Source organism: Rana temporaria, chromosome 5 (assembly GCF_905171775.1).
Source record: "Rana temporaria chromosome 5, aRanTem1.1, whole genome shotgun sequence".
NCBI classification, from domain to species: Eukaryota; Metazoa; Chordata; class Amphibia; order Anura; family Ranidae; genus Rana; species Rana temporaria.
The window spans coordinates 354567522-354711700 of NC_053493.1; the positions used below are offsets into that span (position 1 = coordinate 354567522).

Below are 144179 nucleotides of genomic sequence, written 5' to 3' on the forward strand. Positions count from 1 at the left end.
AACTCCATGTGTTCTGTGAACAGTGATCTATTTCTTCTGCCTGCAAAAACTGAGACATAGAAAAGTAAAAGCAGCACATATTTCACAAATTTCACATTGTTAGGCACACGGTTAACAATTTGATTGCCCCTAGATGTTAACTCCTTCTCCACCGGTGTCATTAGTACAGTGGCAGTGTACATTACTAGGACTGATCACTGTACTGTATTAGTGTCACTATTAATGTCAGTGTCAGTCAGTTAGTGTACCTCCCAGACAGCGTTTGCCTGCCACACTGTCACAGTTCCTCTATAAGTCGCTGATCACGGTCATTAACAGTATAGTGTCATAGCTGCGTAAATTTCAGTATATATACCATAATTTAGAAGTGCTATAACTTTTACACAAACCAAATAATATACACTTATTGGGTTTGTTCCCTTCCCTCTTCATTCCAAGCATCCCTATTGGTTTTCCAACATGATGGATAACCAAAATGACCAATTGAGAGGCTTAAGAACTAGGTGGGAGCATAGCCAACTTTGCAGGAAAAATTGAGATTTGAATATAGCCTCTGCTGCCTATGGCTATATAGCTATTGATTGTTGTGACATGCAGTTTTCAGTTAAAGTAGAACTCTGTTCAGCGCTGTCAGTTTTGTTCTGGGCTGATAGATGTCCAATGTTGCTAAGCTCACTTCCTGTTAGCCCAGGGGGTCATGGACAGACCCCCTGAGAGTGCATCATCATGCTGGCCTGGTTCACTAGAGAAAACTGCAGAGAATGGCATCATGTTAGTACATGAGTGCTGTTCTCTGCATAACTCAGGCTTGTCCACTGTTGGAGAAGAACAGAAGAGGATCCTACAAATCACAGGACCAGCCAGAAGACAGCTTGTAGTCTAAAGCCTTGCACATACGATCAGATTTTCCACAGACAATTCGGACTTCTGTCCGAAGGGCGTTGGCCAAAAACTTGTCTGGCATAGAAACGGCACACAATTGTCGGCCAACAAACACGAACCTATGTGTTTTTTCAGCTCTTTAGCACCACTATTTGGGAACCTTCTGCTAATGTTGTGTTTGGTGAGCATTGCTTCCGAGCATGCGTGTTTGTACTATGGACTTTTGTCTGATCATGTACACACGATTGGAAAATCTGACAACAGACCGTTGTTCGCGGAAAATTTGAAATCCAACATCCAACACTTGTCCACGGAAAATCCGACAACAATTGTCTGATGGAGCATACAAACGGTCTGATTTTCCAACAACAGCCTGTCATCACACAATTCCCATCGGAAAATCCGATCGTGTGTACGAGGCTTTAGTTTAGACTTAAACTAAACAGCTAATCATTTCCACACTGCATGCAGTTGCAGGCAGGGCCGGATTCCAGACAAGGCCAACAAGGCCAGGCCTCGGGGCGGCAGTGGGTGCAGGTGCGGCACTGCGGCTGAGAGGAGAGGACACTTTCACTTTCATTTCCGGAGTTCCCCCCTGTCATGTCACGGACGGTGAGAGGAGAGAAAAAAGAGGGAAGAGGAGGTGAGATGGCTCTCAATGTAATTTTCGGCAGCAGCCACCCCCACCCCCCTGGTTCTCAATGTCATTTTGTCAGACCCCCCCAATGCTCAATGTCACCCCCCCCCCCCGCTTCTCAATGCAATTTTCGGTAGCAGCAGCACCCCCCACCTCTCAATGTCATGTTATGTTCAACAGCAAACCCCCCCTCTTTCTTCGTGTGTTGCCAAAAAAGTCCCCTGGCGGATAATGTCCCTCCTGTACTGCGCAGGCGGGGGGCGGCATTGAAGAACCCGTCCTTGGGGCGGCAAAGGGAGTAAATCCGGGCCTGGTTGCAGGTTGTATGTGGCATGTCCCCATTCACTTGAATTGGTTACATTTGGTTATGGTATTACCTGCCAAATGTGATAGGGGCAATCATTTTTGTTGCAAGCACAAAGCAAAGCACAGCAGAATGTAAACACCTATACTCGCTGCCTTTGCATTTTTATGTATTTGGTATTTTTTTTATGTATTAACAATATATAAGTGCTGTAGGTAAAAAGTATAATGTGGGCCAAGAATTCGAGGAAAAAGCAACACTGCTAGGGAAACCTTTTTCATCTTTTTTCTTGTAACACCTGTTCTTTTCTTTCAATTGACTATTCACCATATATGGAAATATAGACGTTGTAAAGCAAATTTGTCAGTACTGTAATTTTTTTTCCTGGAAACATTTGCTATTACTAAAACTACAATAAAAATATCAAAAGAAACAGAAGCAGCCACACAGTCTGGGTTTTGTGCACTGAATTTTATTTAGAGAATACAGAGAACATGGTGGAAAATATTGTTTCATTCGAGTATTTGTCAGGATCTGCAAATCAGTGCAAATCACATTTACAAAGCATCTTTATCAAAGGGGTTGTGCATTCTACATGACCAACTATTCAGAATTCTGCAGACCATTCCATGTATGTAGCCGGTAACGTCATACTCGTTATAACATCAGCTCGGTTGGCACATACACTTTATGATAGAATACATCTGTTTATACAAGTGTGTGAATTCTTTTTTACTGATCTAACATAGAGGCAAGTAGCAATGTGCAAATAGTAATAGTCTATATCAACCAAAGATAATCTTTAATTACTCTTTAGATAAATTACATATTGTGGTTGCTATGTGTTTCTGCACAGCATTTGCTTTTATGTATCTTGTTTCAAAATGGTGATATTACCATTAAAACTTCAGAATAGTTTAACATGCAGATGTTAACCTAACTGATGCCAACTGAAGGTACAAAGGTTGCTGCAAGCAATATAGAAACAGCTGTAAAATAAATTCTCTGGCTCTATAGCAAAATAAATCCATCGTGTGCGCACAGTATTGCTGTGTGTATTTGATGCATGTAGTTTAAGGTCCTAGTGCTGAAAATGTACCTTTTGGGATATAATTATGGGAGATGCTACTGGTGACTTATTTTTTGGAGATCTATGTGCCAGGCTTGTCTCTTTCATCACTGAGTGACTGACTTGGCATGTATATCGGGCATTGGGCTATACTTGTTTGCTTGATTCACTTAGTAATTAAAATGATTTTGCACAGAGCAACCCTGATGATCCTTTTCTCAGGTCCCCCCCTTTGTCGCTAATGGTTAAACCCCCTCCCCATCCACAAGTGCCCCTATATTAAGTCTCTTCCTATGCAGGGGCAGACATGTGGGTTCGCTCCCAAGCCATGCTTTGTGTGTCAATTGACACACACAGTGCGACTCAGCCCCGCCCCCGGTTCCTTCCTCAAAGGCTGGTTTGACAGCAGTAGGAGCCAATTGCGATGTTGCTGGATTGACATCGGGCATAAGGGAGGAACAGCTGAACATGGAAGGTTTTATACCTTAATGCAGTGGTCATCAACCTTGTCCTGCAGGGCCCACTAACAGGCCAGGTTTTATGTATTACCTTGGAGAGATGCAGTCTAGAATACTGTAATCACTGAGGATCAAATGATATCAGCTGTGATGTATTTCAGTTATCTTGCAAACCTGGCCTATTAGTGGGCCCTGCAGGACAAGGTTGATGACCACTGCCTTAATCCATAGAATGCATTAAGGAAAAAAAAAGATTGCCTTTGAAACCACTTGAAGAATAAATAAGCATGCAGACCCAGAGCCTTCACTTCCAAAAACAATTCAGCCATACTTGTCCATATTTGAATCATGGCATGATCTGTTTAAAGTGTACATTCATTCAAAACCTGTTGTTTTGGATAGAGTAAGAAATGGTTAGAAACCCTATGATTTTCTTTTTCTTGCTGTATGTGTCACATTTGGGCAGGTGTCCCTTCACCTTTTGCTCTTCAGGCACAACAGACAGAAACGGAGAGAGAATAACTCCAAAGAAAAGGGATGAAGTTCTCTTAGCTGTCACCAGAACAGGTAAACTCATTGGAAAATTTTCACGCAACTCCTGTTTTGACGAGAATTGAAAAATGTGGGATTTTCCTATGACGTTGACAATTGTCATCACCAGGACATGCTTAGGATTAACATAGGTCTATACTCAGACAAAAAAAAGTTAAAGAACAAAAGCAATAAAGATAGACCCTTTGGACCACTGGATCTTTACTGTCATCACTCTTCTATGCTTCTATAGTAAATCGAGAAATGAATCTCTCAATCTGAACTACATCTAGCATGTAGATCATGAGTTCTAACTTCCAGATCAGTGACTGAGTGCACCGAAGAACCAGGGAACTAGCTTTTACAGAAGGCAGTAAGCAAAGATAGGCTATGTATTTCTCTCAGTATGTTTCATTTTAGTTTCCCATAAGCTATGTGTCATAGTGTCCCCCAGGCACTGTCTATGGCCATAGGACTTTAAAGTTCATTTTCAGCCAAGGAAGCTGCCATCTTTGCCTTTGTTTATTCTACAACTGCCATGATGCTGCACATGTGATCAGTTATGACACCAGCCATTGGATGGTTTGACCGTTTGGTTGAGAGCACAGCCAATGGGAGTGTTACATATTCGGCACATGCCTGAAATGAAACTGCTTTATGGATAGGTTTACTTCCGCTTTAAGGCAACACAGCTCCATATATTGTGGACAGATCTGTGTATTATTCTCCAGGGTTATAATGTTCGTGATCTATGTTTTTTAAACACCATAAAGATTTATATCATTGTCTTTCATCTTGAACCTATATACAAAGACGTCAAGGCAGCTTGCTGCTTACCACTGGTCCTGTGGGCTGGATGTGGCAGAGCACCAACCATATTTTTTCTGCCTTGGAGAGGCACTGGAAAAGGAAAATTACAGTAGCCATTATAGTTTTCTATGCTCCCCCCCCCCCCCACTCCTCTCCTTCTAATGAATTTCTTTCCTCCTCCCTAGTTTTGCCTTTCCATGGTAATGATACGGTATAAGTGCACATGTAGAATGAAAAATGAAATTCTGCAACCCACCAGCCTCAGCATTAATAAAGAGCTAATAAGCTTGCATCACAGCCATTGATACATTCTGCTGTTCACAGTACAGCTTGTCCAGGGCCAGGATAATGTTTGTGGACTTCAGTGCTTCTTCCTGTAATTTTTTAAATATGGGATCCACACTGAGCAAAGAATGCAAGGGAATAAAGGCAATTGCTGTGACTACTTTGGCACAGGTGCCAATCATGCTGCCAATGTTTTTTTATGGCCTGTCAGTCACACATCATCTAAACTGTAAGCACCCTATACAAATGGGAGGTAGAAGAGACTGTTATAAACACTGTGCTGGCTACATGGGAGCATTTAGCAGCATTTCTTGACAGCTGCAGTAGTGTCCGATTAATTTTAATGTGGAGGCCAACAGTGGGAAAATTTATTTTTTTCAAGTGCATTTATCCTTTAATAAATAGACTGATAGACCAAGACTCATCACCTAACCTTAAGGCAAAGGACCATTCTTTTTTACATTCATGAATTTGTGCACGGCACTAGATAGGTTTAAAAAAAATAAATAGAAAAACCGAGGCCATGGCCATAAATAAGTTCCTTATCAGTGTATATTTGCACAAGCAGACGTAAATTGTGCATCTTTAAACAAAGGTAGACAGGCTTCAGCTGCCACCCACACACTCTCATCCCTTCAGCATGCAGTATTTTGTAACAGGATTAGCAGCTTAGAAATAAAGAGGTCCTGGCATAGTTTCACGTGGATTTTCAGAAATTAGTGCTTTAGGTAGTCCCTATGTCATGGCAGACACGTGCCAATGAAAAAAAAAAAAACAATTATGATGCCTAAATAGATAAAGTTTTAAAAAGGTCCATATTTCGGACCAGTAGCGTTTTTGCAAAGCACATTTACTGCTGTTATGAGGGCCAAAGGTAGGGAAGAGGGTGCTAAACAGGTCTCTTTATACCCCAAAAGCCTTCAAAGTTTTCTCCATCAAGTTCCAAGATGGCCACCCTTATGCCCCTATATAAGTCTCCTTTTCATGTTTTCCCCTAACTTCCACAGGATTTATATATTTTTCTAGCAGCAGAGTAGAAATGCAGACATGTACAAATGAAAATTTCAGCCAAAAATCTTTGTAGTGCAGTTAAAGCTCAGTGAATGTGCCACAAACACAGACTTGGAAGTATCGAGCACAGTGGGTCTCTATAGGAAATCATTAGGAAAAGCAGTAACTGGCCTGTGGAGAGTGGAAAAGACAGTAATTGTGGATGGCCAATACATCATCATCTGAGCTATAAATATGTGACATTTTTGCTAGATTTCCTATTGAAAAATTTGAAAATCCAGACGGTGACCAATGATTGCGAATATTGTTCGTTTGGGAAAATGTGTGGGAGGATCTCAATGACAAATGTGATTTTAAAAAGGTGACAAATCACAACAAAACTCAGTAAATTGATCTGTACCATTGTATAAATATGTCTGAAGTGTTTAAACTGGACATTTATTCCAACTTAAAGTGCTCGTTAACCCACTTATATAATTTTATATAAGTGTCCTAATAACAAGTGCTCCTGTCTGTGTGTTTTATTTTTTTTAAAATGCCTCCTTTACCGGATTTCACAGCGGTTCCTTGCAATCACATCACTGGCTGACTTTCTCCTCTGCCCGTCTGACAGATGCAGTGGGTGGGGCCAAGATTCCCACGCTGACCCAGGATGTGAGCAGAGGAGAGCGAGAGCTGGCTGGTCACCTGATTGCTGGGAACCACTGTGAAGTCCGGTAATGGAGGCCTTATTCTTAATAAAGCACACAGACAGGAGCACTTGTTATTAGGACGCAGAGTGGCTTATATAAAGTTTCAACAGTTATGAGAGCCGCAGGAGTGGAGGGGGTGGGCTCTGACACAGGGGCAGGGAGGCAGGGAGGGGAGGGGAGGAGGACAGAGGAGCACATAGGAGGACAGGAGAGCTGCTGATGATGGAGGCACGTAAACTGACTACGGTGTCAGGGCTCAGCAGCTATGATACACTGTGGTCAGTATACAGAGGGGATGGCAGAAACTGGCAGGATCATCCAGGTATTCCAGGTGTTACAGGGGGGCAAATGACGCGGCACAAGTACTGTGTTGTATGAAATGCTTTAAAGGCACAGGATCCATTTTTTTGGGGGGTTACAAACGCTTTAATGACCTTAGTGACTTCAACATTGATTTTATATGTTCATTTACATATAAGAGATATCATCTACATGGCACGTGTGTGCTTTTCCTGTGTTGGCATGGGTTCCATTTCTGTGAATCATGCCATTTTGATAATCATTGCTACTCCACAGAAGAACCTTCATTTGGCTGGTAGACATTTTGATTTTTGTTTATATTTTCTAATGAATTCAATACACTTTTCCTCTCCTTTTATTTATTTTTAGTATAAGTGGATTTTCTATTTTTTTTTTTTTTTAAAGAGAACCAGTCTTATGAAATTATCTGAATATTGAGTCCTAAACTATTATAATTGCTAAGCTTACTTAGAAAGTCGTTTTATTTGATTCCTTATTTAGCTTAACTTACTCTGATCATTCTAGGCCCCAGTAGTTAGAGGTCACATTACAGGGCAATGTGAAATCAGGAATATAGGCAACTACAGGACTCTGTGTATAATACTGTTGAGGTCACTATAGAAGCTGGAAGACAGCATTTGTTATCTCTATAGTTCAGACAGTTGATGGGACAGTAAGTGTCAGATTTCAGGTGGTTTCTCCTCTTTGACTCTTAATCAACCTCAAACTTGATAAAGTAAAAACGGGGGTAATTGATGAGGTCCTTCCCCTTACACCCCAGCTTCTGCTTCTAAGCTCCCCCTTTTCTCCTCTATTTCTTGGTTTTATCGGGAGCCTGGTCCACATCACTTGCAAATAGAAAGAACAGGGTACACACCAATGACATACTCAAACTCCAGTATAGTTTATTGAGTAGGCTAAGATGACATCCAACACACATTGCACTGCACGCCTCCCACCTCAAGCCACATTCCAACATGTTTCACAGACAGCAGGGCTTAGCCAAAGCTGAGGCCCCATGATCAAGGCTGGTTGTGGGTGAAACACCTTGGAATGTGGCTTGAGGTGGGAAATGTGCAGTGTGTATTGGATATCATCTTAGCCTGCTTAATAAACTGAACTAGAGTTCCAGGATGTTATCAGTGTGCATCCTATTATTTCTATTTATATAAGGGGGTACATTTCAAATTTGTCATAGAATGCAGAAGTATCATAATTTAAGACTAAATTATTCAGATTCTTGCAGTCAAATCATGACTAGTTCTCTTAAAAATGGCTGTCAGGACATGCAAGGACTTGTATTGCCGCAAAAGCCAGGGTTTCATATACAATGTTCCACCCAAACTAAAAATTGTATGTCCAAGCATATCACAACCCTTACCAATGTACAGATATACATTCTATCTCTGACAAAGACATTCTCTTATTTTTTCTACCTTATAGTTACAAAAACTGTACATTACAAACAGTATAGAAACAAACCAAATTAAAAAGAAAATAAAAGAATAATTTGCAGCACATTCTGGCTAATTTTCTCTATGTGATTTAGATTTACAGATAAAAAATAGCAAAGTTTAAGACTTCTAGTGCCTATCCGGTACAGTTATTGGAAGATCCAGGAGAGTTGCTAGTTTTCATCAGCACAGAGGACTAGAGCCAGCTCCGTTCTGTACAGCTTTCCACCATCTGACAAAGCCATGATATTCTTCTTGTATGTCGGGATGCTGTTAACGTCTAGGTCCTATTTAAAGAATGGACAATGCTTTATAATCCAGTTTAGTTCATCAAGTAATCATTCTATTTTGCATGCAGGCCAATGTTTGTGACGTTTTCTTAAAGTGAACTATTGCTTTTCCCATGTAGGGCAAAGCAAAGGGTTAACTTTATTGCCAGACTTCACAACAGTTTATATTTACCTTTCCTGACCCCTGACATTTCCCTGGCTGTCCAGGGCACACCCTACTCACCCCGTGTGGAACCTATTCCCCCTGCTGATATTTCACCAAAGCCCCCCAATGGGGCATCTCCAAAAATTGGAAAAAAATTATAAAAAAAAAGAATAAAAAAAAAGACTGACATTGTCCACTGCTCTACTGACACCAACCCCTGCCCTACTGACAAGTCCATTGCTCTACTGACACCATCTGTTTCCCTACTAACACTGTCCATGTTTTAATACTATATTTATCTTTTAATACTTTAATATACTGTATTTGGTGTGCACAACCTAATGCAATAGGATGCGCTCACCTATGAAAGGGTTACTTTAAGCTTTTCCCTGTACAATCTCCCACAGGCTCAACATATAATATAGAGAAATAGTGAATCAAGATGTAGCCTTATAACTAGGAAACTGTAGATCTGTGCAGTGTAGTTGGGTGTAATTTGCACACTACACAAGTCCAACAGTTGCAATTTCTGGAGCTCACTGCTAACCCCTTTTTTTGCATCTACAGTATATGTTGGTGGCAAGCTTCTCCTTTACATCTCGATCATTAGGTTGTCAGTTGGTAACCCTGATCACAGGGAAGCATGCATCAATTTCTGGGAATGACCTACTGCGTTAATTTAAAAAGGACTGGATAATTTTCTTGCAACTAAAGTAAGTCAGTCTAGAAACACTTGGCCTACAGTGAATGATCAAATGCAAGAAATGCAAAGATGAAGATCTACTGTACAAACGTATCAAAGTTAAACAGCCCCATTCTTAGTAGTATTGATCTGGGTACAGCACCACAGGTGTTTCATCCACATGTGTTTAGAAGACCTATCCAGCATCCCCCGTAGCTCCGAACCTCTATGACATGCAAATTTCAACAGTTTCTAGTATTATCAAAAGCCACACAGTCCTATTAGGTAATAAGGTCACCCTTTATAGTGAGGAGCCACATAGAATATGCAAGAGTGTGCAGGTAAATTTGTGACTGTAATATGAAATATTGAATTTTCCTTGTTATAGTACAGCTCAGTGGTATTCAAGGCACTAAGGACACAAATACAGGCATAACTAGATATGGTACAGACAGGTTTACTTTATTAAATATAAAAATAAGAAAAACAGGAAAAAACAATAAGGAACTTAAGGTAATATTCTGACCCAATGAACTGGTTTGGCTGCATTTGAGGACCAAAAAAACTTGCCAAACCTGGGGAGGTTTTCTTCTGCACCAAACCTGCCAGAATCGGTGGCAGTCTTTTCAGCCTTGTAAGTTATATGCAGTATGTAAGTGCAAAGTGCGGTAATCTACAGTATATTAAACAATCAAACCAAAAAAGCCACATTGTTTTGTGGCAAAATTTTAAATATTCCGAAGGGAATCTATATAATAGTGGTCCTCAGCAGGAGGCCCTATACAGAGAAAACATTTACAGTACAGACCAAAAGTTTGGACACACCTTCTCATTCAAAGAGTTTTCTTTATTTTCATGACTATGAAAATTGTAGATTCACACTGAAGGCATCAAAAATATGAATTAACACATGTGGAATTATACATAACAAAAAAGTGTGAAACAACTGAAAACATATTTCATATTCTAGGTTCTTCAAAGCAGCCACCTTTTGCAGCAGACACATCTCTAGAACTGTTAAGAGGAGACTGTGTGAATCAGGCCTTCATGGTAGAATATCTGCTAGGAAACCACTGATAAAGAAAGGCAACAAGCAGAAGAGACTTGTTTGGGATAAAGAACACAAGGAATGGACATTAGACCAGTGGAAATCTGTGCTTTGGTCTGATGAGTCCAAACTTGAGATCTTTGGTTCCAACCCCGTGTCTTTGTGCGACGCAAAAAAGGTGAACGGATGGACCTACATGCCTGGTTCCCACCGTGAAGCATGGAGGAGGAGGTGTGATGGTGTGGGGGTGCTTTGCTGGTGACACTGTTGGGGATTTAATCAAAATTGAAGGCATACTGAACCAGCATGGCTACCACAGCATCTTGCAGCGGCATGCTATTCCATCCGGTTTGCGTTTAGTTGGACCATCATTTATTTTTCAACAGGGCAATGACCCCAAACACACCTCCAGGCTGTGTAAGGGCTATTTGACCAAGAAGGAGAGTGATGGGGTGCTGTGCCAGGTGACTACCTCTTGAAGCTCATCAAGAGAATGCCAAGAGTGTGCAAAGCAGTAATCAAAGCAAAAGGTGGCTACTTTGAAGAACCTAGAATATGAAATATATTTTTAGTTGTTTCACACTTTTTTGTTATGTATAATTCCACATGTGTTAATTCATAGTTTTGATGCCTTCAGTGTGAATCTACAATTTTCATAGTCATGAAAATAAAGAAAACTCTTTGAATGAGAAGGTGTGTCCAAACTTTTGGTCTGTACTGTATATAAGTTTAATTGTAGCACTAGGAGTGTGCACATGTGCACTGTCACAGATAGTCGCTGGTGCCACATAGCCTTTAAAGAAAGCAGTCATAGGCACCTTTATCTCCCATTGTACATGCACACCACTTGGACTATTCATTCATGTGGCTGCTCCATTCTCATGGTGGGCCTAGGGAAAATAACGAATGGGCCAGGTAGTGTGAATGTGCAGTAAGAGCTGGACATGGGCAGGAATTCTTCAGTGTTATGTCCAAACAACTAGGAAGTTAGACCTAAGGTAAATATTTTGGTAGGTGGCTGGGGAAGAAGGTGGGGAGAAAATTTAAGGACAACTTTACCAAAAGTGAAGCTGTCCTTTAAGGTTGGGATATAAGAATGACACACTAATGTTACACTTGTTTTTAACATCATCAGCCTCACAATGGAAATTACAGTTGCTAAAAACTAACTACATTGTTTAGGGTTACTGTACCTTGCACATCATCATTGCTCTTTGCACTGCCCTATTCAAAAAGCCCATCCATTTGTCTTCATATCAGTTTTAAGCAGCACCTGTATCTGCATTACAATGGCTCAAGGGACTTAATGTGTCTCTACCAATTACAGGTTTCTCTTTATCCCTCTTCATAAATTAGTCAGGTTTTTAAAACTTAATTTCAAACCAAATTATAATTTCCAAAAATAAAAGTCAGAGCTTTACCTTTTTATTCTTTTCACAGAGATCTTTCAGCAAGGCGTCCAATTCATTATCATCTATATAGCCACTGCCGTCCTGCAAGATAAATGGAAAGCCGTCAAGTGAAAGACGTGCATTTAATGTGCTGCGCTGCTGCCTTCCAGTCTGAGCTTCATGCAAATGAGCTCAGCGAAGAATTTTTACTTTAAATTTAATGGACTCTAAAGTTTAATGAAGTCCCTTGTTTTATGAAGTCAGAGAGTCAAAGCTGGGAAACGGCATGCTCCACACAGCAATGGACAAAGGTGGACTCCTGGGATAGAGAAATGAAATGCTCAATTTGATGTCTGTTCACCTAGAGGATATCATTCCAATTTTTTTATTTAAAGAGAAGATCCACCCAAAAGTGGAACTTCCACTTATCTGAATCCTCCCTCCTCTGGTGCCACACTTGGCACCTTTCGGGGGCAGAGCGGATACCTGTTTTTTGCAGGTACCCTGTCCCCACTTCTGGGAGACTGGGCCGTGGCGAATTACGTCAGCAGCTCGGTCCCCCTTCTCCTTCCTTCTCCCTCCCCTTCACCCGGGCCAGTGAGAGAGAGCACATCACGCAGTAGGGACCTGGTCATTGAGCCAAATTTGTGGAACACTTTTTTATAATCTTTATTTTTCTTTCTTAAATATATAAGCAACATGAAGAAAAAAAACAACCACAAAAAAAAAAGAAAAAAAACCCTCTCTTGAACTTATGCTTACTTCACAATGGCTAAATATTCGTAGTTAGCACACCTGTACAGGTGCCTGCACGTATGGTCACATTCCTTGAAGTACTCCTTTGGGAGCCTCTAAACTAGGGATCTTTAATATGCAAATAGGGATGTCAGTGCCTAAAGCTACGCTCTGCCCTTCTTATGCTTGCAAGACTAAACACAAGCTAAGTAATCATAAACTTTAAATATTTAAAAAATCGATGCGATTTTTTTTGTACATCACAACACTTTGCTAGGAGCCAGTAGAGGATGCTGTGTAGGTTTAAATGTTGAGCCTGATGCCATCTTAGGGAAACTGTTCTACTGTAAGTTGGAGGATGTGGGTTTGTGAACAGTTCATTAATAAGCTAAAAATATGAAAATCCATCTTGAATCAATTGTACTCACAAAGTGTTAGCAAACAGCAAAGACATTATTTAATCCACTTGGAATTAAATACCATATATTCTATAACATGTATTTATTTAAAGGCGGTTTCATATTTTCTATAGAATTAGTTCAGAATATAACTTTTTGAGTAAATAACAAAAGTATTTGATGCTAAAACCTTTCAAATGTAAAGCACAGCAAGCTCTCAAGGCATAGAGACCCTTCATCAGCTGGACGAAGAAGCCCTTTGAAAGATTGCTATGATTTCTGGCAGTTATCTATTAAAGGTATTACCCTCAACTAGTTATTTAGGCAAAAATTACTATTCTGAAGTTATTTCACAGCTCCCAACTGCATCTCTATTTTAAGGAAAGTCCCTCTTCTGGAGCCAAGTCCCTCTGTCCCTTATTACATGTCTCTTGATCCTTTTGGGTACATATAAGGTGTTATAATGGACTAAACGCTTCAACTTCTAAAGGCCTGTTACAAATATGAATTTTTGTAATGCATGGTAACATGTGTGCATTACTTCAGTACCTGTGTTGTTGCTCTGCCATGCACCACAAGGCACCTCCAGTACCAACATGGGCAGCAATGTACCACTGGAAAATGGAGCTTGCACTATGTTTTCCATCTAATGAGTGCAATACAGCCCAGCCTAACACAACGTGCCTCAATGCAAGCAAACAGGCCCTAAACTATCTAATTATTTTTTTTGTAAATGATAATATAAAGTAAAGAAAAATGTGTGAGTAAAAATTAATTTGCAATTTTGAAATAAAATGTACTTGCATATGAATTCTTTATGGTGCACATAACTAGACTGTGAGAATCTGCATAAACAACACTGCAATAAAAAATACAGAATTATCTTATCATACCTTATCATATAATTCAAAAGCCCTATTGAACTCTTTGTTACACATCTTGACTTCCTAAAAATGAGAGGATAAAAGGAATACATTTAGAATAAACTGCTGCTTTAACATCATACTGCTGTGTGGGCATAAAATGTGATTCATACCTGGAATTTAAGAAGGAAATTTTCATGTACAGGTAGTAACCTATGAGAATAATGCAACAAATTACCAAGACTGCAGCTTAAATTTATAAATGTTTAGTAAATATTTCACACAATTAACACTTTCAAAAAGGCCGTCACAAGGGACAGAGTCTCATAGTGCCATCACTGAATAGCCACGCCCCATGGCTATATAAGAACCGACAGAGAACGAAGGTGGCAGACGGGAGCCAGCGTCGGAGGAGGTTCGGGTCGGTGGCAGAGAAGACAGCAGCGGTGGGAGAAACCCTGAGGAAGTACACATCACTGGAGGAACGGTGCATGCTCGGATAAGGGTCTGGTATGGAAATGGCATGGGGTTCCCTTTCAAGATTCATACTCAAAGGGCCTGGTATGGATCTGGGGGGGGGGGGGGGACACCATGACGTTTTTTTCCCCTTCAAGATCTTCAGAGCACAGGTCGCCTGATGATCCGACTTGGATGCGACTTCCATTTAAATCAATGGTCTGAAAGTCAGATCAGTTAAGACGGCTCTCATTGGGAACCATCGATTTTTACATGTCAAAAAATAAATAAAATGCTTGATGCAGGTTAACGCTGGATCCAAAATTGCGAGACAGACAAGCTAAGCGAAGGGAAAGGTTTCTGTAAAGGGCTGGCCCTGTAACACCTGGGAACTACCTATTTGGGTAGTGAGGGACCCTTTAATCAGCCTGCATCCCTATGCTGCCAGCAGAGCACCCTATCCAGAAGGCCCATTGAAAGCATAGGGTCCCAGTTTAAAGGAACAATCCTCAAGCAAATTATGCATGCCATTTCTGTATATTAAATTGTGCAACTGCAAAAGTGCAATACTGTTCTTGATTTGCAATGCTGATAGACTTCTATCCCAAAGGCTGAATGCTGTCATAACAAAGTATTAGTTCAAGGGTGTGCAACCACATTATTGTAAGGGTTCCCCCCTATAAAGATTTCAGTTTATTTTTAATTGAATTGCACAGAGTATAGGTCACATTAAAGGTGGAAAAATGCAGAATTGATTTATCTTGATCTTATTTTTTCACATCTTAAAAACCTGGTATTTTTACGGGGGTATGTAGACTTTTTCTTACCACTGTATATCCTCCACTGTCTACATAGCACTCATACATACTACCTTCCTGATGTACTGCACTGTTCTTGTTGAGTGCCAATCACAGCACACATCAAGGTTACCAGGGTATTCATAAAAGCGCCATCTAATGTTTACTGCTGCACTCTAGGGTGCAATGTTCATGGCTGTGAATGGCTTAATGGACATTCAGACAGACCTATAACCTTTAATTTCTTGTCTTACCGTGCCATTTCTGTAAGTCCTAGTTTTCCATCATTATTTGAATCAAACATCCTCAGCTGGAAATGAAAAAAGAAAATGAGACTGTAAATCTTCTACACAGCACATACAATACTCTGATAACCAGCATTTTCCCTTTTCACAGGTGTGTTCTACTTTTATTTTATATAGACATCAAATGGGCATGTATATTATCAACAAAACTTGTTGTAGGAGGAAATCCATTAAAGCACAGGTGTCAAACACAAGGCCCACGGGCCGAATCTGGCCCTCCAGGCCATTTCATGTGGCCCTCGCACCCAGGGCCGTTTGAAGGAATTTGGGGGCCCCAAGCAAAACTAATTTTACACTAATTTTTTTTCCTATTCTTACCTCCCATTCTTCCCTGTTGGTTGCCGCTGTAGCGTGGCCAAGCTCCTCTTCTCCCTGCCTCTTCCCCAGTCCCCTATGAGATAGTGCCGGGTACCGCGCGTGGTACAGGAGATTCAGTTTCCTGTCTTCCCGGCCGGACTGAAAGGAAGTGAGCACTCAGTGTGCACTTCCTGTCAGTCTGGCCGGGAACAGGAAACTGAATCTCCTGTACCACGCGCGGTACCCGGTCAGACTGACAGGACTCCAGGTGGAAGGAAGAGGAGCTCGGCCACGCTACAGCCTGGGAAGGGGAAGTTGGGGGCCCCAGACCAGCTCGGGGCCCCAAGCAATTGTTTGTTTTGCCTGTCCTGTAGCGACGGGCCTGCTCGCACCTCAGCTACAGGAAAGCTCCAGCCCTCCTCTGGTCCTCTTCCAGACCCTTAATTTCTGCTTTCAAGCAATGCATCCAACGTCTTCCTAGCATAAGTATAAGGAAAGGGGAGTGCACTGTGATGTAAGGGAGAGTGGGGGACTCAACTTCTGATGATGGGGTGGCTCTTGACATCCAATGTAAGGGGAGGGAATGCGCTGGACATCTAATCTTACAGATACAACTGGACCTTTTGAGGGCAATAAATGCTGATGCGACCCATGATAAAATTGAGTTTGACACCCTTGCATTAAAGCATTTGAGACACTTTTCTGGAGGTACTGGCCCTTTAAAACAAATTGGGTCAAATTCATAAAAGCTTTGTAATAGTTTCAGTAACAGTTCTGACAAGTATGGCAGATTCATGGAATTCTTAATTGTCGTTGTCACTGCAACAAATTCAAAAGAACTACCTTTGGTTTCGTAGATAATGAAACTGGGGGTCATTAAGGCCATCTCGAAGTTGGTGTACAGAGACAGGAATAGTTTTCAGCCAAGGGGGCAGGGTTGTGTTTTGTATGTTCAACTTTATTATTGTGTTTTGTATTTACTTCATTGGTTGCTAGGTCGCCGTCATCCTAACAACCAGTGATGCAGGAAACACTGACTGTGGGTGAAGGCTGATGGGGAACTCCTTTGAAACTAGCTCTCCATTTGGTCTGCCTGCCCTGTGATTGACAGCAGACAGCAGCGGATTCAGATTCCATGGCCGCTATTCGGTCCAATAGTAGCTTTGTAATCCACCCAATGCTGTCAATCTTGTGCCTGCCTTGTGGCAGGTGCGCCCGATGAAGAACTAGGTTCAGGGTCCCCCGTCAGGCTCCGCCCACAGAGCAACTTAATTCCATTGCAGTTGCTCCTTTTGGGTGGGCGGAGCCTGATGGGGAATTCTAAGAGACCAGTTCAGGTTCAAAGTACCTGTGACTGACACCAGACAGGAGCGGGAGAATTCCATAACCTTTATAGAGCACATGTAAACTCAATAACTAAAATATTGTAATAAGCCTTTAACTTTTAGTGTTATTTCAAAATAAGTTCTAGATTTTAGAGCTACAGCTTTCAATAAAACAGAACTCCAACCAGAAATTAGTATAGAAAAATGAATAGCTCAAAAGATAAAAATAAGAAAACCAACTTTTTCCAACCAATAAACTTCCAGGTTTTATTGTCAAAGCTTAACTGCTTGCCGACCAGCCGCGGTTATACAGTGGCAGGTTGGCTCGGCTGCGCGAAATCTCGTAACTATACGTCATCTGGTTCCGACGCAAGTGCCCGGCGTGCGCGATCACCGCCGGGCACCCGCGATCGCTCGTTACAGAGCGAGAACCGGGAGCTGTGTTCCCCTGTCAGGGGGTGAAATGCCTGAACAATGTATGAACAGCGATCAGTCATTTCCCCTAGTCAGTCCCACCCCCCCTTCAGTTAAAACACACACAGGGAACATAATTAACCCCTTCCTCGCCCCCTAATGTTAACCGAAGAAGGAAAATCACCGCTCAAGGTGGGTCTGCTATAGGGTCATACACAGGTGTAGGATTCCAAGGGTGCTGGTAGTGCACTAGGCAAGCATTGGCGTAAAATGAAGGATGGATGGCCGCACTCCAAACCAAACAGGTTGTCTTTATTTAAACGAACAGCAAAAACATACCGGATCACAGCAACAGAAACAGGAGGATAACCAACGTTTCGCCCTGACTTAGTGCTTATTCATGGCTGATGAATAAGCACCATAATGTTAACCCCTTCCCTGCCAGTGGCATTTTTATAGTAATCAATGCATTTTTATAGCGCTGATCGCTATAAAAATGCCAATAGTACCAAAAATGTGTCAAAAGTGTCCGCCATAAGGTCGCAGTAGCGAAAAAAATCGCTGATCGCCGCCATTACTAGTAAAAAAAAAAATATTAATAAAAATGCCATAAAACTATCCCCTATTTTGTAGATGCTATAACTTTGCGCAAACCAATCAATAAATGCTTATTGCAATTTTTTTTTTTACGAAAAATATGTAGAAGAATACGTACCGGCCTAAACTGAGGAAAAAAAACATTTTTTTATATATTTTTGGGGATATTTATTACAGAAAAAAGTAAAAAACGTTATTTTTTTTTTAAAAAATGTCGCTCTATTTTTGTTTATAGCGCAAAAAATAAAAACTGCAGAGGTGATCAGATACCACCAAAAGAAAGCTCTATTTGTGGGTAAAAAAGAACGCCAATTTTGCTTGCGAGCCACGTCGCACAACCGCGCAATTGTCAGTTAAAGAGACACTGCCGAATCGCAAAAAGTGGCACACTCATTGACCAGAAATATGGTCCGGGGCTGAAGTGGTTAATTGAACAAGCTGAAGTTAGAAGCTGATTGGCTACCATGCACAGCTGTGCCAGTTTTAGTAAATCAGCCCCTCTGTCTCTGAAACCTTGTGGGAAGCTATACAGAGGTGGAAAGAATAAATGGAAAGGAGTCGCTGCTCAGATGCCTTTCATTGTGTGCGCGTGTTTGCATGTATCTGGAAGACATGAGCTAAAAACCTTCACCTCCTGGCTATATAGGAAAAACACAAAATATGAAATAGACTTTTATGTATTTTTACTGCTATTCCTGATGAATAAAGAAAATGTGTACAAAACAGCTATACATTCCCTTTAAAGTCACTGTAAATAAAAAAAAGGGTATTGCATATATTCCTTGCCTTTGTCTCCAAACATTCTAAACAAAGGGGCAGTTTACTATCCTTCAGACTTCAGGCGGGGCCGGACTGTGGCCAGTGGGAGTAGATAACACTTCCGGCTTGGTGGTCAATGGGAGCAACAACCCTGTGGTTAGGAGGAGGAAAAGTGTCCCATCATTGGTATTAGTGGGAGGAATAGTGTCCCATCATTGGTATTAGTGGGAGGAATAGTGTCCCATCATTGGTATTAGTGGGAGGAATAGTGTCCCATCATTGGTATTAGTAAGAGGAATAGTGTCCCATCATTGGTATTAGTAAGAGGAATAGTGTCCCATCATTGGTATTAGTGGAAGGAATAGTGCCCCATCATTGGTAGTAGTGGGAAGAATAGTGTCCCATCATTGGTATTAGTGGGAGGAATAGTGTCCCATCATTGGTATTAGTGCAAGGAATAGTGTCCCATCATTGGTGGTATTAGTTGGAGGAAAAGTGCCCCACCTTTGGTAGTAGTGGAAGGAATAGTGCCCTATCATTGGTATTAGTTGGAGGAATAGTGCCCCTCCTTTGGTATTAGTTGGAGGAATAGTGCACCATCATTAGTATTAGTGGGAGGAATAGTGTCCCATCATTGGTATTAGTGGGAGGAATAGTGGCCCATTATTGGCATTAGTGCGAGTAATAGTGTTCCATCATTGGTATTAGTGGAAGGAATAGTGCACCATCATTAGTATTAGTGGGAGGAATAGTGCCCCATTATTGGTATTAGTGGGAGGGATAGTGCTCCATCATTGGTATTAGTTGGAAGAATCGTGCCCCATCATTGGTATTAGTGGGAGGAATAGTGCCCCATCATTGGTAATAGTGGGAGGAATGGTGCCCTACTGTTGGTGTCAGTGGGGATAATAGTGTCCCATTGTTGGTGTCAGTGGGGAGAATAGTGCCCCATTGTTGGTGTCAGTGGGGAGAATACTGCCCCATTGTTGGTGTCAGTGGGGAGAATACTGCCCCATTGTTGGTGTCAGTGGGGAGAATAGTGGCCCCTTGTTAGTGTCAGTGAAAGGAACAGTGCCCCAACATTGGTGTCAGTGAAAGGAACAGTGCCCCGTTGCCGGTGTTAGTGAGAGGAATAGTGCTCCATTGTTGATGTCAGTGGCAGGAATAGTGCCCTGTTATTCGTGTCAGTGGAAGAATTGATGTCATTGTTGGTGTTAGTGGGAGGAATAATACCCCATTGTTGGTGTCAGAGGGTGGAATAGTAGCTTGTATCAGTGGAAGGAATAGTGTCCCAAGAGCTGGATAAAAGCAAGTAAAGACCCACAGACCACCGTTTGGAGACTATTGCTCTATGGCATATAATTGTCCCCAAAACTTTGGGTGCTCTTTTTAAATGTATGTAAAGCCAAGAACAATAATGTAATATTTTGTAGCTTGCAGTCCTTAAATGTGGTGGCTGCATTTCTTTTAATTTTTTTAGGCTTTTTTTCCTTTCATTTCATCTAGAGTAAACACATTTCCTGTCCTAGGGTGGCAATACTCACACACTGTACTGTATCTATGGAAGAGCCGTGTTGTCACCCAACTACAGAAGACTACAGAACACTTCCCCCTCTTCTCACCTCCACAACATATGGGAGAGGTTTTTTTAATAGACTCCCTGATAATCTTGTTGTGATTATAGTGCAGAATGCACATGAATACGGGACAGCACTGGATTTCCTACATGATCAGCAGGTATTTTTTTTACCTATTGAACATGTATAACATATTTTATATTTAATAGATGAGGGAGCAAATAGGAGAAGTCCATTGTTTATATACACTTTAATCATTCTTCCATATTACTTTTATTTACTAAAAAATTTTTCCTTAATGCATTTTTAGCCATGTTTTTTTAGAAGCATCCAGTCTTAAATATTTTCTGGAAATACTTGTATGTGATTGCAGTCCCCAGAAGCTGTCATCTGCGCACATTTCACACATCATTAGGGTACCATTTCAATGTGAATAGAGAAGCATTGTTGGGAAAGCGGTGGCACACTCGGCTACATTCTGACACACAGTATCTTTGAACGATGGAGCCTTTGAACGCACATCACCACCACAGGAGAGGAAGAATCGCATCTGAATGGCACTTAAAATAAGAACTTCAGACTATCAATAAACGAGGGAGATGGGAGCCACCTTGGTGGAATGGCCCATTGTGTTCGGCATCCACAAGCTGCTCATGTTTATTCAAGGAGCGTGTCTGGCTGCTAAGTAGCAGATAACATACCTCATTAATACAACAGCTGGAATGGGAGTCAGCACATTACACAACAGAACATCACAGATCATCACTACAATGCACCTTTTATGTTGGAGAAACAGCCTCCCTCCTGAAGGGTGCATGGGCCAGATTCACAAAAGAGATACGACGGCGTATCTCCTGATACGCCGTCGTATCTCTGTTTCTATCTATGCGACTGATTCATAGAATCAGTTACGCATAGATATCCCTAAGATCCGACAGGTGTAATTGTTTTACACTGTCGGATCTTAGGATGCAGTACCGCGGCCGCCGCTGGGGGGAGTTTGCGTCGTAAACCAGCGTTGGGTATGCAAATTAGGAGTTACGGCGATCCACGACGGATTTTCGCGTTCGCTACGTCGCCGCTAGTCTAGTTTCCCGTCGCAAAGTTAGTCGTCGTTTTTGGTGCCTTAACTTTACACACCAATCGTATTGCTGTATAAAGTATGGCCGTCGTTCCCGCGTTGAAATTTAAAAATGAGCGTCGTTTGCGTAAGCCGTCCGGGAATACGGAATTACGTTACGCGCGTCGCCGTTCGAAAAAATTACGTCACTGCGCGCAAAGCACGACGGGAATTGCGAAACGGAGCATGCGCAGTAGGTCCGGCACGGGAGCGTGCCTAATTTAAATGGCACACGCCCATTTGAATTGGCCCGCCTTGCGCCAGACGTCTTTACGATACACCGCCGCAAGTTTCCAGGTAAGTGCTTTGTGGATCGGGCACTAAAACTGAAGACTTGCGGCGGTGTAACGTAAACGGCTTACGTTACAACGGCGCTATTGTACGTGAATCTAGCCCCATGTTCCTAGTAGAAGAGACTTACATAAATGCTCAGAAGGAAGACCTAATGGGGTTGATTTACTAAATGCAATTAGACAGTTGCAGTTGCTCCAGAGCAGGGGCGGACTGACAACTCATGGGGCCCCCGGGCAATAGAAGATTATGGGGCCCCCGGGCTTACAGATGGCCACCAAGCCAGGAGGCAGTACAGAGGCGGGGCAGCTAAAATCTTGGGATTTTCACATCAAATGCATGTCGGTTTTGGACATATCAGGGAAACACAGATTTTGACATACTATCCCTGGTTTTACTGAGCCTGGCAACCCTGGTGGGGCCCCCTAGTGGCATGGGGCCCTCGGGCAGTGCCCGAGTGCCTCAATGGTCAGTCCGTCCCTGCTCCAGAGTTTAGTGAATGAGCAGAAGCTCTGCTGACTTCCATCATCCAATCATGTGCAATGCTGTTTTTTTTTTTTTCTTGCATGTGATTGGGTTTTCTTTCCAAAATGAAGATTTACCCCTTTTACTAAGCTCTGGAGGAACTGCACTTGAAGAGAGCAAATGCACTTTGCAAAGTGCACAGTCTATTTGCCTTTAGTAAATCAACCCCAAAGTGTTAAGTTTTGTCTATGGGTAATTTTATTCCCCCTTTGCCTCTCTTTATGTAAAGGGATTTTTTTTTTTTCAATGGTTGTTATTGAAAGTTGCAAAACATTTTGGCATAAACTGTTTGCAATAACTCAGTATAGGTATACAACGTGATCTTTAGACCCCTTTCACACTGAGGAGTTTTTCAGGCTTTTAGCGCTAAAAATAGCACCTAACTACCGCCTGAAAAACTTCTGCCCTGCAGTCTCAGTGTGAAAGCCCGAGTGCTTTCACACTGAGGTGATGCGCTGGGGGGCCCGCTCCAAAAGTCCTGCTAGCAGCATCTTTGGAGCAGTGAGAGGAGTGGTGTGTTTACCGCTCTTCCACCGCTCCTTGCCATTGAAAACAATGGGACACTGCGGCTATACCGCCGGCAATGCGCCTCTGCAAAGGATGGACTGGCCATTGGGACTACAGGGAGTTTCCCGGTGGGCCGATGGCTCAGTGGGCCGGCCTCAGTGACAGCGGACTGCCGCCCCCTTCGCCCCTCTGTCTCTCCCTCCCCGCATCGCTCACCTGGGGGGAACAAAGAAGCAGGGGGAGGACCAGAGGAGCAGGGGGGACGACAGGGGAGCATGGGGGGAGGGGACAGACAGCTGACTCAACAGCTATGGCCTGGGAGTTTCTCACTTCGGCCTGATCTTGTCCCATAAGGGGGGCACCGAACTGATTCTTTGCCCTGGGTGAAATAATGTCTAGCTTCCCCACTGGTACTGCTAAAAGAGTGCCAGTACCAGCCGTTCTACTCTAATAAAGTAGAACGGCTAGTGGCTAGTGAAGAGGGAGAGGGGGCTTGGGTGGCCGGGGCGAGGGGGGGGGGGTGCGGGAGTTGTCAGGCCGCCATCATGGGAGAGACCTGTCAAAATGGGCCAGTCTGGATGAAGTCCAGGGCCAAATTTCTGTCCCAGTCCAGCCCTGCCGCTAGCGGCCGAATACCGTCGCAATTCCCCCGATATAGCGCCACTAAAAATAGTGGCGCTTTACCGCCACCACACCTCCTGCCCCAGTGTGAAAGGGGCCTTACAGAAAAGCAAGTTATTTACTTCCTGCCAGCACATCTGTTATTGTATTATTGCAATTCCAGAAAGAACAAAACGCTAACACAACCAGTTAACATTTCTGTGGTCTAGAAGGCAATTATGGATATCGCCTGGTCCCCCCATCCAGGGAGGGGGGAATGGGAAAGACTAAGACCCCAGAAGAAGAAAAAAGGAAAGAATAGAAGTAAGAAAAAGGGAATTTCAGAGAGGGAAGTGCACTTCCTAAGATTGGTTTGGTGAATCCCTGATATCTCACAGGGGGTCAGACAAGTATTTTATCCAGGGTTGCCATACCTTGTCGAATTGGGCATGTTTGTCCTGTAGGATCGCCGAGAGGTGTTTATCTACCATGATCCATGTCAACTTATTTCTAACCAGATCGAAAGGGATCATGGGTGTCTTCCATGATCTGGCAATTGCAATTCTGGCTGCTGTAAAAATGAAGGCTACAAGTCTCCCTGCTTGTTTCGGTGTGCCTTCTACTGGGCGGTAAACTGATTTTTTTGCTATTTACCTTTTAACCTCAAGCTCCAAAATCAATTATTTAGACCCTATAATGACATCACCCTATGATGACATAAAGGTATTTTAGCAGAAACGGACAAGGTAGGAGAGGTCTAAATAATATTTTTTTCCCAAAAACTGTGCATGTAGGCTCACTCCAAAAGTAATTTGGACAGCACTGTGTTGTTGAATAAAATGGCGGTTGTAGAGCTGGGCTCCTTCTCAGTAGAGCAAAAGTAGACTGTGTGCATGATTTAGTAATGGGAGTGTTTTCTAAAAATGTGTTTCTGAGAAGGTCAGTTGTTTTCCATTTCTGCTATATTATCTGTAGATTTGGGGATACATGTAGGCAGGTACGATCTATTTTCTCCACTGTAGGTAGTGCTCGATGACAGCGACATTCCAGTTGGAGAGAAAATGAAGAGGAATATGGTTCCTCTATGGTTCCTCTATGGTTTCCTGGGGAAGATATTCGATTGGATGCTGCCATCCCATATGACTTTAGCAGCCACCTTGGGTCAGGCAGTGGCTATTTAGGGCCCTGGCTCCCAGGCTTGACGTGTATTTCGCATATAGGCAATTTAGGGACAGGTCATCCATCTGACAAGGGGCAATGATGAGCAACAGGGAGAGGTTTCAGATGAGATGGGGAAGGATAGGGACACGCCATCCTTCCTGGAGACCATTTGGGTACAGACCAGCCAACCCGCATTCTGTCCCTCAAGACAGACTATTTTGGCACATACGAGATCTGCTCTCCAACACTTCGCTGTTGCATTATTTTCTTTGACGGGTGCCTTCCCGCTAAGCTTGTTGTAAATTGCCAAACTTTAACTGTATTACAAGTTCTGCAAGAAATACCCGAAGAGCAGAACAATTTTTTTAAGGTGCAAAAAATAATTGTTCAACATCAGATTATCGAAAAGATAGAAAGGATTTTTATTACATAGATAGTATGAAATTACTAAAACAAATTGGGCAAATACAGCCCTGTGGTCACAATACAAAATAATGGTTGCCTCTACATGTTTCACCACAAATGTGGTTTCTTCTGGATCATGTGTAGGACCTTTTTTTTTAAATACAATATCACCTTTAATAATGATTATGGTTCCAAATAATCCCTAAACCCCTCCAAAGGGTCCAATGGGAGATGTCTGTGCCAAAAGCAGGAGGGAAAAGCAAACACCCTCCAGTTGAGCCTGTTATCTCAGAAAAGAGTGCTTGACAAATTTAATCAGCCAGTATCGTTATCCTTTTTCCTTGTGGCGCTAAAGAGCAGAAAAACCATGTTGTTTTGTGTATGTTGGCTGAAAAAGCTCTGCCGTCTGTATGCAGAACAAGTTCGTGGCCAACGCCCTTCGCACAAAATTCCACGCATTTGTCCAATGGAAATCCGATTGTGTGTACGAGGCTTTACACCTACAAACAAATCTATACCACCAAAGACATAGAAGGTCATTGGCACACAGCTCCTCGATGTCATGCACTTATGTATAACAAAGCCATTGACTTTGATTTCCAGGAAATACTGTATCTCTTATGTTGTTCCTGGAAATGAACCTATTTATACACTAATCTAAATGTTCTCAGTTATTTACTGCCCAACAACACAAAACAAACATTTTCACGATTCATTCAATCAGAGGCGTAACTAGAAACTTCAGGGCCCCAATGCAAGAAATCATGAAGGGCAGGGTGGCATCAGTGGTGGTGGTGTTGAAGGGGGTGGCAGCGGTGGTGTTGGGGGGGGTGGCAGCGGCTGTGTTGATGGGGGGTGGTAGTGATAGTGTTGAAAGGGGATGGCAGTGGTGGTATTGAGGGGGGTGGCAGCAGTGGTGGGATGATCAGTAAGAGGCAGAGGTGGCAGGGCCATCTTTTCCATTGGGCACGCTGGGCAGTTGCCCGGGGGCCCCGCTTGCCTGGGGGGCCCCACTGGCTGCCCAGCAACCCCAGTAAAAAATTGTGGAGAGTGACGGGTTAGAACTGCCTATGCCCAGTTTGCGGAAATCACAGAGAAGATCCGGTCCTCCACGAGTGTGGGGGGTTGCTGATGTAAGGGGGGAGTGAATGTAAAAATGTAAAGGGGCACTGATATAAAGGTTCCCCCTCCTATATTAGTTACCCCCCTTACCTTAGTGTATGTACTCTACGGAAGGTGGTCTCTGGTCACCAGAGTGCCCCCCACATCAGAGTTCCCCTTTACATCAGAGTCTGCAGGATTCCCCCTTACAATGCAAGGGGGAACTCAGTCTGCGGAGACCCTGATGTACGTGGGAAAGAGAAAGCAGTGGACTCTGATATAAGGTGGTCTCTGGTCACCAGAGCCCCCTCTTCACATCAGAGTTCCCCCCTTAGATCATGATCTGCAGCATTCCCCTTAACATAAGAGTTCCCTTTCACTGTAAGGGGAATCCTGCAGACTCTGATGTAAGAGGAAACTCTGTGCTGGCTGGGTTATAGTAACCTGGCCTTCATGTCAATGAAGACATTTTTTTTTTTTTACTTTTGTTTAACTTAAACACATTGCTAATAGCACTAGCTATATGTTTATAGTTTAAATACTGACATTTGCATTGTTCGGCACTGAAAACTGTAATTTTAGGTACTTTTTTTGCAGTGTCAGTAAAAAATGTGGTTCTGCCAGTAAATTTTATGATTTTTGTCAGTAAATTCTCGTGCGTGATTGTGTAGACAGGGCCCCAGTGCACTGTATTGCCCGGGGGCCTATAATTCTCCTAAGATGACACTGAGAGGTGGTGGAGGTTGGAATCAATTGCACTGCCAATTTGTCACTTACTTAGTTCAGGCAATTGATTCCTCCTCAGAACTCTGTCACACGTGAGCCTAGGGATGCCTTTTCCTCATGGATTGCCAGCTCCTCCCCCTTCAGGTGATTGGTGTCAGCTGGTCAGCTGACTTTCTTTTTCAGTGACCTCCCTCGCCTCCCCACATTCTCTCTGGATAGGGGCGGGGCAGGGCAGAGCGGTCCACGTCCACTATCTCACCTCTGCCTTCTCTCCCCTCATCCTCAACAGTATCAACGGACAAACCTCCCCTCCTCCCACGGCGGAGCTAACTGGCGGGCCGTTCACACTGGCAGAAGGACGGGCGGGCCTGGGGGGGGTCCGCGGCACCTCACACTGGCGGACGGATGAAGGGGGGTCTTCGGGCCCCCCTAAAGTAGCGGAACTGCGGGGCCCAGTCGCAATTGCCACTGCCGCGACCATGATAATTCCGCCACTGCATTCAATTCTTCCTATCAACTATCTTCCTGTCAGCCATCAATGTTTCCCTGAATAGTATGGAAATGGAAAAATATTTTTAGAATCATTTAGTTTTGTATCTGCAATAATCTGACTTGATATGATGGCATGGCATTGCTATGCTCCAGGACAGTATGAGGAATAATTAGAGTAGTTATACCACTTCAGGAGCAAGGTTTCTCTGGAAACTATTTTTAAATGCTGACAGCTGTGCAGTGGGAAGGGGTTTCCATAAAATCAACTAGACAAAAGAACAAACAGCAAAACATAATGCCAGTTATAAATAAGAATAAGTGGAAGGCATGTGAAAACAGATGCAATTAGCCTCTTTTCGATTCATGGGCAGTTCAGCTGAACAGGCCAAAAATCTTCAAAAACACTCTGAGCACCAGTGAAGTCAATGGCGACCAAATTCAGTTGGGCTGTACACAGCATTCCCACCGCTAAATTACAGATTCCTGGTTGTGGTAGGTTACATTTACCACTAGGAATCCAGGGTGACATCATTGACCAAATCTGGCCAATGACATCACCTTTTACCACCTCAGGTTTCTTACAGTACATTTAAGCTACCACCAGTGTTAATTTTGGCAGCAAATTTCGATTTAGTTTTAGTCTTAGGACTAAAATGGCATTTTAGTTTTAGTCCCATTTTAGTCTTCTGCAATTGTTTTAGTTTTAGCTGTATTTAGTCGACTAAATCTCCAGTACATTTTAGTTGACTAAAACTCATTTTAGTCATCTAAAATCGAATGGGTGTAATTAAATTGTAATGCATTATTTAACATTTCTATACAATTTCCAAACACATTATATCAGGGGTGCCCAACCAGTGGCCCGCAGAGCCCTCTGATGTGGCCCACGACCTCCTGCTCTGGGATGGAATAAAATAGAATAGAATACGGTTATTATAGGTAAGTTTTTACTAAAATCACAATGTATATATGTGCATATCTGTTCTGTAGTGGTTACTGGGCTGCTTTCAAACTGATCCACAGAGATCCACACTGATCTGCAGAGAAGTGCGCCTGTGGGTTACCTGCACTGGGCCATAGACGTTATTACGTGCAAGTTTGGTGTGCTGAGAGTAGAGCGGGCTCTATAGAGCTGAGTGGGCTGCCATCCACCTGCTCTGCTCGTTGTGGCCTGCGACCGGTTACCAAGTTGCTTAAGTGGCCCTTGCTCTTCAAAATGTTGGGCACCCCTGCATTATATACTGCTGGAGTGAAAAATCGAATAAGTTATTATTTATGGTATTGCGGTATGAACATGCACTACAGACCAGTGTTAATTTTGAAGTCAAATTTCAATTTAGTTTTAGTCTTAGGCCGCGTACACATGGTCGGTCAAAACCGATGGAAACGGACTGAAGGACCGTTTCATCGGTCCAAACCGATGGTGTGTGGACCCCATCGGTCAATTATCCTTCGGTCAAAAATTTTAGAACTTGAACCGATGGACGCCTAACCGATAGGTCAAAACCGACGATCGTGTGTTCGCGGCCTTAGTAATTTGACTAAAATGGCATTTTAGTTTTAGTTCCATTTTAGTCTTTTGACTAAAATGCCATTTTTGTTTTAGTCAAATTTTAGTCATCCCGGTGGTTTTAGTTTTAGTTGTATTTTTGTTGACTAAAATAGTATTCATTTAGTCGACTAAAATGTTTTTGTTGTTTTAGTTGACTAAATTCACACTGGCTACCACAGCTAGGAATCTGTAATTTAGCTGCTGGAATGTTGTATGTACAGATCAGCAGGCAACGGGTCGTTGTGTTTGACGTAGATTACATTGCTGGAGGCCATGATTGATGTGGACTTACTTGTGGGGACATTAATAAACTTTATTTGAAATGCAGGTAAGAAGAGTCAGATAATGTTTCAGTATTTAAAACAAAATTACAGGAAAAAAAAATGTAAGATATTTGCTATACACCAGTCAATCAGCTCTGATGAGGTAAGACTCAGGGGCTGCTTTACGCATTTCGGCAGGGGCTTCCTTCTTGCTCAGGCATGAGTCAGTAGCTTCTCCGGTCATAACGGCTACTTATCGGGTAGGCATACGGTTGCCATCCGGGCGCGTGCTGCTTTACTTCTTGGTCACTTATCTACCCCTCTCCACCTAAATATGGGTCTTTTTGCCCTCTTTCAGGCGTACCTACCGGCGGGCCAAAGGCACACACTCAGGCCATTAGTTAGTAGGGTTATCGCATCCCTTACTCGAAGACTCGAAGACTCTGATTACAAGGTGATGTTTGCTGTGTTACTTAAAATTGGTAGTTTCTTCAAACTTCCATTAGCTGTAATATATACATATACATATAGTTTTTTTTTTTTTAATCTACCAGATTCCCCTTTCCAAGTTACACAGTGGGGAGGATGAATTTCCCATTGCTACTATTGTTTCTTGACAGCTGGCCTTGCCAGCTGCATCTGACAGGACGCAGGAGCTGTTTGGCCAACAATTTTCTGACCGGCTATTTAGATGTTTTACTTAAGACATGTCAGGAAGGAGGCGACCAACAGGGCCACCCACTGAGGGAATTTGTGCAGTGTATGGCCAGCTTTACAGTATTGGCTCTCCTACAGCCAACCTCACTCCACCTCCTCTCTTCATAAAATGTCTTGTGGGGGGTGAAGGTGTCTTGCAGGGGAGGGGGATTTTTCCACTTACAGTCTCTATCAGAAGCCCAGTGATAAGGTTACAGCTCAGTTGCACAACTGGGAGACATGAAGTGAGCATTTGTCAGGAAGTCTCTGTCAGAAGACAGAATGATAGCCGCAGAAGAATCCCTGTTCCCCGAATGCCTGAAAGAACAGGAGCTTTAGCGTGTGCATATGCAAATGCGTGGAAAAGCAAACATGCAGACGCATATGCGCATGCGCGAATGTGTGCCAAGCATTCCGTGACAGATAAGGGCAGAAAATGGGCTATTTGAGCTGGATCAGCACCCAAGATCAGTGCTGTCTCATCTACAGCATTATGTGGTTGTCCTGTTTCCTGTTACCTGCATCTGCTCTTGAATTATTGACCTGGCTTGCTCCTGACTATTCCTGTTTTTCACCTGTATTGACCCCGGCTTGTTCTTTGACCATTCTCCTGCTTCCGCATCTGTATTTGATCTGATCGTTCTGTGTATGACCTGGCTTGTCTGACTCTGCTTACGCTCCAGCTCTCCAGAGCTACCAAGTTGCTAGCACCTGTCCCGCTACCTCTGGGACCTGCTCTTTGGCTAAAGTACCAGCCTGTTTCTGCCCATGGAGATCCACTGTCATCTGGCGAACTACATGAACAGCAGCCCAACAGCAAGCTCATCTACCAGCACTCGTTTGACTCTGCACTCCTGCCCCACCTGTATACTCTACCAGGGGCCCCAGGTCAGAGGTGCAAGAGAGGCCTTCCTCTGCATAAACAAGGCTCTACCCACCAGGAACATGACACCATTGTAACTACATTCATGGCAGAAAATCAATGGCAGTAAACACGTTCATGGCAGAATCAACAGGTATTATTATAATGAAAGCTGCAGATTTAAAAATAATGAAATTAACTTTCAGAATGACATTAATATTAACGCATATATAGAATTTAAGTGTTTGGTTTTACATATACTTTCATCTTATTAAAAAAATTTGAATATAATAGATTGTTAAATATTTTTACCTAAACATGTGGACTTTTATGTCTTGATTTATTAATGCCATTAACTGTTTTCTATTCATTTAACTTTCAGTTTAGTATCACCCATCCTTTAACTGCTGTGAAATAAGGTCTTTGGCAGATCCAGAAAGTATATAGCCGAAGAATGTTAAACGGTACTTCAGCAGTGAATGTGGCCGGCCTGGAGCTGGAGTCTCATGTGCGCACCTCTTTTCAAATTACATGCAGTTTTGCTCATTAGGAATTAGGACACTTAATAATAGCAGAGAGCGTTTTTCAAAGAGCAATATCACTGCCTGTAATGACTTTGCCTTCGGAGCATAAAGCTTAAATAAGACATCTAATAAGACATCTCTCTCTACACCCATTAACTACTATAACTCAACAACCCAGCTTCCTTCTTAATTTATAACTGCCATGTTATTATTAAGCTCTGCTACACATAATACATCATTCAGCAGCACAAGGAGGTCAGTGTAATAAGTAGGTAAAATGAATAAGTCAGTCTTAAATGTTTAATATTTCAAACCATCATTACTGCATTCAGCTGCCCAGCATGCATGTTTCCATGTTTAGCCAATGAGAATTTGTAAAATGTATTCAACTAATAACAATTTGCACTGCCATTCTAAGCAACTGGCAGATATATTTTACATACCTGTATTTTCCGGCGTATAAGACGACCTTTTGGATAAAAAAAAATGCATCCAAAGTTGGGGGTCGTCTTATACGCCGGTACCTGTCTCCGTCAGGCTGCGGTCATCCATGATTTAAAAGCTGCGCCTCCTCCTCAGACTTTTCCGCGATTGGCGGAACACTCATTTTCCCAGAAGGGCCTCTGTTCAGTGTTCCGCCAATCACGGATGCCTTCTCATCCTCGGACAAGAGGACATCCGTGATAGGCGGAACACTGAACAGAGGCCCTGCTGGGAAAATTAGTGTTCCGCCTATCACGGAACAGTCTGAGGAGGAGGTGCGGCTTTTGAATCATGGATGCCCGCAGCCTGGAAGCCAAAATCTGAAAAGAAAGTAAGGTAGGGAGATCGTCTTGGCCGGCACAGTGGAGGCATGTGGTGGCACAGTGGAGGCATGTGGTGGCACAGTGGAGGCATGTGGTGGCACAGTGGAGGCATGTGGTGGCACAGTGGAGGCATGTGATGGCACAGTGGAGGCATGTAATGGCACAGTGGAGGCATGTAATGGCACAATGGAGGCATTTAATATAATGGCACAGTGGAGGCATGTATTGTAATTGCACAGTGGAGGCATGTAATGTAATGGCACAGTGGAGGCATGTAATGTAATATAATGGCACAGTGAGGCATGTAATGTAATGTAATGGCACAGTGAGGCATGTAATGTAATGGCACAGTGAGGCATGTAATGTAATGGCACAGTGAGATCTGAAAAAAGCCTGTTTCTGTCAGTGGTTGTTCCTGTCAGCGGTTGTTCTGGCTACCCCTTAGCTTCCAGAAAGACTAGTAGGAAGGGGGTAGTCTTATACGGCGAGTATATCCCAAAATCAAAATTTTCCTGGAAAAATAGGGGGTCGTCTTATACTCCAAGTCGTCTTATACACCGGCAAATACGGTACATTTTAGCATGTTCGCCTACAAAATAAGCCAATTTGATTGTGGCTTACAAAATGTAGCCAATCAGAACTGCCACTGCCACCAAGGTGAGCCTCAGTTATTGGGCAGGTTTGGAAATGGTGAACAGCAAAACAACCAGTAGATACACTGTGTAATGACAGTGATGGAAACATCCCAAAATTGAGGCAACACAACTATTGCCGGCATAAGCGGAATGTTGTTCAGTGGTTGACCTGAGAGCACAGGAGCCAATTGGCCTTGTGACCATGTGAGTTAGCAGCATTACTTGTAAATAGTAGCTGCTCGTGATGCCTTGAATGTTAGGAATGGAAATCACAAACAGTGTCAGTCCTGAATGAAAACCAAGGGAGGTGGGACAATTTGTGGTGTGCAAACCAACACAGCATGAGCATACTCTAAAATTAAAGAGTGTTCCTTCAGGTCAGAGGTACCAAGGTGTAGGCCCAGTGAGCCTATCCATGAAAAAAGAAAATGACAGAAATCAGCATAATAAAAGCTGGAAAAAGGGCTGATGATGACCTGTACATTGTCCTGGTACGTACCAGGGCAGATGGAATACATTCAAAAAGACCCGGAGCAATAAGAAAAGATGAGTATGGAAGAAAATAAGTAGAAATAATTATGAGAAGTGTAGGGACTCTGAAAGAGTTAAAGGAAGTAATTGATGATTACAGACGACCAATGAAGCATGCGTTGATTGCAGCCTTTTTGCACCCTCTCCACTAGTGGTAGCATTTTTTTGTAGTCATAATATAACTTGCAATAAATTGGGCAACACCAGTTTCCTTACTGACAATGACACAGAGCCTTTTTTTCATTTACTACATGAAAAAACTGCCTGAGTAGAAACCACAAATAATGATCTCTACCAACAACAACAGACCACAAGATCTCATGAACATCCATCTTCCAAGTTTGGAGTTGTGTCCTGTGATAATGAGTTGCGTTATATTAAATTGAACCTTACCTCTTCCTTAATTCCTGGCAGCCAAGCTACAGGCACATCCTGTTGCTTGCCCTGGGATCACCAAAATCCAGGAACTGTATTAGGGATATATATATATATATATATATATATATATATATATATATATATAAAAATATATATAAAAAATAAAAATAAAAAATAGAATATATATATATATATATATATATATATATATATATATATATATATATATATATATATATATATATATATATGCATCCTCCCTACCCTATGCCTTCCTGTTGACCACCAAAGATGAATGACAGCATTACAATAGAATAGTTTGTGGGGAGGGTTGGCGGCAAAACTTGGTTTTGGGCACCCTAGGCTTTATAGATAATCTAAGAATATTAAAAAGGGTGTGTGCTCTGTGAATCTGGGGTTAGCATAAAAGTACTAAATTCGTTTTTAATGAAAATCTTATGATTATTTACAATCTACAAACTTTTGATGTAAAATATACAGATTTCTTGACCAAAATATATCCAAAAAAATGACTTTGCAGGAAAAAAAAACAACCAACATGAAGATAACATAATCAATACAATAACAGTATGGAATACATTGCACTGCTCTGGCAAATCAATTCATTTACTAAGGGACAGTCATTTATTAGCCCACTTGTGACATCACTAGCAGAAAATAACTTAAAGGACAGTATAGCAAATTAGTTAACGGCTTTTCTTATATGCCTACAACCATTTTTAAAGTAAGCTCTTAAGCCTCGTACACACGACCGAGAAACTCGACGGGTGAAACACATCGTTTTGCTCGTCGAGTTCCTTGTTAGGCTGTCGAGGATCTCTGCGAGCCAAATTTCTCCATTCCCGTCGAGGAAAAAGAAGACATGCTCTCTTTTTGGCTCGACGGGATCCTCGACAGTTTCCTCGTCAAAAAGTGTAGACACAACCGGTTTCCTCGGCAAAAAAAAACCCAGCAAGTTTCTTGCTGGTTTTTGCCGAGAAACTCGGTCATGTGTACGAGGCCTGAGCTTGCAATTTACAGTTTTACCAAGTCACTTTTCTCTATAATGTTGGAAAAACTTACCATAATTTGTGTGTATTCTTCTAACTTTATCTCTTCATATGGTTTGTTTGCCTTCTTTAGCAAGTCCTTAAGGAAACTCTATTTGAGACACGAAAGTTAGATAAGCAATTTAGAAATGTCAGAATTTCTGGTGAAACAACAGAACAGTAATTGTGAGTGTATTTACTGTAGGTCGGGCATAAGCAATTAGCGGACCTCCAGCTGTTGCCAAACTACAAGTCCCATCATGCCTCTGCCTCTGGGTGTCATGCTTGATGCTGTCAGAGTCTCGCTATGCCTCATGGGACTTGTAGTTTGGCAACATCTGGAGGTCCGCTAATTGCTTATCCCTGCAGTGTAGGTGATTAACCATTTCAGCATCAAAGCCTTTAACCCTACGTATACAGTGAAATGATTCCGGATGGCTGCATTTCCAAAAATCCTTTTATTGAAGCTTCATATGACAAGTGGTTGACAGATGGAGCAGGGGACAAAGAGGTAGATGCGTTACGCGCAAATATTAGCGCTTAGTCATTAAGCGTTAACATTTGCACAAACGCGTCTACCTCTTTGTCCCCTGCTCCATCTGTCAACCACTTGTCATATGAAGCTTCAATAAAAGGATTTTTGGAAGTGCAGCCATCCGGAATCATTTCCTTATATCCTCTTACTCCCTGTTGCATCTTTAGGACAGGAAGTGAAGGGAAATTAGCTAAACACAAATTTATACATGTAAAAGTGTCTGTGAGAAAGCAAAGAATACATTTTATTCACAGAATATTCATCACAGACAGAAATGTATTTATTTATTTATTGCTCCAAGAGCCAAGAAATTATTTTCTTGGTATCTGTGGCACTATCACAGGTGTTCTAAAGGAGAAATCTGAGACGGGTTCCATTAGTCACCTTTTCCAAACCAGTACACAGTTAATGAAGTATTTGTTTTATTATATTTGAATTATTATTTTATATAAAAAAAATGTATCCCTCCTCCTTTGTGCTTCTGCAGCAACAGATCACTTATATTAGTTTTTTTATTGGTTGCTGTTCTAAGATAAGTGCCAGACCTCAGCTAGTATGTCAATTCCATCAGATGACATCACTGGGATTTCTAATGATCATTATTATTATTATTATTATACAGGGTTTATATAGCGCCAACAGTTTGTGCAGCGCTTTACAACATGGAGGAAAACAGTGCAGTTACAATACAATTCAATACAGGTCAGGAGGGATCAGAGGGCCCTGCTCGTTAGAGCTTACAGTCATAATGCTGAAGCACTGTATTTCAATTGATGGAGCTGTTGGGTTCAGCATTTGAACTGAGTTCTGGACATCAGCTGTCACTGTAGTCAGTGGTTTCAGCACCAAAATTCACTGGATGCTTCACTAAAGCCATTTTAGGACCTTTTGGGTCCAGCGCCTATACTTGACCTGCAGTACTTTTCTAATGCAAGGCCAGTACATTTTAGATTACTCTACTTGTGTGTTGGGTTGCTATTGTAGATGAATGGCATGGCACATCATATTTTCCTGGTGCCTCCATGGCAGCATACCAATGGTCATGGCTCCGCCCCCACTGACCCACAGGACCACGTAACTCTCTCAATAAAAAGAGCTCCCCCCCTCAGATAGGCATTCTTTTTTTCTGTCCTCATCCCGCAGGATCAGATTTCAGCCCTTCCTCACCATCCATGGTGCAACCGTTGCAGGTTCATGCTCTCCTGCAGGACGGAGTCCTATGGCTTAGGCTGCTAAAGGCGCCAGATAAGTATAGGAGCCCATTTTTTTTGAGGATTTTTTTTGGGGCACTTGTATTACCTCCAGAAGCCTATGCTAGGTAAGGGCTGCTACAGATCAGGTAAGGTATTTTGAAGGAAAAAGAGCACTATCACAGACTTACTATAAATCCATATTCTGGGATTATGTCTCCGCAGCCCGCAACGAGACGCATCTTACAGATCCTCCCGTGACAGAAGCTCAGGAGGCCATAGGAGCTCAGGCCATCCACACTCTTCAGGCCGCAATACCAGCAGCCATCGAAGTTCGGCCCACCAGTCCTCTTCCAAACCTAGGGGGGATGACTGTTGGGTCTGTGGGAAAAAAGCCCTGCCAGGCAAGTTAGCCTGCGGCCAATGTTTCTTGGAGGCTACGGCAGAAAAACAGGTGTCTGCGAGCTCGATAAAAGACCTTATCAAGGAATCCATCAGGGAATTGGCTGCAGCACAAAGCACTTCTGCAACTCCTTCTCCCTCGGCTGAGCAAGAGATCGCAGGTCCATCCACCCCATACCCGGGAGAAGAGGACCTGGACGAGGACTTGGTATCAAATGAAGAAGAGATTTCAGCCTTTGACTTTGGGCTGGTGGAGCCATTTGTAAGGGCAGTCAAGGACGCCATTCAGTGGGAAGAAGAGGGTCTGGAACCTCCTTCCAAAACAAAAAAATACTTTCCGCATTTAGCAAAAAAGGTGTCTAATTTTCCCCTTATGGAGGAGATTAAAGGGATCATTCTAGAAGAATGGCAGAAGGTTGATAAGAGGCCGGTCGCCTTTAATCGTCTTCAAAAACTGTATCCGTTGGCCGAATTGGATGCTAAGATCTTTGAGTCCATTCCAACTGTGGATGCCTCAGTCATGAGGCTGGCAAAAAATTCGACCCTGCCGTTAGAGGATTCGGGCTCCTTCAAGGATGCTTTAGACCGGAGGATCGATGCAGATCTTAAGAAGATATACCAAGCAACTGGCGGGGCTTGCAAACCGGCGGTAGCCCTATCATCTGTTTCCAGAGCCACCAGGGTGTGGACTGACAACATTGAGACAGCTCTCAGAGCAGGCATAGACACTGAGGAAGTCATTAAGGCATTAGATGAGTTAAAACTGGCATCAGATTTCATGGCAGAGGCAGCGATAGATGTCTTGAGAAGCTCCTCCAGGGCCATGTTGTATTCAATCACGGCCAGAAGAGCCCTATGGTTAAAACCATGGGCAGCAGATCCATCTTCGAAGCAAGCGTGGTGTCGCATTCCGTATGATGGGAAAGCTCTTTTTGGGGAGAAGATGGATTCGGCAATTTCAAGAGTCACAGGAGGAAAGAGTGGTCTAATCCCTCAAGATAGAAACAATAGGAAGAGATTTTTTCCCAGACCGGGAGCGCAGCAGAGAGGAAGAGACTCAAGATCTTATCGCCCAGGTTATAGAAGGGGCTGGAAGGGGTCTCAGGCTTCTTTCCTTAAGATGGGGAAACCAAAACCCACAACTCCTGTGGGAGATTCCCAGAAGTCTTTTTGACTCCCCTGCCACCCAGACCGGCCCAGTGGGTGCAAGACTCAAGGCCTATGCGCAGGTCTGGGTGGAAGGGTGCACCGACCCATGGGTAGTGTCCACCATCCTCAGGGGACATTTTTGGAGGTTCAAATCTCGCCCTCCTCCATACTCTTTTCAAGACACCAAGATTCCGGCGTCCAAAGAGAAAAGGGCAGTATTATTTCAGTACATCCAAATACTGTTGCAACAGAAGGCAGTGTTACCAGTCCCAGCTTCAGAGACGAACTCGGGATTCTACTCTCCCGTCTTCTTGATTCCCAAGAGGACGGGGGGATGGAGACCCGTACTGGATCTAAAAAGACTAAACAAATACATCAGGCTGGAACGCTTCAAGATGGAGTCCCTGAACACAGTAATCTTATCAGTCCAACCCGGGGACTGGATGGTTTCCATAGATCTCCAGGATGCATATTTGCACATTCCAATAAACAGCCAGTTCCAGCACTTTTTACGGTTCAAGGTGGGCGACCTACGTCTACAGTTCCAATGCCTCCCGTTTGGAATCTCATCAGCCCCCAGAACGTTTACCAAAGTATTAGGGGCCATTCTAGTGCCTCTGCGGGAAAAGGGGATACGAGTACTATATTATTTGGACGATATTCTAATCTTGTCTCAGCAAAAGGACCGCTTAGAGGAGCACACCCAGATAGTACTAAGCACTCTGGTCAGGTGCGGTTGGTTGATCAACATAGCGAAAAGCCAGCTAAAGCCAACACAGAAGATGGGTTACTTAGGGGCTCTATTCAACACCCCGGAGAAATCGGTCTCTCTTCCACCAGAAAAGGTTCCAATGGTGGTCCAGAAAGTAAAACGAGCAATGAGCTCCCGCTTCATGTCAGCGTCAGAGTGTCTGAGCCTCATAGGCTCCTTCGCTTCATGCATCCCAATGGTGAAATGGGCCAGGTGGCACCTACGGGATTTTCAGCTAGGGTTCCTAGCCCAATGGGGGAAAGAACATCTCAAGCAGAAGATAGTTGTGTCCTCTTCGATGAAAGCCAGTCTATGGTGGTGGACAAGACCCTCCAATCTATTAACTCCGCGACGCCTAGGTCCAATAACATGGACCATTCTTACTTCAGACGCCAGCCAACTAGGTTGGGGAGCACACACCCAAGACAGATTAGTTCAAGGGAGGTGGCCATTCAGTGCGGAGGGAGTGATATCCAATATACTGGAACTAAGAGCGGCCTGGATGGGGTTGTTACATCTAGCACCTCTTCTCAGGGGCAAGCCAGTCCTTCTTCAAATGGACAACCGGGCGGCGGTGGCCTACGTTCAGAACCAAGGGGGCACGCACAGCAGAACATTATTCAGCGAAGTAACTCCAATAATATCGTGGGCAGAGAAGAATCTGTTCGACATACGGGCATGTTATATTCCGGGTCCGGAGAACCAGTTAGCCGATCACCTATCAAGGTCGTTCTGCAACAACAACGAATGGTCTCTAGACCAAGAGGTCTTCAACAGGATCTGCCAACAGTGGGGGACTCCCCAATTAGATCTTTTTGCCTCACCGCTCAATGCAAAGACTCCTCGGTTCTTCTCAAGAGCACCATGTCCGGCAGCAGTGGGTACAGATGCTCTGATCCAGCCTTGGACATTCCAATTGGGTTATGCCTTTCCCCCAACTCCTTTAATTCTGAGATTCCTCCAGCGTCTGACAAAGGAAGAAGTAACCATCCTAGCGATCATTCCATATTGGCCAAGGAGGCCGTGGTTCCCGCTATTAGTCAGTCTATCCCTGGGCAATCCGACATCTCTGCCTCTCAAGAACAACCTGCTGACGCAGGGCAGTTTCATCCACCCGAATCCAGAGATTCTGGATTTGAGGGTCTGGATATTGAAAGGAGGAGGCTGGGGGATATAGGGTGTTCACAAGAGGTCATCCGAACCCTCTTGCTCGCAAGAAAGTCTTCCACGAACACCACTTACTACAGGATTTGGAAGAAGTTTGTGACCCTAGCGGAATCCAACCAGTTCAATCCACTGTTTCCGGAGGTTCAGAATATTTTGTTATTTTTACAGTCAGGCCTAGACCTAGGTTTAGGACACAGCACTCTAAAAGTCCAAGTGTCTGCCATCTCAGCCTTAACAGATGTCAGATGGGCACTTAATCCACTGGTGGACAGATTTTTGAAGGCGGTTCTGAGACTTCGCCCGCCCAGGAAATCTCTATACCCAAAATGGGATCTGACAATTGTGCTGGAAGCCCTAGCACGTTCCCCATTCGCTCCTACAGAAGGTTGCTCATTAGAGGACATTACCTGGAAGACAGCCTTCCTGATTGCAATCACATCGGGGCGCAGGGTATCGGAAATCCAAGCCCTGGGAGCCCAGGAGCCTTACATCACATTCTTTCCAGACAGGGTAGTACTCCAGCCAATGCATCAGTTCATTCCCAAAGTACCTTCGGTTTTTCATTTCAATCAAGAATGGGTACTTCCAACATTTGAAGGAGAGCAGGCATCCACAAACCTGCATGAGCTAGATGTGGCAAGATCATTAAAACATTATCTTAAGATGACACAGGAATTCAGAAGGGACCAACGTCTCTTCATCATCCCAAAAGGGGCAAGGAAAGGAAAAGCAGCCTCCAAGTCAACAGTGGCAAGATGGATTGTAGGACTCATCCAAAAAACCTATCGGGCTAGTGGTCTTCCTATTCCCAAGGCAATAAATGCGCATTCAACGAGAGGAGTCGCCTCGTCCTGGGCAGCCCTGGCAAGGGTCTCCCCGGAAACTATCTGCAGGGCAGCAAGCTGGTCGTCCTTCGGCACCTTTATGTCCCACTATAGCCTTGATCCGGCAGCCCTCACATCGAGAGACTTTGGGAGAAAATTGCTAGAACGCTCTACTCTATAATTATTAAATATATTTTCTTTGAGCAGTACCCTCCCTGTAAAGCGAGTTATTTGACCATTGGTATGCTGCCATGGAGGCACCAGGAAAATGGAAAATTGAATACCTACCTTTCTGTAATTTTCCTTTCCTGGTGCCTACCCATGGCAGCATACACCCTCCCTTATGGACTGCTCTGCGGTCTGAGGGCTAGTAACTAGAATGCCTATCTGAGGGGGGGAGCTCTTTTTATTGAGAGAGTTACGTGGTCCTGTGGGTCAGTGGGGGCGGAGCCATGACCATTGGTATGCTGCCATGGGTAGGCACCAGGAAAGGAAAATTACAGAAAGGTAGGTATTCAATTTTCCATTATGCATTACGATGCTTTGTGGCAAAGCATGGTTTAACTCCTGTATTATTGTGAGTTATCACAATGCATGGGTGTAAACCTAGCCTCAAGCAACACTAGAGCTGAAAACAATGCCTTGGAAAACTGCAATATTCACAACCACTGTCTAAGTTCTATAAGACATGGGTCCGTGGATCTCACACTTCCTTCTGGCAGATTTTTACTGTTACCTGATAGATCTGTGATTCTCATACATGGCCTAATTGCATGGCCTATGACAACTCAACACGGCTCCCAGGTACTCGCCCCCTCCATTGCCTTTCCCTCAACCAAATCTATCTATAGGCTCTCCCTATTTTTGGCTCTACAATCAAAACCCTGTGCTGGTTAATTAATTGCTTATTGTAGCACTTCTTATACCTTAATGCAAATGTAAGTAACGTTGTATTTATGTGACATGAAACCAGTAATGCACTCAAGCGCGTCGGGATCCTACGGGGTTAATGACCACGCTACATCAAGATGCAACTCAACTCAACTCAACTTATGTATCCTCTAATTTTTAATAAAACAATCTGGGACTGAAGTGGTTTAAGAAGTTCTAAACTGAACACCCAACTTATACCGAAACCCCAATTCAGTCTACATTTTAGAACAACCCTTCAAAACAACATCTTTGCTATTTATGAGTCCCTGGGGCTCTGGTATCTAAACATATGGGTCATACACAGAAAAGAGAACAATTATGACCTTTGTGTGCTCATTGCTGCTGTCTTGCCAAAATATGAATTAGGTAAAGAAAAAAAATGCACTTTTTTGTCTTTCTACCCTTAATAGGCTACATTTAAAGACCTAAGGTAGCCTATTAATGGTTAAAAGTGTACATTTAAAGATCTAAGCAGCGTTGCTCTAGAGACTACAATTTTTTTTTTATCAGAGTACTTCTTTAGGATCACTTTTTTTCCTAGACAAGGGCCAGTATAAACTATTTATTCCATACTGTATATATCAAGTAACAATAAACTGCACTTAGTGCTAAATGAAATCAAACCTAAACTTGGTGAAAACAGCAGCACTCACAGACACTAGAATACTGCAATATCAGGAATATTAAAAACAAACAATGGGCTAGATTCACATAGATTAGCGGATCTTTAGATCCGCCGGTGCATTTTTGCGAGGCTAGTGCAGTATTCACAAAGCACTTACCTTGAAACTTGCACCGGCGGATCGTAACTCCCCCGGCGCGATTCAAATTGCGCGGCTAGGGGGAGTGTACAATTTAAATCAGGCGCGTTCCCGCGCCAATTTAACTGCGCATGCGCCGCCGGCGAAATTTTCCAGTGCGCATGGTCCAAATGACGTCGCTAGGACGTCATTGTTTTCGGCGGCAACGTAAATTGCGGCCATCCGTATTCCAGACCAACTTACGCAAACTACGTAAAAATTTGAAACTCGGCGCGGGAACGACGGCCATACTTAACATTAGCTACCCCTCATATAGCAGGGGTAACTATCCGCCGGAAATAGCCGAACGCAAACGACGTAAAAAAAAAGCGACGGGCGGGCGTTCGTTTCTGAATCGGCGGTTCTCCTCATTTGCATATCCGATGCGTAAAAGACCGAGGCGACACCTAGCGGCCGGCGGGAGATTGCAGCCTAAGATCCGACGGTGTAAGTCACTTACACCAGTCGGATCTAAGGGAGATCTATGCGGAACTGATTCTTATGAATCAGTCGCATAGATCCGACCGTCGGATCTCAGAGATACGACGGCGGATCAGGAGATCCGGCCGTCGTATCTCTTGATGAATCTGGCCCAATGTGTTGAGCGGTTACATACAAAGGCCAAATTGATATTAACACAAATTCAACTGTGAAAGATAAACCAGTACTCTAAATAAAAGTCCCAAGATAATCACAAATATTGTGTCTACTTGTGAGATATCAACCTTTGTAATGTCATGCTACTCCGGCATCCCTTGGATGACATTATGTGGAACGAAACACGCAAGAGCAGGGTCAAGCCGTAATGTCATCCCGCCAGTTGGGATGAGCGGCATTTGATTCTGTTAATGCCTGGCTGGTCCTTCCTTTTTTGTGAGTATACAATTTGATTTTCAGTTTAGAACACGGGGGAACGCAGTTCCAGCACCTCCAGCACTGAATGTATATAATGGCACAGGGTGCTGGGGTGTGCTCGAGGGTCTATTGATGCTGGCTTCTGGGGATCTATTGTCACTGGGAGCAATCTTTTGCTTCTGGGGAGTTATTTGTTGCTTGGAGGGATCTACTTTTAAAGTAGGGATCTATTGTTGCTGGCTGCCGAAGGGTCTATTGATGCTGGCTGCTGGGAGACCTATTGTTACTGGCTGGGGTCTATTGTTGCTGGGGGGAATCTATTGTTTCGGGCAGTGGGGGATCTATTTTACAGATTTTCTTTGATATCATTAACTGTTATCAATAACAAATTCATACAAATTATTTAGCACCACAAAATGATACTTGGTTCTGTAGTCTCTAAAAGGGCAGACCTAGGAGGTAGTTAGTGGGTCGAAAAAAGGGACGTTGCTCAGATGTGGGTAGGCGGTGGAGACAAGGGAAGACTAGGAAGGGGGGAGTACCAGCAACCAGCACCCTGATTGTAAATAAATGATTGGAAAAACTGCTACATTGTCTATGCGGGTCCCTCTCAGTGCCGGCCCAAGACATTGTGCTGCCTGGTACCAAGAATGAAATGCTGCCCCCCCTCAAAAAAAATATTACGCCCACCAAAATGCCCAAACATCCATTATTTTATATCATGATAACTAAAGTGGACCTATCATGGCTCTATACATGTATATAGGAGTATAAAAATGACCTGTTATGGCTCTATTCATGCAATTAACCCCACAGTGGAGCGGAGAGCAGAACGGGAGGAGCGGTCGGGCGGCAATTAGCCCGACAGTGGAGTGGAGAGCGGAGCTGGCGGAATGGGATGGCGTGCGGGCGGCAATTTGCTGCCCCCCTGAAAGTGCTGCCTGGTACAATGGTACCATCGGGTCCCATGGTAGGGCCGGCCCTGGTCCCTCTCCCTCCTTTCACATGTGATACAGGGTTTTAATGTATGCAGTTTGCATCATCCTGCACAGAGAGAGCCTTACATCCTTCTGTGGGAGATCCAAAGGGATTTCAGACCTCCTGTATTATGAGGTCTGGGGCTCTGGTAAGCAATTTCATTTGGTGGTGGCTGGAGCACTGCAGTCGGTGAAAGTGTTTTGCGGGCTGATATCTCACAAGTAGAAACACATACATGTACCTATATATGTTGGCTGTGTTAACTTAGCTCCAGTGCCAACCTTTGAAAAGTATTAACTAGTTCCAAGCTTTCATAAGTCTATTGCTAAATCTGGTTTGAACGGTATTATGTTAATAATTACCACTTGCTGAGATAATTTTTTTCTGTAATAACTATGGTGCCAAATGTATATACTCTTTGAATTTCACCAAAACTTAATTTTAGTACACTCTGAAAAAAATGTATATCTAAAACATTATGTATGCTATCTGCACCCCACAGGCAGTATTTCATATGTTAAATAAATATTACCTTAAGTTCATCTGTTTCTATGAAGCCACTGTGATCAGTGTCATATCTCCGCCAGGTCTATAAAGACAAAAAATCCATTAAAAAAAGTCTTGTGATGACAACAGTTCAATATAAAAAATGTAATTACATCAAGTACAATGTCTGCTTGACAAATGTTTACACTCTTCATTGTCTTAATCCTAGTACACACGGCCCAAATGTCGGGCGGCATCAGCTGGTTCACTAGAAACTGGCTGGCATTCGACCGTGTGTATGACAGCCAGTCTGACAGAAGCTGGCCAGCTTCTGTTGAAAGGGCATGACCAAAAAAGGTCTGCCGTTCAGCTCCCGTCAGCCAGCGGCTAAGAGTGCTGACCGGAGTGTTCTGGGGGGGGGGGGGCAGACACACGCAATAAAACAGCAGGGGAGATCGCGATACTAATATCTGATAGTTAGTACAGCAGCTCTTCCTGAGCTGTCAGTTTTTTTCCATCCCTGCTGGGTTGGATGGAAAAAAACTACTAGGGTGTACCAGGCTTTAAAAAGATCTGTGGGATTTTGTGTTCTGCAGTGATGTAGAAGCTGGTCGAAGGAACCACAGGGCCCAGCAAGAGGCACGCTACATGACACACCCGTGGGAGTCAAATAGCAGCCCAGAGCTCTTCAAGATGGCAGAAATCTGACTCGCTGTCCACTAAAAAGTTAAGTATAAAAATTCTTATTTAACAGTTTACTTTACATTTTTACAGAGTCACTATAACCTTCCTCAATCAACCTATAGTCTCATTAGCTGCACACATTTAACTGTGGAGCATTCACCAGTTATATAATACAGGGACAAAAATGCCGGAGGTAAAATTGTGATTTTTATTAACTTAGTAGGATGTTTAGCCTGAGGCATTTTAACTTTTGTTATAGTTTTATTTTTATTATTATTATTGAGAAATTATATTTAAGGAACATCAGGGATAATTTATCAAACTAACAATATGAAAAAAATTCTCCTTTTTTATTGTTAAGATTGAATAAGTTAATGTAAGTAAATATGTGAGCCAAACGTAGAAAAAATATTTCAGTAATATTATCTCGATAGATGTTTTATTTAACCTGCCACAAGACAAGCCATAAAGGTGAATACACATTATTGGGTAGTTAGGGTTAAGTGAGTTGGCTGCCAAAGCAAACTACCGAGCAAATAAGTAATACATTTTTTCCTGGGATCCATGGCTGAATAACTACATTGGATATCACAGACCTGTATGTCCTTGTCTATGGAAATAGTTCTGTAATACCTGCATGAATTCTTCACTTGACTTCAGCTGCTGTCTGAAGAACAACAAGAAGTTCTCCTCAGTCGGTAAGATCTGGGCGAGCTGGAAAAGGCCAGATAATGGAAATGAGATGCATATTTTACCAGGCAGCCTTCATTTTACAATAACAATGTTTGTATGCAGTATGTGGATAAATCAAAGCTTTGCTCACAAAGGGATACTGCTTTCCTGGCTTGCTTCATAGTAAAAAAAAAAAAATCTCCAAAAGGGCCAACTGCCAAAGAATAGAGTGAACATTTACCTTTCCCACATCCCGTGACACCAAGAGAAACGCTCAGCTGAAGTCCACAGGTCAATTGACACTTCCTGGAGTGTCATAGGACACAGTAGTGATGTGGGGGATGGTGAGAGGAACCACTGAACAATGTGGTTGACTAACAAGATAGACACTCCCGCAGCATGTGTTGGTTTTTCCAGCAGACTTCAGCTATGGATTTCTCTTAAACGGACTAGTGTCAGGCCTCGTACACACGACCGTTTCCTCGACAGAATCCATCAAGAAACTTGGTGGCAGAGCTTTTTTGCAGAGGAAAACGGTCGTGTGTATGTTTTTCATCGAGAAAACTGTCGTGGAACTCGACGAGAAAAAAAGAGAACAAGTTCTCTTTTTCCTCGTTGGGAGTCTCAATTTCCTCGTCGTGTTCCTCGTCGGCCTGGTTTTCGACGAGAAATGCGAGCGTGTGTATGCTTAGAAACCCGCGCATGCTCAGAATAAAGTAGCGTTTGTAATGGAGATAGCACATTCGTCACGCTGTAACAGACTGAAAAGAGCAAATTGTCTCTTACCAAATTTTTACTTAAAGTGGAGGTTCCATCAAAAAAACTATTTTGCTTTAAACTGTAGCTTACACCTAAAAAAGAAAAACATTTTTTTTACTCATCTGGAAATGCCTGTTGCTATGCGGTCCCACAAAATCTGCCTTTGAAACCACCTAGGATTCTGACATCATCTCCCTCTAATGCTCCTGGGAAATGTGTGTCATCATTTCCCAGGATGCAGTGCGCTGTCCAATTATCACTCCCCATCCAAGACTTCCAGGAAGTAAGTGCCTGTATGCTTCACAATGCCCACAAGCAAAATGACAACGGTGTAGACATAGTTTTACAAACTATCTTTTTTGACTATCTATGCGGATCTGCAGCGGATTGTAAAATAGTAAGTGACCGGATTTATATTATAAAAACGCAGGATGAAAGGACATACATTTAAAAAATGCTAATTGTGGCTAGAACTCCACTTTAACACGCAGTAACATGAGATTAGCAAAAGCAGCCCCAAGGGTTGTGCCAGTGGAATCGAACTTCCCCTGCCGTTGTATGTGTTGTACGTCACCGCGTTTGAGAACGACGAGATTTGGTCTTGACAGTGTGTACGCAAAGAAAGCTTGTCAAGTTTCTCGACAAGCCTAACAAGGAACTCGTCGAAGAAAACAATGTTTCATTTATGACGAGTTCCTCGGTCGTGTGTACGAGGCCTTAGGCATGGATATTTAGAAAGGCAAGCAATTACTCCTCACTCCTTTTGCAGGTAGCTGCCCTGTTCTGAGATTTATTTTTGTACTGACATCATTTTAAGAGGATCAATAGGTTATTGGAAAATCTATAGGTAAAGTAAAAAACAAAAGAAAGAAATGCGCAACAGCCCTCTTCCCTCCATAATTCTAGATGTTCATGATACACAGGGGTTGATTTACTACAGGCAAATAGACTGTGTACTTTGCTGTTGCTCCAGAGCTTAGTAAATGAAAAAGACTTCACTTTGACAAAGAGTACCCAATCATGTGCAAGGAAAATGAAAAAAAAATATGAATTTTTGCTTGCACGTGATTGGATAGCAGAAGTCAGCAGAGAACAGCACAATGCTTAGTAACACACTGGGGGTTATTTACTAAAGGCAAATCCACTTTGCACTACAAGTGCACTTGGAAGTGCAATCGCTGTTAATCTGAGGGGGACATGCAAGGAAAATAAAAAACAGCATTTTAGCTTGCACATGATTGGATAATAAAATCAGCAGAGCTTCCCATCATTTCAGATCTACCCCCTCAGATTTAAAGCAACTTCACTTCCAAGTGCACTTTCAAGTGCACTTGCAGTGCGCTTGTAGTGCAAAATGGATTTGTCTTTTGTAAATAACCCCCACTATCATGCATTGACATTCACTGAATTGGGAAAAAAGGTTCATTTCCAGTTTTCGGTGCACTGGGATACATTGACAGCCCATTGACATTGTTGCAAAAGGTATAACGGGGTTCTTAGAAATATGTTACAGTATAGGTAAACTTGGGGGCATATTTGTTGAAGCAGAACTTTTCTCCTAACTTTTTTTTTTTACATTCAGTGCCCCCAACGTGTATCTGAAGAAAACTGAGCTTAGAATAAAAGCTGTTACTCCGTAGCAATCAGCCTTTAAAGCGGAGGTTCACCCTAACAACAAGTATATACCATTACACTCAGCATACTTCCGACATGTACAGTATGCTGTTTTTTTTTTATCGCTGTACATACCGTCTTATTATTATTTTCCACCCGGCTTCCGGGTTCTCACTTAGCCCAGATGATTGATGTGCGGATAAGGCATGTCACACGTTCCGAAAATAGCCGAACTGGAAGTCGGCTCTATACGGCTCTATACGGTGCCTGCGCACAGACTAGGAGCCGTGTAGAACTGACTGCGCAGGCGCCGTATAGAGCCAACTCCAAGTTTGGCTATTTTCGGAACGCGTGACGCGCCTTATCCGCACGTCAATCATCTGGGCTAAGTCCCAGATGACACTACGCCTCTTCATAGGAACGCCTACTCCCCGAGGGGGTAAGAACCCGGAAGCCGGGTGGAAAAGAATAATAAGACGTTATGTACAGCGATATGGATGTAATTGTATATTCTTGTTTTTAGGGTAAACCTCCGCTTTAATAAAGAATTACAGCAAAGAAAATGCTCTTTCGATATAATTTTGCCTTGTCGAATTATTGCACCATTTAATCTTAATTACGTTTTTAAGTTACTAAATGCAGTCTGTAATCTTCCTGAGTCTATGGAATATATATTAGTCTGCAAACCACCTGGGAGGACATTACCTGTTTGCAGTGTGCTTGCAGTTCATGGCGTCTGTGATTTGCAAGTTATAGCTGCTAAAGTCAAATCACCTAACAGTTCATCCATCATCCAACTGGCCCAAGGGCAACCTGGTAGAGCTTTGGATTTCTCTACCTACAGTTTTTAGGGTGAGAATGAAAATCTGATTTCTCCAGTTTTGAAGGATATTGATGGCTATAAAACTAGCTTTGAGTGCAGGAATGCCTTCTGTTTTCAGAAAGTTCTGCTGAGATCCATTGAAAACTTATGACCATCTGCCCTCATTTATCACAGTGTAGACAGGTGAGTGAATGTTAAAAACAGCTACAGGCGACAAATATGGAAAACACCTTTCCTTCACCCATGTATTGCTATGAAAGTCATAAAATAATTTTATATTCAGATTTTATGTTTACTGTATATAAAATGTGTTTTGGTCAGCAGCATGCCAGCTAAATACTGAAATGAGGCTTTCAGAAATGTCTGTTCTGTAAACTGATGGCCAAAATGGGTAGATAGATACTTAAAAGGATGTAGCTAATAGGGCAATATTCATAAATATTCCAGTGAAAAATAAAATGACAAGGAGTGTGTAAAGTCCCAGACCGTGAAAAGTAGTCTCATTCCCTTGTGCTACATACATGTATAATATACTTAAAGCGGAGTTTCACCCTAAAAACAAACTTTTTATTAACAGCTTGCCTTTAATGTAAAAAAAAAAAAAAAATCGTAATTTATTTTTAATTTTTTACTCACTAGTTTCTAGTCCGCATGGTTCAACTTCCTGTCCTAAGACCCCATTGCCTCTTGGGAAATGATGACACTCATTTCCCAGGAGTCTCTGGGCATTACTGTGCCTAAAAATCCCAGCATGCACCTCTCTAGGGAAATCCAGGAAGACACAGGAACTGGGCTTCTCATGACCACAGCTAACATGGAAACGGCCACAAAATCACTGAGCAGATATCAGGTACGTGTTTACACTGTTTTATGTACCGATCATGGCTTTTTGATAATTGTAAAAAAATATTGAATGTAATGTATTGTGGATTGCAGAAAAATAAATAAAAACTATGCCCGGAATCCCGCTTTAAATTATTGACTTTCTATATATTTTCTTTATTTAATTTAGTAAATAACTAAACAAGTGACATTTTATGCAATATTCATATTGCATATGAATATTTTGTGTTTATATTTAACCAGCACCTGCAGCTTTAGGCTTTTTTTCACATGTTTTCTTTATCTCCTTTCCTTCTATTAAAAAAAAGCCATTTGTTTACAGGTCTCAATGGCCCAAGCTGAATCATACACAAGTAAATGAGTCATCGCAGTGACTCCCTCTTTTCCCTCACCATACAGGCATCTCTGAGGCTGAAGGAAAAAATGATTGCTGCTCCCTGTCTTTAGAAAGTATAATATATACAGACCTATAAAAAAGTAAACACGTCCCATGGACATTGTTGACTTTTTCAACATATTTTAACAAGCAAACATTAGATCTTTATTCTACATAGAAAGGTTATATACTTAAATAAACACACATAAAAAAATATGCAGTTTCAATTATTATTTAAATAGAAATATCAATGGATGTAATGAAAAAGTAAGTACACCTTGGCATCAAAAAAGCGGGTATTCCCTTTAGTAGACATTATTTCTTGTGGGCATTTTGTTTAACTGCCCATCAGTCTAATGCCGCGTATACACGACTGTTTTCCGGGATGTAAAAAATGTTCCAGAGCATTTTTCACGACGTAAAAAATGGGCATTACAATTTTAGAACATGCTCTAAATTTTCACGTCGTTTTTAACGTTGTAAAAAATGGTCGTGTGTGGGCTTTAACGACGTGAAAAAAACGCGCATGCTCTGAAGCAAGTTATAAGACGGGGCCCTCGTTCTGGTAAAACTAGCATTTTGCTAGAGCATATTTATTTCACGATCGTGTGTAGGCAAGGCTGGTTTAACAATAATCGAGTTGAAAAAAACCTTGTTTTTTCTAGACCATTAAAAACGGTCGTGTGTACGCGGCATTTGACATTGATATTTTTGACCACTTCTGCACGCAATTTATTCCGTTGCTTGTGGGATTCCTTGAATCAAATCCTGGTTTTGACAAGAGCACACTATAACCATATATTTCTTCTTTTTTGAACCATTCCTTGGTATTTGCTAGTGTGTTTCAAAGCATAAAATATTCAACTTTAATTTAAACTTTTCGACCAATGGCCTTACATTCTGCCCAGGCCCTGAAGAAACAGAGCAACTACAAAACCATAACATTTCCATCACCACGCTGCACAGTTGTTATGAGGTTCTTCTTTTGAAATACTGTCTTCAGTATATGAATTTGTCTGGTATGTTCATAGTAGCTCCTGTTTTAAAGTACTGGTCAGAGAAACCGTAGGGTACAAGTTTAGAGAAGGCATCACTTGGCAACAGGAAAGAACCAAGAGCTTGAAGAAAAAATAAAGTTAAGACAGGGAGTAAAGGGAAGACATCACAACCACTCCGAATAACCAGACCCACAGCTCAATGAGAGGACAGACTATAAAAAATGGAGGTCATATTATATAGCATTTTCCATAATATGCCACAGCTCCTAGGCTTTGCTAAACTTATCAAGAGAATCATGAAGGCAAGTAGTTGAAATATGCCATCATTTTGACATTTCGGATCCTTGTATGTAGTTCTACAAGGTATGAAGTCTCAGTGCTGTAGCATGTATATGCGATAATAATTTTTTGGAAGGTTTGAAAAAGTCCGGTGGGGTAAGCCCAAGACTGAAGTTTAGTTTCATCGGTCCAAACCGACCGTGTGTGGGCCCCATCGGTCAGTTACACTTCGGTCCAAAAATGTAGAACTTGCTTTAAAATTCAACCGATGGACGCCTAACCCATAGGTCAAAACCGATGGTTAGTACACAAAAGCATCGGTTCCAAACCTGCGCATGCTCAGAATCAAGTCGACGCATGCTTGGAAGCATTGAACTTCATTTGCATGTCGTTGTGTTTTTTTACATCACCGAGTTGGACTCGATTGGTTTTTGAACTGATGGTGTGTAGGCACATCAGACCATCAGTCTGCTTCATCGGTTTAATCGATGAAAACGGTCCTTCGGACCATTCTCATTGGATGGACCGACCGTGTGTGCGCGGCCTTAGAGATTGTATGGGCACAGTGACAGATTTGTACAACTCCGTAGTGATTACTTTAGCAGGTCAAATTTCTCTTGAAGTTGTTTAAGGGAACATATTTTTCTAGTTCTGACATCCATCAGGTATCTGAAATGAAATAAGGCCTTGGACATTCAGGGCTGAGACAACTGTGAGGTGAAACTCTCCAGAATCATGGAGAAAGATGAAAGATGTCATAAGAAAGATATAATTAAGGATGAGTCTGTTGACAAGCTATACCGGCATTTTGTGTGTCACTATATATTTCTAAGAAATGCCATAGTACAGAGTAACTTAGATATTTCAGTGTCCACATTGCTGCTCCATAACATGGAGTTAGGATTGATAGGTGCTATCTACAGCTTTTCCACTTCAGTTCATCAATTGTAAGTGTATAAGGTAGAAAAGGAAGTCAATGCTCTCAAATGAAGTGCTTGGTAATATTCTGTTATATTTGAAAAGGATAGGATGCCCTGCCTGTGAAACCCTCCCAATTGGAGCAACAAAAAAAGTGAGAAGGTCATTTTGTAACTTTTTAAAATGGTAGATGGGTACAGGGATCAGGAATGTCTCAACAAAGATATAGTAGCTTCAGAAACAATGCTATTTTTAATGGCACTAAGCAACCAAGGAAGGAAATGTGATGGGCTTTCCACTGGGATTGAGAATTTCTAATGTCATGATATAAGGGCAAATAATACTAAATATTTAAGTGATGTGGTTTTCTAGGTACAGTATTGAGTTGGGGACTGAAGTTTCTGAGGGGACATGTTGTAGGAGAGACCGTCCCTCTGTCTAGGTATTATTCATCTTTTAGCCTGAGAGTGAGCTGTATACCTCCAATGTCTTTAGTGTTCCCTCAATCTACTAACAATAAAGTAGCAAAGTTATCCGTAGAATATGGAGAACACAAGGGAGCTAAAGACAGCAATAAGAACCTGACAGAGACTACAATTTCACTTTGAAAATGAGGAACAATGGCAAATAAGATTGTACACAAAGGAAAAAAGTCTGCGCTTACGCCAGGCACAATGTGACCCCACCAACCTAGTTGCTCAAGGCCGAAGGAAGTGGAAATGATACAAAGTGATGTTTAAAACAATGACATGGAAGAAAAGTCCATAAAATTCTTTAAAAGCAACTTTTGAAGGAAGCCCAGTGGAATAAGAACGGTCTTCTGAGGTAGCTGGATCTAAAGCACAGGCGCCACTCTAAGTGCAGTATGTTGATAATTTTTTAAATTCCACACATAGACAGGGTACTCACAAAGGTACGATCCTAACAGGCATGTAGGCATAAGAGCCGAACGTCCGTGAAGGCTGTACATCCGTAGGCTGGTGGCTGCGGTCTCTTTACGCAGGCTGCGACAGTGGTTGCCGACACTTCCTGTGTCTAGAGCGCACGCAGATGGAGCCAGGGGGATGTCATCACTTCTGGGTAGCGGGGAACCAATAGGCAATGCGTTTGCGGAGCATGCGCTCCTCTTAAATCCTGAAGAATCAGCTCATGCGCTCCAGACACAGGAATTGTCAGCAACCACTGTCGCAGCCTACATACAGAGACCGCAGCCACCAGCCTACGGATGTACAGCCTTCACTGACTTTCGGGTCAAACGCAGTCACTGTGCCATGCCATCAAACACAGCCACTGTGCCATCAATTGTCACCACTGTGCCATGCCATCAAACGCAGCCACTATGCCGAAGGAGCCGCTGAATAATTTGGGGATCGGCGTATTAAGTTACCAAGTTCTCTTGTCTAGGGGTACAACTTGTGAGTGTGGATAAGGAGCGAATATTCAGACAACAGTGTGAGTTTCCAATGCTTTATTCCAAGGCCAACATAGCCAACATCAACATGGCACACAATAGGAAAAGGGTTGATGAGCAGAGAGAAAAACTGCAGTATCAGGCCTTGGATATCAAGAACATGGAGAGCAAGCCTGCTCTCAGCATAGACAGTTCAAACGTCGCCACTCCCGCCTGAATAGGTAAAGTGCCCCTGGACAGGTGATTAACTTGAGCCTGGCAGCCAGAAGGTCACTTGCAAATAAAGTCACTGGGAGGAAAACAGGGCCCCTGCACAGGCCTGGTATATATTCAAATATGGTTAAATGGTAGAACTAGCGAATCCTCCCAGTAAGTCCAATTTAGGGTCACCAATAGACAGCTGAAATGTACCTGTCATGTGGCGTGGTGACCGGATCCCCGATGGCACGTCCAGACCTCACAGACAACCTCTGTATCTAGGTTCTCCCGAGCAGACCCCCCATCGTACAGCTTTCAGCTTAGGATCTGGGACCCAGCGAGCCGCTGGGGTCCCTCTCAGCATCAAGCTGAGATTTCGGTAGGTGCGTAGCTTCGGCCAGGCAGGCCTCGATGGTGGGACCCATGGATCCGCGCACCCTGAAGGTGGATGCCGCACCTGGGACTCGGGCTCCGCGTAGAACAGAACTACTCATGGCGGTCGCCACAGATATACCCCCCGCCAGCATGCCCAGAGAGGGAAAATCTCTCTGATTGGCTGCTGAGGAAAGATAGGTCCGTCAGAACCCCTCTAGCGCCAACTGTCGCCCAGGGGTGATAACACACCCCTGGCACGCAGACTGACCCACGAGGCAGTACCAAACTGGAAACAGCAGAAATTAAACAATTTGTGAGTGGGAGCAACTTAAATCTCCCACTCCCTACTAACTTTAGCGTAACGCCCCACTAACAAAAAGGGGGGTGCGCTACACATGCAATGCATGAATCTATGTATTTCAGTAGCTGTGCGAGAGCCAGAGGGGGCGGCGCACCGGCGCCCTCTATGGACGAACCGCCACTGGTTCTAGACCAACTGCAATTGCAGAGTGCACAGTTTATTTTCCTCTAGTAAATCGACCCCAAAGTATTTTCCATAGAGTGGAGAGGGATTCGATTCGAACACCTATTAGGTTTTTATTCTCTGTGCCATTGTTAAAGAGATCCACCCTCTCTATTTGTCCTGTTTACCATTATCATTGAAAGTAGGGTTGTCCAGATACCGATACCAGTATCGGTATCGGGACCGATACCGAGTATTTGCGCTAGTACTCGTACTCGCGCAAATACTCCCGATACCAAAATAGAATACTTTTTTTTTTTTTTTGTGACATCGAACACAAATTGGATGGCACCATTGGATGGCACTGCTAGGTGGCACTGGCATTGATTGAATGGCACTCATAAATGGATGGCACTGATAGGTGGCACTGGCATTGATTGGGTGGCACTGATGAGATGCACTAATAAGCTGCCTCCCTGCACTGATGCACTAATGGGCACTGATCTGCACTGATAGGTGGCACTGGCTAGCTGCACTTTTGGGCACTGGCACCGATGAGCTGCACTGACAGTGATCACTCCTTCAATGATATGTAGTTTTCCAGTACCGTATGCTAAAAAACAGCCCCACACCATGATGTACCAGTTCTTCATAAATCTAAAGAAAATATCTTTGGTCTGTATTGTGGTTTGAAAACGGTCACATGACATTAAAAAAAAGTATCGGTATTCGGTATCGGCGACTACTTGAAAAAAAGTATCGGTACTTGTACTCGGTCCTAAAAAAGTGGTATCGGGACAACCCTAATTGAAAGTGAAAGGAAAATAAATTCCCCAGAAAAGTGATCGAGGGCAAATCTTTCAATGGGGACACTAGTTCTGGAGACCAGGAGGTCCTTAAGGAATTCCCTTTATTTTCAGGAATTTCCTCTCACTTCCAGTTTGGCAATGGGACAGGAAGTGAAGGAAAATCTCTGCGATGGGACACAGATGGTGAAAAATAAATCTGACAGGGGTTATAACCCTTCCATGCTCTATTCATAATAAAATGAGCAGCGTTTTACATACAATATATTGAAAATATAATGCCCTTCGGTGTAAATGTGTTACATTAATATGTTTATAAAATCTAAACTAGCAAGTAGGCACCAAAACATATGATCCTTAGGAAATAGTATGAATCAGAGTTTCATTTACTAATGGTTCACAGACCAAATCAGCTTGAGAGAAAATTTCAAAGGTTTAAAAGTTTGTCTTTTAATATAAAAGCTCCATGGCCTTCACACAGTGCTTAGTGAGCGGTGTAATCACACAGAGCACAGAGGTGTAGAATGGATACATTTAACATCCGTGTGCTGCGCCTCACACACATGAATGATACGCCCTTTAACAGAACCTTCAAACCTTCTGCGACCGCCCGACCAACCATGTTATTTAATTACCAGAGAGAATGTGCTCTTTGCAGGATGTTGTTTGATTCATATGCAAAGCTCCACCTCAGTGCAAGGATGTATAGAAAGTCACCCTGTTGCAAGCATGTACATGATGACATTCAAAAAAAACGATGTAACTTGGCTTTGTTACCTTGAAAGCAGTATAATGCCGCATACAGGCGGTCGTTTTTTGTGATGAAAAAAAATGACGTTTTAAATCATGAAATAAAACAACGTTTTTGAAACATCATTTTCAAAAACGACGTTGCCTACACACCATCGTTTTTTCACAATGCTCTAGCAAAGCGAGGTTACGTTTCACCACTTTTTTCCATTGAAGCTCGCTTCATAACTAGCTTCTGGGCATGCGCGGGTTGAAAAACGTCGTTTTAAACTACGTTTTTTGCTACACACGGTAAATTTCCGTGAAGTAAAAAACGACGTTTTGAAAAACGACACAAAAAATTCAAGCATGTTCGAATTTTTTTTGGTCGTTTTTTTGAAGACATAAAACAACGTTTTTGCCCACACATGATCATTTTAAATGACGTTTTTTAAAGAACTGTATGCGGCATAAAACTCAAAAGCAAACATTTATTATATTGCAGCTTACCAATTCTTAGATATTGTAGCTGCATGAGTTTTGTTTAGGCTTTCTGGGGTAGATTCAGAGAGAAGATACGACGGCTTATCTCCTGATACGCCGTCGTATCTTTGAGTACGGCCGGTCGTGTCTATGCGCCTGATTCATAGAATCAGATACGCCTAGATTTGACTAAGATCCGACTGATGTACGTCTCTTACGCCGTCGGATCTTAACTGCATATTTACGCTGGCCTCTAGGGGCGTGTACGCTGATTCCCGCCTAGAATATGTAAATCAGCTAGATACGCGAATTCACGAACGAACGCCCAGCCGACGCAGTACATTTACAACATTTCCGTAAGGCTTTTCCCGGCGTATAGTTACCCCTGCTATATGAGGCGTATCCTATGTTAAGTATGGCCGTCGTTCCTGCGTCAAATTTTAAAAAGTTACGTCGTTTGCGTAAGTCGTTCGTGAATGGGGCTGGACGTCATTTACGTTCACGTCGAATCCAATGACGTCCTTGCGGAGCAATGCACACTGGGAAATTCCACGGACGGCGCATGCGCCGTATGGGAAAACGTCAATCACATCAGGTCAAGCCTGATTTAAATAACACACGCCCACCTCTTCAGAATTTGAATTAGGCGGGCTTACGCCGGGCTATTTACGCTACGCCGCCGCAACTTTTAAGAATACAGCACTTGCCTGTAAAAGTTGCGGCGGCGTAACGTAAATAGGATACGTTATGCCCGCACAAAGAAGCGCCATTCTACCTGAATCTACCCCTCTGTCTTTTATTTTCACCAGGTGATTAGACCAGTAAGTCTGAAAAACCTGCAACTTCTTAAAAAAGTTTGAGCTGAAGTTTGGCTTCAATTTGTTTGGTGTGTTTAAATCTGCTAGTGCATCTAAAACTTCCCTCCCCCCAGACTGACAATGCTGCTGTCCAAAGGTGTCTCTGCTGCTCCTTCATCCAGGGTGGAGGCACTGTAATACAGAAGGAGCTAGATTCACGTAGCTTTTACGTCGGCGTATCTATTGATACGCCGCGTAAGTCAGAAGATGCGCCGTCGTATCTATGCGTGCTATTCACGGAGCTAGATACGCCTGAATTTCAGCTTCCTCCGACCGATGTAAGTGTTAGTACGCCGTCATATCTAGGGTGCATATTTACGCTGGCCGCTAGGGGCGCTTCCGTAGATTTACGCGTAGACTATGTAAATAACCTAGATACGCCGATTCACGAACGTACTTGCGCCCGCTACACCGTTTACGTAAGGCTTACGTCCGGCGTAACATTACCCCTGCTATATGAGGCGCAGCCAATGTTAAAGTATGGACGTTGGAACAGCCGTCAAATGTTTACGTTTACGTAAGTGGTACGTGAATGGGGCTGTGCGTAGGTTACGGTCAAGTCGAAAGCATTGAGCCGACGTATCTTAGGGAGTATATGCGCATGCGCCGTTCGTTCATGAAAAAATTTACATGGGGTCACGGCTACTTTGTATACAACATGCCCACTATCTTCCACATTTAAATTAGGCGGGTTTACGCCTGCCTAGTTACACTACGCCGGCGCAACGTACAGCGCCAGATCTTTGTGAATAATGGTCTGGGCGCCCTATTTTACGTCGGCGTAGCGCATATGAGATGCGCTACGCCGGCCAAAATATACGTCGAGCTACGTGAATCTAGATCAAGGTGTGTTACTGCCTGCATCGTCAGTTGTATGGCAACAGCACTTGAAGATGGCCGCACCTCTCTAGAGCACAGGTGTCAAACACAAGGCCCGTGGGCCGAATCCGGTCCTCCAGGCCATTTCATGTGGCCCTCGCACCTCTTCTGCAGTTGCAGGAAAGCTCCAGCCCTCCTCTGGTCCTCCTCCAAACCCTTACTTTTTGCTTTCAAGCAATGCATCCAGCTTCTTCCCAGCAGCAGTATAAGGAAAGGGGGGTACACTGTGATGTAAGGGAGAGTGGGGGGCTCAACTTCTGATGGTGGGGTGGCTCTTGAAATCTAATGTAAGGGGAGGGGATGCGCTGGACATCTAATCTTACAGATACAACCGGGCCTTTTAAAGGCAATCGTAATGCTGATGCGGCCCACGATGAAATAGAGTTTGACACCCCTGCTCTAGAACTTCGCTTCACCGCCGGGAAAACCGCTGAACATTGGGCTCCTCCACCCGCACAGCTGCCATCCATCTTCACCCAGAGCTCCTGCTATCCCTCCGGCATGACACGCAGCAGAAAGAATAACAGCTGCTGCCGAGTAAAATAGGCAGTTCTTCACAGCACAGAGCCGCGGGCTACAACAAAATGGCGTCGCCGCCAGCCTGCGATCCCAGCAAGGAAGCCAGCATCTAATCAATACAGGCCCCAAAGGTCTCGTATCCTCCAGCCCTGACAGTGAGAGGTCTTCTGGGACCTCTACTCCAACCACATGCAGCCCAGCTAAGTCCAAGGGCCGAAAGGACTCTTCTATCAGGGGCAATGTGGCTCAAAACATGGAGGTTTGAACAGAATCTGAATCCCACCCTGATCCCATAGCTGCCTTTCCTACCCTGGACCAGCCAGTCTCAGACGCTGTCCTGAAGGACATGGTATTATCCCTACGCTCTTCCCTCCACTCTGATATGCTCTCCTGTGTACACCAATTCAAAGCCGAAATACAGGATTTAGGAGAGTGGGTGGACAAGGTTGAAACAGCCATGTGTGAAATGACAACGTCATTCAATACTATGGTAGATGCCCAAATGTCCCAATCTGAGGAAATCGCCTTAAAGGGGTTGTAAAGGTTAGTTTTTTTATTTTCTAAATAGGTTTCTTTAAGCTAGTGCATTGTTGGTTTACTAACCTTTTCCTTCGATTTCCCTTCGAAATTTCTTTGTTCTCGTTGTCTGAATTTATCACTTCCTGTTCCTCCTCAGTAAGCTGTTCTGACTGACTAACCCCCAGCCTGATGATGGGGGCAAGCTTACTGAGGAGAAACAGGAAGTGAAGAATTCAGACAAAGAAAAAAAAATCATTTAGAAGGGAAATCGAAGGAAAAGGTAAGTGAACCAACAATGCACTAGCTTAAAGGAACCTTTTTCGAAAATAAAAACGAACCTTTACAACCCCTTTAAGAATGACGACTGCTAAGCTGCAATATATTACATTTTGAATTTAATATTACTTTAATGGTTTTAATTTTTATGTTTAGAATGGGATGCCACCCTACTTGGTCTTAAAGCAGAACTCCAGATTTTAGTCAACTTTTCCTCTCTTTAAACCCCCACATTTCAAAAAACATCTGGCAAGTCTGATGATACAACAGGTGGGTGGTCCTCACTACCTCACACCTACCTACCTATGTAAGCCCCATTGAATGCCGAGGTATTCCTAGCCCTGGCTGGCATGATAATACACCTGGTGCAGAGGAAGTGGATTGAATAAAGCTGACCTTTATTCAACCTGCAAGATTGCCACTGACACATTAACTGATGTAAATTAATTATCACAGGGACAGCACTGGACTGAAGGTGGGTATTGCAGCAAAACATGTTTTTGCTATTTTTAATAATTTCCTCTTCTCAATAGTATTGTAAAAAAAACCAAAAAAACAGCGTTCTACTTTAAAGTAAACTGGTCATAAATGAAATATGGAGGCAATTCCTGATTTCCAACCAAACATGCTAGTTCCCTGACAGTTATGCTGGCTTAGTGGTATTAATACTTGTTTATTCACAGACCTGGAACAGATCAGGAAAGTTAGAAAAACAGCAAAAGTTCTTATCTGTGTAATTGTTTGAGATCAGTGACTAAAAATACTGAAGCTAGAGAATTGGCATGACAAACAGACAACAACATTTTCATAAGAAGTACAGTAAGCAATAACATCAGTCAAGTGGCACCGTTTTAAAGCTACACCCATAGCTCCCAACTGTCCCCGATTTCGAGGGACTGTCCCTCATTCAGAACAAAGTCCCTCTATCCCTCTTTTCTCCTCATTTGTCCCTCATTTTGGTCTGATCTATATAGTTGTATATAAAATGCACTATTTATCTTTCAAAGGGTGTTTCCCAGAGCTAAACCTTTCATTAAAATTCTACATTTCTGCATTTGTACATTTCAAAAGCCAATATAATGAAACAGTTATGGTAAAAAAGCACCTGTGGGTTTAACCAATATTTTTTTGTACAATTCTCCACTGTGTCCTATGCCTACATATTTTTGCAAACAGGTGTCCCTCATTCCCATCTCAGAAAGTGGGGAGGTATGTATATAAAACACCAGCAGATTGGTACCCCCACATCCATAAGAATAATCCACTACAGAACACATTAAACAGTGTCTATATCTAGGGTGCATTAAGAGATTATACATTGCATTACATAGAAGCCACTGACGACAGCAGCCCTTCTAAAAAGCCAGTGGTAGGTTAAGATCTTACCGCCATGGTTTTGTCCCCGTGTCACTTGGATAAAAGAAATGTAATGTAATGTCATGCGTTGTTCCATAAACAGCTACAGGGCTTTGTGTTTACTTATTAACATATTCAGTTGCCACAATTTGTTTAAAATGTAAATACATTGTAAATACTGTAGTTGTATGTGTATTTATAGAGCAGCTCACAAAACTCCATTCCATGGAACAAGGATGGAGAGATAATTTACATCCCGCACGGCTATATGATGGCAACTAGAAATAAAAGCAATTTACTACAAGTACATAAAAATGCCCAGTAAATTATTGCGGCAGAGCATACATAAATAATTTTCCCTCTGTTAGACCTCCTGTTTACCTCTTCTTGCATTGATACCTAAGACCCCCAGCACACTAAGATCAGCTGTCTTAGGAGAAGGACTAAGGTGACCACATTTTTACTTAAAGCGGAGTTCCGCCAACAAAAAAAAAATATATATATAATAAAAGTCAGCAGCTACAAATACTGCAGCTGCTGACTTTTAATATATGGACACTTACCTGTCCTGGATGCCCACAATGGCACCCGAAGCCGATCTTTCCCTCGGCTCTTGGGTGCTGTCACCGCCATCTTCGGTAAGGGAATCAGGAGGTGAAGCCTTGCGGCTTCACTTCCTATTTCCCTACTGCGCATGCACAAGTCGCACTACGCGATCCCGCTGGTCCCTGCTGTCTTCTGGGACCTGTGTGTCTCCCAGAAAACAGCGGGGGGGGGCGGAGTAGGCTCCGGGCGTGGCATAAGTCACCGCGGTGATCTATGCCTGGAAGTGGGAGCAAATACCTAGATTACACAAGTATCTGCTCCCTCCTCCCCCTGAAAGGTGCCAAATGTGACACCGGTGGGGGATTACAAAAAGCAGAAGTTCCATTTTTGGGTGGAACTGTGCTTTAAGATTAGTAACCTTAAAGTGGATGTCCATGCCAAAACTAAAATCCCTGCATTTATAGCCACCACCAGCCTCCAGCGTTGGAAGCTGTGCTGAGTCCACGTCCGACAACGGCTGTGAAATGAATAGGAAGTGACGTCGCCCAAAGAGTTACTATGGGCCTTCCGTTGACAGACGTGTCCTCTGCACCCACCCACAAAGCGACAGCTCAGCATGGGGTCTGAGCCTCCGCCGCTGGAGATCGGGTCGGATCGCCTGCAGTAAAGATATGTATACTGATTTTTTAGGCTAGATAGGTTAGTTAGGAGTTAGAATGTTGGTGGCTATAGATGCAGGGATTTTAGTTTTAGCATGGACTTCCACTTTAAGGTTACTAATCCTCCTTACTTCCCTGTGTATATCTTATCTCCATTGCAGCCTGACCCCCATACTCACTAAGGTAAGCTGCCTATTGCCTCGTACACATGATCAGTTTTCCAGACTGGAAAACTGTTAGGAGAGCTTTTGGCCGGGAATTCCAGCCATGTGTACGCTCCTCGCAGTTTTTCTGACAGGAAAACTGCACAAAATACCCGCTGGACAAAAAAAGAAAACCAGTTCTCTTTTTCCCGCCGGGAAAACCAGCGGACTTTTGCCCGGCGTTTTTTTGGCAGTTTTCCTATGGGAAAAACTGTGATGGAGCATACACAAGGCCGAGATTCCCGGCCAAAGCTCCATCGCAGTTTTCCTGTATACACCCTACCGTGTGTAGGGGGGAAAGACTGACCAAGCAGGTTCTCGGCTTTCCCCTCTGTATTTTAGACGGGAACTTTTCCCGTCGAAAATCCCGCACGTGTGTACGGGGCATAAGAGTGGTGGAGGACTATGATGAGCAAATTAATATTGTTATACAAGATTTTTATAGTGCCAACTGCCAACAGTTTGCACAACTCTTTTTTTTAAGTATACTAATTTCCTATACTTCTATACAACATGGGGAAGATCTTCTTTTTTTTTTTTGCATTAACATTTTAATGAAGATATAACAAGAATTACAGAGCATCAACTAAATGGATGAAAACAAATACAAAGTGAACTAAGTCAAAATGCAACAATTTCCATCAAATGATCACGGTATTAAACTGAAAAGTCACTCTAATAAAGGTATAACAAATAAACAGCCCTTCTCGTTATTAACGCATATAACTTCAACAGTTTCAGAGATAACCAATTAGTAACCAGCAAATGAGAACAAGAAATATAAGATCACTTATGGTAAGGTCAGTCAGCAGGTCATGGAGAGCGTGAGAATAGAAGTTGGCTGTCTCAGACAGTTGGCCAGCCCCACTAGCCACATCTACTAGGACCAAACTAAGGATCACATTCCCCCCCCCCCCCCCCCCCCCCCTAACGTCTAACATTTCCCTGAGGAGGAGGAAATAAAAGTGAACAAAAAAAATAAAAAAAACGGGGTTTAGGGGGATTGCACACAAAAAATAAAGAGAGGAGAGGAGGTGTAGAGACCACCAGCTACCCCTTCCATCTACTTCTGGTTCATACGTATTTTTTGTATCAGGCTAGAGGCAGACTCTAATGCCGCGTACACGCAATCATTTTTCAGCATGAAAAAAAACGTTGTTTTCAGCATGTCCAAAAAAAACGAAGTTTTCCCAACTTCATCATTAAAACGACGTGCCTACACACCATCAATTTTAAAAAACGTATCTAGCAAAGCGCGGTGACGTACAACACGTACGACGGCACTATAAAGGGGAAGTTCCATTCGCCTTTGGGCTGCTTTAGCTGATTCCGTGTTAGTAAAAGACGATTCGCGCTTTTCTGTCTGTTACAGCGTGATGAATGTGCTTACTCCATTATGAATGGTAGTTTTACCAGAACGAGCGCTCCTGTCTCATAACTTGCTTCTGAGCATGCGCGGGTTTTTTTACGTCGTTTTAGCCCACACACGATAATTTTTTACAACCCGAAAAACGACATCGTTTAAAACAACGTTAAAAAATGCAGCATGTTCGAATTTTTTTTTGTCGTTTTTCAGAACCTGAAAAATGATGTGAAGCCCACACACAGTCATTTTAAATTAAGTTTTTGAAAAACTATGTTTTTTTCAAGCTGAAAAATTATCGTGTGTACGCGCAATAAGATCAACTTCTAACAGATCAAGTCATTGTCCCGTAGCAACAACTCAATTGCTATCCTGCACTAGCTCCTGGTATAACCTGTATGGGGGTGGTTTACTAAAACTGGAGCACTCAGAATCTACCGCAGCTGTGCATAGTAGCCAATTAGGCCCGGATTCAGAAAGAAATGCCTATCCTTAGGCGGGCGTAGCGTATCTCATATATGCTACGCCGCTGTAACTTTGAGAGGCAAGTCCCGTATTCAGAAAGAACTTGCGCCCGAAGTTACGGCGGCGTAGCGTATATGGGCCGGCATAAGCCCGCCTAATTCAAAATAGGCTGGTAGGGGGCGTGTTGTATTGAAATTAATCGTGACCCCACGTAATTGGCGCTCCTTAGGAACGGCGCATGCACCGTCCGTGAAAGTATCCCAGTGTGCATGCTCCAAATCACGCTGCAAATAGTCAATGCTTTAGACGTGAACGTAACTTACGCACAGCCCTATTCGCGTACGACTTACGCAAACGACGTAAACGAAAAAAAAAAGTTGTTAGAACTCCGCTTTAAGAATTATCACATTTAACTGAATAAAGCTTGGCAGTGCTCTATAACAGGGGTCTCTAAATCTACATCTTTATCTGGCCCTCTGATGAAGGAGGACTCTGATATAAGGGGGGTGCCGATGCAAGAGGGACTTTGATGGGGACTCTGAAGTATGGGAGCTCCAATGTTGACTCTGTTGTAAAGGGGCTCAAGTTTATTTGGAATTTCTTTGCTTTGTAAAATGTGTAATTTTATGTAATGTATTCATTCTTCTAAATTTGAATTGTTCATTTACAAAACTGATCTCTTTTTCAGCCCACAAATATTTGTAAAATTTGCAATGCAGCCCTCCTACTGAAAAGTTTGGACACCCCTGTTCTATAACACATTTTGACAGAACTTGATCTCTTTGAACTTGATTTTGTAAAACATACTGCAGGTTGGATCCGCCTGTTCAGCTATCATGCCACGTGAAATGATTTTATTATATTTTTTTAACTGATGCAATAGCTAATAAACTCCTGAATCACCTCTTCTACCCTGGAGTGAATGGCAGATTTATTGACCTAATTTCCTGATGGTATACCAGAGCTGTCCCCATGCTGCCACTCATTAATGGCCAGATCAGTGCTTATCTCCTGAAGAAATAGAAGCTGGAAGGTCAGGCACAGTTTGCTTTGGAGCGTAACACAAATCACCCGCGGCCAAGACTCTCACAAGTCACTGCTCTGGCCGCAAACATCTGACTAGGGAAAATGTAACAACTTGCAAAAAAATAAATAAAACATTTTTAAATTAGAATATTTATTGTACTTTTAAAAAATTGAAATATTGAAGAAACAAACATGGTGCAGGCTGTATATTTCAAATGATGGCTTTTGCATTGTAAAGTGATTGGATATTTATGCAGGGAGAGTCTACAATACAGAGGTTATAAACAGAAAATAGGGCAGGGAGGAAAGATAGAGAAAGGCAGGGGAGATTATGAATATGATGGTGAAGAAAAAGTATCTAGGTCTGAATACATCTAGTGGACATAATAAAAACAGACAAATGGGAAAGGAGCAAATTTAGTAAATATAAATAGTCAATGCACACCTAGTTTGCTACATATTCACAACATGCAATATTAGACGGATGCTGGAACTACACAAGAGACCTCCTCAAAGAAGTTTCCTACAATGGAGTTGAATTATTTAATCAGTAGTAAACTCTAAGGCCTCGTACAGACGGACAGACTGCCCGCTGAAAACGGTCCGCCGGACCATTTTCAGCGGACATGTCCGCCCGGAGATTTCTGTCTGATGGTTGTACACACCATCAGACAGAAATCCGCGCGTACACGATACGAGGTGACGTAGCCGCGCCGTCGCCGCTACGATGACGCGGCGACGTGCGCGGCCCTGGAAGTTCAATGCTTCCACGCATGCGTCTAATCACTTTGACGCATGCGAGGGATGGCGGCCGATCGGACATGTACGGTGAGTCTGTACAGACGACCGAACATGTCCGACGGACAGGCTTCCAGCGGATATGTTTCTTAGCATGCTAAGAAACATTTGTCCGCCGGAAAACAGTCGGCTGGACAAATGTCCGCTGGAAACCTGTCCGGTCGGCCGTACACACGACCGAACATGTCTGCTGAAACTGGTCCACGGACCAGTTTCAGCAGACATGTTCGGTCGTGTGTACGGGGCCTAAGTTTAACCTTGTGCCTACAGGTAAACTTACAATCACCGGCCACTTTATTAGGTACTCCTGTTCAACTGCTTGGTAACACAAATTGCTAATCAGCCAATCACATGGCAGCAACTCAACGCATTTAGGCATCTAGATGTGCTGAAGTTTAAACCAAGCTTTGGAATGGGGAATAAATGGGATTTAAGTGACTTTGAACGTGGCATAGTTGTTGGTGCCAGACGAGCTGATCTGAATATTTTAAAAAAACTGCTGATCTACTGGGATTTTTTATGCACAACCATTTCTAGGGTGTACAGAGAATGGTTCGAATAAGAGAAAATATCCCGTGAGTGGCAGGTGTGTGGATGAAACTGCCTTGCTGAAGTCAGAGGACAGAGGAGAATGGGCAGACTGGTTCCAGATGACAGAAAAGCAACATTAACTCAAATAATCACTTGTTACACCCAAGGTATGCAGAATACCAACTCTGAACACACAACACATCGAGCCTTGAAGCAGATGGGGTACAACGGGTGCCACTCCTGTCAGCTAAGAACAGGAAACTGAGGCTACAATTCGCACAGGCTCACCAAAATTGGACAATAGAAGACTGGAGAAACATTGCCTGGTCTGATGTGTGTCAATCTCAGCTGCAACATTCAGATGATAAAGTCAGAATAAACAACATTAAAGCATGAATTCATTCTGCCTTGTATCAATGGTTCATACAGGTGGTGGTAGTGTAATGCTGTGGGGGATATTTTCTTGGCACACTTTGGGCCCTTAGTACCAATTGAGCATTGTATAAACACCACGGCCTACCTGAGTATTGTTGCTGACCATGTCCATCCCTTTATGACCAGGGCTGGCCAAATCACACCCACCAAAAGGCCCCCACATCCATTATTTTATCATCAATCTTAGTTTGATTGGAAAATTATTGTACAAATAGACAAATATACATACATTAATGGCATAATCATACCATCAAACATCTTACAAATACATTATACAAACTAACATAATGAAAATAATAATAATTAATTTTATTAAAAAAAAGGGGAAAGATGGCAACACATAGACCTCATATATTGAAAAGTTATTAGGTCGCATTTAGGTTCTACTCTATTTCCCATAAAACCTTCTAGTTTCCTGTTGATTTCCTAAAAGTCCTCCAGGGGGCCCGTACCTGACAGTATTTTTCATATCTATCCAATTCATATGCTAAGAGGGTCTCTCAATATAGGCCATTTCTATTACCCATTCCTTCACCGATGGGGATTGTATTGATCGCCAATGTTGCAGAATATGATATCATGATAATTAAAACTAACATTTAATTTATCAGGAAATCAGATTTACATGTGTGATTTCAAGCAGGAGAGCCACCCTAACACAATGTATCTGCATGGCGCAGTCCTTAAGGAGTTAAAGCATGTTATACAGTGCAGTAATTTGGCCCCCTGTATCACCTAAAATACCTAGCTGATCCTGCCTGGTTCTGCCCACCCCCCTGTAAACTGATCAGGGTTCATCATGGCTGCTGAGCCCTGATGCCCTGGTCAGATTTTGTGCCTCCAAAATCATCTGTCTCTCCTTGCTCCCTCTCTCCTTCTGCCTGTCAGTTGTGTCATGGCTGATCGCTTCCCTTCTGCTGCAAATAATATTGTTTTCTTACTGCAATCTACAGTGATATATTACAGTATGTGCCCCAGTGCATGTTATTTATAAAAACAATGTCGCTTCATACCCAATTTCAGAGCGCCGCTGGGTGCTCACGTGACCACCCGCAGCTCTCCTCACCTGCTCTGATTGGCAAAGACACCGGCAGGTGGTCATGTGAGCCGCAAGTAACGCTCTGAAATTAGGCATTTTTTTTATAAATAACATGCACTGGGGCACATACTGTAATATAACACAAGAGATTGGAGGTAGAAGCTTTACAACCAATTTAATTACTTACCAGCTTATTATAACACTGGGCCATCTGAGAGGAAACATCTCCCCAGAATACTAACCTCACCCTCTTAGTTCAGCCTAGTTCATCTTGAAGTTGAGTTATGTGGTCATAAAGTTAAGGACATAATTCCAGCAAGCATGACAACATTGCTGGCTTTCAAGCCAAGCAGATAAATAGGAGAAGGCCTTAATCAGAATTCCCAGGAGAAACGTTTTCTACCAAGTTCCTACCAATGTTATAAGAAGCTGGTGTCCTCTCAAACCTGACATATCAGTTTTAGACCTATATTTACAAACTAGTATAAAATCAAATGCCCTGAGTAAATATAGTGCAGCCCACTATACCTGCTGATAGTGGGTCGCACTTTATTTAATCAGGGCAACAGGGTTCAGTTAGTCAGGGCTGGGTGACTCATCCTGACAGCATTGCTGGTGCTACCCCCGTTTCTGGAACATTGCAGAATGTTCTAGAGCTAGTGGGCGGAGGATAGGAGAAGCTGTCTTGAATATTTATGGTGCCTCAGCCAATCCCCAGAAGCTGGCTAGAAGGGGACTGGGACCACTCCATAAATAGATATGGGCCATGCCAGCAGGGGCAGTTGGGGGAAAGATAGAGATACAATACTGAGGTACTGAGGAGGCTGTCCATGGCCCTGAGGAATGCCCCCTAGTCTGGGGGGAGACCTTTGGCCGGGGCATGGGTGCTGGAAGGATCCTGCCATTACACATAGGAGGAAGCCCTTCCTGGAGCCATGGGAGCAAGAGAGAGGACAGCGTGAGTAGATCAGAATTACTGGGGACTTACAAGGGGGGAGACTGCCACATATAGCCAGTTCTCCCTGAAGGCAGTGGTGTGCTTCAGTCTTTTTGAAAAATTTAATCTGAATGATGCCTCTAGCTGCAGGCATCATTCAGATATCCCCTCACAAAGCCCAGGACGTCATATGACGCCCACCCAAGATGGGAGATCCCATCTGTGGACCTCATATGACTATGGGCCGGTATTGAAGTGGTTAAAAATTTTTTTTTTTTAATAATAAGGTTAATTATAGAGTTTATCTTTTGGGCACAAGAATGCATCCAAGATATTTAAAATAATCTTCTGTAACTCTCACGAGTTATGTAAAATAAACTGCAACTTAAAAATGATCAAAAAACTCCTTAATTTCACCTTCCCCATTGCCTCCAATTTATTACGCCAAATGTTACCAAAATCTCCTGATTTTCGCCAAGAATAAAGGAAAGTTTGGCCCATCCCTAATTACAACATGCCACATGGCCCTTACTGTGTGATCAATTTGGATGTTCCGTGTTATCCCCAGCGCCGCAGATAATTAACACCATTGCTATCATTTTGCCTTCATCAAAGGTTGTTTGATGTCTGGAGATATACACAAATATGGGCTGTCATGCTTCAAATGACAGACAATGTTTACTCCCAGTCTAGCCCTGACATACAAAAAAAAATAACTGACAGAAAGGGAACTACAAAAACATATTTCTGGAAAACCAATGAATCAAAAGATAATTTGATTATTTCATATCCTTTCTTTTGGGAAGCAGGAGTAACCCTAGAGCGAATAGTGCTAATTCAGCCAGCTGGATAAGAAGAATTATTGATATCTGAAACCTGACTACCTTTGGCCCTGGAGAAGTTAGAAATTAGTTCCCTGTGATGCCACAGACTAAATACATGTTTAGAACAGATAATAATGGTGAATGTATTCATCGACTAATTAGATTGAAAATTGATAGCTACCTGGGCTTTATGAGTCAGACATCACTTAATATCGCATAAGTATGTGATGGTCTCATGTTTGAGGCAATCAGTATTTGCATCTTAATCTTGGGTAGTATTTTACGGAGGGTGCACTTTGTCATAAGCAAGAAGGCCAATACGAACCTTTCTATTTTCTTCCTACATAGGGAAAACTGTAGGCTAATAATGCAAATAGAAAACAACCAGTGTGTAAGAGTCGAACTGGCTCTGGAATTTAAAGCTGCCTATTCACTCGGGTTCAGAAATCGAACAGATATTTCGATCCATGCTGAACAGTGTAGATGGGCAAATCTCCCCTGTCGGCTATTGTGTTCTGAAGCCTCGTACACACGATCAGTCCATCCGATGAGAATGGTCTGAAGGACCGTTTTCATAGGTTAACCGATGAAGCTGACTGATGGTCCGTCACGCCTACACACCATAGGTTAAATAACCGATCGTGTCAGAACGCGGTGATGTAAAACACAACGACGTGCTGAAAAAAATGAAGTTCAATGCTTCCAAGCATGCGTCGACTTGATTCTGAGCATGCGTGGATTTTTAACCGATGGTTGTACCTACTAACGATCGGTTTTGACCTATCGGTTAGGAATCCATAGGTTAAATTTAAAGCAAGTTGGCTTTTTTTTAACCTATGGTTAAATAACCTAACCACACACGATCGGTTTTGACCGATGAAAACGGTCCATTAGACCGTTGTCCTCTGGTTAACCTATCGTGTGTACGAGGCCTGACAGTCAGCTTCAATGGCTGTCAGAATAACCGAACAATCCTCTCATCTATTGTTAAGGTGGTGACAACAGGAGCACCAAAGTTTCGAATTTTGAATCCTCTATGGTGGCACTTGACTTCCAATTTAACCTCCACTTAGGCTTCTTCCACATGGGTAGACTCCATTGAGATTAGCAAGGGATCTGCATGCTGATTCCTTGCTGATCAGAGCAGAGCGAGTGGAGGAGCCATCCATGTCTGTTCAGGGCTGTTAACACTAATTGAGATAACACTGCAGAGTGCACAGAACTTGTGAGCTTACTCTGGCAGAATCTACAAGTATTTTTTCACTGATATATTTACCAAACCAAAAGGAAAGCAAGACGTTTATTTTTGGGGTTTAAATACACTTTACATTTTATGTACATCCAAAAAAAAACAGGAAGCTCTGTAAGCTTGAAGGAGAAGTATGGAAAAAGCTTCCTTTCACACATCTGTGATCCATTTTTAGCCGACAGCAGACTTTAGACAAAGATTTTTTGGCCATACTTCTCCTTCAAGCTTACAGAGCTTCCTGTTTTATGTTTTTTAATTTTATTTTGGGTGTACATGCAATATATCACAGAGCCAGTCCAGGCTCTAAAAATATCTAGACCATGTGGTCGGTATCTGCCCAGAAGCCTGGACCGGCACCTGACTCAGCCTCTTAGCGTCCTGCTAAGATACTGAGCCAGCCACTTCCATCCCTCGACAGGAGGGGAGAGCAGAGAGCCGCTGATTGACAGTCACGGCTCTCTGCTCGGAGGGGAGAACTGATCAATCAGCGGTGTTTGATCGCTCAGTTCTCTTTTTTTTTTTAATTCTGAACTTCTCTTTTAAGCACTACAGTGCCTTTCATCTTGTTTCTATAATGCAAATTATACCTAGTAATTCTGGTAGTAAAAGGGCTGTAGATCTGCTTCTAGCAATAGGGTGACAACACTGTAAAGTGCCTGTGGAATTATCCACAGCATTGTCACCCTTTCCTCTAAATTGATGCTGAACTTCAGTTTTCCATGGTGAAGCCAGTCTCCTTCTATGTCAGTCACCTATAGCAGTATAACACCTCAAAAAAGGTACCATCATAAATATTTTAATGCAATCCTAAAACTACCCATGCAGTGGAACTTGCTCTGTACTGAAAGGGTTAAATGCTCATTTTTGTCTACCAGGGAACAAGCAATAAGGTAACTATAACTCAGTAGAGCACAATCAAAAGGGTTAAATAAGCTAATAAATATCAAATACAATACTTTTACTTGCTAACTTTTATAAATGCAGCCACTGTGTTCTCTGTACCCAGTTGCATCTCTATGAACATGTGACTTTTCCCTGTACTGCTCATTTTGTTTAGCCTGGTAATCAGCAGGCTAAATTGAGCAATTAGTTTAATGAAGCCCCATACTTTGCACACATTGATCTCTCTTCTTTCAGCAAAATGTCTGGTTTAGTTCATCTTTTTTTTTCACAAGCCTGTGTAACTTGACCCCCCACACACTGGACCATGAGATAGGGTTGTACAGAACAGAATCCTGTAACAAGAGTTTGCATTTACACCCAGAAGCCCTGTGAGAGGACTACCAAGTCTTACTGCATTAAACACTATTTACATCTAAACTAGCCACACAATGAAACCAAAATTCAGTTTCAGCAGGTGTAAACCCTGAAATAAGTTCTATTACCACAAAGAAGGTGTTCACTATGAGGATAACATTGCATATTTTACAAATATTCATGTGCCAAAAAATGTTTTATAAATAAATAAATACACATGAGAGCCCCTTTAAATATAGGTCCCCATCAGCATCCCTCCTCACATCAGATTCCACTTCAGAGTCACCTTTACATCAGGGTCCCTATTAGACTTCCCTTTATCTCAGAGTCCATTTCAGAGTTCCTTCTTATTTAGCCAGGTGCTGGACTACAAAATCATGGAGAAGGAGACATTTCCCTCTTGACAATCAGTTTACTTTTACTTTCTGCTGTTATGCTAAGTGTTACACTATCCTCCGCCAGTCAGCAGAGGGAGAACTTACTTTTTGCACTAGTGTATGCATACCTCCAAATTGTCTATATTGTCTTTATTGTTATACCAACCTGTCTATGGTTGCTTTTTAGGGGCTTGGATTTATGCTACACAGTGCATTTTTTCACTTACTTGTCCCATTAAATGTTTTGAGTGGTTTACCTACATCAATATTTAGGTGACCACCAGCAGACCCTCATATCCATGATTAAGCCCCGGAAGTGGGGCGAAACATGTTAGAGTTGTGGTCTGGATGAACCGAGCTGAGGCTGCTTTTACCTGCTTACCACTTGGGCCAAGTGAGGTGTCCGGTGGCCTGGCTCCCTCTTTCTATTTTTGCAACATACTTTGGATCTGGGCAGAGCTTCCCTCAGCCTGCCCCCTTACTGGTTACAGCAATATCCAACTCACTGAACCTTGACAGCCTGAGTGGAAAGCCTCAAGCATTTATCATGTATCATTAAGTACACAAACGCTTCCTAAGGGGCCCCAACAGTAGCTAGCAGAAGAACAGCATAAAGTACTGCCCCTCCTGTAAAACTATCCTACAAGTCCCCTTTTGTTCCCTTCTTGTCTTCCCTTCGCTTCTATGGACAGTGCACATCCAGTCGGTTTAGGCCTAGTATAGTCACCATTAATGCACTTTGGCAGCATAGTTCCTGTGTTTGGTAGGTCAAGCTTTATTACTGCTCACTGCTGCACTTTAGGTAACCTTGCTACGGTTTTTGCTTATCTGGATACCAAGGGGTTTAGTTACTAAAGCTGGAGAGTGCAGAATCAGGCTCACTTCTGCATAGAAACAGCTTCCAGGTTTTATTGCCAAAGCCTAAATGAACAAGCTGATGTTAGAAGCTGATTGGTTTCTGTGCAAAAGTGAGCCTGATTTTGCACTCTCCAGCTTTAGTAAATAAACTCCAATGTCTAGTCCTTATCACTAATCACCCTATATGCTAAATTTTGTTATTACCATTGTTAACCCATTTCTATGTTAACATCATTAACAATTATGTCAGGTGACAATATATTAAGTGTGCTGGTTCAGTGCCCTTTTCTTTGATATAGTACTACTACTGAGTACTACTAAGTATTACTTTGAGTTATTGTCTGTGATATTTCAAGCTTTGTACACTCAACCTAGTGTGTCAGAGGAGCTGAGGTTCTTAAAGAGGTTGATGCAAAGAACAGAGGACCCATCCTAACCTAAGTCTTACAGGGGTAGTGCTACACTTACATCAGGGTCCCTATCAAAATGCCACCTTACATCAGAGTCTTCCTTTCCCACATCAGATGTATCCCTTTACATAAGGGTCCCCCTTATATCTGTTTCTATATCAGAGCAGAGACGGTGCACATCAGCTGCGGGCTTGATACAATCTTATAAGTGGGCAGCATGTCAACTTAACATGTGTACTTCTTCAGTTGGCTGTTGGGCTGCCTATCAGGTCTATCAAAAAACATCTCAATATAAACAAACATGGAAGGCTAACAGGAAGTGGTGGTGCTGGCAGGATCCCAACGTAAGAACATTTTGTACAAGATGTGCAAAAAATCTCTGTAAACAGTGTGGAATTATCACATACTGGTAAATAAATTTAGGGCTTCAAATGAGTTAAATTTAGTAATATGAAAAGCACCTTGTTTTGAAAGAATTTTCTCCTCTTAAGTTTTTCTCTATGTGTGCCTGAAATGTAGATTTACCCTTTAAATGCAGGATCAGTATCAACCCAATTTCCCCAGGGGAAACCACAAAAAATCCATCATTCTCCTAATGGACCTTAAAGCATAAACTATTTCATTTTGAATTGTCCATCTTACCCCTTTATTCTATGTATACATTACATAGGAGTATGGAACAATGACACATTTAAGAGCATTTTGTCCTTGAAGGTCACTTGAAGATCAGAATACAAATGCAGTACTTCCATACAAAAATAATCTAGTTTATTAGTGTTTGTATTGAGTTCTAATCTTTACCGAACCACTTTAACAGATGTCCCATCCTCCAAGACAGAATATAATTATAGGACAGTCTGAAATGTAATTGTTTGAAATCCATCATCCACTTTGGAATAAGCTGTAGTTTGAAATTATGTAAAATATAATTTTTCAGCCAGGAAGCCTAATCTGGGGTAAATTAAGCTGATTTTTCTTTGAAGGCCCAAAGGCATCTCCACAAGAATGATTTAATTCCCACAGAATCCACATGTTTGAATTTCATTCAATTTAAAGCTTCAGTAAGTAAAGTCTACAAGGTAAAATGTATGGCTGAGTGTACTTAACCATTTGGTCATTTATTACATTTTTTAATCTGAAAACTCAAGGTATCTGTTGAGTCCCTCACAATGTCCTGTATTTTTGATCTTCAACAAATAGAACACACTGGGCCAGATCCTCAAAGAAGTTACACTGGTGTATCTATTGATACGCCACGTAACTTCTAGTTTGCTCCGGCGTATCTTTGTTTTGTATCCACAAAACAAGATACGCCTAAAGCTGTGCTAGATCCGACTGGTGTACGTCTTAGTACGCCGTCGGATCTAAGGTGCATTTTTACGATGGCCGCTAGGTGGCGTTTCCGCAAATTAGCTAGATACGGCGATCCACAAACGTACGTCCGGCCGGCGCATTTTTTTACGTTGTTTCCGTAAGGCTTTTTTCGGCGTATAGTTACCCCTGCTATATGAGGCGTATCCTATGTTAAGTATGGACATCGTTCCCGCGTCAAATTTTGAAAATTTTACATTGTTTGCGTAAGTCGTTCGCAAATAGGGCTTTGCGTAGAATGACATTCACGTCGTAAGCATTGGCTTGTTGCGGGTTAATTTCGAGCATGCGCACTGGGATACCCCCACGGACGGCGCATGCGACGTATTAACATAAAACACGCCCCCATCTCATCCATTTGAATTGCGCGCCCTTACGCCGCCAAAGTTACACTACGCCGCCGTAACTTACGGCGTAAATTCTTTCAGGATAAGGAAAATACGCTGTAAGTTACGGCGGCGTAGTGTATCAGAGATACGCTACGCCGCACGCAACAATGCGCCAAGCTACGTGGATCTGGCCCACTGACTTCCTGGCCCTTTTTCTAGAGCAGAACATATGTTGGGCTGTGCCTAAGTATCTGTCACTAAACTCATATAATTTGTGATTTTATGTCCACAGACTTTTCCTCTTCTTTTTTTTTTAGAGATGATCAATCATGGACAATCAAGTGTTGAGTTAAGTCAAAGTGTACATGTCCTTTTGTAATTAACATTAAACAGTGATCATGAAGGGTAGTAATGGCAAACACATTTCTTCTGTAGATGACCCTTAAGGCTCGTACACACGATCCAACTTTATGGCCATAATTGTCTGACGGATGTGTTGGGTCATAAAATCCGATCGTGTGTATGCTCCATCAGGCAAGTATTGGCTGAATTAACGACAACAAAAGTTGGCTCTTCATGCTCACCAATTGTTTGGCAATAAATCTGTTACGTGGGTTTATCTGATCGTGTGTACGCAAGTTGGTACAACTAAAATCCGATGTACAAACACACATGCTCAGAACCAATGTTAAACACCAGCCACCAACAATAGCAGAAGTTGCCCAAAGGGTGGCGGTAAAGAGCTGCAAAACCATGTGGTTTGGTGAATTTTGGCTGAAAATGTTGTGCTATGTGTATGCAAAACAAGTTCAGGGCCAATGCCATTCAGACCAAAATCCACGGAATAGTTGGTTGGAAGTCCGATTGTGTGTATGATGCTTTAGTGTATTTTGGAAGTACTTAGAGTGAACGTGTATTTTAACAGGTTAACATTATTCTGTGTCTATACAAAGATTCTAATTTATTCAGGTCATGGTATAGCTGGTACTAGTAAGTCACATTCAACAAAAAATTTTCTGTAATATTACAGATGTATTGCTACTCATCTATGTGACTTTATCAATAAATTATATCCGCATGGGTATCTTAGTTACCTCAATGTAATTACCAAGGAATTTGTCAAAGCAGGTTTTGATTGTACAAAACAAGATGGACAATGTAAAAATGTACATTGCATCCAGGCCAGCGTCTTCTGTCTTTTAGCCCCATCCACTCATACCAGGAAGTGTCCTTGATATATGAAATGTGGTGGCCACCTTGTAGAAGAGCAGAGGGAAGCAAAACTTTGATTGTCCACTGCTGCGGCCAGACTTTAGTCTTGCCCATGGGACCTGGGAAAATGGAAGCAAGTCTGCATTGGAGACAGGGAGAGCCACGAGGAGTCCAAAAAAAAGGAGAATGAGCTGTGCAGAAGAGGCTGTGCTGTGAGACAGTGGGACCCGGAGAGCAGCCCTGCACCCCTGTCTGGAATGAAGAGAGACTATTGCACGTTTCTGTTGTGTTGACCAGAGCAGCAGAGAGCCAGACTCTATGGCAGAGAGACACTGGTTGTGGGGGCTACTGCAGAGCAATACAGCGCAGAGCCGAAAACAGACAGAGAATTCAGTCAGGTCTGGGAGCTCCAGATGAACCGGCTAACACTCCCTTGAGAAGAGAGTCCTATGTGTGTGGCACAACCTCTCCTCTGGGTTACAGAAAACTTTATTAGACCAGGGCCTCTTGGTCCCCTATTTTTTACAACACTTTGCTGACACTGTCATTGAGTATTTCTACTGAAGAACCAGTTCCCCCAAGGCTGGCAAGACTGTTTACAGACCCACTGACCAGTGGCTTAGACAAGGTTTCTTACATTACAATTGTGTTTTGTTTAAATGTATTATTGAGTTTGCATTGCTACTGTTCTGCTGTTCATCGGAACTCTGTTTTCCACCTAGGCTTTACGTCGCTAGTGTGTCAGTGAGTTTGGGTTCAAACAGTGCAGGTCATTACTTGGGAATGAAAGGAAGATCCATTTATCTTAGGGGGTAGCCCCACAACATAATGTCCCATGGAGCAGCAAAGTCTGTGCGGTATTTGAGTTAGGACGGCTTATGCATGGGAACATGTAGTTGCCATCATCCCTTGGAAGTTAGAAATAAATTGGAAACCTCTTGTTTGGGATCATGTCGGCAACAGACAACAAAATTATAAAAAAAAAAATCCATTTATTTATACAAAGACATAATAGATATAACAAAATTTTGGTTGAAACATAAAAACATGGGCCCAGATTCTCGTAGAATCACGCAGAACTGTGCGGGCGTAACGTATCTCATTTACGTTATGCCGCCGAAAGTTTTACAGGAAAGTGCTTTATTCACAAAGCACTTGCGTGTAAAGTTGCGGCGGCGTAGCGTAAATCACCCGGCGCAAGCCTGCCTAATTCAAATTAGGCGGGTAGGGGGTGTGTAGTATTTAAATTATGCGCGTTCCCGAGCCGAATGTACTGCGCATGCACCGTTCGTAAAATATCCCAGGGTGCATTGCTCCAAATGACGTCGCAAGGACGTCATTGGTTTCGACGTGAACGTAAAAGGCGTCCAGCCCCATTCACGGACGACTTACGCAAATGACGTAAATTTTAAAATTTCGACGCCGGAACGACGGCCATACTTAACATTGGTTGCCCTTCATATAGCAGGGGCAACTTTACGCCGGGCAAACCTAACGTAAACGTCGTAACTTCACTGCGTCGACGGCGCGTACGTTCGGGAATTCGCGTATCTAGCTAATTTGCATACTCGACTGGGAAAACGACGGAGGCGACACCTAGCGGACAAAAAAAAAATTGCATAGATACGACGGCCCAGATTAGGACTTACGACGGCGTACATAGCGTTACGCCGTCGTAAGCCCTTTGAGAATCTGGGCCATGAAGTATTTCAAGAAGAATCAGTACAGATGATACAAAAAGACAGAATTCAAAAACCTCCAGATCAACCGGAGACAGAAGAGGATAAGTTTCTCTCCTTCCATACTATTTGATTATTACCATGGCACGGCATTATGGTTATGCTGAAAGACACTCACAAATCATTCACTATGAACAAGCAACAGCCAATTATTTCACTACCTAATTTTCTTACAGCTGTAAAATGGCAAAGGTAACTAAAAGCAGAAGCATTGTGTTTGTTTTTAACAACTAATATGCAAAAGTGATATCCTTGCTTTAGCACAGCAGTGAAGCTCACATGACAAAAGATCCTAAGAGTAAAAAATGATACAAAAATTAAAAAAAAGTAAGCGACAAGCTACAAATAAATAAAAATAAAAAAAAGTGATAAAAAAGTAAAAAAACAAACAAAACATATTTGAACTAACCGTGCCGCACATTCTCAGTTGATTTGGGGGGGTTCGGTTGGCGGGGAGGGGGTGCATTTTGGAACCTGGCCTTGGGGCGGCAGGGAGAGCAAATCCGGCCCTGCCTATAGACACTGTTTTGGGGTAAAGTTATTGGCGGAGTGGCAAAATGCCTGCTTGGAGAAGTCACAGGATTTTCTGTTACTCTTTGCAGGACCTTTATTGTTGAACTCTATAGTAATTGTACATCTATTTTTTTTTTTAATTATATTTTATTTAAGAAACTTTTATCAGAATTGAACAACACAAAAACAGACTTCCACAGAGGGCGAGAGAAATTCAATAAGCAGAGTGACATACCAGAAGAAAATAGAATTACAAAGTATCCAGTATATAGACCTAAGCTAATAACATTCCACTATCTGACATAGCAATGCAAAGAAAACATACCTGACATACATATAATATGGTACATAGAGACCTAGGAGAGAGAAGGACACATATACTTAATTCATTGGGAACCGTATAGCATTAATGTCGACTAGAGTTCCTGAAATAATAAGTATGGTTTTTGTAGGAAATGCATTTATTAAGATCTGTTATCCAATCTGAAATTCAATCAGCCTATGAGCAATAAGCAAGGCTCGAGAAACAGTAATCACTAAATCATGTTCTATAGAGGAATAATCAACATAGCCTAAAAGGCATGTGTGGGGTTTCACCAAGAGGTTAATCCCTATTTATCTGTTAAGGGTACCAACGACCTCAGCCTAATACCTCTTTGGCTTGGGATATCATCACGAAAGATGGATAAGGGATCCTGTAGGATGCCCACACCTGGCACAACAGGGGCTGTCCATCATACTATTAGTATGTTGAAATGTAGGGGTTCTGTTTACCCTGTGCAGTATGAATAACTGAATTAGTCTATGAGAGGGAGAGAGACTTGTTGAAGAGAGGGTAAAATAGCATCTCAAAAATCGCCTGAGATGGGGCCGATGTCCTTTTCTCAACGAGCTCTACGGACTAAAGGATATTTCAGTAGGAAGCGGTCTAGCAATTCAATCTGAAATCCGATCAGCCTATGAGCAATAAGCAAAGCTCAAGAAACACTAATCACTAAATCATGTTCCATAGAGGAATAATCAACATAGCCTAAAAGGCATGTGAGGCCCCGTACACACGACCGAGTTTCTCGGCAGAATTCAGCCAGAAACTCGATCGGAGCCGTATTCTGCCGAGAAACCCGGCCGTGTGTACACTTTCGGCCGAGGAAACCGATGAGGATCTCGTCGGGCCAAATAGAGAACATGTTCTCTATTTCCTCGTTAGTCAATGAGGAAACTTGGCTCGCCGAGATCCTCGGCGGCTTCACAAGGAACTCGACGAGCAAAACGATGTGTTTTGCTCATCGAGATTCTCGGACGTGTGTACGGGGCCTCAGGCGTTCCACCAAGGGGTTAATCCCCATTTACCTGTTAAGGGTACCAACGACCTCAGCCTAAAAATTCAGGGGTTCAGGGGTTCTATATACCCTGGATGTAGGGTGCCCACACCTGGCACAATAGGGGCTGTCCATCATACTATTAGTATATAAAAATTCAGGGGTTCTATATGCCCTGGATGTAGGATGCCCACACCTGGCACAGCAGGGGCTGTCCATCGTACTATTGGTATGTAAAAATCCAGAGGTTCTGTATACCCTGTGTAGAATAAATAATTGAATTAGTCTATGAGAGGGGGAGAGAGACTTGTTGAAGAGAGTGTAAAATATGAGATGGGGCCGTTTCCCAATGAGCTTTACATACTAGAGGAAATTTCAGTAGGAAGGGGTCTAGCAACGCAAGATATGTATCTGAAATCAAACTTTGTGGAGGATGCCTGTACAATGTTATTAAATATGGTTATTAGTGTTGAGCAGAATATGCCATATTCGATTTCGCGATATATCTCGAATATATATTCGAATATTCGAGATATATTCGCTAAATTCGAATATTCGTGATATTTTATCGAAAGTAAATGATTGCGATTTTTCGCTATTGCGAATGCGAAAATAATTGCGATTTTTTGATAACTGCGGTAGGAGCACTCTGATTGGCTCAGAATATTCGTGATATTTTATCGAAATATCGCAACATGCGAATGCGATATTTATTGCGCAATTTCGAGAAATGCTGGAGGAGCGCTCTGATTGGCTCAGAATATTCGTGATATTTTATCGAAATATCGCAACATGCGAATGCGATATTTATTGCGCAATTTCGAGAAATGCTGGAGGAGCGCTCTGATTGGCTCAGAATATTCGTGATATTTTATCGAAATATCGCAACATGCGAATGCGATATTTATTGCGCAATTTCGAGAAATGCTGTAGGAGCACTCTGATTGGCTCAGAATATTCGTGATATTTTACAATACAAAATAATTGCGAATATTCGGCAAATGCGGAAGGAGCACTCTGATTGGCTCAGAATATTCTTGATATTTTACAATACAAAATAATTGCGAATATTCGGCAAATGCAGAAGGAGCACTCTGATTGGCTCAGAATATTCTTGATATTTTACAATACAAAATAATTGCGAATATTCGGCAAATGCAGAAGGAGCACTCTGATTGGCTCAGAATATTCTTGATATTTTACAATACAAAATAATTGCGAATATTCGGCAAATGCGGAAGGAGCACTCTGATTGGCTCAGAATATTCTTGATATTTTACAATAGAAAATAAAAAGTGTTTTGCATTGGTGGTGATTCTTTACTCTATCCATCTGTCACAGCCGTTTGTCAATCAAACACCTTAAAGATTGAACACGTTCATGCTGCATGCTTTGGACTTTTTTTCACTTCACATATCAAAGACATTTTTATGAAAGATTATTTTTCTATTATTGGGACTATATTTCTTTATATATTTGTTTCACTGTGTATTTCACAAGTTATTTGCGCTTGCTTATTTTATAATTTGCCCACATGTCTTGTCACTAGACATATTTTTTATTCTTGTAGAGCGACTCCATTTTCTGTCTTGTATTAATTTATGTTGTATAACATTTTTGAGTTGCTGCTGTATTCTCCCCTTTTTTAAGGTATGCGCAATTTTTTCCTTCTTACAAAAAATAATAATATCAAACATACAAATATTCATAACATACACATACACATACACAAAGCCCCCCCCTTTTGCATCAGAGACAATCAGAGTTCTCCTACCACAGTTATCGAAAATTCGCAATCATTTTCGCATTCGCAATAGCGAAAAATCGCAATTTTTTTTTTTTCAATTTGGCAACATAATAGGATCGCCTCAGCTTAGCTACTCGGCCCAGGGTCTCTAATCATACCAGCAATGCTTTTAGACGTCGATAGGATGTGATCTGTTTTAAAAATCAAATTGAAAAAATGCGAATATTCGGAATTGCGAATATTCACCGCGAAATTCGAAATATAGCGCGATTTCTCGAATATGCTATATTCGAGTCGAATATTCGCAATGCGAATATTCGTGAGCAACACTAATGGTTATAGGAGAAAAAGAGACCAAGGTCTGCTCAGGATGAGCTTGTATGGCGTGTCTAATTGTACACTTTCATATAAAACACTGCTTATTCCAAATCACACATAATATGGATGGTGACAAAATGAACACAAAAGGGGAGACAGCCCTGTGCAGAACAGGGTTACTGGTCATGTGTCCAGGGTTGCAGTTTCCCCCAAAAAGAAAACCTTTTAAACTACTTTGGAGGGTGACCATTATAAACTATCAAAGTCATGTTTATGTAAAGCTTATTACTTGCCATGTACACTGCCATGTACACTGCAAAATTTCTTTAGTACAATTGGAAAAACCTAAAGCTACCCATGGTGATCATATTGCCAGGACAGTGTAAGTGAATGCAAAATAACATCCTGTGATGCTTAGACAAGTTATTGCCAGTTCTGTAAAGACAAAGTACCAGGTTCTAAGATAATTAAATAAGTGTTTCGTCAAATAATGGTCCCCTGCTGATGTTCCCTCATCCAAACCCTTATCTAAGGAGTGGTGATGAATAAAATTAGATGGTTACTGGAGCCTAAATGGCTCCGTCCTGCTGAGGAAGTGTTTTCACGCAACGCGTCCGGGGGTCAGGAGCTCAATACACGTCGCTCAGCGCTGTGTCCCAAGAACTCTTCTACTGCCATTATTGTTTACATGCTCGTTTGAATCGGCTAAAATGTGAGTAGCCTGTACACTTTTATCGAATTAAAAAGTTTTGATCCAGCGGAGGCTCTTAGATTGTTATTTTTCTCCTTATATGTTCCTGACCATATGCTGTGGCTGTTTACATGAGGATTCGATTTCATCACCAGCTCCCTGTTTCATTCATGCCTTTATGACCATCTGGTAACACAGTGGTCTTGTGCTAAGGTGAGAGTACCCATCTACACTGGTGGAGGGACACATTTTCAGTTTGGGTGTCTTTTTTCTCACGTGGTGAAGATTCTTAAAAGATCTGATCTTTTTCTTACTGTGGACTACTTTTCTACTGTGGACTTGTTTATTTATTTATTTATTTGTTCACTTTATATTTACATTATTGGTTTGCACTGCACTGGTTTCTGTTTTCTAAATGGCTTTGTAGCCTAAAGTGAATTCCTTAATCGCCTTGCCCTTAAGACAACTCTTATTTAAGCTATGCTGATGAAACCCAAATCTGTTGCGCAACTCCTCAACTCACCTCTTCAGTTTCCTCTTACTAGCTTACTAAAGACATAGATGGTGCGATTTCCTTTCCTGAAACCACAGAAAAGAAAATTGCTTGATTCTCTCATCAACAGTCAGTGTAGAAGGGTGAATCCCTCTTGTGTTCTTCCAGGGGGGGTCATTGGGATGGTTGGAAGAACAAATAAAGTGATTATTGGTAGCATGAAAATTCTGATAGGCTGATTGTACCCAGGTTGATCAATCGATCAACTTGATTTGGGTCAATTTAGCCAGACTATACATGGTTCGAATCCTGCTGAACCGGCCGAAATTTGAACCGTCTATGGTCAGCTTAACTGACATATTAGTATAGAAGTCACACCACTTCCCCGCGTTTAAGATATTTCCAAACTGGAGCTCATACTATTTCTTCTTTTTTCCCCCTGTGCCCCCCCTCATCTGTTCCATCAAGGTTAATTATACAACTAGGGATTCCTCTCCTCATGCCAGGGCACTAGGTTTAATCCCGGACTCTGGCCTGTCCTTTCAGCCCCAAATCCAATAACTGTCCAAATCTTACAGACTCTGTAACAATTCGGCAGCAGGAAGAGGATAGGGAAGCCCAGCAGAAAATATCAATATAGGACCCAGCAGCCTGCACATTGCGAGACAAACTTCATAAGTAAGTAATGAAACGAAGGCCTCATGCACACTAGGGCCCGGATTCTCAGTGGAGATACGATGGCGTATCTCCAGATACGCCGTCGTATCTCTGCGTTGTGCCGTCGTATCCATGCGCCTGATTCTTAGAATCAGTTACGCATAGATAACTGCATTTTTACGCTGGCCGCTAGGGGCGTGTACGCTGATTTACGCGCCAAAATATGTAAATGAGCTAGATACGCGAATTCCCGAACGTACGCCCGGCCAACGCAGTAAAGTTACGCCGTTTACGTTAGGCTTTTCCCGGCGTATAGTTACCCCTGCTATATGGTGGCGTAAGTGCGGCGTAAGTATGGCCGTCGTTCCCGCGTTGAAATTTGAAAAAGTTACGAGAATCTGGCCCAGGGTGTTTTTGCAGCTGCTCCAAGGGATGTCTGGCGTTTTTTTTCCTAGCTCTAAACACCCCTCCATGTTAGCATATATGTGTGTGTCCATGCACACATATACCATACTTTTATCAGTGTTTAGTGGGAAGAAACAAAAAAACACTGCCAGTGCGTCCAGGAGCAGCAGAGTTTGGGCAGAAAAAACACTTGACACTTGTAAACACGTCGAAACACTAGGTGCTTTTAGCACTTGAGTGTTCATTTATTTCAATGGCCAGAATAAATGATTTATTCTGGCCAATGAAACAAATTAACGCCCAAGTGTTTGACACCTGTAAACGCACATAAACACTTGAAAAAGCGTTAGACACTTTACAAGCATCAGGCATTTTCTTTCTGCAAAAACACTACTGGCTTCTTGGAGAGTTCAAAAAAATGTCCTTTTTTTTTTTTTTTTGGGCTGGGTTCACATATATAGGAATTGGATGCATTTTAAACCTCGTTCAAGAAGCATGACATATGAATGTGACTGGCTCTCAATGGAGCCAGTTCACAAATGTCTGGGGCGGTCGTGGTTAGGGTTGCCAACTCATCCCTTTAAAACAGAACACATATTAATTACACAGGTTCTGAGGCTAATTTAATGCAAATAAGGCACCAAGTGAGTTTAATTACCTCCTTAATCAGCCACAGAACCTGTGTAATTAATATGTGTTCTGTTTTAAAGGGATGAGTTGGCAACCCTAGTCGTGGTGCGGTTTCAAAATGGGTCCTGTGAGTTTTTGGGTCCGATTCAGGTGTGAATTCAAGCAAAAATGTGCACCTGAATCCCACCTGAACTGGTGAACAGAAATGCACCGGACCCCAGGCTGGAAACCGCAGTCGCACATATGTGAACACGAATAATGGCAGTCCTAACCTGCAGACTAATGTCAGAGACCGTTTACAAACAAAACAAACAGTAAGCCTTTGCAAATACTTTGCCTTCATGAACCCTGAATGGATTTACATAATTGAAGGTTCAGTTAGGGTTCTTTCACACAAGCTTTCCTGATCAGGTCCACCTAGGGTTGCCAACTCATCTCTTTAAAACAGAACACATATGATGTACACAGGTTCTGAGGCTAATTTAATGCAAATAAGGCACCAAGTGAGTTTAATTACCTCCTTAATCAGCCACAGAACCTGTGTAATTAATATGTGTTCTGTTTTAAAGGGATGAGTTGGCAACCCTAGGTCCACCTGTCATAGGGTTGCCATCTCATCCCTTTAAACCCGAACACATATGAATTACACAGTTTCTGAGGCTAATTGAATGCAGATAAGGCACCAAGTGAGTTTAATCAGCCACTGAACCTGTGTAATTAATATGTGTTCAGTTTTAAAGGCATGAGAGGGCAACCCTAACCTGTCAGTTTTTCAGGCAGACCTGAATCGGAAACTCCATGTGCTTCTATGGGCAGGCTGATGTAAACAGAGTCCGTCCAAGTCTGGGGGGGAAATGGAAAATGACTGCATCCATTTTTCTGGACCTAAACATGACTGCAGCATGTGATTTCCTCTGCACTGCGTTTTCAGATGTGTGGGGGTGCCATTAAGAACGAATGGGAACCCCACATTTCTGCAAAAGAGCAGCACAATTTGGCTGCGGGTGGTTTCAAATGAGGAAACAGGTGCGATTTACACGCTGTCCCACACCGCTAACCTCCCGCACAAGTGTGAACCTAGCCCGATACTGATCTTCATGGTAGCAGGTGCCTAGAAATGCCATAACAATGCTGCTTCCCTGCAACTCCAAGTATCTGACCAGTCGGCTGGGTTGAATTCCTGTTTCCACCATCACACACAGTGGCTCCTCCCACTGGCTCGTGTCTCCTGTAGTGGTCAATAAGCTGGCGGGAGAAACAACTGTATGTGGTGAGAGAAACACACCTGGAAGTGCATCAGCATTGCAGTCCCATTGCAAGACATGTGCAACCAGAAAGGTAAGTATAGTTCTTCTTCATTTAATAGGTTTCCCTTTTTCTGTTTTGATCCTGTAGTAACAGGGCCACATTATGGTGCAAACAGTAATTCTAAAAATAGCAATATTTTCAAAATGTGTTTGATTTCTGATTCCAGCGCATGCTAGCGTCTACTCCTTTAAGCACATTATTTAGTCACCTATTTTGATCTTAAGATGAGTAATAATATATGCTTTATCTTAGTCAGTAAGATTACTTGCTAGCATTGGACCATGTCATAACTGTGATATGTATGAAGTGACATTTGTAATGTCAGAAATTGCATTATGCATGAGCCCTGGCAGATATCTCATTGTATGTGTTCCTTCTTTGCACATATATATGTATCATCAAAAGCTCCAAGAGTAATATAAGATGTGCATTAAGTAGATAATATTATATATGATTTTATTAAAATATATATTTATATGTACAATAGGACATTTCTTCCTAAAAATATACACAACATCAAAAAATTATGCAACGTTCTAAGTATTTAAAGTGGATGTAAACCCACTCTCTTCCTTTCTAAACTACTGCCATAGTGGTTATCTATAAGGCTATACACGCCTCCTGCATGTATCCTTACCTGTCAAATGTCTCCTCTCTGTCTGTTATGAGACCCGAAAAACTGCAGATTCTGTGGGTGGGACTGTTGTACCGACCTATACTCTCCCGTTGTCAACATGCATTTTCTCCTGTGTATTTCTTAAACTGAACTTCTGCTATGATCACTAACATCCAGTCAAAACCCAGAAAAGTTACCACATGACTTCAGCATGCCCAATCATGCTGAGGTGTAAAGCAGCCAATTCTGGGAGAGCTGGAGAAGAAAGGAGGAGGGGATCTGAAGTACACAGAATGCCTCTCTCAGGGTCCTGCATGAGATATGTAAATCACCTGTCACTCACAGCAAGGGGGAAGAACTGACTCCTATTTCTCTGTGTGTCAGTTTTTATCTCACTGAAAAAAGATAATAGGACTGCTCAGAGCTGGATCAACTCTTCGTGGAAAGACTGGGCACAGATGACATGAAATCCCATGCTGTACAGGGTGCAAGCCTTAAAGGGGTTGTAAAGGAATTTATTTTTTTCATAATAAGCATCCTTTACCTGCAGACATTCCTCTTTTCACTTCCTCATTGTTCGTTTTTGTCAAAAGTTGCTCTATTTCTTCTCTGTTCTGTTCACTTCCTGCTTGTCTGATTTTACCGACCACCGTGATGGGAGGCTTTACTGCGGTGATCAGTAACGTGCTCACCCCCTCCTGGGAACTACATCTGTGCGACAGGACGCTCTCCACATGTTAGAGACTTCAAGGAGGTGTGAATTACTGGGCGTGCCGCAATTCATACTGGGAAATGTAGTTCTTACATGAACGAACGATGCAAACCAGGAAGTGAATGAGAGAACATAAACTAGAACGCCGGAGGTGATATAGATGAAGGAATTTAATAGGTATTTACTTGTTTAACAGAATCATTACACTATTCTGTTAAACAAGGGTTTACATTCACTTTAAATGCAGCAAATACGATTCTTATTCTCTGCAATATCATATTAAACTAAGGTTTTTTTTTCTGTCTGAATTATCAATTTAATGTTTTAATCAAGTTAAAGCGGGGTTCACCCAAAAAAAATCTATATACTATTAGATCCAGCATACTGCTGAGATCTGCAGTATGCTGTCCCCCCCCCCCCACCCCCCGCTGTACTTACGGTATAATCGTAGTTTTCACCCGGCTTCTGGGTTCTCTCTGCCCCTGGGAGTAGGCGTTCCTAAGACAAGGCGAAGATGATTGACGTGCTGGTAAAGCGCGTCACGCCTTCCGAAAATGCAAAAAGTGGGACTCGGCTTTTTACGGTACCTGCACAGTCAGCTCTACACGGCAGGCGCAGGCGCCGTATAGCACCGTAAACAGCCGAGTCTCACGTCGTCTATTTTCGGAAGGCATGATGTGCACAGCGCGTCTCCTGGGAGGATCAACACTCACTCCCAGGAGACATTGCGCAGAGCTCCCCGTCGGGGAAAAGGAGCGACACGCCCACTCCCCGCAAGGAAGAAGACCCGGAAGACAGCAAGAATGCAGGTAAGTGTAAACATATGACAAAAAATGACAACGCAGCAGTGATTTACTAAGGCTGGAGACAGGTTAGGTAGAAAGTTCAATTTGAGGGTGAACCTCCGCTTTAAAGAAAAGCCTAGGTCTAACCATTCTTAAAAATGTCCCTAACCACCATCCTTCCTAACCTGTATAAAAAAGATGTGTGTACTTACCTATTTTTAGTCCTCTCCAGTCTGGTCATGTGATCCCCTGTGTTAGTAAATGGCAGAAGCAGGGAGAAGAGGGGAGCGCCAACAGCAGCTGGGACATGGGAGCCTATGAGTGACGTCATGGCTTCTGTAATACCCAAGTGTTGCTGTGCACTCCCTCCTTTACCCTGCAACCGGGCTTTCTAACACAGGGGATCACTTTACTGGACTGGAGCAGGCTAACATTAGGGAAGTATACACACAGGTTAAGCGGTATAGGTAGCAGGAGGGGGGAGGAAACATTTATAAGACTAGTTAGTGTTAGGCTGTAATTCTACTTTAACTAAAAAGCAGTTCATCCAACACCAAAAAAAATGAATATTGGTGCAAAGATGTAAGTGCTAGTGTGAGCCTACTGATCTCAATGGGATCAATATTGATAAACCCTATCAGGGCCTGATAGATAGTCCATAATGTCCATCAAAAGTCCATACCTGGGGTAACTTGAGTGGCAGCTCAGTGTAGAAGCAAGAAGCAGCTTAAAGGGACAACTGAGGAAAAAGCACAACCGCCATACGAAGTGTATGGATATTTAATGTGGATAAAAAGACTGTTACCCACAAGAGTAAGAACATCTTGGGCATTGAGCACTGTGATTCCGGCCTGAAGAAGGAGCGCATGCTCTGTAAATGTGTCGCCCAACGTCATTACATCACATCTGGGAAGGGACGTCACGATAGGCACGCTGTGAATTCCGCGGCTTCAGGAAGCGCAGCAATCCACCGACATCCCTCCGAGAACCCATCTGCAGAGGCCATCCTGATGCTCCAGTGATGTTTGTGAATTACAATGCTCAATACCCATGATGTTCTTACTCTTGCGAGTAACAGTATTTTTTATTCACATTAAATATCCATACATGCTACACTTAGTATGGTGCCTGTGGTTGTGTCATCCAACACAAAAATACACCCATATAATAAACGTTATTATCTTCTCCTAGAATATACATACGGTACCCAAATAGCTATATTTCCTACAATAATCTCTTTTAATTCATTTTACCATGATCACCCCTTCCAATCACTGTTTGGATGTTCCCTGAGCTGGTGCTGAGAGACCTCCTGAGTCCTAACTAATGGTGATTGCATAGTTCCACAGCCAGTAACACTTGTCGGGGCCAGCTGCATGACACCAATGATATTTTGGTTGGTTGTGAAGGTGGCATTTTGACCATCACTTTAGGGAGGGGAGATCATTTTTCCTACTGGCCATCAAAGCAATGGGCATTTTTACGACTGACACTTGATAAATTGGTTTTGGCAAGAGTTTTTTGAGACCTGAAAATTATATCAAAGGTTGAGAGAGGCAGATCTAGATGGTTATAAACCAAGAAAAAAATTCAAAATTAAATAGAACAGCACACTAACAGTCTGACTGAAGAAAAAACGTATACACAATAGGTACACTATATACACACACACGTATACACAATAGGGGGTGTGTCCTATGCCTACATACTTTTGCTAATAGGTGTCCTATCTCATAAAGTTGGGAGGTATGCAAATATATGTGCAAAACACAAAGTGAAAATCATCTCAATAGGATAGTAAAGGATTACTGCTGAACAACGATGGGTGTGATGATGTCATAGGCCAGGCCCCACCCTACCTATTAGGAGTACATTTATTTTACTAAAACAGCTGTTTTTAAATAGGATTACACAACACGGTCTGTTCCTGCTTTCCTGTTTTATTGCCCCCAAGCTAAATGGTGGGGTTTATATACTAAATCTGGAGAGTACAAGATCAGGCTCACTTCTGCATAGGAACCAGTCAGCTTCCAGGTTTTATTGCTAAAGCTCAATTGGTTTGTATGAGGGAATTGAAAAAAATGTAGGAGCCAATAGGTTCCAAACCCAAGCAAATCAATGACCAAAAACAAATAAACTACAATTAAGAGCTGCGTGTTGTAAAGTGTAAAAAACGCCTAAAACATGAAAAGAAGCAAAGAAACCGCACTCTTATGTCATAAGTTACATATCATATATACAGGGCTCAAAATTTCAAATCCTGAGCTACTAGCCAGAAAGAGTTACATATACAGATGTATATATAATCACTGCGCTGTTCAAAACAAACAATAGCAGCTAACACCACAAAATAGATACATTTTGTAAATAAACACGAAAAAATACATAAAGTGTAGCGCTAAAAAAGAAAAAAAAAAAAAGATAAAAAGTGAAAAAGACCCTGTGATAAAGTCTTAAATGTAATAGAGTATATAAACTGTTCAAATGAACAGAAAAGTGGATAAATATGAGTCCATGATAGACTACAAAATATCAAGTGCTGGTAATTGATGCGATACACAGTGTTTGATAGAAGATCCGCCACCAATTGTGATATTTATGAGGCTTACCAGAGGGAATGGACGCAAATAGGCATATACCTCTTGGGTCGTACAAGCTTTAAGTGATGCCAAGAATCCAAAGTGGGCTCCGATGATGGAAGATCAGTTGGTCTACTGGAATACTTTCACAGATAATGTAGCGATTTCACAGGTACCAGTTGAATGGTGCTAGTAAAAGCTCCCAGGTAATGATGTGAACACATCCACAGAATATTCTGGTGGTCCTGTTCCCCGCCTTACATCCCACTTTTCAGTGCACGACCTAAACCGCAACTCAGCATTACTGAAAAGGCTATTCCTCCAATAATTCTTGCCACTACCCAGAAGGTCAACAGGCTAGGAGCCATACATTAATGTTGGGTAACAACAGTAATGCTGAGTTGCGGTTCGTCTTTTACAAACACGGAATCAGCTAAAGCAGCCCATTCGGGCCCAAATGGAACTTCCCCTTTATAGTGCCGTCGTACGTGTTGTACGTCACCGCTAGGGATGAGATGAACATTCCCCCCGTTCGGTTCGCACCAGAACCTTTGAACAGACCAAACGTTCGGGCGAACATTTAGAACCCCATTGACGTCTATGGGACTAGAACGTTCGAATTCAAAAGTGCTCATTTTAAAGCCTAATATACAAGTTATTGTCGTAAAATGTCTTTGAGAACCTGGGTCTTGCCCTAGGGAACATGTATCAATGGAAAAAAAAGTTTTAAAAACGGTAGTTTTTTCAGGAGCAGTGATTTTAATGATGCTTAAATAAAAAATAATAAAAAATTCCTTTAAACATTTTACCTGCTGGGTGTCTATAGTATGCCTGTGAAAACGTCTTTGATAACCCGGGTCTTACCCGAGGGAACATGTATCAATGGAAAAAAAGTTTTAAAAACTGTCGTTTTTTTCAGGACTCCGTTTTCAGGAAACCGTTTTTCAATACTGCAGCTAGCACAATCACCTGCCTGCCAGTAAATTAGGAAGAACTGATCTAGCTAAACTATACAGTGTATAAATATATGTACAACACCTGGGATGTATATATATCCTCTACACACTGTAACATTAACTGACTAGCCTGCCTGCCTGCCTGCTCTATCTAACTGCAAAAAATGACACTCTCTCTGTCCTCTCTTAACCACCGCAACACACTACACAAGGCCGACCTGCAGGCGGCCTTTTATAGTGTGGGGCGTGTACTAAACCCCCTAAGCCATAATTGTCCAAAGCCACCCTGGCTTTGGCCAATTATGGTTTTCCGTTTTTTGCAAGCTGTGATTGGCCAAGCATGCGGGTCATAGTTCATGCTTGGCCAATCATTAGCCAGCGATGCCGCAGTGAATTATGGTCTGTGAAACGTAACTCGAATTTGGCGTGAACGACCCGTTTTGTTTGTATTTCGACGAACGATTGAACATACGATGTTCGAGTCGAACATGAGTTCGACTCAAAATTTTTTTTTGTTCACGATCATGTGTAGGCAAGGCTGTTTTAATGATCAAGTTGAAAAAAACTTTGTTTTTTCTAGAGCCTGAAAAACGTTGTTTTTTACAACCCGAAAAATGATCGTGTGTACGCGGCATTTCAGAAGACTTTCAGTTGCACCAGGAGTGAGTGCAGGTTGGCAGTGCTGTCTATTATTCCCAGTTTCCACCACTAAGACCACTGTTTTCCATGGTGGACAACTGGACATGGGTGTCATAACAGTTGGGCACTCATCTTGGTACTGGAAGCACCTAAATCAAGCATGCAGTGCAAATGGTATCCCTATCACTCAGCTCTGTGTCCTCGGTACTAGTCCTATAACCGCTATAGAAATGTTCCTGTGGAGTGGAAGCTTCTAAAAACAGAACATTGGAATTCTCAGCTTGCAGACAGTTTAGAGGCCGATTAACAGAGAAATTCTAAAATCTACAACATCAAAACTGATAATTTGTATTTTAAAAGAACTTAATAATAGAGCTCCAAAACCCATAATTATCTGGACTTCCAGAACCCTCATTACCAAATTGCAATTGCAGATGCAGGATACAACCTGTCATTATACTGTCTGTATATACTGTATATATACTTAAAGAATGGCACAAGGGCATTTTTGTGATTAATATTTACTTCAGAATGCAAAACTAGATACAGTATAATTTAACTTAACTTTTTTTTACAGTCTATTATTACTAACAAGTGAACCAGTGGTTGGGAAAACAACAGCAGGTCAAGTCAGCTGACAGCATAAGCCTTCAGATTTCACTTACCTACACTTCAGTCCCTTCCCTCCAGGGGCACCCTGGAAACATTTCGCAAATACTGATTTTAATACGATCACTTTTTGCATACTCGTATCCCTCATTTGACAATATCTGGACCCACTGGTAGGCTGAATGGACTGCCAACCCCTGCCACGCCCCCTTAACCACTTAAGGACTCCTTTACGCCGATATACGTTGGCAGAAGGACACGGCTGGGCACAAGCACATACTTGTACGTCACCTTTAAGAGCCCAGCCGTGGGTCGTGAGCACGCCAGCATGCTCGTGACCTGGTCCTGTTCTCCGTGACCGTGCCCGCGGGACTCATGGACCCGATCGCCGCTGGTGACCCGCGATCGGGTCACAGAGAGGAATAACAGGGAGAGGTAAGTGTAAACAAACAGTGCAGCTCTGCAAGAAAGTTTCTTTTTGTTCCAATTTATGACACCCGGATCGAATGCTGAGTTATATTATTGCTGAAAAGGTATTGGGAGACCAGACTTCCCATAGGCTCTATAAGACTGGTGGAAAACAGTCTTTACCTCTGGTAAGCGGTTAATCCTATCTTCACGAATTGCATGGGTGAACACTTTTTCACAGCAATCAAGATCTCATCACATCTTGTTAATTAAGGAATGTTTTATAGATGAAACCACACCGGATTGAGACACTTTTTAATTTTGGGTTTTCAAACGGACTTTGCTGTTTCTTTATCACTTATTCATTTATTCATCTGGACTCTTTCTTACATCAAAGAGTTTTTTTTTGTATACACTGTTTTTACTCAATTGTATTTAAGCATTCTATTACTAATAACAGCGCTGCACTGTTTTCTATATGTAAACAAACCTTCCCCGTTCTTCCTAGTGTGGCTGTCACTGATCGTCTGTTCCCTGTGTTAGGGAACGACGATCAGTAATGTCACACGCACAGCCACGCCCCCCACAGTAATAACACTCCCTTAGGGCACACTTAACCCCTACAGCGCCCCCTCCTGGTTAACCCCTTCACTGCCAGTGTCATTTTCACAGTAATCAGTGCATTTTTATAGCACTTTTTGCTGTGAAAATGACAATGGTCCCAAAAATCTGTCAAAAGTGTCCGATGTGTCCGCCATAATGTTGCAGTCATGAATAAAATCACTGATCGCCGCCATTACTAGTAAAAAAAATAATTATCAATAAAAATGCCATAAAACTATCCCCTATTTTGTAAACGCTATAACTTTTGCGCAAACCAATCAATAAACGCTTATTGTGATTTTTTTTACCAAAAATATGTAGAAGAATACGTATCGGCCTAAACTGAGGAAAAATATTTTTTTTTATATATTTTTTGGGTATATGTATTATACATTTTTCAAAGGTCTATAAATCAGACCAAAAAAGGACACAAGAGAAGGCATTTGGTTCCAAAAGAGGGACAGTCCCTCCAAATGAGGGATATATAAGTTATACTGTATATATTCTCACAATCTGAATGTATTTAGATTAGAATGATTTGAAAATCTGAAATTTGTCTTGTAAAGTGGGTATTACAAGCCAAATATCACAGGCTAACTGTTTTAACCATCCAGAATAGTGATAAGTCATTCTTACCTAGGCACAAGAAAAGTCAGAAAACCTTATTAAATGTATTCAATGGTGGGAGAGGGATGGCTGGGAAGTCAGAAGGAAATATGTTGCTTGATTTACTACAGTTCCACATTAGGATTTGGCTGCTGCTTTCATTTTATTATTTTCTGGCTTATTTTCCTTTATTTTCACTTGGTAATTCTACAACTGACACAATTCCTATCTTACGGAAGTCCTGCCTTACAGTGGCAACACTCACTTCCCTGTACGTACAAAGGGAGGAACCATAGGCGGCTGCTTTCTTCATCCCCATTACATAGGTAGTGGGGGGAATATGTAGATTACAAAAGATAACATTTTGTGATATATAAGTTTGGTGCAAAGGAACTAACTGACAAGGACAATGCATTTCTGCCAAGAACAATAGGTATTTTGTGTACTTTCTGAAATTGTTCCTACAGAATTTACAGTAAGGACTGGTAACCTGCAATGTATTAATGTTTCTTTTTTTCTTATTTAAATATCCTTCTTTATATCATTAAGTGCTCTGCTAATGCACTGTAGCAAATACTTCAATCCTATTCAGAAAGACCATTCAATTTAATCAGTTTTAATTGCATTTGTCAAGATCCCTCGTTGCCAGATGGAGATGCTTCCAAAATGCCTCTTTAAGGAGCATTTTCTTCTATTTTTTTGCAATCTTTCTCTTTAAGAACAGCAAGAATCTCTTCTGATGACCACAGTGGACAGAGCAGGAGTACAGGTGGGCATAAAAAGCCAAAAACCAAAAACCAAAAAATCCAAAAACCAGTGCCTTAGGTAAGTGGAATGGAAATAGGCATTGCGTACTTGAACAACACCAGGATAATGAAATAGTCACCCTGGTCATGTATTTCTTGTATGCACTTCCATGTGAGAAGAAATATAGGGGGTCTAATAATGTTGAGTTTATACTTTTACTTTAAGAATTTATAATATGCTTGCTTTCTTTTTTTTCTTTGGTGCTTTGTTTCCCTTTCTTAAGAAACTTTACTTCTAAGGCCTCGTACACACGACCGAGTTTCTTGGCAAAAACCAGCAAGAAACTTGCTGTGATTTTTTTTTTGCCGAGGAAACCGGTCGTGTGTACATTTTTCGACGAGGAAACTGTCGAGGATCCCGTCGAGCCAAAAAGAGAGCATGTCTTCTTTTTCCTCAATGGGAATGGAGAAACTTGCCTTGTCGAGTTCCTCGACAGCCTAACAAGGAACTCGACGAGGAAAACGATGTGTTTCGCCCGTCGAGTTCCTCGGTTGTGTGTACGAGGCTTCAGCCTGTGACCACATGCATTGCTGAAAAAACTCAAAGAATAGACTTTCTTATCAAACCAGTTTGAGCCAGCACTGTCATGGCGACCTCCGTTAAAAGTTTCACTTTCTGTCGGTCACATGATGTTAAAGCGGGAGTTCACCCACAAATCAACTTTCTGCAGTTAGATCCAGCATACTGCTGACATCTGCAGTATGCTGGTCTTTTTTTTTTTTTTGGTACTTATCGTTATAGCAGTATCTCTTCTATGCCTCCGAGCGGGGATTACTTCCTGGTATAGGCGTTCCCTTCAAGACAAGCAAGTTGATTGACAGCCTTCGATAGCGCGTCACGGCTTCCGAAGATACACGAGTGACGCTCGGCAATTTACGGCGCCTGCGCAGTCAGCTCTACACGGCAGTCGCAGGCGCCGTAAACAGCCAAGTTTCACCTCGGCTTTTTTCGTTAGCCGTGACGCGCTATCGAAGGCCGTCAATCAACTTGCTTGCCTTCGGGGACGCCCATTCCCCGAAGGATTCCCCGCTCGGAGGCATAGAAGAGATACTGCTATAACGATAAGTACCAAAATAAATAAAAAAAAGACCAGCATACTGCAGATGTCAGCAGTATGCTGGATTTAACTGCAGAAAGTTGATTTTTGGGTGAACTCCCGCTTTAACACCCATTTACCTGTTAGCTTGCTATTAAGAAGAAATGAACTCTGATTGGACTAACTGTATTATCACCCCTAGAATACAGCCTAGAACATGCCTAGATCTTATGCATATTCATGACTATAAATTGTTTAACTTGATGCTTGTAAGACAGAGATACTTTCTTTTAGACTTGGCTCACATGACCTACTTTGTGTGTTGTATCTTTCCACTGCAGTGTATGGAATAAATTGCACCTATTCTTTTATCGATTTGGACTCACTGACTCATCTGATAGTATAGGTCTAATCTGCCTATATAATAAGGTACCACTGCTTGTCAGTCATGGCCTCTCAGCCGCTTTATAATTCATAAAATCATTACAGCTGGTACTCCTATAAAAACAACTAATATCTGCATAGAAAACCAGACTTCTCCAAGCATGAAAAGTCTTTGCCTTTTTTTGTATAACGATGAAGGTTTTTGTTTAAACGGAAAACCTCAGTAAATGATTGATTTTTAATTGCATTATAATGTATGTAGCATCTTCCTAGTTTAGGATGATACAGTAGGTAAATCTAGTTCTTGGCTCCCTCTGTAATCAGTAGAGCAGTAATCATTTGCTCTAGACTGTTCATGGTTTTACAGCCTGGAAGTTTGATTAATTCCCCTGTCTCTGGGAGAAGCTTAGAGCAGGAAATTTAAATAGCTGGCCTGTATATTTACTATGCTCTGGCCTATCCCTGGAGAGGTGTGCCCAGAAGGTGGTCTGGGAGGTGGTAAATAACTTGAAGCCCTGGGGAGACTGTTCTTTTTGCCGCTAGGGGAGGTTCCAAGACCTTTTGGACTGAGTTGCTGTTATGCTAGGTCTCGGCTGTGATAGGGCTGGAACCTGAGACTAATCTGAACCTGAATGCAGGATTTATCTACCAGGGGGATCAGGTCTGGAACAAGATTGTCACTTGCTGGACCATGTCCAGGGGAAGCTGGGAGGAGGCAGCTGTCCTGGGAACCTGTGAGTAAGAGACCCTGTTTAACCCCTTTGACTGTGCAGCAACCCAAATACTGTGCTGGCTACTTATAGCTGTGCAGTCATGCAGCGTTACCAGATGTATAGAGACTTGACCCATGGCCCTTAACTTTGAGGCCTCAGACTGATCTAGAACTACCTAATGCTCCCCAGCTGTGAAGGTTTAGACTGTGCTATATCCACAAGTATCTGCTTAATGTTACTGAGCGTTTTGGAGTATCCCATGCCCCAATCCCTCTCCTGTTACAAGTCTGAAAGCAATACATTATGTAGCGCCCCCTTACTTTCAGTATGGGCACTACGCTAAAGTTAGTGGGGAATGGGAGAGTTATTTTGCTCCCATTCAGAATTTGCTAAATTTGGGCTGCTGTCATTCCTGAACTGTCCTGTAGGTCAGTCTGCGCTCCAGGGGTGCCGATCCCACCCTTGGGCGACAGTTGGCACTAGAGGGGTTCTGGCAGAGCCGCTTTTCCCCAGCAGCCAATTAGAGGGGTTTTCCCTCGCGGAGCATGCTGGGGGAGAGTATATCTGTGGCAGACGCCATTTTTGTTGGTTCTTCGCGGGTTCCTGGTTCCAGGTGCGACACCCACCTTCAGGGTGTGCGCACATCGTGGGCCCCTCCACTATGACCCACCTGGCCTGGGGTCACGCGCTACGCGGAGTTTCAGACTTTGGGCCCTCCTGGCCTGGAGCAACTGATGCTACTAAGGGGCCCCAGTGACTTACTGGGCTCCCCATCTACTAAGGAGATCCCAGGCTGTATGCCGTTCGGTGGGGGGTCGGCTTGAGGAGAACCCGGAGGCAGGTTGTCCAATAGGGCTTGAACGAACCATCGGGGATCTGGTGACCGGGACACTGACAGGTACACTTCAACTGTCATCCGGTGACCCTAACTTAATCTACTGGGAGGATTCGCTGAATCCATTCAGCTCATTCAAGTACTAGGCCTGTGGCAGAGGTCCCTAGAGCCGGGTCTGTGGCAGAGACCTGTTCCTCCCAGCAAAGTGACACTTCGGCTGCCAAACTCGTGGCAGGAGTTTGTCCGGGGGCACTTCACCCACTCTGGCTAGAGTGGCGATGAACTGTGTTTATTACTACTGAGAGCAGGATTGCTCACTTCATATCTAGGCCTGATACCGCAAAGTTCTCTATTGCTTCATCAACCTTTCCTCTCTACCTCATGTTGATGTTGGTCATGTTGGGCCGAGAATAAAGCATTCAGAAAACCTTTATTTATTGTCTGGACATTCGCTCACGGGTCTACTCATCCACTTCACCCCTAGACAACGGTAATAGGTAACCTAGCATGCCGATCCCAAAAAACAACCAGCGGCTCCTGCGGCTCTTGCGGGGGTAGTGCTACAATTACAAAAAGACAAACCCCCTAGACTGTTTATTGGAGCTGAAGTGAGTGGACTTGTGTTTAGCCTCTACTCTACTATTGGGGAAGAACTAGCTAACTTTGGCGACTCCTATTGGGGTAGGGCTATATGTAAAATTAGACATCATCTTATTAAAGCAGGAGTTCACCCATTTCTGTTTTTTTTCCTCTTTTCCCCATAGCTGGATGCTCGTTTTGTCTAGGGGAATCGGCTATTTGTTTTAAAATATGAGCAGTACTTACCCGTTTTCAAGATGCATCCTCTCCGTCGCTTCCGGGTATGGGTCTTCGGGAGCGGGCATTCCTTCTTGATTGACAATCTTCCGAGAGGCTTCCGACGGTCGCATCCATCGCGTCACTAGTAGCCGAAAGAAGCCGAACGTCGGTGCGGCTCTATACTGCGCCTGCGCACCGACGTTCGACTTCTTTCGGAAAATCGTGACGCGATGGATGCGACCGTCGGAAGCCTCTCGGAAGACTGTCAATCAAGAAGGAACGCCCAGTCCCGCAGCCCATACCCGGAAGCGACGGAGAAGATGCATCTCGTAAACGGTAAGTACGGATCATATTTTAAAACAAAAAAACACTCATAAAATGCTCTACATGCATCTCAATGGACCCTTTCACACTGAGTCCTACAAGCAGCATCTTTGAAACCGATTTTGGGCGCTGAAAAAAACGCTCCACAAATGCCCCCTCCATTGAAATGAATTGAAAGCGCTGTAAAAACGCCTTACCCTTTCACACTGAGGCACTGCAAAAACACCTTAAAACGTTAGGGTCTTAGCGGTGCTTTACCAGCGTTTTTCGGGCGCTGGCAGTGTGAAAGGGCTCTGAAAACACTCAGGCTTTCACATTGGGATTGCAGATGAGGCTTTGCTCGAATAACGCTGGAATAACACTCGAAAAACGCCCCGTGTGAAAGGGGCCTTAGGGAAATCTCCCTGGTGGGACACATAAAAAAATGGAAAACTAACAAAGGTTTTACCTACTCTAATGTTTATAGATAAATTTATACAGTAAGTACACTTAGGCTGAATCAAGGAAATAATTTTTAACTCAACAAGGTAAATATGCATTACCAGGTCCTTAGTTCAAAACAATCTACTAAAACAATATAGTTACTTGCCAAGGCACACCACACCTGCACCAAAGTAACCGTAAAAGGATAATTGCTGGGCAACTGCGACCTTACTTTACCATAGCAGGAAGCCATACAAGAGGCAAAACAAATAACGTTCAACACTTGATAATATTGTTATCACAGATGTCTCAATTAATAGTCAGTAACAGTCAGTGGTACGATAAAAGCTTCAGCATGCATATATATATATATATATATATATATATATATATATATATATATATATATATATATATATATATCTATAGGCAAAGTATCCTTTTCCAGGAAAAGGTTAATCAATTGTTTATTTTTATTCCATATATATATATGATTCCGGGTATGATTCTTGTGGGGCTGGGCGTTTCTAGTTGATTGACGTTCCTCCGACCGACGCATACTTGACGTCACGACTTTCCGAAAGAAGCCGTGAGAGAATCGTGATCTTCATTCTAAGCAAAAGAATCGTGATTCTCATTTTTTCCCAGAATCGTGCAGCTCTACTGCCTTTAGGAATTAATATGAGAAACACCAGCAAATCTATTGACGTAGCTTTGGGTGCACACTGTACAGAGGACACAGACAGTACACCACATGAAAATACTGCAGCTAGCACAATCACCTGCCTGCCTAAATTAGGAAGAGCGGATCTGGCTAAACTCAATACAGTGTATAAATATATATACAACACCTAGGATGCAAATATATCCTCTACACACTGTAACATTAACTGACTAGCCTGCCTGCTTTATCTAACTCCAAAAAATTACACTCTCTCTCTCTGTCTCTCTCTGTAAACCACCAACACAAGGCCGACTTCCAGGCAGCATTATATAGTGTGGGGCGTGTACTAAATCCCCTGAGCCATAATTGGCCAAAGCCATCTTGGCTTTGGCCACTTATGGCTCTCCGTTTTTTGCGCGCTGTGATTGGCCAAGCATGCTGGTCATAGTGCATGCTTGGCCAATCATCAGCCAGCAATGCACTGTGATGCCGCAGTGAATTATGGGCCGTGACACGCCACTTCAATTTGGCGCGAACGGCCCAAAATGTTCGTAATTCGACGAACGATCGAACATACGATGTTCGAGTCGAACGTGAGTTTGACTCGAATACGAAGCTCATCCCTATTCTGCATGCCATACCAGACCAAAGCAGCTGGGGAGGGTTGAGGAAAGACCCAGTGACCTACCTTGTAAAAAAAACTCACAATTTTATTGAAAAGGCTTTCCTGCGTACAGTAGCAGACATGCTGCCCAAAGAGTTAGATATGGCTGAATGGATATATACATACACTGGGCTCTATTCACAAAAACGGCTTGCGGTATGTAGGTTCCCAGACACATTTTCCTTAAATACCGCATGCGATCCTGAAACTGTCAATTAATTATACAGTTCTGTGGTATATACCACAAAACGCTAAAAATGCTTGGTAAATACTGCATGAACAGGCTCAATTCACAGAAGGAAATAAATAATTAAATGCATGCAGTAATTAAGTAGTGAGGGAGACATCCAGTATAGAATGTGTGCTGGCTGTTAAGGAGCACCTGTAAACAACATGGCCAGGGTTGTGTGGAAGAGGTCCTTGTCTCCATCAACATGGGTTAAGGTGCTTTGGGGGGGGCTTGGTATGGTTCAGGAGTGTTCCCCCCTCTTTCCTAACCTGCCGAGCTGCATCCTTGGATAAGGGTCTGGTATGAATTTGGGGGGGGGGGGGCACACCATTTTGTTTTCTAAATTGTGGCATGGGGGTTTCCCTCAAACTCCATACCAAATTTCTCAATTTTTCATTGCAGGCATTTTTTTTCATTTGGCCGTAAGTGCTGACTCATCAATTGTTAAGGAAGCGGCAGCCGACCACTCCCTAACAACGATGACAGTAACTGGTTACTAAGGACACCGGCGGCTGCCTACTCCTGAACAACCAGCTATTTATAGCCTGTTTTAAGGATGCCGGCTACGGACTTCATAAAAAAACTCAGTATGCAGTATTTTAGTACCATTTGTAAGTGAATGCCAAAACATTTTTTTAAAACACTGTGCGGTATCTTACCGCATGCTTGGATGCGGTAAGACACCCCTTTGTGATAGGAGCCCAATAGGAGAAAGAGACCATGTTTCATCCTGCAGCAACTGAAATATTTCCATGGCCTGTTCATCTGCTGGCCCAGTGCGTTCATCCTCATACAATGTTATTCAGATAAAGAAGACGTACCTCCACTATTCCAATTTTTGCATCACTGTTCTGTCCATACTGCTCCACAAAGGCCTTCATGTCCTCTGACAATTCCTGAAAAAATATGAAATAATTGTTAAATTACTTTTTTTCTGTATTCACCCTAGATATAAATAGGCTGTGTTAAATATGGCTAAACATTTAGCAGGCAATTAGTGAAGATAGTCAATGTGTTTATTTATTACCTATTTATTTCAGGTATTTATATAGTCAACTAGCTGAATACCCGGCGTTGCCCGGTCTTCCTATCTTAACCTTTTGGGGAGGAAAATCATAGTAATATAAATATACCCATCTTTTATATAAGGGTGTAGGTAAGGGTTAATTTAACTGTCATATATTTTTATTTGGCATATAAGTAATATGTGTACCAGGTATTATTGAAATATCTCCAGGCGTACAGAAGTTATGTGGGAACATACATTTCCCATTGATTTGCATGGGACTTTAAACAAAAACCCCGACCCTCACAAATGGGGGTAGTTAAGGGATAAATTAACTATCCTATAGTTTAAGTGGACATATAAGTAACATGTGACCAAGTGTTATGGAAATATGTACAGCCGTTTGGAAGTTATGAAGTAACATGTATTTCCCATAGAGTTGAATGGGACTTTAAAGAAAACCCCCGACCATGGCAAATGGGGGTGGGTAAGGGTTAAACCACCTATCCTATGTTTGTTGCTGACATATAAGTAACATGTGTGCCAAGTTTCATGTTAATATCTTTAGCCGCTTGGACGTGATGCTGGAACATACATACACACACACGAGTTTTATATATATATAGATTTTCTCCATGAATAGGAAGCATTTTTTCAAACTGGAAAAGGTGTAGAGATGAGGCAATTACATCATGCTCTCCACCTCATCCAATCAGAGCATTTGTTTTAATTCATGGAAAAAAAAACATACTTTGAATGTTGCTTATGCTGAGGGGTGAATTCCTGTGTTCGAAATGCAGCAAGGCAGACGTTCAGCTTGGGACCCAGAAGCTAGCGGAGAGCTGTGTGCTACATTTATTTCCCAATTCCAGAGGGATCCCACAGGTATGATATATTCACTACATAGTTACATTGGTCCAATCTACACCAATGTAAAAATACCCATACCAGGAATTCTTCTTTAAAGCTTGAGCTGGACATTTTATAGATAGGAAACTCCTATCCTCATATTGATTAGTGGTTCCAAATTAATAATAACTACTGCAGTAGGGAACAGACACAAAAGATATACTCTGTATCTTTCCAAATAACCGTTCTGCTTTATTTTGACTAGAGTTGAGCGGACACCTGGATGTTCGGGTTCGGGTTCGAACCCGAACTTTAAAAAAAAAGTTTGGGTTCGGGAACCTGAACCCGAACCCGAACTCCGAACCCCATTGTAGTCAATGGGACACAGACTTTTAGAAAAAAAAATGTGCGGAGGTCCCCGCAAATTCAATAACCAGACCCTTTAGGTCTGGTATGGATATCCAGGGGAACCCCGCCCTCAATTTAAAACAAAAATGACGTGCGGTTCCCCCTAAATATCCATAACCAGAATCTTCAGGTCTGGTATGTTTATTCAGGGGAACCCCGCCGTCAATTTAAAACAAAAATGACGTGCGGTTCCCCCTAAATATCCATAACCAGACCCGTTATCCGAGCACGTTGACCTGGCCGGCCGCAGAAAAGAGGGGGGGACAGAGTGCACCCCCCCCCCTCTCCTGAACCGCACCAGGCCACATCATGCCCTCAACATGGGGAGGATGTCCCCATGTTGATGGGGACAAGGGTCTCATCCCCACAACCCTTGCCCGGTGGTTGTGGGGGTATGCGGGCGGGAGGTTTATCAGAATCTGGAAGATCCCTTTAACATAGGGGACCCCCAGATCCTGACCCCCCCTGTGTGAAATGGTAATGGGGTACACTGTACCTCTACCATTTCACGAAGGAAGTGTAAAGTCTTGTAAAAAAACACACTGACACCAAAGATTAAAGTCCTTTATTAAAAAAAAAAAACATCCAGCGATGAGAAATCCACTCGTTCCCGGCTTCCTGCGTTGTCCTGATCCTGCGATGGCTGCGGGTGATCTCCCGCGATGAGAACATCCTGCGTCGGGTGATCTCCGCACATTTTTTTTCCCAAACTCCGATCCCGGACCCAAACTTTTTTCAATTATTCGGGTTCGGGTCCGGGTTTCGGGAAAAACCCAAAGTCCGTACCGAACTCGAACTTTACAGTTCGTGTTCGCTCAACCATAATTATGACGCAATTGAAGGTTTTTATACACATTATTACGTAGGTATCACATTAATATTACAATTGTACTTTTATGGTAACAAGGGGCGTAACATAGGCAGACTAATTCTAATCAGGACTCGAAAGAATGCAAACATGTACTGAAAACATTATTAGTGCCGTGTGCACAGTAGGGGCAGTGTGAAAAACACAGAACACAAATTTCCTTTACACGGCTGAACTCCAAGCACAACAGTTTTCAATTAGAAATATAGGGCCAAATCCTCAGCCAGGCGGCGTAACTTAACTTTCAGCAGTTAAGTTACACTGACTTAAAGTTTTTACTGATCCACAAAGCACTTACGTAAAAATTTCAAGCCGTGTAACTTAAGTGCCGCCGTCGTAAGGCGTTCCTCCTCTCCAGGGGGCGTTTACAATTTAAATGAGGCGCGCTCCCGCGCCGGCCGTACTGCGCATGCGTGTGACGTCATTTTCCCGACGTGCAGCGCGCGAACGTAATTGACGCCGGGCGGCTTTGTGGATTGCGACGGTACACTAAAGTTGCGACGGGTGAAAAAAAAGACGCGCCGGGAAAACAAATAATTATAAAAAAAAATGACAGCGTCGTTCGGCATGCATTCCTGAGAGGGAGAACTCCATGCCAATTTTCAAAGAAAAAAACGGCATGGGTTCCCCCCCAGGAGCATACCAGGCCCTTAGGTCTGGTATGGGTTGTAAGGAGACCCCCCCACGCCGAAAAATCGACGTAGGGGGTCCCCCTACAATCCATACCAGACCCGTATCCAAAGCACGCTACCCGGCCGGTCAGGAATGGGAGTGGGGACGAGCGAGCGCCCCCCCCCCCCTCCTGAGCCGTGCCAGGCCGCATGCCCTCAACATGGGGGGGTTGGGTGCTCTGGGGCAGGGGGGCGCACTGCGGGCCCCCCCACCCCAGAGCACCCTGTCCCCATGTTGATGAGGACAGGACCTCTTCCCGACAACCCTTGCCGTTGGTTGTCGGGGTATGCGGGCGGGGGCTTATCGGAATCTGGGAGTCCCCTTTAATAAGAGGGTCCCCAGATACCGGCCCCCCACCCTAAGTGAATGGATATGGGGTACATCGTACCCCTATCCATTCACCTGTAGGCAAAAAGTAAAAGTTATTAAACACACAACACAAGGGTTTTTAAAATAATTTATTATTCTGCTCCGGATGCCCCCCCTGTCTTCGTTATTAGCTCAATTACCAGGGGGGGCTTTTTCTTCCACTCTCCGGGGGTCTTCTCCGCTCTCCGGGGGGGGTTTCTTCTTCCGCTCTCCGGCGGGGGGGCTTCTCCGGACTCCGGGGGTGTTCTTCCATCTTCTCCCCTCTTCCGCTGTTGACTCGGCGAACCCCGGTTCTTCTGCAGCTGTCCGGTGCCTTCTTCTTCAGCGCTGGCTGCCTACTATGTTTGTGTGTTAGCTCAATTAGTAACAGGCAGCCGGCGCGGTCTTCTGTGACGTCAGGGTCTTCTGTTCTTCTCCCCTCTTCCGATGTTGACTCGTCGCCTGTTGTCGCTGTAATGATGGAAGCGCGCCTTGCATCCCATTTATATAGGCATCACCGTCCCATCATGCTCCGGCAGGTACCCACGTGGTGGGTGCCTACCCACGTGCACCCACCACGTGGGTACCTACCGGAGCATGATGGGACGGTGATGCCTATATAAATGGGATGCAAGGCGCGCTTCCATCATTACAGCGACAAGATGCGACGAGGCAACATCGGAAGAGGGGAGAAGAACAGAAGAGAAGACCCTGACGTCACAGAAGACCGCGCCGGCTGCCTGTTACTAATTGAGCTAACACACAAACATAGCAGGCAGCCAGCGCTGAAGAAGAAGGCACCGGACATCTACAGAAGAACCGGGGTTCGCCGAGTCAACAGCGGAAGAGGGGAGAAGATGGAAGAAGCCCCCCTGAGTCCGAAGAAGCCCCCCCCGGAGAGCGGAAGAAGAAACCCCCCCCGGAGAGTGGAAGAAGACCCCCGGAGAGCGGAGAAGACCCCCGGAGAGTGGAAGAAGAAGCCCCCCCTGGTAATTGAGCTAATAACGAAGACAGGGGGGGCATCCGGAGCAGAATAATAAATTATTTTAAAAACCCTTGTGTTGTGTGTTTAATAACTTTTACTTTTTGCCTACAGGTGAATGGATAGGGGTACGATGTACCCCATATCCATTCACTTAGGGTGGGGGGCCGGTATCTGGGGACCCCCTTATTAAAGGGGACTCCCAGATTCCGATAAGCCCCCGCCCGCATACCCCGACAACCAACGGCAAGGGTTGTCGGGAAGAGGTCCTGTCCTCATCAACATGGGGACAGGGTGCTCTGGGGTGGGGGGGCCCGCAGTGCGCCCCCCTGCCCCAGAGCACCCAACCCCCCCATGTTGAGGGCATGCGGCCTGGCACGGCTCAGGAGGGGGGGGGGGCGCTCGCTCGTCCCCACTCCCTTCCTGACCGGCCGGGTAGCGTGCTTTGGATACGGGTCTGGTATGGATTGTAGGGGGACCCCCTACGTCGATTTTTCGGCGGAGGGGGGGTCTCCTTACAACCCATAACAGACCTACGGGCCTGGTATGCTCCTGGGGGGGAACCCATGCCGGTTTGGATTTTACAAATTGCCGTGGAGTTCTCCCTCGGGAATGCATACCAAATGCCGTCGCTTGAATGGGCCTTTACAAGGTGTGACTAACTTTACACTTTGTAAAAGCAGCCCTAGTTTTACACCAGGCAAACTAACACTTACGCCGAAAAAACTAGGCACAAAAGCTTTGAGGATCGCCCTAAGTGCTAATTTGCATACTAGAAGAGGCATTTCGACTCGAAATGCCCCCAGTGGCGGATGCGGTACTGCATCCTAAGATCCGGCAGTGTAAGTCCCTTACAGATGTCGGATCTTCTGCCTAACTTAGGAAAACTGCTTCTGAGGATCAGTTCCAAAGTTAGAACCAGAGATACGCCGGCTTACGCCGGAGTATCTCTTTTATGGATATGGCCCCATAGTCCTCTATACCCACAAATTGTAAAAATACACTTAGTGTGCACCAAATGCCTTTACAATCCCACATGTCAAATATCAGTGACATCCTCACAGTGCTGTACATAACCAGTGCAGAGTTGTGGGAGGGACCCAGCAGGCTCACCCTCTATGAACTGCCTGCAAAAAATTACAGTAGGGCGGAGACAAGACCAGTCACCCTACACAAGGAGAGAGAGCAGCAATGAGCGGTCTTTAATACAGGAAGCCCCTCCTTCATATGAAAAGTCTCACACTGAATTACTGCACAGATTTGGAAGAATTTACAAAGCACACAAAGATTCAAGTAAGAATACACATGACTCTTGTATTTAGACAATCTTGGCTTATGCTAGAGCTTAGCTTTAGCCACCTCTCCTCTGCCATATAGTAAAATGACAGGCACAAGGTGGCACTCTCATCCTTGGGACACGGCACAGCACTGATCTTGGTAAAGAGACGATGAGGAGGCTCTTTACCCATGTGTCCAATCACATGTAAACATTGAAATGCCAGTTATTGGCTCAACTCTCCTCAAACTGACAGCGTGTAACAAGAGGAGAGCCAATCAGTGGCATTCCCTCACAGGGGAGATTTGCACAGATAATCAGGGCACTGATCATCAATGCCCTGATGATCAGTGCAGCCCCAACAGTGCCCAGCAGTGATGCCAATCAGTGCCCAGCAGTGATTCCAATCAATTCCCAGCGGTAAAGCCAATCAGTGCCCATAAGTGATACAAATCAGTGCCCATTAGTGATGCAAGTCAGTGCTGCCTTTCAGTGCCCATCAGTGCCTCCCCATCAGTGCCCATCAGTGCTGCCTGCCACCTGTCAGAGCCCATAAGTGTCGCCTATCAGTGCCCATCAATGCCACCTATCAGTGCCATCTATCAGTGCACACCAGTGCTGCATATTAGTGCCTCCTCATCAGTGCCACCTCATCAGTGCCCATCAGCGCCTATCAGTGCAACCTCATGAGTGAACATCAGTGAAGGAGAAAAATTACTTATCTGCAAAATGTTATAACAGAAACAAAGAAAATAAATTTTTTTTTTCAAAAATTTAAATTTTTGTTTTTCTTTTCTATTTTTTTTTTGCAAAAAAATTAAAAACCCAGTGGTGATTAAATGGCACCAAAAGAAAGCTCTATGGCCCAGATTCACAACCGAGATACGACGACGTATCTCCAGATACGCCGTTATATCTCTGAGTTGCGCCGTCGTATCTATGCGCCTGATTCTTAGAATCAGTTACGCATAGATATCCATTAGATCCGACAGGCGTAAGTCTCTTACGCCATCGGATCTTAACTGCATTTTTTTTTACCGCTAGGTGGCGCTTCCGTCGAATTCCGCGTCGAGTATGCAAATTGGCTAGATACGCGAATTGCCAAACGTACGCGCGGCCGACGCAGTAAAGTTACAACATTTACGTTAGGCTTTTCCCGGCGTAAAGTTGCCCCTGCTATATGAGGCGCAGCCAATGTTAAGTATGGCCGTCGTTCCCGCGTCTAAATTTAAAAAAGTTACGTCGTTTGCGTAAGTCGTCCGTGAATGGGGCTGGACGTCATTTACGTTCACGTCGAAACCAATGACGTCCTTGCGGCGTACTTTGGAGCAATGCACACTGGGAAATTCCACGGACGAAAAAACGTCAATCACGTCGGGTCACAGTAGTTTTGCATAAAACACGCCCCCCCCTGATCCAAATTTGAATTAGGCGGGCTTACGCCGGACGATTTATGCTACGCCGCCGCAACTTACGGAGCAAGTGCTTTGAGAATACAGCACTTGCCCGTGTAAGTTGCGGAGGTGTAACGGAAATCAGATACGTTACACCCGCACAATTTTACGCGGCTCTGCGTGAATCTGCCCCTATCTGTCTAAAAAAAAATATACAAATTTTGTTTGGGTACAGTGTTGCATGACCGCGCAATTGTTGATTCAAAATGCGACAGCGCTAAAAGCTGAAAATTGGCCTGGGCAGGAAGGGGGTACTGTATATAAACATATTTGTAAGTATTTGGTAAATGTATTATACAGACCTAAATGAAGGACGGTTATAGAGAAGAGGGACAGAAGAATGAAATAGGGATTGTGCTTCCAGAATAGGGACACCTGGAAACCCTGAAATGTTTTATTCCATGTATCATATGTACAGTAGCACATTGTAAAAAGACTTTATAATTTCACACAATGAGAGATTACAGACTAAAATAAAACTGCTCACCTATTTTATTATAATTATTGTAATTCCGCCAGTCTGTGCTGCTGATTCCCAAAAGCATCTTTATTGGGGTCCTAATTATCCAGTTATATTAGATATAATTGTTTGATGAATCATGAAATATTATTTCACCTTCTCACGTGCCTTTCCTTCCACTGGTTTTATTATCATTGTTTGCAGAGATATCAGTATCAGCTTTTCCCCTGGACTGAAGCCACCCATACTAGGCTGTGTGTTCTGAGGTTAAACACTATATTCAGTTATCTAAATGAGAGACTAAGAAGATTTCAGCCTGCAGCTTGTGTAATAGCAATTATTAGCCTGCTCAGTCTTCTAAGACATGCATGTGATCAGGGAAGACAGCGGCTCACATAGAGACCTGGGGTGTAGACACAGAGCTCGACTTTTCCAGTGCTACTAGACTGTGCATTGTGTCCTGTTCTAACAGAACTCCATTATCTCATTGAAACATAAAATAAAGAATGGCTGAGAGATGGGAAATGGAAGAGAGGGAAAGATGAACAAATACATGAGAGGAGAGAAAAGTTAATGAGAAGAAAAAGTAAGAAAGAAAGAAATCCAGGAAATGAAGCAAGGAAAGAAGGTGGGATGGAGAAGGGGGAAAAAAGGAATGGGCGAGATAGGAAGAAAATAGGAAAGAGGGGAGAGAGATGGAAAAAAGAAGGGAGGAAGGGAAAAAGGAAATGAAGCCTCGTACACACGACCGAGGAACTCGACGGGCGAAACACATCGTTTTCCTCGTCGAGTTCCTTGTTAGGCTGTCCAGGAACTCGACAAGGCAAGTTTCTCTATTCCCGTAGAGGAAAAAGAAGACATGCTCTCTTTTTGGCTCAACGGGATCCTCGACAGTTTGCCGAGAAACTCGGTCGTGTGTACGAGGCCTCAGGAGGAAAGAAAGGTGGGAGAGAGAAAGATAAAAAGGGGAGAGAGAGGAAATAAGAAGGGAAGAATGAAAGGTTGGAAAGAAAGAAAAAAAATGAAAGAAATAATGGAAGGAAAGGAGAGAGAAAGAAAGAAAGAAAGAAAGAAAGAAAGAAAGAAAGAAAGAAAGAAAGAAAGAAAGAAAGGAAGGGAGAGAGAAATGAAGAAAGAAAAAAAGAAAAGAAGAGAGAGAGCAAGAAAAAGGAAGAAAAGAGAAGGGAAAGAAGAGAGGGATGAAGAAAGGAAGGAAGGGTGGAGGGAAAGAAAGAAAGGAAAAAAGAGGAAAAGGGAAAGAAAGGGAGAGAAAAAGAAAGGGAGGAAGAAAGAGAGAAAAAATAAAGAAAGGAAGGAAGGAAGAAATAACGTAAGGGAGAGAGAAAAGAAGGGAAAATAAGAGAACGAAAGAAAGGTAGAGAAAGAAGGAAAGGAAGGAAGGAAGAAAGGAAGAAAGGAAGGAGGAGAGAAAGAAAGAAAGGGAGGAAGACAGAGAGAAATAAAGGAAGAAAATAAGTAAGAAAGAAAGGGAGAAGAGAAAGGAAGGACAAATAAGAGAAGGAAAGAAAGAAAGGTAGAGAAAGAAAGAAAGAAAGAAAGAAAGAAAGAAAGAAAGAAAGAAAGAAAGGGAGGGAGGGAGAAAGAAAAAAAGGAAGAAAGAAAGAGAAAAAGAAGGAAAGAGAGAGAGAGAGAGAGAGAGAGAGAGAGAGAGAGAGAGAGAGAGAGAGAGAAAGGAGGAAAAAAAAGAAGTAAGGAAGAAAAAAAAAGCAAAGAAAGGAATAGAGAAAGAAAGAAAGGAAGGGAGGAAGAAAGAGAAAAAAAGGAAGGAAGGAAGGGAAAGAGAAAGAAAGAAAGAAAGAAAGAAAGAAAGAAAGAAAGAAAGAAAGAAAGAAAGAAAGAAAGAAAAGAAGAAAGAAAGGGAAAAAGAGAAAGGAAAGAAAGAAAGAAAGAAAGAAATGAAGGAAGATAAAACAAGAAAGGAAGGGAGAGAGAGAAGAAAGAAATGGAAAATAAGAGAAGGAAATAAAGGTAGGGAGAGAAAGAAAGAGAGAAAGAAAGAAAGAAAGAAAGAATGAATGAATGAATGAGTGTAAGAAAGAGAATTGGGTTGCTGATGTAAATAAGTGAACTGCTGGGTATTTGGAAGCTGAATATAGATGTCAGAGAGGGAGGTGAGAGATAACAGAGAGAAAGGGTTGTAGTAATGAGCAGAGGGCACAGAGCCCGAGATAGAGATTATTGGATCACAGCAGGCAGAGAGGGACCAGTAGAGAACGGTATGATGGCAGAGGATTAGTGCAGGTCAGGGACATTCATCGACTTCCATGCATCTCTAAAACACCAGTCTTCATAAATACACGAGATAACAATTTATAGTCCCTTTAGGACAGGAAAGGCTCTCAATTTCTTGTCATTTGATACTGCTGATTACCCAGATTTGTATGTTGCTATTTAAAAAAATTGCTCGGATTCCACATTTTACCTTACTGTCTTTAAATGAAACATTTACTGAGAAGATATGGAGCCGCCATTACTAAGCCATCCTTCTAAAAATGCTAGTTGCCTGGCTGTCATGCTGTCACAGTTTCTTCAGCACTTTCTGAGTCATTGACCTCCAATCAATATGTAGATCGAGATTTTCAGCTTCACTTTACTTGCCATGTACCTGTTCCAGGTAGCTGCCTCCAAGTATTTAACCCAGATGCTGTCAAGCAGTTAGCATTTTGGGAAGATGGTTATCTTTGGCAGTCCCCATATTTCTTGCATTACGTGCTTTCCATGAAATGAGATACTCTGCCCCAGCACTGTAGACTTGTAGGGTATACAGTATTTTGAAATATAAAGGTCACTTGCTTCTCATCAAGGTTTGGAATTAATGCAATCTATATGCTCCAGTGAATAACATTTCTTGGACTGAAATGAACATTTTAATGGTTCAGCAGGTTCATTAAACATTTACATTTACAAACAGGATGACTTTGCGAATGTTTCAGAAAGTTACATGCATTTTATTATGAAAAAAATAAATTGTCACCAAACTCAATTTAAAAAACATGAACGACAGGAAGGTGACATTAAAATGGAAAACCTGATTATAAATTTCAAATAAAAAAAAAAATTGTTTTTCAAAGCTGGGACAAATATAAAAATATGCTGATATTTTACACAATATTAGTTATTTGAGCTCCGAGGGACAGCTGGAGTTATGAATGGCGCAGAGCAGAGGAAGATCACACAAGAGGTTACATTAGAGGATTAGACGTGTCAGATGGTAATCACTACTGATTCCTGACATAAGCTTTGCAGTAAGGAAAGGTCATAGTCACTGGTCTGGGATTATTTAATGCATTACACAGATGGTACAAAAAATGGCTTAATTTAACAACCTGGAGAAAAGAGCAATAGAACTGACACAAAGCAGAATATCTCATAACAACCAATAACAACTCAGCTTTCATCAGCTTAGAGTGCTAAGTCTAGTGAATGCTGATTTCTAATTGGCTCTTATAGGATATTGCATTCCGCTCTTGTAGTGTATCTCAACCTAAAAAAGTAATTTATTTCAGTTTACACATCCTTAGAAGTGGTGGCTGCATTTGTTTTACTTTTCAGACTTTGCTTCCTTTATTTTCACCTGATGATCCTGCCAGTAACACACTTCCTTTTTCTAGGGTGACAACCAGTGGTGGTGCGTCCATAAAGGGCGCAGGAGAGCCGCCCCCTCTCTCTTGCACCTGTCTATCACCATAGATAGATTCATACATTTCCCACTATTCAGGTGTCCGGATGTGGGCTCTAATACATATAAATGCATAGTGGCAGCAATTGATGGGCACCCTGGCAGCAATTAATGGGTACAGTAGCTGCATTTGATGGCACAGTGGCAGCAATTTATGGGTACAGTGGCTGCGTTTGATGGGCACAGTGGCTGCGCTTGATGGACACAGTGGCTGCTCTTGATGGGCACAGTGGCTGCGTTTGATGGCACAGTGGCTGCGCTAAATGGGCTCAGTGGCTGCACTTAATGGGCACAGTGGCTGCGCTTGATGGGCACATTGGCTGCGTTTGATGGGCACAGTGGCTGCGCTTGATAGGCACAGTGGCTGCGCTTGATAGGCACAGTGGCTGCGCTTGATAGGCACAGTGGCTGCGCTTGATAGGCACAGTGTCTGCGTTTAATGGGCAAAGTGGCTGTACTTGATGGGCACGGTGGCTGCGCTTGACGGGCACAGTGGCTGTGTTTGCTGGCACAGTGGCTGCGCTTGATGGGCTCAGTGGCTGCTCTTAATGGGCACAGTGGCTGCGCTTAATGGGCACATTGGCTGCGTTTGAGGGGCACAGTGGCTGCGCTTGATAGGCACAGTGACTGCGTTTGATGGCACAGTGGCTGCGTTTGATGGCACAGTGGCTGCGCTTGATGGGCTCAGTGGCTGCACTTAATGGGCACAGTGGCTACGCTTGATGGGCACAGTGGCTGCGCTTGATGGGCACAGTGGCTGCGCTTGATAGGCACAGTGGCTGCGCTTGATGGGCACAGTGGCTGCGTTTGATGGGCACAGTGGCTGCGATTAATAGGCACAGTGGCTGTGTTTAATAGGCAGAGTGGCTGTACTTAATGGGCACGGTGGCTGCGCTTGACGGGCACAGTGGCTGTGTTTGCTGGCACAGTGGCTGCACTTGATGGGCTCAGTGGCTGCGCTTAATGGGCACAGTGGCTGCGCTTTATGGGCACATTGGCTGCGTTTGAGGGGCACAGTGGCTGCGCTTGATAGGCACAGTGGCTGTGTTTTATGGGCACAGTGGCTGCGTTTTATGGGCACAGTGGCTGCGATTAATAGGCACAGTGGCTACGTTTAATGGGCAGAGTGGCTGTACTTGATGGGCACGGTGGCTGCATTTGATGGACACAGTGGCTGCGTTTGATGGGCACAGTGGCTGCGTTTGATGGGCACAGTGACTGCAATTGATGGGGTTTTTTTTCAGTATGTTTGCTTCCCCCTCAAACATTTTGAGCACCAGCCACCACTGGTGACAACGCTTACTTACTATACTGTGTCTAAAAAGCAGCATTGTCACCCTTGGGACCCTTTTACACTGGCATCACCCTCTGAAGAGCGACCCACGTGGTGATTGCTTGGCAGTGAAGAGGGGTTATGTTGTTGCCTCACTGCCTGTTTTACCCCGAAAAACACACACCATCTCGCTGCAATCATGTGCATTGCATGAGGCTGCAGGGTCGCCCCATGAAAGCAGAATTAAACCCATTGATTTAACAGTTTAAAAAAACAGCTGCATTCCCGGCATGTCCTGGAATGTAACTGCCACATTGGTTGTGCTCTCAACCAAACTGTCAAACTATCAAATGACTGGTGTCATAACTGATCACAAACAGAAAACAAGATGGCAGCTTCCTTGGCTGAAAATGATAGGAGGGTTTAGTTCTGCTTTAAGTTGAATGGGTTGAGTACTGCCAGTCACACGTGGTGGGGGAATCATTTATGCAGTTTGCATAAAGGCCACAGCATGTGTATACCTCTATCCACCGCCTTTGCATCCTAAGGAGTAGCAGTTGTTGGGGTGGTAAAAATGCATCTCAGCCACATGTTCTGTCCTCCTCCCCACCACAAGTGAAAACAAGGCTTTAGCCTGCTCCCCTGATTTGGACTGCAAACACCTCCCCCTCTACTCCACTTTATTACGTAAAGAAGAGATGTTTTGTAGTTCACAGAAGATAAGTTGGAAAGCTAATATCATTGTTTGAGATCCCAGTTCAGTGTAGAGGAGATTACAAGTACACTATATTTCTGGCAGGATCAAAAATTATTTTTGCTGAACATGTACATAGCATGAAAAAGGAAAACTAACCCAGCCACCACATCTAAGGACTGGTGAGTTGCAATATATTACACTTGTCGTCTATAAATTTGTTGCTATAAAGCATATTAAAAAGGTGGAATAAAATGCAGTATCATATTGGCTACCAACACAGTTTAAGTTTATTTCTGAAATCTGTACACACACAAAATAATCTGCAATCAAAACAAACATACGTGTCCAGATTTTTCATCAGCATCTTACAAATTCCATAAATCCTCCAGGACATCTCCCGAGCCTCTCCTATCCTCTGGAACTTCCTACCCCAATCAGTCCGACTATCTATTACTCTGTATATATAGACTAGTCCCTGCAGAGAAGCCTAGACCTGCCTCCACCTAACAACTGTACTCTTATTTTCTCCATCAGTTCATCGCCCACAGTCATTACCTTTTGTATCACTTGACCCTCCCCCTTATATTGTAAGTTCTAACGAGCAGGGCCCTCTGATTCCTCCTGTATTAAAGTGGTTCTAAAGCCAGAAGGTTTTCTTCATCTTAAAGCATTCTATGCATTAAGATGAAAAACCTTCTGTGTGCAGCAACCCCCCTCAGCCCCCATAATACTCACCGCAGCGATGTTGCACGAGAGCCTCAGCTGTCCAGGACTCTCCCTCCTGATTGGTCATTATTACCTGCTGCTGTCAAAGTCAGTGAGCCAATGAGGAAAGAGAAGGGGCAGAGCTGAGCCGCGGCTCTGTGCCTGAATGGACACACAGAGCAACAGCTCGGGTGCCCCCATAAAAAGCTGCTTGCTATGGGGGCACTCGGCAGGAGGGAGGGGCCAGGAGCACCAGTGAAGGATCAGAGAAGAGGAGGATCAGGGCTGCTCTATGCAAAACCACTATGCAGATCAGGGAAGTATAACATGTTTGTTATTTTTAAACAAAAATAACAAGACTTTAATATCACTTTAAATTGTAATGTAATTGTGCCTCATGTTGGCGCTATATAAATCCTGTATAATAATAAATATTATCATTACCAAATCAGCTTAATAAACTGTAACCACATACAAAATAATGTATGCCTTTCCACTTTGCAAACATTTACACATTGTAACTCTGCTCAGCTGCTGATTCAATCCAGTTAACTACTTATAGGAGAGCTAAAGCAAGAGAAGATCTCATAAGATGGCAATATTGAGGTCATGAGCAGAGCTAAATCAAAATGCCCCAAATTTCTGTCCTGACTCATTTTTTAGTTTTATGTGTCTAACACACAATTGGAAATATCAGAGATAGTTAATAATGTTTATATGTTTATATTTTTTTCTTTTAAACGTATTTGATATTTGTATATCTATATAAATCTATCTAGATCTATCTATCTATCTATCTATCTAGATCTATCTATCTATCTATCTATCTATCTATCTATCTATCTATCTATTTTTTTTTTTAATTATTATTATTTATTTATTTCAGGTACTTATATAATGCCAGCAATTTAGGCAGCACTTTACACATATGTATATAGAGTACATTCACATCAGTCCCTGCCCTCATGCAGCTTACAATCAAAGGTCCCTAACTCACATTCCTACATATGCATACTAGGGAGAATTTAGACAGGAACCAATGAACCCACCAGCATGTCTTTGGAGTGTGGAAGGAAACTGGAGTACCCAGGGGGAAACCCACACAAGTATAGGGAAAACATGCAAACTCCATGCAGGTAGTGCCGTATATATATATATATATATATATATATATATATATATATATATATATATATATATACACAACTTTTTTCAACTGTGAATGTTTGCTGTTTGTGCTGCAACCTTTTCATATAGGTTTGGTAATCTCTGGGGATTAACCAAATTGTGAGCATAGGCAGAAGCTGATTGGAGTTGGTGCCGTCCACCCACATAAACTTTCTCATGGTATACTTAAAAAAGCACACAAATGTTACTTGTATGTTACTTAAAGATACACACAAAATATGATATATATATATATATATATATATATATATATATATATATATATATATATATATATATATATATATATATATATATATATATATATATATATATATATATCCTTTTAAGTATAGTATGAGGCTTTCCAGCATCCTGTCCCCATCCTTCCAAGCCAGAGAGACAATATACTGTTGGATCTGCATCCAACAGTATCTGGATCAGCCCCATGGCCGGTTGCTACCCTGGGCTCTAGGGGGCACATTTTTGCTGCAGCCTTTTAGTTTATTTTTGGTAATCTCTGGGGATTAACCAGGTTGTGAGCATAGACAGAAGCTGATTGGAGATGGTGCTGTCCACCCACATAAACTTTCTCATGGGATACTTAAAAAGACACACAAATTAAATCAATCTCTCTCTCTCTCTCTCTCTCTCTCTTGTATTTTACATGTACCATGAGGCTTTCCAGCATCCTGTCCTCAGTCTTCCAAGCCAGAGAGACAATATACTGTTGGATATATCTGATCAGCCCCATGGCTGGCTGCTACCCTGGGCTCTAGGGGACAAATTTATCTGATATTTGATACTTTAATTAGAAGCTGCAGTTAAAACTCCCATCGATTTGGAGTGCAATGCAACCTGCAGGATGACAAAAAAATATAACTGAATGTGCTAGCCTTGCAGCTTTGATTTTGGGATGCTGCAATACTTAACTAGACTCCAGCTTGTAAAATGATATATAAAATAAATAAAAAATAAAATAAAAAGAGAAGTGACTAGTAATCCAGAATGCCACATACCAGTCCAGCTTTCTTCCTGGCTTGTAGAAGCTCCTGAATAAAGTTCTGCAGTTCTTTCCCTTCAATGAAGCCATTTCCTGCAAACACAAACCAACACAACATCAGATCCCCTCCGGTGCCATCACACAGACACGATCCGGTAGATCAAGCCAGAACGTTAGAAAAGAAAAGTTGATAAAAAAGAAAAAAGCAACAAGAAAGTGTGAAATAAATAGCTTTAACCTTTTCCATGCCGGGGCAGTGCATCCCTCTGGCAGTGAAATGGTTATTGGAGGAGAGGGTCTAATAATCATATTCACCATCAGTATCATAATGACGCCAGATTTCCAGAAACTGAGATGCTGAGATCTCCACTCCTTGTAGATGAGTTTCTGCCATGGTGGGAAGTGCCGCCGCCGCCGCTGCTGCGCTCTCCTCGGTGCTGAACTGGAGCGGCTGATAGACTTCAGGTTGCGAGCTGAGAGACCTGCACTCTATATATGGCAGTGGCTTTTAGCGTGACCCCGCCCACTGCACCTTCTGTCAGCTCGGCCACACCCCCTTCTTTTACTTTGCTGTCACTTTTTGATGTGCAGCTCACCTTGACTTCCCTGCACCCCCCCTTTCCTCCTATACACTTCACCCGGCAATTAAAGCAAAACAATAAACTTGGCAAAAAAGTAGAAGAACAGGTTTGTGAATGGGAAGATCCGAGGGTAGAATTATGAATAAATGATATATTACAGGGTGCATGCTGCTTATTTTCCTGGATCACTGATTGCAGCCTTACGGCTGGAGGTTGCTGACTTACTGGAAAAAAGTAATTACAGCACAAACTTTAACCTGTTACTGTTTATTGTTTTTCCATCCATAGAACAGCAGCTATTATAGATTTATTGCATGTCTCACTGTCCTTAGAAATCTGCATTTACAGCGATCATCAGAATAAAAACGCAGCGCATCTCATCCAAAGGTGATTTGTCAGTTTTGGGTGGATGTTGCCTGACACAACTCCTAGTAGCCTTATCATCTGTCCTGAACATCTCTGGGGTGCTCCATGTTTCTCGGTTCTTTGACTGGAGCTGCTGTGGCTAGGATCTCACTCTTAGGCTGCATTCACACTATAGCGTACTGAATTGCGGCGTTTTGTCCCACGAATTGCGGCGGCAAATAGCGGCGTTTTGTACCGCGATTGTGAATGCAGCCTGTGACCGCCTCTATGGAGATGGTTCACATCTCCTAGCCGAACGCCGAAAGACGCCTGAAAAAAAGGTCCGGGACCTTTTTTCAGGCGGCAGGCGTCAGGCGTTCGGCGTGGAGATGTGAACCATCTCCATAGAGGGCAATGCTAAAGCATCCCTCTGGCGTGTTGGGGCGGCAGCGGCGTTCACACTACAGGCGTATATACGCCTAGGTGTGAACGGGGCCTAAGGGCTTGTTCATGCTTGTCCTAATTTCTAATGCTTGCACACTGGGGCGCTTTTCAGGCGTTTTAGCGCTAAAAATAGTGCCTGTAAAGCACCTGAAAAGCACCTCTCAAGCAAGGCTGGACTGGGAAAAAAATTTGGCCCTGGACTTCATCCAGACTGGCCCACTTTGACAGGTCTCTCTAATGGCGGCAGGACAACTCCCGCACCCCACCCCCGCCACCCAAGCCCCCACTCCCCCTTCACTAGCCACTAGCCATTCTACTTTATTAGAGTAGAACGGCTGGTACTGGTACTCTTATAGGCAGTACCAGTGAGGAAGCTAGACATTATTTCACCCGGGGGGAAAGAATCAGTTTGGTGCCCTCCTTATGGGACAAGATTAGGCAGAAGTGAGAAACTCCCAGGCCTGTCCCCTCCCCCATGCTCCTCTGTTGTCCCCTCTGCTCCTCTGGTACCCCCCTGCTTCTCTGTTCCCCCCAGGTGAGCGCTGCAGGGAGGGAGAGGAGGTGAGCACTGCGGGAAGGTAGAGACAGAGGAGCGAAGGGTGGGCGGTGGTCCGCTGTCACTGAAGCCGGCCCACTGAGCCATCGGCCCACCGGGAAACTCCCTGTAGTCCCAATGGCTAGTCCATCCCTGCTCTCAAGCCACCCCAGTGTGAAAGTATGAGTGCTTTCACACTGGGGCGGTGCGCCTGCAGGATGGGAAAAAGAGTCCTCCAAGCAGCATCTTTGCGGCGGTACGGGAGCGAGGTTTATCCTGCCCATTGAAATGAATGGGCAATGCTGCCGAAACGCCCGCAAAGCACTACAAACGGGTGCTATTAACCCTTTGTTCGTCTTCTAGCGGGGGTTAAAAGCTCCTCGCTAGCGGCCAAAAAATGCAGCTAAAACTAGCAGCACTTTATCGCTAATGCCCGCAACACCCCAGTGTGAAAGGGGTCTAACAAATGCTCCTATAGCATTAGTATGGGTGTTAGAATCACGTTAATGTGTTTTAGTAAGAAACGTTAGGCTGGCATCAATGAGCTTTAGTATGGGCTTTAGACTGGCATCAATGGGCTTTAGTATGGGCGTTAGGCTGGCGTCAATGAGCTTTTGTATGGGCATTAGACTGGCATCAATGAGCTTTAGTATGGGCATTAGACTGGCATCAATGAACTTTAGTATTGGCTTTAGACTGGCATCAATGCGCTTTAGTATGGGTGTTAGGCTGGCCTCAATGAGCTTTAGTATGGGCTTTAGACTGGCGTCAATGAGCTTTAATATGGGCATTAGAATGGTGTCAATGAGCTTTAGTATTGGCATTAGACTTGTGTGGAGGAGCTTTAGTATGGGCGTTAGACTGGCATCACTGAATTTTAGTATAGGCGTTAGACAGGCATTAATGAGCTTTAGTAGGGGCATTAGACTGACATCAATGAGCTTTAGTATAGACATTACACTGGCATCCATGAGCTTTAGTATGGGCGTTAGGCTGGCGTCAATGAGCTTTAGTATGCGCGTTACACTGGCATTAATGAGCTTTAGTATGGGCGTTAGTCTGGCGTCAATGAGCTTTAGTATGGGCGTTAGGCTGGCATCAATGAGCTTTAGTATGGGAGTTTTTTTTAAGAGAAGGAAAGTGAAGGAAATTCAGAAATTATCACCAGAACAGTGATAGAGGGGAATGTTCCAATAACGACACTTGTTTGGGTGACTACTGTCTAAGAGAGGCTTTCCTTTGCTTTAGAGCAGGGGGACTCACAACTAGGGATGAGCTTCGCGTTCGATACGAACGTATGTTCGACTCGAACATCGGTCGTTCGATCGTTCGTCGAAATTCGAACAAAACGGGTCGTTCGCGCCAAATTCGAGTGACGCAAAACGTCCCATAATTCACTGCGGCGTTGAGCGCTGATGATTGGCCAAGCATGCTGTATGTCCCGCATGCTTGGCCAATCACAGCGCGCAAAAAATGAAGAGCCATAATTGGCCAAAGCCAGGGTGGCTTTGGCCAATTATGGCTCAGGGGGTTTAGTACACGCCCCACACTATCAAAGGCAGCCTGCAAGGCGGCCTCGTGTAGTGTGTTCCGACTTTTGTTAAAGAGAAGATCAGTCAGACAGTTAGAGAGAGAGATAGAGACACAGTGTCTTTTCTACCAGATAGATAGAGCAGGAAGGCTAGTCAGTATAGTTAAATTTACAGTTTGTAGAGAATATATCTACATCCCTAGGAGTTGTACATATATTTATAAACTGTATAGCATAGCTAGATCTGCTATTAGTATCTGTCAGGCAGGAGATTGTGCTTGATGCAGTGCTCTAACGTGTTGTATTGCCTGCATAGTCTTTAGTTTAAACATAGTACCTAAACATAGTATTCAGTGTTAGTGGACGTAATTGCACATACACGCATTAGCTGTTACTGCACGTGTGCTATTTGCACAGAAACGCAGTCGCTGTTAATGCACGTGTGCTGTTTAATAGCACCTAAACGTAGTTGGTCTGACTGCACGTTTGCTGTTTAATAGCACCTAAACGTAGTTGGTCTGACTGCACATTTGCTGTTTAATAGCACCTAAACGTAGTTGGTCTGACTGCACATTTGCTGTTTAATAGCACCTAAACGTAGTTGGTCTGACTGCACGTTTGCTGTATAATAGCACCTAAATGTAGTTGGTCTGACTGCATGTTTGCTGTTTAATAGCACCTAAACGTAGTTGGTCTGACTGCACGTTTGCTGTTTAATAGCACCTAAACGTAGTTGGTCTGACTGCACGCTTGCTGTTTTATAGCACCTAAACGTAGTTGGTCTGACTGAATGTTTGCTGTTTAATAGCACCTAAACGCAGTTGGTGTGACTGCACGTGTGCTGTTTAATAGCAACTAAACGCATTTGCTGAAACTGCACGTGTGCTATTTATTTGCACCTAAACGCAGCCGCTGATAATGCGCGTGGGCTATTTAATTGCACATAAACACAGTCGCTGTAACTGCGCGTGTGCTGTTTAATAGCACATAAACGCATTAGCTGTCACATGTCACAGAGGTGGCAGGCTGGGCTAAGTGATGGCAGGATATTGGGAGGTGGGATGGCAGGGTGCTGGGAGTGAGGATTGCTGGGAGCAGGAATGGCAGGGTGCTGGGAGTGAGGATTGCTGGGAGCAGAAATGGCAGGGTGCTGGGAGTGAGGATTGCTGGGAGCAGGAATGGCAGGGTGCTGGAAGTGAGGATTGCTGGGAGCAGGAATGGCAGGGTGCTGGAAGTGAGGATTGCTGGGAGCAGGAATGGCAGGGTGCTGGAAGTGAGGATTGCTGGGAGCAGGAATGGCAGGGTGCTGGAAGTGAGGATTGCTGGGAGCAGGAATGGCAGGGTGCTGGAAGTGAGGATTGCTGGGAGCAGGAATGGCAGGGTGCTGGAAGTGAGGATTGCTGGGAGCAGGAATGGCAGGGTGCTGGGAGCAGGAATGGCAGGGTGCTGGGAGTGAGGATTGCTGGGAGCAGGAATGGCAGGGTACTGGAAGTGAGGATTGCTGGGAGCAGGATGGCAGAGTGCTGGAAGTGAGGATTGCTGGGAGCAGGAATAGCAGGGTGCTGGAAGTGAGGATTGCTGGGAGCAGGAATGGCAGGGTGCTGGGAGCAGGAATGGCAGGGTGCTGGAAGTGAGGATTGCTGGGAGCAGGAATGGCAGGGTACTGGAAGTGAGGATTGCTGGGAGCAGGATGGCAGAGTGCTGGAAGTGAGGATTGCTGGGAGCAGGAATGGCAGAGTGCTGGAAGTGAGGATTGCTGGGAGCAGGAATGGCAGAGTGCTGGAAGTGAGGATTGCTGGGAGCAGGAATGGCAGGGTGCTGGAAGTGAGGATTGCTGGGAGCAGGAATGGCAGGGTGCTGGGAGTGAGGATTGCAGGAGAAGTTTGGTTTGTGGAGAAAGCAGCAACTTTGAAAGGTATTTTTATTTTGTTTTTGAGCAGCCATTAAAAAGGTCAGGGCAAGCACAAAGGGGGTGGGGTCAGGGAAGGAGCCAAGGGGGCGGCAAAATAAGGTTTCGCCTAGGGTGTCAAAAATCCTTGCACCAGCCCTGAACATAATATAATCCGTGGCATAGGTCCTAGGTTTAAGGGTGAACAACAGCTCACAATCAGTTTTAAAGCACAGGAAGGATGCACGGCTACCATCAAATTTTTCTGGCATGACAACAAACGGTTCATAACATGCTGGTTCAGGGGCTGGGCGTGCTGTCCCTTTAAATTTTTGGACTTCTTGTTGTAGTTCCAGAGTGGTATGGTTCAGGCTGGAGACTTGCAGAGCCAGGGAGGTGAGCATCTTGAACAAGTCTGCGGACTCCATATTTTTAGTCAGTCCATTATGCAAGGGTTTACCTTCTTGCAATTTCTGAACGGCAACAGTCAATACAGACACCTGTTGGCACAGGGTTTCAAAGGGTGAGCGTGCCCTGTCGGCCTCAGACATCGGGCTGGTTCGTACTGTCAGGACCGTTAAGGTAAGTACTCACCGAGGCCGAGATGCCGAGGGCGGCTACCTTTGCGACTCTGTGCACCTCACCCCCTGGAGGTGGTAACAGCGAGGAGGGGCACAAAGAGGCACCGGCTACCAGCAGCGGAAGATGGTAAGACGAGAATCACTGGAGATGTGATGCGAAGACACCAGGGGAGCTGTGGTAGATATAGCAGAGATGCAGGTGCAAAAACAAAGTCCAGAAGGCTGGGAGCCCGTTCAGGTCAGGACAACAGGAGATCCAAGAAGCAAGCCAAATGGTCAGGGGTTCCGGAAGGCAGAGAGTCCAAGTCAGTAAGCCAATGGTCAAAGGGAGTGGAGCAGGTCCAATAAACAATCCAGGGGTCAAGTGCAGGAGAAGGCAAAGGAGTAGTCAAGTCCAGATCCGGGTCAAACAGGTAAAGGTTCAGGTTTCTTCAAGGTGTTTCAAACAAGGTAAAGCTGACAACGAACCAGCCATTTGCAAGGAGGAAGGGGCTGGCTTAAATAGGCCGCTCAGGCCACTGATTGGTCCAAAGTAGCACAGGTTCAGAACCAGGCTCCAACGGACAGCAAGCAGAATAACACTGAGCAGTGGCTCAGAGGCAAAGAGCTGGACCTGTAATGGAGAGGTCCTGGGTTCGATTCCACCCAGAGCCAACTGGGCGATCATGACACCCTCACTTTCTTTTTCTCTCTTTCCTTTTCCCTCTCCCTCTTATTCTCTCGTATTCCCCCTTTCCTTTTCCCTCTCATTTTTTTCCTTCCTTCCTTCCCTCACTCTCATTCTCACTTTACTTCTTCTTCCTTTTCTCTCTTTCCTTCTTCCTCTTTTTGTCTCTTTCCTTCTCCCTCTCTTTCTTTTTTCCCTTCTCCCTCTCTTTCTCTTATTTTCCTTTCCTTTCTCTTATTCTCTCTATCCTTCTCCCTCTTATTTTTTCCCTTCCTTCTCTCACTCTCATTCTCTCTTTCCTTCTTCCACCTTTTCTCTCTTTCATTCTCCCACCTTTTCTCTCTTTCATTCTCCCACCTTTTCTCTCTTTCATTCTCCCTCTTTTTGTCTCTTTCATTCTTCCTCTCTTTCTCTTTTTCCCTCTCTCTCTAATTTTCTCTGTTCTTCCTTCTTTCTGTCTAATCCTCTCTTTCCTCCTCTCTCTCCCTCTTTTTCTCTTTTTTCTTTTCCCCTTTCATTGTCTCTTCTCTTCTCCCTCTTGTTCGCTCTTTTCTTTTCCCTCTCCCCTCGATTTGTCTCTTCCCTTCTCCCTTCCATGCTCTCTTTTCTTCCTTCAATCCTTCTCATTCTCCTTTCCCTTTCATTCTCCCTCTCATTCTCCCTAGCCTTCTCCCTCTCATTATTTTTTTCTTCTTTTTCTCCCTCTCATTCTCTCTTTCTTTCTCCCTCTCTCTCTTATTTTCTCTTTCCTTTTCCCTCCTATTCTCTATTTCCTTCTCTCTCTCTCTCTCTCTCACTCTCTCTCTCGCTCTTATCCTCTCATTCCTTCTCCCTCTCATTCTTTATTTTCTCCCTCCTTTTCTTCTCATTCTCTTTTCCTTCTCCTCATCCCTCTCATTCCCCCTATCATTCTCCCTCTAATTATTTTTTCTTCGTTCTCTCCCTCTCATTATCTCTTTCCTTCTCCCTCTCTTTCTTATTCTCTTCTTAATTCCACCTGTCTTTCTCATTCTCTCTTCCCTTTTCCCTTTCATTCTCGCTTTCCTTCTCCCTCTCTCTCTCTTATTCTCTCTTTTCTTCTCCCTCTCTCTCTTATTCTCTCTTTCCTTCTCCCTCTTCCTCCTATTCTCTCTTTCCTTCTCCCTTTCATTCTCTCCATCCTTTATTGCTTTCCTACCTCTCTCTCTCTCATTCTCTCTTTTCTTTACCCTCTCATTCTCTCTTTCTGTCTCCCTCTCTCTTTTACTCTTGCTTTCCTTCTCCCTCTCTTCTTATTCTCTCTTTCCTTCTCCCTCTCATTCTCTCTTTCCTTTTCCCTCTCTTTCTTATTCTCTCTTTCCTTCTCCCTCTCTCTCTTATTCTCTCTTTCCTTTTCCCTCTCATTCCCTCTTTCCTTTTCCCTCTCTTTCCTATTCTCTCTCCCTCTCTCTCTCTCTCTCTCTCTCTCTCATATTCTTGCTTTTCTTCTCCCTCTTATTCTCTTTTTCTTTCTACTTTTCATTCTCTATTTCCTTCTCTCTCTCTCCTCCTTCTCCTTCACTCTTATTCTCTCTTTCCTTCTCTTTCTCTAATTCTCCATTTACTCCTCTCCCCCTCTCTTTTTCTCTCTGGTCATCTCTCCCTCAATCTGTCTTGTCTTGCTCTTTCTCCTTCTCTTTGTCTCTCTTTCTCTATCTATGCCTCCATCCCTTGTCTTTGTTTCTGTTCTATTTTCTTTATTCCTCCCTTTTGGTCTGTCAATCCACATTTGTGTTGTGACACACGGGTGAGGCCTCGTACACACGACCCAGAAACTCGGCGGGCAAAACACATCGTTTTCCTCGTCGAGTTCCTGTTAGACTTGTCGAGGAACTTTCTCTATTCCAGTCGAGGAAAAAGAGAACATGCTCCTCGCAGTTTCCTCGCTGAAAAATGTACACACGACCGGTTTCCTCTGCAAAAAAAATCTCCCACCAAGTTTCTTGATGGATTCTGCCGAGGAAACTGGTCGTCTGTACGAGGCCTCATACTTTAGTAAAGAATGCTGTTTCAAAGTCAAAATAACCATATTGTATTGAAATAAATAAGCAGTGTAGGTATTTTGTTGAACCACCAGCAGAGGACAGTGTTGTAATTTATGAAACGTAATCTTTTGCAACACCAATTGAGCTCATTTCTCTGTGGTTATGTGGGCCTGCCAGTAAACAGTAAAGCCTAGTACACACGGGCCGAATGTTGGGCGGCATCAGCAGGTTCAATAGAAACTGGCCGACATTTAGCTAGTGTGTATTGCATACGGTCCGACTGAAGCCAGACGCTCGGCCAGCTTCTGTCGAGGGGGCATGACCGAAAAATGTCATGCCGAACGGCTCACCATTGGCTGAGAACGCTGTCCGGAGTGTTCTGGCGATGGGGCCGTCCCCTGTCAGAACACAATAAAACAGCAGTGGAGATTGCTGTACTAACATTGGGCAGTTAGTACACAGTCTTCCCCTGAACTGTCAGGTTTTTTTCATTCAGCCCACTGGGTTGAAAAAAAAAAACTACCAGTGTGTACTAAGCTTAAGGAAGCCTCCCAGTAGGAGGGAGGCTTTGAGTTGCATGGCTGAGAACCACTGCTCTAGAGAGATTTTCTGTCACTTTTTGTTGAAGCTTTCCTTTTCTCTTGAGAGATGCAGGCCTCATACACACGACCGAGAATCTCGTCGTAAATGAAACATCGTTTTCCTCAATGAATTTTTGTCAGGCTTGTCGAGAATCTTGTCAAGCTTTCTTTGCGTACACACTGTCAAGACAAAATCTCGTTCTCAAACGCGGTGACGTACAACACGTACGACGGCACTATAAAGGGGAAGTTTGATTCCACTGGCGCCACCCTTGGGGCTGCTTTTACTAATCTCATGTTACTGCACGTTAGTAAAAGTTTGGTGAGAGACGATTCACGCTTTTCAGACTGTTACAGCGCGACGAATGTGCTATCTCCATTACGAACGCTACTTTTAACGAAGGTGCGCTCCCGCCTCATACTTTATTCTGAGCATGCGCGGGTTTCTAAGCATACACACGAACGTGTTTCTCTTCGTAAACCAGCCCGACGAGAAACACGACGAGGAAATTGAGACTCCCGACAAGAAAAAAGAGAACATGTTCTCTTTTTTTCTCGTCGAGATCCACGACAGTTTTCTTGACGAAAAACATACACACGACCGTTTTTCTCTGCAAAAAAGCTCTGCCAGCATTTTTCTTGATGGATTTTGTCGAGGAAAGCAGTCGTGTGTACGAGGCCTAATTCTCACTTTCTCTTGAACTCTACAGAGACTTCCCCTCACATTCTGTTGAGCTTCAAGACAGGAGGTACAGGACTGCTGGTCCTGTATTGTACTGTATACCAGTGAGCTGCGACCAGCAGCAAAGGGAATAGACTTTGGGATACCAATCACATTGAGGCCCCGTACACACGTCCGAGGAACTCGACGGGCAAAACACATCGTTTTGTCCGTCGAGTTCCTTGTGAAGCCGCCGAGGACCTCGGCGAGCTGAAATTTCCCATTGAACAACGAGGAAATAGAGAACATGTTCTCTATTTCCTCGCCGAGGTCCTCGTCGGCTTCCTCGGCCGAAAGTGTACACACATGGCTGGGTTTCTCGGCAGAATTCAGCTCCGACCGAGTTTCTGGCTGAATTCTGCCGAGAAACTCGGTCGTGTGTACGGGGCCTAAGAAGAAGAAGCCTGTTGGAGTGAGAAATAAGGTAATGCCCTGTACACACAATCGTAATTTCCGTCGGGATAAACTCTGACGGATTTTTCTGCCGGAATTCCGTTCAAGCTGTCTTGCATACACACTGTCACACCAAATTCCGACCGTCCAAAACGCAGTGATGTACAACACTACGGCGAGCCGAGAAAAATTAAGTTCAATGCATCCGAGCATGCGTCGACTTGATTCTGAGCATGGGTGTTTCTTTTCTCCGTCGGAGTTCCATACAGATGAACAGAATTTCCAATAGAAATGTTTTCATTGCAAAAAAAGAGAACATGTTCAGAATATCCGATGAAAAAATTCCGTCTGACTTTTTCCACCCGAAATTCCCATTGTGTGTACGAGGCATTAGTATATTACCTTATTAATCATCGCTTAGGCAAAACAAGCAGTTGACCCTTACAGTAGGGAGGGCACCCACTGCAAAAGTAAAGGTCTTTTCCCCAGAGTTCAGCTTTAACACGTTAAGACCGAGCCTATTTTTCAAACATGTTGTTTAAAAATTAAAATCATTTTTTTTGCTCGAAAATTACTTAGAACATTTTTTTCTAACACCCTAGAGAATAAAATGGTGGCCGTTGCAATACTTTCTGTCACACTTTCTGTCATACTGTATTTGCGCAGCGTTCTTACCAGCGCACTTTTTTAAAATAAAATACACTTTTTTTAGTACAGTTAGCCCAATTGTTTTTTATATTGTGAAAGATGATGTTACACCGAGTAAATTGATACCCAACATGTCACGCTTCAAAATTGCGACCGCTCGTGGAATCGCGACAAACTTTTACACTTAAAAAATTCTACAAGGTGCATGTTTTGAGTTACAGTGGAGGTCTAGGGCTAGAATTATTGCTCTAACGATCGCGGCGATACCTCACATGTGCGGTTTAAACACCGTTTTCATATGCGGGCGCTACTCACAAAAAAATCTTATTTATTTTGCCTTATTTTTTTTCTTTTTACACTGCTCTTTAAAAAAAAAATGGTGTCACTTTTATTCATATTACAAGCAAACATCCCTTGTAATAGAAAAAAAAGCATGACAGGTCCTCTTAAATATGAGATCTGGGGTCAAAAAGACCTCAGATCTAATATTTACACTTAAAGCGGTGGTTCACCCTTAAATGCAAGTTTCTAGCAAGAAATCCAGCATAGTAGCGTGAGCTACAGTATGCCTTTATTTATTTTAAATGCGCCGTACTCACTGTTTAATCCCGGAGATAAGTTTCAGGCTCCCCGCGGGGAATGAGCGTTCCTAGTCAGAGGGGACAATGATTGACGGCCAGCTATTGTGCGTCACGCCTCCCGAGTAGGACTCGGCTCTTCACGGCGCTTTACGGGGCCTGCGCACAGACATCGGAGCTGACTGCGCAGGCGCTGTGAAGAGCCACGTCCTATTTCGGCTATTTCCGTGAGGCGTGACGTGCCAGAGCCGGCCGTCAATCATGTTCCCCTCTGACTAGGAACGCCTACTAGACTGAAACTTATCTCCGGGATATCACAGTGAGTATGGCGCAAAAAAATAAAACAAAGGCATACTGTAGCTCATGCTAGTATGCTAGATGGCATGTTAGAAAAAAAATAAAAAAATTCTTAGGGTGAAGCCCCGCTATAAAAGCAATAATAAAAAAAAAAACATTTAATTTGAAAATAAAAAAATGTCTCTTTAAGAGCTATGGGTGGAATTGACGTTTTGACGTTGCTATCGCCCTGCAGTGATATGGAGGCGGGTGGGAGCCATCTTCCCTTTAGTCAGCTCCATACCACACACGGTAGAGGACCCGATCGCCTTTGCCGCTGCTGGCGGCTCCGGTAAGCGGCGGAGGGCACCGGAGCACGAAGGGAGGGGGGCCCCTCTCCCACCACCGATAAAAGTGATCTTGCTGCGAATCTGCTGCAGAGACCACCGCTGAAGAAGAGGATACCAGGGTTATGGCAGCTATCTTCTGCCATAACACCAATATCCCTCTTCAAAGTCCCGCCCAGCAATTTTTTTTCTTTTTTTTTTAATATACACAGTAGGACTGTAACAGACCTGGGACACCTTTGGGCACTCCAGAAAATAGCAATGCAGAATAGCAATGCAGCACACATAGTGCCCCCTCACTCTCCTGTCAGGCCCTGTTCCGAGCCACATGAATCAAAACTTGGACTGTACGGGTGAATCCTGGACTGTCTGGGTAAATCCCCGGACAGGTGCTCCTGCAATTGCTTTGCAGGAACACAGGATCAACACCTTCCCTACTGACAGAAGGGTGACCTGCATTGTTTACATAGGCAGATTGCCGTTCTGGCTGTGTATGGCAGACATCAAGTATGCGATACCTGCTGCTGGGTTCCAGCTGTGTGTGATCACAGCAGAAGCGAGCCGGTGGCGGCATGACCTAGACCTGTAATTGTCAGATCACATACTTGGTATATGACCGGCGCAGCTGTGCCACTTTGCAGCTGTGTATCTAAGTTATATGGTCGGCAGGTAGTTAAAAAAAAGCAAACTAATGCAGTCGTCACCTCTAAGGACTGGTAAGCTGCAGTATTTTATATTTTTTTATTTTTTTGCAAAGCTAAAAAGTTCACAATCAGTAGAAGAGACTCATGTTGTGTCTACTGACTGCTAGAAGCCATTCCACATTTTACTTGTAATTTTGCTGCACATAGAAGAAAAGGAAGATTGTTTATGTCTGGAAGAAACTAATTAGTAAAATGCCAATTGTGACAAACTACAGCACAGGATGCAAAACAAAGCTGGTCCAGGTCTTCTAAGTTTAGAAGGTTTTTACATTTTAAAACTTGTTTAGATGACTAGATGTGGTGAACTCGCTGTAATTTGTGGTGGGAATTGCAGGATGTGTAATCTAGTTTATTATCACATTATAGGAAATGGAAATATGGTTAAATGTGTGGAAAATAATATGAACTGACAGGGATTGTATTAACCAGTTCTCTTTAACCACTTCCATACTGGGCACTTACGCCCCTTCCTGCCCAAGCCAATTTTCAGCTTTCAGCACTGTCGCACTTTGAATGACAATTGCGCGGTCGTGCTACACTGTACCCAAACAATTTTTTTATCATTTTGTTCCCACAAATAGAGCTTTCTTTTGGTGGTATTTGATCACCTCTGCGGTTTTTATTTTTTGCGCTATAAACAAAAGAAGAGTGACAATTTAAAAAAAAAACACTATTTTTTACTTTTTTATTTAATAAATATCACAATTTAAAAAAAAAAAAAACGTTTTTTTTCCTCAGTTTAGGCCGATATGTATTCTTCTACATATTTTTGGTAAAAAAAAATCGCAATGATCATATATTGATTGGTTTGCGCAAAAGTTATAGCGTTTACAAAATAGCTGATAGATTTATGGCATTTTTATTTTATTAATTTTTTTACTAGTATTGGCGGCGATTTGCGATTTTTTTACTGTCACCGTGTCATTGCGGCGAACACATCGGACACTTTTGACACGTTTTTGGCGCCATTCACATTTATACAGCGATTAATGCGATAAATATGCACTAATTACTGTATAAATGTGACTGGCATTCAAGGGGTTAACACTAGGGGGTGAGGGAGGGGTTAATATGTATCCCTAAATTGTGTTCTAACTGTGGGGAAAGGGGGGTGACTGGGGGAGGTGACCGATGCTGTGTCCCTATGTACAAGGGACACAGATCGGTCTCCTCTCTCCCCTGACAGGACGTGGAGCTCTGTGTTTACACACAGAGCTCCACGTCTTGTCCCTGTAGCCGCCGATCGCGAGTCCCTGGCGGACATCGCGACCGCCAGGCACGCGCATCGGCATCTCGGGGACGCGCCGGGCGCGCGCGCGCGGCCGCCGGCGCGCGCGCGCGCCCCCCAGTGGCCGCAAGAATACAGGACGCCAAATGACGTCCTGTTGAATTTTCAGAGTAACCGTGGAGCCGTCATTTGACGATGGCCCGGTACTCTAGTGGTTAACCTCTTCCCGACAGCCGCACGCACATATACGTCGACACAATGGCACTCCTGGGCAGGAGGACGTATATATGCGTCCACTTTAAGGAAGCTCCATTGTGTACGTGTGCGCGAACGCATGCCCGCCGCGAGCTCCGTGAACCCAACCGCGGATCCCGCGGACTCGATCGCCGCGGGGATAGCCGCGATCGTCTCACGGAGAGATAGAGCAGGGAGATGCTAATGTAAACAAGCATCTACCGGCTCTGCCTAGTGACAATGATCTCTCACTGAATTCACATATTTATCACTTATCACAGTTTTTGATAGCGTGGAGGTTTTGCGCAGAACCCCCCCCCCTTTTAACAATGACACTGATCTCCACTCCGTGTAATCGGAGCGGAGATCAGTGTCATGTCACACACAGCCCATCCCCCCCTACAGTAAGAAACACTCACTAGGGCACACTTAACCCCTAGTGGTTAGCCACTGCCACTGCCAGTGTTTTTTTCACAGTAATCAGTGCATTTTTATAGCACTGATCCCTGTAAAAATGACAATGGTCCAAAAAATGTGTCAAAAGTGTCCGATGTGTCCGCCATAATGTCGCAGTCACCATAAAAATCGCTGATCGCTGCCATTACTAGTAAAAAAATATTAATAAAAATGCCATAAAACTACCCCCTATTTTGTAGACGCTATAACTTTTGCACAAACCAGTCAATAAACACTTATTGCAATTTTGTTTTCCAAAAATATGTAGAAGAATACGTATTGGCCTAAACTGAGGGAAAAAAATATATTTTTTTTATATTTTTGGGGGATATTTATTATAGCAAAAAGTAAAAATATTGAATCTTTTTCAAAATTGTCGCTTTATTTTTGTTTATAACGCAAAAAATAAAAACCACAGAGGTGATCAAATACCACCAAAAGAAAGCTCTATTTGTGGGGAAAAAATGACGTAATTTTTGTTTGGGAGCCACGTCGCACGACCCCGTAATTGTCATTTAAAGCGACGCAGTGCCGAATCGCAAAAAGTGGCCTGGTCATTTAGAAACAAAATGGTCCGGGACTTAAGTGGTTAAGTTAAAGCAGACCTTCACACCAATAATAAACTTTTCTCGTGGAACCCCCCTGTACTGTTTTTTCACATTCCAGCCCACCCTCACCTGACAAAAGATATTTCCCATGGCACTTTGTTGCAGCGATAGAATTTACAATTTTTTTTTTTTTTTTTTTACTGAACAGGTTTAAAAATGTCTGGTCTAGACACTTGTGTAGAAAGGTACTACAGCGCTACTACATACAAATTACAAGGAAGAACCAAACAAAAAATACCAAATGATAAATCTGCAATCTGAACGATGAACTAAACCAAAATGTGATATAAAATATAATGATAGCGCTAATATCAACTAACGTTAGGTACAAAGTACAGCGTGTGCAAATTGTGAAATACAAATAGAACAATTGCCAAAACCCAGTGCCAGTGAAAGAAATCAGAAGACACAATGGGTAATATGGAAAATTAGGAAGTCCTGTGATGATCCACATCGCTTCCCCTCAATAGTTCAAACAGACACTCACAGCGCTCCAGATATGCCACAAGTCAAATCAGACAGACACTTGGAGAGCTCCAGGAATACCACAGATCATATGAAAAAAAGAGAAAAAGGACAAGACCTCATTGCGCAATATCGTATAGTAAGGAGGTACGGACAGAGACTACACCAACAGTGTATGCACTCACGAATTCTCGTATAGACACAGCCAGGCTAGTGGTTGCCACTCAGTGCGATGGTCTCCTCATTCGAATTAGACATCCGTTGATCCCGTCACTTAGGCTCCTCCCCCACGCGTTGCGTCACTCGTCACGTGACTTAGTCATGGGTTGCTACGTGACAGAGAAGACAGCTGAGCTTATATCTCTAGCTATCTAAGTGTCCGTAATTACGGAAGTGAAGCAAACGGAGGGAGCTAATATCTACATCATTGCGGGCAGACTTAAAAAAACTGTGTGTGCATACACTACAGATACAATACATACAAAGACTTTAACCCTCCTGGCGGTATTCCCGAGCGTGACTCGGGGTGGATTTTTTGTGCCAAAATCGGTAACCCCGAGTCACGCTCGGGGTAGCTATGCAGAGCCTGCAGCGCGCGCTGGCTTACTTTGTTCCTGGATCCAGCGATGCCACCGCGCTGTGTGAGCGAGCGGGACCTCGCTCGATTCACACAGTGTCCTCCTGTGCCGCCGATCTCCGTTCCCTGCGACGTTACGACGCACGGGGCGGAGATCGACGCCAAATGGTAAACAAAAGGTAAACAAACACTATACATACAGTATACTGTAATCTTATAGATTACAGTACTGTATGTAAAAAATAAACGCCCCCTTGTCCCTAGTGGTCTGTCCAGTGTCCTACATGTACTTTTATATATTAAAAACGGTTCTTTCTCCCTGCAAACTGTATATTGTCCATAGCAACCAAAAGTGTCCCTTTATGTCAAAAATGGTTTTAGAGCAGCTAGAAAACAGCGATAATAAATTATAATTACTTGCAGAATTGTGCGATAGCAATTTGTGGGGAAATTCGTCGTAAAAAAATAAATAAAAAATGACAGCAACAATTCTGCAACTAAGCAAATTTCAGTGATTTTGAGTTGATTACATTATTGAATATTTTTTATTAGAATTATATTATTATTTGTTATAATTATTTATAATTATTTATTATATTATAATTTATAATTTTGTTTTTAAAAAAATGTCATACCCGGGATGCCTATTAGACTCTGGTTTGGTCAGATTTAAGTGAGTTATTCCTAAGAATTACAGGCCTACAGTATAAAACGTCAAATTTCCTTGCAAATAATGGTACCGCTTTCAGCATCTTTTTTCTGAAAGAATCATACCGCCAGGGAGGTTAAGGCCATTAGGCGATAAAGACCTCATCTCATGTATCCATCTGGATTCACTCTTGCTTAATTCTCTGACTTTATGACTGCCTCTCCAGAGAGGTGTATATTAGTCAATAGCCCAAAACTTCATTACCTTTGGATTCTTTTGATGACATAGTGCAAAATGACGAGAAACATTATGCTTGGGGAAGTCTTTTTCTATGTTCTGCACATGCTCCCTTATGCGTTTCTAAAGGGGTCTTTTGGTACGCCCTATGTATTGTAGTGAGCAAGAGCACTGCGGAACATACACCACACCCTCTGTTCTGCAGGTAATGAGATCTTTGATTTCATATTCTAGTAACATTCGATATAAATTTAGAACATTACTAGTAAAAAAAATAATATTAATAAAAATGCCATACAACTATCCCCTATTTTGTAGACGCTATGGGCCAGATTCACAAACACTTACGCCGACGTATCTCGAGATACGCCGTGTAAGTGCAAATATGCGCCGTCGTATCCATGCGTCGTGCCCACTAACTGAGATACGCCTAAAAATAGGCTTCATACGACCGATGTAACTTGCCTACGCCGTCGTATTGTCAGCGCATATTTACGCTGGGCGCATTTGCCGCTCCCATTGATTTTCTATGCACATATGCAAACGAGGGAGATACGCCGATTTACGAACGTACTTGCGCCCGGCGCATAATATACGCGGTTTGCGTAAGTCGTACGTCCGGCGTAAAGTTATTCCCCATATATGAGGTGAAACGCATGCAAAGGTATGGACCAGGGAACACAACCCGTCGTATCTTTTGTCGTTTACGTTGTATGTGAATATGGCTGGGCATAGGTTACGTTCACGCCATAGGCAGTGATCCGTCATATTTTAGGCAGTTGTTCCGACGTGATTCTGAGCATGTGCAGAAGGATGCGTCCATGTCCCAGCGCATGCGCAGTTGGCGATTCGTATGTGTCTGTCGCTCGACCCATCATTTGCATGGGGTCATGTCTCATTAGCATGGCTCACGCCCACTTCCACTTACACCGACTTACGACTTGGAAACCCAGCGCAGATTTGGCAGCACTGGCTTTGTGAATCCAGTGCTTGCCTCTCTTCGCTGCGTCGGTGTAACATAAAGAAGATACGCTACGACGGCATAAATATGCGCGGCTGTATGTGAATCCGGGCCTATAACTTTTGCGGAAACCAATCAAAAAACGCTTATTGCGATTTTTTTTATGAAAAATATGTAGAAGAATCCGTATCGGCCTAAACTGAGGAAATTTTTTTTTATATATATTTTTGATTGATATTTATTACAGCAAAAAGTAAAAAATATTATTTTTTTTTCAAAATTTTACTCTATTTTTGTTTATAGCGCAAAAAATAAAAACCGCAGAGGTGATCAAATACCACCAAAATAAAGCTCTATTTGTGGGGAAAAAAGGACGCCAATTTTGTTTGGGAGCCACGGCGCACGACAGTTAAAGCGACGCAGTGCAGAATCGCAAAAAGTGGCCTGGTCATTTACCAGCAAAATGGTCCGGGGCATAAATAGTTAAACTATATATCTAATGCTAAGTTGGCTTTAACAGTCTATTGCCAGACCCGTGTGCTATTGCATGGGAGGGGTGGGTGCCTCATCTCCAACCATGCTGACTTTTTAAAAGTCTGTATTTGCATAGGACCCTCTGATGGGCTTCAGAAGCCAAGATCAATTATTTGGCACCTGATAGTGCTTACTTGTCCACCACTTCAGCAAAATACCTTTTTTTTTCCAGTAAAGCTACACTGTAAAATGGAGACGACCACTTTAATGCCAAAACGTTCCAATCTTTTTTCATCCCTTGAAACCCCTTTGGTTGGTTGTGGCTGGCTGGGTGCACATTGTTTGGGTAGATATCATATTACTATTAGACATCATTCATATTTGACATCATCATTAATATTGGCAGGCTTTATCGTGACATCATCTTGAGAATAATATCCTTCCTAATTTCATGAGGCAGTGGAAATATACACCTACAAAACGCATTAAGAAAGATTCTCCTCACTGTCCGGACTGAAGACTCTGGAATTTCTTTGTGATGGAACTGTATGATTGTTGATATATTGTAGGGGGGTAGAATTTGTAAGGTTAGACTTGATAATGTGAATTGTATAGATACTTGGAGAACAGGTTAAGTGACTGACCTTATAATATCAGGTACCTCATCCGTGGTAAATAAATGGTAACAACAGGAGGGTGATTGGGATTATGACGGTGCCAAAAACAAAAAGGGATACAGTAATATATAAAGGGGCAGATCCTCGTAGAATTGCATGGGCGCAGCGTATGGGAGATACGCTACTCCGCTGTAACTTACTTTTTTGAAGCTTCAATCCACAAAGAATTTACGCCGTAAGTTACGGTGGCGTAGTCCATCTCTCGCGGCGTAATGGCGCGCAATTCAAATGTGGCGAGTAGGGGCCGTGTTTCATTTAAATGAAGCGCGTCCCCGCGCCGAACGAACTGCGCTAACAATGGTAAAATCATATACATATTAATAATCAGTTAGAACACACATACAAAACAAAAAGAAAAATTACCAATAATCATATATGATGGTTTGTCATGATCCAATCTCCCACCAAACTCACCAGAAAAGGGAAACACCAGGAAAGTCCACAGATATAGGTAGGGGAGGCTCTGTATCCCTTTTTGTTTTTGGCACTGTCATAATCCCAATCATCCTCCTGTTGTTACAATGTGAATTGTATGTATAGGTCACCTTGAAGAACTAACACTTTTTTTTAAATAGTATACATTTTAATGTACAGTATGTAAAATGTTTGAATTTGATACAAAACATGTCTATATTGCTACCTGATAAAGTCCCATATTAGTTATTTGCTATTGTATCAACTCTAACTGCCACTGTCAGGGCATGCTGGACCTGTTATCCAATAGCAACTGGAGCAATACAAGTTGTTCCAGATTCCTATTTTGTTTTTTTATATTGTTGCACCTGCACAGTGCTTATACTTCTGCAAGTACATTACAGCGAGTCTGTGAGTTTACATGTTACGTGGAGAATGGGTACAATAATTATTGTCTGGGAAAGGATTCATTACAGGCTGTTTATGGAGCAAGAGTATAATTTAACAATAAGTTCCTGTCGTTAACTGGAGAGTGATAAAACAAAGTGATTTCATTCGCTATGACTTTATAATACCTGCAGGATATAATGTGTGATCTGAAACTCAACAAAATAACATGATTGCAGTCTCAGTATATGGCAAAGTGGAAAAAAAATTTATGCCAGACAAGGGGAAAGGTTCAGGGTCGAAATCTTGTAAATTAATCTACAAGTCACTCATAAAGTTAACTGAGCTAATTATTTCAGCAATAAAAAAAAAAACAAATGGGATAAACCTTAGCATAAATGGAAATCTCCATGATGAACCATAAACATCGTTTTTAAAGAGCAGCCTAGGACAGAAAATAAAATGGTAGCCAAGAAAAAAACGAACACAAAAAATCTGAGATTTTAGAACTCCTTGTAGAAAGACCCATCAGGCTTTTTACGATGCAACCACCCTCTCATGCTTTAATATGTTTGGGTTGCACTATACTCTGATGGGCTGATATACTAAACAAGAGGAGAAAGTTGATTTACTAAAGGCAAATAGCAGTTGCACTCTGCACGAGCAGTTGCTCCAGAGCTTAGTAAATGAGGAAAATCTCTGCTGACTTCTATCATTCAAACATGTGCAAGCAAAAATCCTATTGAAATACTGTTTTTTTTTTTTTTTTTTTAAACTGAATGAAAAAATCGATGGGTTTAGTTCCATTTTAATGCTGTACTTCTTAAACTCCACCCAACACAGAAATAATATTAACTCCTAATACACCCTCAATACTTTAACCTCCCTAGCGGTATGATTATTTCAGATTTTAGGTGCTGAAAGCGGTACCGTTACTGTATTTTGAAAAGAAATTTGGCGTTTTACATTGTAGGCCTGTAATTCTTAGGAATAACTCACTTAAATCTGTCCAAACAAGAGTCTAGTAGACATCCCGGTTATAACAAAATTTGAAAAACAAAATCATAAATTATAATATAATAAATAGCTATAAATAATTATTACAAATAATAATATAATTATAATAAAAATTATTCAATAATGCAATCAAATCAAAAACACTGAAATTTGCTCAGTTGCAGAATTGCCGCTGTCATTACTTTTATTTTTTTATGACGAATTTCCCCACAAATCGCTATCGCACAATTCTGCAAGTGATTATAATTTATTATGGCTGTTTCCATCTGCTTTAAAACCACTTTTGACATAAAGGGACACTTTTGGTTGCTATGGACAATCTACAGTTTGCAGGCAGAAAGAACCGTTTTTATTATACAAAAGTACATGCAGGACACTGGGAAGACCACTAGGGACAAAGGGTGTGTATTTTTGACATACAGTACTGTAATCTGTAAGATTACAGTATACTGTATGTAATGTGTTTATTTACTTTTTTGAATCTAGCGCCGTTCTCCGCCCCTGTGCGTCGTAACGTTGCAGGGAACGGAGATTGGCGGCACACAGGCACTATGAATCAAGCGAGGAGGACACCGCTCTCTCACACAGCGGGGATGCATCACAGGATCCAGGGACAAGGTAAGTAAACCCTGCCTGTGGACACTGCGAGGCGATCCCGAGTCTGGCCTGGGGATACCGCTTTTGGTCCTGAAATCTTACCCCGAGCCAGACTCGGGAATACCGCCAGGGGGGTTAAAGACTGATCATGAGCTGACCTTGTTTGGGTGACAAGTGTGGTCCTTACACTGCGGTGCTTTCAGCTGGTCAGTCTTTATTTAGATATGTAAAGCCTTTAAGAAAAAAAAGTTGCTGTAAGGCCCCGTACACACCATAGAATCCATCCGCTGAAAAATCTCAGTGGATCGGTTTCAGCGGATAGATTCTATGGTGTGTACAATCCTGCGGATATTTATCCGCGGGAATTTCACGATTCCAGCAGATAAAAATTTGTAGACATGTCTACAAATCTATCCGCTTGAATCGATCCCAACGGATTGATCCGCTGGTCTGTACAGACTCACCGGATCAATCCGTCCGAAGGGATCCCCCGCATGCGTCGTAATGATTCAACGCATGCGTGGAATTCCTTATATGACAGCGTCGCGCTCGTCGCCGCGTCATCATCGCGGCGACGGTGCGACACGTCATCGCGAGGGGATTTCGGCGCGGATTTCGATCCTATGGTGAGTACACTCCATCGGATCCAAATCCGCTGAAATCCTCGAGAGGATTTATCCGCGGAAACACTGGACCGTATCCGCGGATAAATCCTCTCGTGTGTACTAGGCCTCACTGCTTATAAAGTCTGCTGGTGCACAATGTACTCCTTTTCAAACAATGATTTCAGTGCAGTGCCCAAGGTTATAGTGCTGCACAGTGAAAATTTATGGCTTTGTGTATCAAAAAAGGCAGGCTGATCCACTTGCTTGCTTGTACACAATGTTGGGGCAATTTAGGGCAATTTTTAGGCATTTTGCCAAGGAGCCCCTGAAGAACCCAGAAGGCACTCCACCATAAAGCAAGGTTCATAAAGACACTTCATGAGCAAGTTTGGATTGGAGGAACTTGACTGGGCTACACAGAGTGCTGACCTCAACCCGATAGAACACCTTTGAGATGTAGTAGAGTGGAGAATGTGAGCCAGAACTTATTGTCCAACATAAGTGCCTGACCTCACAAATGCGCTTCTGGAAGAATGGTCAAACATTCCCATAGACACACTCCTAAACCTTGTGGACAGCCTTCCCAGAAGAGTTGAAGCTGTTATAGCTGCAAAGGGTGGGCCAACTAAATATTAAACCCTACGGACTAATGCCGCATACACACCATCACTTTATGTGATGGAAAAAAACGACACTTTCTGTGAAGTAAAAATGACGTTTTTGAAACTTCAATTTTCAAAGACGAAGTTGCCTACACACCATCGTTTTCTCACAATGATCTTGCAAAGTGAGGTTACGTTCCACCACGTTTTACCATTGAAGCTCGCTTCATAAGTAGCTTCTGGGCATGCGTGGATGAAAAAACGTCTTAGAAAACGACGTTTTTTGCTACACACGGTCAATTTCTGTGAAGTAAAAAGTGCACTTTTGAAAAACGACACATAAAATTGAAGCATGCTTCAATTTTTTTTGGTCGTTTTTTACAAGACATAAAACGACGTTTTCCCCCACACACAGTCAATTAAAGTGACGTTTTTAAAAACGTCATTTTTTTTCATCACATAAAGTGATGGTGTGTACGCGGCATAAGACTGGGATGCCATTAAAGTTCAAGAGCGTGTAAAAGCAGGTGTTCCAATACTTTTGGTATTATAGTGTATGTGGTTTTGTTAAACTGATGTATTTGTCCGAATTCACTAATCAGCTTGAAAACATATATACACCTTAAAAATCCCTTTAGCTTTAATCTCCTTATAAAGGGGATACATTTGTGTATTTCCTGCCATTAAACATCTGAAGTCGGTCATACAGGATGGGAATTAGTGCCGACCCTTCCACAATATGTGTTTTTAGGAATTTCTCACAGGTTTTATCCTTATATGTGATCCTTGATACTCCTGAGTGTTGTAAGGGATGAACATAATTTTTCATGCTTCATATTGATATCTGTATTATTAATTGGTATTGATCATTTTCCATTTTTGGATTCCAAAGTTTCGGAACACAAAACACAGTGGACATTGGAGCTACACTATCTGGACCATAACATATTACCCAGCCTCAGAGGCGGACTGACAACTCATAGGGCCCGCGGGCAAAAAAAGATTATGGGGCCCCCGGGCTTACAGATGGCCACCAAGCCAGGAGGCATTACAGAGGCAGGGCAGCTAAAATCTCAGGATTTTCACATCAAAAGCATGTCGGTTTTGAACATATCAGTGACAGATGTAAAAAAAAACACAGATTTTGACATACTGTCCCTGGTGCCCGAGTGCCTCAATGGTCAGTCCGCCCCTGCCCAGCCTATACTATATCAAGGGGTTCTGTATTACATCATATGGTCAACTGGCTCTGTTTGAGCCCTATAGGGGCTGCTACGTGATGTGGCCCACCTGTCACCCTGCCCGGCCTGGCATTCACTTCCCAGACACTCCAAGACAATGAACAGGCCATTGCTTTGTTTTTGTTATTTTATTGAGGGAGTTCAACTTAAATGGGGTATGGAAAATATGGGATGCCCAGTAGAATTATAGCAAAATTGCTAGGGATGACTATGTACACTCTTTGTACACTCCTTCAAACTCCTCCTGCACAACTCTTGCTTGCAGACTATTACTCTCTCTCTCTCGGAGCAGCTAGCATATGGTTAGGCCTTGACGC

General features: G+C 43.0%; 1 protein-coding gene across 1 annotated transcript; it reads right to left on the reverse strand.

The window, feature by feature from the left end:
* Nucleotides 1-4828: 4828 nt before the first annotated feature.
* On the reverse strand, nt 4829-120084 carry CALB1 (calbindin 1). The gene is made up of 11 exons (XM_040354607.1): nt 119926-120084; nt 119627-119703; nt 103564-103638; nt 46124-46204; nt 44853-44909; nt 34771-34848; nt 15493-15548; nt 14159-14198; nt 14016-14069; nt 12020-12091; nt 4829-8720 (listed from the first exon to the last, which is right to left on the reverse strand). The coding sequence occupies exons 1-11, from the start codon at nt 120002-120004 to the stop codon at nt 8607-8609; spliced, it is 783 nt and encodes a 260-aa protein (XP_040210541.1). The 5' UTR covers nt 120005-120084; the 3' UTR covers nt 4829-8606.
* Nucleotides 120085-144179: the final 24095 nt, after the last annotated feature.

Excerpts from the sequence above, each read along its gene's own strand:
- CALB1 (XM_040354607.1), bottom strand. The coding sequence starts at position 120,004 with ATGGCAGAAACTCATCTACAAGGAGTGGAGATCTCAGCATCTCAGTTT. Across the intron at positions 103,639-119,626 it reads CCAGGAAGAAAGCTGGACTG|GAATTGTCAGAGGACATGAA; the intron begins GTATGTGGCATT and ends ATATTTTTTCAG. Across the intron at positions 8,721-12,019 it reads TCTGTGAAAAGAATAAAAAG|GACCTAGACGTTAACAGCAT; the intron begins GTAAAGCTCTGA and ends TTCTTTAAATAG.